Below are 116053 nucleotides of genomic sequence, written 5' to 3'. Positions count from 1 at the left end.
CATCGAAAGATAAAGACGCTATTAGCGTTTGAAATCTATCCTAATTTCGTGACGGTCTCGAATTTGGAAATTTCGGATTTACACCCTGTATCTGAGTCTTCCCCTTAGACGTACCCAAGTAACCATGAAGCTATATATGCATGTAAAAAACACAGCACTAAAAGTTGACTTAAAGTGGAAAAGGGCAATTATAAGATCGAATTAATGGTTCATTACTTTGGCATGTTGAAATAAAGCACCAGTAATGCATCGCTGCATTCGTACTGCTGATTTAGAGTATCGTTGTCTGACAGTTGATAAATAAATGCAACAACACATCGTTAAAACAGATCTAATGCAATTAGCATTTAGCATGCCGATTTGTGATTGATATATGTGCAACATTGTAATGCTTGGTGTTACTTGGGTAGTTTACGTCAAAATGTATGCAGAAGCATAAAAACAGTGTTAACAGTGATTTGCAGTTGGACGGTACAATTTACTATTAAAAACTATGATACATATACTCATTCAGGTCTTGTGGAATTAAATACAAAATGTTATGCTGAAAACCGAGAGAAGATCAGAGTTTAAGGCAAGGATATTAGCATTTTACTGAAGTGTTGTGTGGGTGAATTTATTTCTTTTCAAAAGCAGAAATTTGCTCAAACCTCGCTTCACAGAAATGCTAACAACTTCGCCGTGCAAACACTAATCTTTCCGCGGTTTTGAGCATAACATTCTGTATTAAATTCTTCGTAGTCTGAATGAGTATCAAAGTTCTTATAATTGTAAATTGTGCTGCCTAACTGCATATCACTGTTTATGGATGTTTCTGCATACATTTTTGCATAAACTTCCAACGAGTTTAGCACCGCCCAAACGTTGACCGATTTGGCATAAATTTTGTCCAGAGCAACAGAGGGCATCAAATAGAACCGAATAAGAGAATATAATATCTCGCTTAACAATTGATTAGGGCCTACAATGAAAAGTAAACAAATTCAATTTTAACACCCTTCGATAGCATCCTCTAATAGCTACTAATAGTATAAAAATGTTTCGCATCTTCAATTAAATTACTTAGAAAAAACTAATTTTTGATTGGGCCTACAACGTGTTATTTTCAAAATATGTGTAGGTCCACCCTAAAAACGGCCAAGCCACTCGTTTTTTTCTGTCTGGGATAAGCCTTCTCCAACTTCGGGCCGATAACGGGAATTTTTTCCGAACCGTCATCGGCCCGACCTCGGAGAGAGAAAATTTCCCCTCCCGAAAAGCCTTATTCCGTGTTTACTTTCGAAACAAGCCGTAAACAAAGGGTCTATGAATGACCTGGGACGGGACTTGCAAAGAGGAAAAAATGTAACTTCAGCTGCTGCCAGTCAACTGCTGTCACGAACTGTCAGGTGCAGCCAGCAGCTTTTTGTGTGAAAGTATTGGTATCCCAAATAAAATGTTCCGCATGAATTTTGTTTTACGAAGACTTTTTCACTTAAACGAGTATTCCAAATGATCCATTTAGCTTATTAATAATCAGTTATAAACTTGTGTTTTGTTCCCGGTATAAAAATCCTTATGAAAATGAATTTACTAATTCTTAAATTAGATTCACTTTTATTGTGCTCAGAAGAGTCCACCCGCCCGCATAATCATGAACCATATGTGGATTATTCCTCAAAACGTTCATGCCTATAAATAACTTTACCTCTACTGTTCTGGTTGTTATTCATACTAAAGATACACCAACCTCACCATAAATGATATTCACAGTATGGTATGTTGTTATTGGCAAATCGACCATACGGGTAATGGGCGGTTAAGTATAATTACCGTATAAAAAAGAGCATTTTCCAGTACATTAATTTCATAATACAACATGTGGTATGGTCCCGTTATAATCCGTGTTTGAGGTGAGAACAATATGAAATATAGTATGCAAATAGTAGAATTATATGACAAAAAATCGGCACACCGTATCCCTTAGGGAAGATCCATTAATTACGTAACGCAAAAATTGGCCATTTTCAACCCCCCCTCCCCCCTATGTCACACTTTTTGTATGAATCATTGAAAATTTTTGTATGGATTGTCACACTTTGGTCAACCCCCCCTCCCCCCTCTAAGCGTTACGTAATTTGTGGATGTTCCCTTACCTTACCTATAGTAAAAGGAAATTAGTTATCATTTTCTCTCACAAAAAATGAATACAAGTGTTTGATACATCTTAGTTATTTATTTGAAAGATTTATATTTTGATCTCCTTGAAAAAAAAAATGCGCAATGTAAAGTTGAGCCAGCTTGTCTATGCTTTTTCTTTGGGCATCCGGGAAGCTACATGCAAGAGACTCCGAAATTTACCTACAAAACACGCAGGAGGAAAACCCCTACATTATAAATATGCAGAGTACATATCTTATTAACAAAATACTTACCAATATCACGTTATTTTGGAACTAAGGCAGCTCTTCTTACACACTTTTTCACCACCATAACTGTTGAGAATTGAAGAAAAATTTTGTTGTTTAACACCATTTGAATGGATTACACAAATTTCATTACTTACCAATGATTTTAAGTACAAAATTAAGTAGGAAGTTCAGAAAAACAACTGAACAAGGAACATTTTGTTTTCACCGAACTAGTTTTTTCCAACGAAATCAACAACAGCTACACGGGAAAATAATTCTGTGGTCTTTTAGGCATCATTGCTTAACTAATATGTTAATCGCATATTTATCATTGGAAGATATAATTCTTAACTGTGATTCAACACCGGAACAAAACTAAACTAGATTTAGAAGATACATAATTATTTCACAGCCATATATCATGTTGTTGATATACCATGTATAAATTATTTACAGTTTATTATTGTTTATTTCGAAAGAACGGAAGATAAGGCATTATAAATAAACAATAAAATATTATATTATTACATATGATACTATCGATGAAACATGCTGTATGGTATTGATTCTATGTCAACATATAGTTACATTGTACATCTATGATTACACAATTTGTTACAGTATTCCTTAATGCGAGTGAATAGTAGCAAGAATACTGTAGATGGTTTTCATTTATGCGGGCGGGGCTTAGGTGAAAAAGTCAAGGAAACAGTTGAAGCTCGATGGTCAACTGTGATGAAAAGAAGAACAAGTGTCAAAACAAGGAAAAAGAAGCTGTCTTTGCCAGGGGGAGAAGGTGGAGCACTGAATCCCTACCCCAACATGTGCGACATCTGGATTTGGTTCTAAACTGTAAACAACAGTGTTAATTCTCTACCACATTTTTGTTATGGCGAGGCAATTTTTATGCACACTTTTGTTTTCGATATTTTATCAAAATTAAACACTCAATCATGCAGCAATATAACGATGTGGTATGCTTGAGATACCTGCTTGATTATAGGGACTCGAAAAAGAATTTATTTGCAGTAACTAACCGAATAAAAAAATGTTCACATTCACGATTGCGCCCTAACACCGGTTCTAAGCTTCGATGCAGAGTACACGAGCTTTGTTCGCCAGTGACAGGCGTATGAGGCCCTTGGTCTTTGCCGGTCTCGTCTCAGTGAATGGACAAGCAAATGCAGAATGACTTATCAAGAAGGCCTATTCCGGAGAAAAATATGAAAATAGACTTAAAATTTTAGTTTAACGATTTCGATACATTTTTGCATGCTTTCGATGCAATTAAGGTTATGGACGGATAGATAGTGTTGATTATGTGCTTTTAGGAGTTTTTGCTGCCTAAAATATTGTACGTTGAATTGAGGACTGGACCCGACGGTTTGAAATCGCCGGTCCATCTAATCGACGTTGAAATTGTCGGTCGATGAAAGAGTGAGAGAGCTACACGGCATGCCCTTTGAATTGACACTTTCTATTCACTGATCGCATTGGCGTAAAGCATATGGAAGATCCTTGCACTGTTCCCGCACTTTCATCGCTGTTTGTTTTGATTAATTTTGACAGCTGTCCCACGTGCTTTTGCTGCCGACTCTGAGCTCGGCTGGGCGTCGCGACGTGTCGAAGGGTAGAGTACGAAGGTTTTGCAAGTGAAAAAATTTGCAAGAAAGTTTGAAATATTTATAAACAGTTTCGATAGACGGAAAATGTGATCTACTGAGATTTAAATACATATTGCACATGCATTGTGCCAGGTATTATGCATTTACAATTACATAGCTTCATTTCAAACAATAATCAAAATATTTGTAATAGCATCTGCATCAGTCGAATGCAAGGACATTCTCCCTAGATTTGAACGGTGATTTGAAACAACCCAAGGCAAAATTTCGTTGGAATCCATCCTTCGACTAAATCCACAATATCATAAACCTGGGAAATAGGAATAGAAATTGTGATGCATTTTTTTCGAACGGCATTTTCTCAATGTTTACGTTTTGGCTGTAGGCCCTTTTCAAATGTTACGCGAGATATATACTATTTTGAGCAGCCTATTGACATCCTATTGTTTAGCCCATCGCCAAATCGTAGCCAGGATGTCCCGGGCTATAATTTTTTTTTCATACTGCGTTTCAATGATGACAGCGGTCTATGTCTATTGATGATGATGACACCGCGCTTGTCACCGGCTCGATTTTGAGCCATTTGTGGATGACGGAAAATGTAAACAAAAAATTGTGACGTGCATATTTGCATGGCTTCTTGGGAAGCAAATGTAGAATGTAGTGTGAAAGCTTTTTCGTCGTACACACACACAAAATAAGGATTTTCACATACCTTAGTATCAACTTCATTGAATGTTGAGGCTCCGACTTTAGCTTTGTTTCATCATAAAAATATCAGAGCAATTTCTGCTGATTATTGCAATTTGAATCATCTTCTTCAAAGATTTTATAAAAACGATAATTCAATCACGTAATGGGTGTAAATGATGCAATTAATTTCGTTTTATTCAATAACCCAGTGGCTAGTGGTGTGTGGGGGTTTCTCTCTGCATCCGGAAACGTAAGTATTTACGTTCGAGATCCTCGTTCGGCGTACGATCTTTTTAAAAAAATCAAGCATAATTTTTCATAAGGATATTTAATATTTTATATAGGAAGTTCATAGACCCATAGTCATGTATGTAATGTAAAAAACACCCATTTTTCGGAAAATAGCCTCAACCGATTGGCTTGCAACAAGTCCCATTGTTTAATATTAAAATAGGTCGGATTGAACCATGGGCACGAGAAAGAAACTGTTACCGGTGGATCATAAATGTTTTTTTTTCTTCCCAGAACATGAAATCGAAGGGAGCGATTGCTGGTCAGCAGGCCGTAAGTCAGAGTACGAAAGCAGTGGTATCAGAAGTGATGCCACCGCTTTGGAAAATAGTGGGCTCCAACCGGCAGATCCTTCGGTTGGCCGGTTTGAGTGGCGCCATGGCAGTCATGCTCGGTGCTTACGGAGCCCACCACCGGTTCAACATTGCTGACGAAAAGGAACGCGACCCGAAGAGTATTTTCGAGATGACCAATCGTTACCACTTTATGCATTCGCTGGCGCTACTGGCGGCTCCCTTGGCCCGGAAGCCATATCTGGTGAGTGCACTCTCATGTTTAGATTCAGAGCGAACGATTTATGGATTCTTTACTTTCAAAGCTTGTTTTATGAATCATTCAAATACCGTTGGGCGGGACGATCAAATTAACATTGAAAAGTGCATGATAAAAACGTAGAGTAATGAAAAGACTATACAAGATGCAGCCTTATTCTTGTCTATACAGTAATATTTACGAAACTGCCCAACATAAGCTCGCGTCCAAATCCTGAATTCCCCAATTCCTTGCTTTATTTTTATTGAAAAAATATTTTTTTAGCAGGGGCGATGATGCCAATTTAAAATGCTTCCAGGCACTTAGAAACATATTCTACAAAAATGGTTTGAACATGCATACCTTGTTACAACAAAGTCGCACCAAAGCATCGAAATCCAAACAAATCTTTATTTTTAAATGCTTTTAATCCAGCCAAGTTTAAAATAAATAAGCTCTTTTCCAGAAGTCTCGAAAAAATATGAATTCGGAAACTAAAGTTTACGATACTAGGTTCATTATTATTATTACGATTTCTGTTTTCTTTTAGACGGCTGTTCTACTAACCTCAGGCATGGCTTTGTTCTGCGGCACTTGCTACTACATCTCATTCACCAATGATCGCCGAGTCAGTCAACTGACCCCGGTAGGAGGATTCTTGTTGATCTTCGGATGGCTTTCTTTTGTGATTTAAACACCGAATGAAAACGCCAGTGTTTCATCCACAAAACGTTTGGCTTATATTAAACATATAATGGATTTTCTGATGTAGTTAATGTCAAAACATAGAAATTGTTCAAATAAATGTCTCTGTGTCTAAAATCAAAAAGGTTTCTCAAGTGGTGATAATTTTTGGCTTGACATTGCAGCGATCGATTACGTATTGTGGCAGACAAAACGTAGGATTCACCTTCCGTAATCTTTCGTCTCCGAGTAGCGATAGAGCCCCCAAGCCGAATAGGGTATGAAAAATATCTGGCATGTTTCCGGTACGATCCGAAAATCCACCTGTTTCGGCATCCTGGCAGGAAAGTATGAACTTTTCCAATTTTTCAGCGCTGATCCAGTGCAATCGACCCATGATGGTGAGCGATGCCAATACCCACCAGGAATAGCAAACATCCGGCAGCTTCTCCGGTCTGCCATTCAGTCCTCCGCTGGGCAGCTGACGTTCGCACAGCCACCAGGCTAACTTTTCGCAGTCCAGCCGATGCAGCTGATCGGTGATCGAAAGGAATCCTACACAGCAGTAGATGAGCCCAGCATGACTTTCCGCGTTTGGTTTGGAACCAAAACCCCCGTCCGAATTGCAACAAGACATAACAAAATTGACTGCTTTTTCCTGATCGATCACATCCATCTTGTTCTAGAATAAAAATCACGATTAAACTTTTCTAGAGTTTCGTAACGAAGATTAATGTTATTCATTAATTTCTATTGAATTGTTTTTACCATTTTTAGGTTCACATTTCTAATTTTTGTCGAATTTTTCTAAATTTTGTTGTACTTTTAAAGGTGTAGACAATGTTACAAGGCGCCCTTTAAATTCCCTATTCAACCGCCCAACGAATACTTACAATCAAACTCAGAATAGCTACTGCGCAGAATGAGAACCGAGTGTCCACCTCGCCCCACTTGTCCCCGAAGAAACTACCGTCCAACTGTTGCAGCGAGCACACATATCGGGCAATGGCCCCCACGTCGATCTCTTCCAGACAATCATAGATGCACAGAATCTGAACCGCGCTCAGTGTATACAGAATGTGCGGGTCGTGTCCCTCGCAAGCCGAAATGCCTCCGCTCGTCGGACACTGGCACTTCTTGATAAAATCGACAATCTCCTTTCGATTCACACGGTCCAGTTTGTACATCAGGTCCAGCCCCGTTACGCCCCAGTAAATGCCAGACATCCGAAGAAACTCCGTCATGCAATACTCCTGCGAAACAAGCAGACTTTTAGTCTTTTAGAAAGGGGCCGTAGATTATTTTTCTGATGCCTCACGTAGTCATTTTTATCATTCCCGTGATTGGCAATATACTCAATGTGCTTTTCGAACAAGAGATCCCTAGGTTCGTCGCTAATCGATACGTCGTTAGATATGAAGGCCTGAAAGAAATGAAGATATTCCGTCTGCCAAACTCTAATTTAATTTAAATTTAATTACCATACTGATGATGAATTAATGCTGCTCACTTTTCTTTAATACAAAGTACTTTCAGTGGTTTGCTTTATAAAGAAGACTCAGTATAATTTCGGTTTTCTGCAGACAATTTTGCACTGATTCATTCTGTTTATATTGAATTGACCGTCAAAACAAGGAAAAATGTCAAATCAATTAAAAAAATAAAAAGCTACACTGAAATAAAACGTTACCTTCTTAATTGAGATGAGTGACGTTTGGCGCACGCACACTATGATAAAAAAAACTTATACAATTAAACTGAACTGTCAAACTCGCTGTCAAAGTTCTGTCAAATTCGAAACATTTTCGAACCTTTACCTTTTGTTTAACTTGGCAACACTGCACGCGGCATCGATTGTCATTTTCACTCAGCAGTCGTCGTGTTCGGTTGTGCGTGTTGATTTGCTCCGCGTGTGAAGTGAAAAAAGTTCAGCTTCATTTTTGAGAATTATTGCAACAGTAGTGAACCTCGAGGACTAAACAAAAGGTATGTCTGATACGGTGGAGAAGCGCAAACTTTCGGAGCTACGTGTGGTAGACCTGAAACAGGAACTGGAGAAACGGGGCAAGGATGGCAATGGCGTGAAAAATGTGCTGCTGGAACGGTTGACTCAGGTAAGCCAAAGGGCAGACATCTTGCTCGAATCCGCCATATTGAATTTGCTAACTCATTTGTCGCAGCCCCAGGGCACAGTACTAATTTTTTTTTGTTTATTTTTCCTTTCGATTCTCAGGCATTGAAGGACGAAAAGTTGGATCCAGAAACGCACGAGTTCGAAATCTCCACCCCGGGTAAAACCCCAGCCAAAAAGGGAAAACCGACGAAGGCAGAAGAAGAAGCCTCTGAGGCTGATAATTCAACTACGGCGGAAGGCGATTTGAACCTTGATGACATGGTGGTGCAGGATGAGTGCAATGAAGATGAACCGGTCGCGGGAGAGGCAAAGAAGTCGGCCGAAGGAAAGGTTTGTTTTTGATTTTCATTACATTTCATATGCCTACCTATAAAGCGGGATTCGATATTTTAGAAGGTAGAGCCAAAGAAGGAAGAAAAGGTGGAAAAGTCTAAAGCAGCTGGTGCCACAGAGGCCGACAAAGGTGGCAAGGACGAAACAAAAGAAGCAGATAACGAGGATTCGCTCAATTTGACGATTGGCGAAGAGGACGAAAAGCTGCTTCATGATGACAGTAACATCGAAAGTGAGAAAAAAGGTATGTAGAGGAAGGGGTATATTATTGTTGTCTAATGACTCTGCTCGAAATTGCTTAAAGTAGCTCGGACTTACCCGAGAAATTTTAAACAACAAAGAGCTGTCAAGGTACTTCGAGTTAGGTTCTCAATGGACGCTCACCAAGTACAAGAAAAAGCTTACTTTGCCGAGTTGCGGCTTCCGCCTTGATAATTTTGATTCATTTGATAACAGTCAGAATGTCAAAATCCCGTGCTACCTCGAGTTGCCCGAACTACAGCTCAATCTGTTTCAAGCGACTCCCAAGCAGGTTGGAGTCAGCTGAATGGGCGCCAACACAACCTACTTCAAGCTGAATGGACGCCAAAAATGAGCTCGTAAGCGAATTAAATCACCCGGAAATAAGAATGGCTGGCACTAGCCATCAGCAATGCTAATAGGACATCGATCTAAAATAATTCGATATCCTGTCAAAAGTAGTCTTACTTTGCCAGCAGGGTGATTCGATTGTTGTTGAACCGTTTATTTCTCCAAATGAGACAGACCCTAAATAGCAAAGTTTTTCTTTTTTTTGATAATTAAAATGTTCGGCTCATCCTACATTTTCATAAGAACCAAATCTGGAATTATAACTGCTGATGATTGTAAAGGTCAGATAATAAGTCTTGTCCAATGATAGCTTGAAGTAGATTGCAATCGTTTTCGAGTTAGTTATTGCCGTTCATTGCACCATTCCAACCTACTTTGAGTCGCTCGAAAGAGTGGAATTTGAAGAAGCTGTCAGTTTGGGAGGAAGAATGGTCGGGGTTTTGCTACACCGCACCAAGCGGCTTTTCGACTGTTTTGTTATAGGGGAACCCGGGGCAAGAAAGTCACCTTAAGCATTTTGGACTATTACATGGTTGAAACACCACTAAATCAAACGTTTATCGCACGCAAAATGTAATGTAGATTGCTATCAACAAAACTACATCGATATTGATATGAATTACCGTGAAGTACCCTAATTTCGCGCACTTAAGATTTGACAAAGTTAAAACGTTCATTAAAAAACATGTAGTGGCCATTTGGAAACATTTGCTACTGCATCACGTAGTATGTAGAAGGATTCTAAGTTCTCATAAAAATGTTACTTGCAAATTTTGCTGCTATTTAAAATAAAATCCGAGACCGTTGTATGCTCCTTATTTCGCGCAAGAAAATAGGATAGTTCCTAATTTCGCGCAAAAGTATTCCTAACTTCGCTCATGTTTGGAATTGAATATCGTTGTTGGTTTGATGAAATATAATCAATTAACCAATAGAAGCATGCATGACAGCCGTCAGTGACCCATTCTTTAGTCGAAATGGTATGTGCCTATATTTCGACCGTGGAGCTTTGCTTAGATTTTACTTTATGCATTTTAGTTGACACAAGTCATAATTCCTAAAATATCGTTTGCTTCTGAAATATAAACCATATTTTAAGAAAAAAAAGCATTGTATGAGCAATGTTTAGCTGGTGTATAAAAATAGTTTAAATATTCGAGACGTCATGAAAGAAAGTCTTAAATTCCGCTATCTCTTACATAGGACATAGTGGGCTTCGTGGCCGTGCGGTTAGCGACGTCAATCGTCTAGACGCATGTGCTGTGGAGTGTGGGTTCGATTCCCGCCCCGGTAAGGAGAAAACTTTTCGTAAAGCGAAAAGCTCTCCACTGGTCCACTGGGTGTTGTGTAAATGTCCTGTCCGTTGTCTCATGCTAGATGTTAAGTGTTCAGTCTGTGCGACCTCTGGTCGAAGACGGTGATTCTGTCTTTTTTTTTTAAAAAAGGACATCTTCAAATATGTGTTTTATTCAAAACATCTTCAATATTATATACATTATCGAAAAAGCTGCTGTAGTTTTAAATTAAGTTTAGCATCATTTTACACATCGCACATTTTAGCATCATTTTACACATCGGATTTGGTAGCTGTTGCAGGCACTGATCTATAAGATTTTTCAAGTCAACATTAGTCGATGTCGGTGGTTATCCGCCTGAAAATTAGATAAAAAGCGCATGGGAATGAACTTTTCGGGTTCTATTCAGTTTAAAACTGTCCTGTGTATTATATTGCTTTTGTTTCATTAGAATGTTGCAAATGAAACTGCGCAACAACAATAAACGAAATTAGGCACCATAATTACTCTCATATACCTAATTTCGCTGACAAAGCGAAAGTCTAAATGAACACAAAATACATAAAATTTTACACTTTTCAATAGTAATGACGGGCTGCAAAATGGTGAGTTGACATCCGGGAAGGGGCGCCTAACATAGCTCTGGTCCTCACAAGTTCCAATACTCACGCTTCCACGGGTCTTCCGATGACAATTGACCGCCAGCTAAGGGTTGCGTACTTAGCTGGTAGTGCAGCCTGGGCACTGTTGTCCTTCTGACATCAGCTAGAGTGAGAGGGTGCGTCCTGTGGGGTCTGCCTAGGATGTGGTGGGGTTCGACAGTGGGCACAATGGGGTTCGACAAAAGCCGCATGTGTCCCCAAGCAGGCCCTTTCAAAGCGACCGTGTGCCGCTCAAAGCGCACTAGCCTAGTCCTGGTGTTGGGTGGGACTTTAAACAAATTGACCCGACTGACCGAGCGTCTGTTCACCAAGGAGGTGCGGCTCCAACAGCGTCTGTTCTGGCATCCAGCGGCTGAGTATGAAATGCTATTCCCCGGAAGCTATACCTAAGATGGCAGCCCCATCCCGGTGGATAGGGAACCTTGGGCCAACAACCTACTGTTCCCGAAACATCAATTTGTTCGAGAATCCGATAATAAAAGAATACGGACTGATTTTACGGCGACGACTCTTAGCGCGAAACAACGGACAAGAATAGGAACATGGAACGTTTTAACCCTAGCCCAGCAGGGTAAATTGGCACAACTTGCCAATGAGGCACGCCGCATGAAGCTTGAGATCCTGGGACTGAGTGAAGTCCGTTGGCCAAACTTTGGAGAACACAGAACGCCGTCGGGACAAGTTCTGCTATACTCTGGTTTACGAGGTGAACACGCTCCCGGCATCGCGGAGTTGGCTTCCTACTAAGCGCTCAGGCACACTCTGCGCTTATGAAGTGGGAACCTATAAGTGAAAGGATAATCGTTGCCAGATTTAGAACACGGGTCCGAAACCTTACTATAATCCAATGTTATGCGCCAACCGATGCTGCCGATCTGCAAGACAAAGAGAACTTCTACAGTCAACTCAATGCCGTCGTAGATAGAATTCCGAAGGGTGATATCAAGATCTGTTTGGGCGACTTCAATGCGAAGATCGGATCCGACAACTCGAACCATGAGCGCATTATGGGACGCCATGGTCTCGGAGAAATGAGCGAAAACGGAGAGCTGTTCGCAGAATTTTGTGGTAATAACGACATGGTGATCGGGATCGCTCTTCCCTCATCGACCGGTTCACAAGGTCACGTGGGTCTCCCGTGACGGCTTTACAGAAAATCAAATCGACCACATCTGCATCAGCCGAAAGTGGAAACGGAGCCTTCTTGATGTACGGAATAAACGTAGTGCCGATATTGCGTCTGATCATCACCTCCTCATCGGCGAAATACGCCTGCGCATTGCGCGGATTCGTCGGCAGGAGGAAAGAGTTGGACGACGATTCAACACACGCCGACTGGAAGATGCCACGGTGAAACGGTCCTTCGTTGAAGAACTGGAGACGCGTGCTGCAGATATTCCGGAAGGTGGCAGCGTGGAAGACCAATGGACCGCCATCAAGAATGCCTTCATCACCACCAGCGAGAACAATCTGGGCGAACTACGCACCCAGAGAAAACAATGGATCACCGATGAGACCTGGAGGAAGATAGAGGAGCGAAGAGAAGCCAAAGCCGCGATAGAGCGATCGAAAACCAGAGGAGCCAAAATCTTAGCCCGTCAACGATACGCGGCTCTTGAGAAGGAAGTAAAACGCTCATGTCGACGGGACAAGCGAGCGTGGGCAGACTCTCTGGCCGACGAAGGAGAGAGAGCCGCCGCAACCGGGGACATTCGCCTCCTCTACGATATCTCACGACGCTTAAGCGGGGCGAAGATGAATGCAACGATGCCTGTGAAAGACGCGAATGATCAGTTATTGACCGACCCAACTGACCAGCTGAAACGCTGGTTCGAGCACTTCGAACAACTTTTTCAAGTGCCAGCCAGGCCATCACCTCCTCGGCATGATCTGCCTAGGATCCGACGTATAACACGCGTCAATACCGAAGCTCCATCACTGCTAGAGATTCAAACAGCCATCCAAAGCATGAAATCGAATAAAGCCCCAGGGGTCGACCGCATATCAGCCGAGATGCTCAAAGCTGACCCCATGACATCCGCTCAACTACTGCATCGTTTATTTCGTAATATCTGGGACACCGCAACTTTCCCGGTCGACTGGATGCAAGGTATCTTAGTGAAGGTGCCCAAAAAGGGTGACCTGACTGTATGCGATAACTGGCGAGGCATTATGTTGCTGTGTACCGTTCTCAAAGTTCTGTGCAAAATTATCCTAGCCCGGATTCAGGAGAAGATCGATGCGACTCTCCGGCGGCAGCAAGCCGGATTCCGTGCCGGAAGATCCTGTGTGGACCATATTGTCACGCTCCGCATCATTCTGGAGCAGGTCAACGAATTCCAAGAGTCCCTTTACTTGGTATTCATTGACTACGAAAAAGCTTTCGACCGTCTCAATCACGAGAATATGTGGGGCGCCCTGAGACGCAAGGGAGTTCCTGAGAAAATCATCGGCCTCATCGAGGCACAGTACGAGGCCTTCTCGTGTAGAGTGCTGCACAATGGGGTCTTGTCCGACCCTATCCGGGTCGTAGCTGGTGTGAGGCAAGGATGTATTCTATCACCGTTACTGTTCCTCATCGTAATCGACGAGATTCTGGTAGATGCGATTGACCGTGAACCAAACCGCGGGCTGTTATGGCAGCCTATAACCATGGAGCACCTAAATGACTTCGAATTGGCGGATGATGTTGCACTCCTCGCGCAACGGCGCTCTGATATGCAGAGTAAGCTCAACGACCTTGCCGAGCGCTCCTCTTCGGCAGGTTTAGTCATCAACGTCAACAAAACCAAATCGTTGGATGTAAACACGGTGACTCCTTCCAGTTTCACAGTAGCCGGGCAACCAGTGGAGAATGTTGAAAGCTTCCAATATCTTGGTAGCCAAATGGCGTCAGACGGCGGTACCAAGATCGACATAGGCGCACGGATAAAGAAAGCAAGGGCTGCCTTTGCGAGTTTAAGAAATATCTGGAAAAACAGGCAGATAAGTGAATGCACCAAAATACGAATTTTCAACTCTAACGTGAAATCTGTGCTGTTATACGCTAGCGAAACATGGTGTGTATCAGTGGAGAACACTCAACGGCTGCAGGTGTTCATTAACAGGCCTGGTGGCCTCACAACTGGATCTCAAACAACGAGCTTCATCGTCGTTGTCACCAGAGGCCGATAGCAACAGAAATTCGGGATCGGAAGTGGGGCTGGGTCGGCCACACTCTACGTAGGGGCGGAAACGAAATCTGTAAACAAGCATTAGACTGGAACCCAGCGGGACATCGCAGCAGAGGCAGACCCAGAGGCTCATGGCGGCGAAGCCTCAATAAAGAAATAAAAGAAGTCGACCGAAATCTAACCTGGCAACAGGTTAAAGCGATAGCCGGGCAACGCTCAGGATGGAGATCTTTCAAGTCGGCCCTTTGCACCACTGGAGGTGTACAGGATCCATAAATAAAAATAAATAATAGTAATGACGAATAAACTGCCCCTATTCGCATAAGCGTCCCATGTCAGTTTTCTTTAACTTCAGTAATATGCCGTTGAATGTTTCAAACTCGTTTTACATGGAGAAATACAAAAAATTCTAATAAATTAATTAAACCTCAAATCTTAAAATTTGGTATAATATCCATCATCTGTATACATTGCTATGGAACTATTAAATAGACCATAATTATATTTCTTTTTTTGTGAAAAGGTGTATCAAAAGCTGGAATGTGACTGTTGTGCGAATAAATTGCAAGCTGGGACAACACAAGTGGGCTTTAATTTTCAAGTTTCTTGAACGAAGCCTATTGTTTTATCAGTTTTTCTTAAAGATGATGCAATTTTAAGCTTGTCTGGAAAAAAATCATAATCGCCAAAAAACGACATGGGACTCTTATGCTAATCGCGGCGGTAAACATATCCAACAGAGCATAATGGATACAAATATTTCCAAAAAGTAGCCAGTTTTGTACAGTAAAATCATTTGTTTACTTGGGTCATGTTCTTCGTCGCTGTGCTAAGTACAAGCAAATATGGCGGTCGATGGGAGGATCAAATTGAAATAATTTTATTTGGTGTACTAAACCAAGTTTGTTTTTCAAATTTTTTCGTGAGAAACATTCAACAACAATGATATTTTGTAATCCTCCAGATTTTTCAATTTTGACTGGTACCTAAAAATTAAAAAAAATAAATGATTTAATAATGCGCGAAGTTAGGGCGCTCGTGAAATCAGGGCACATCACGGTATACATATCATGAAAGTAGGCAAAATGTGAAAATTTATTTTTATTGTTTTTTTTATATTTTATTGTAAAAAAGGAGCGGGGCAAGCCACCCTACCCCCCTACAGGGGCAAAAAGGACACATATCGAATGAAGGTATAATAAAGAACCTACCGCCACAAAATCACTTAAACAAAGATCAATAAAAAATAAAAAACCTAACGCCACATAATTGAATCCTGCAGCGAGGTTTGTTGGAACTCTTCTAAGGCTCATTTGTTTAATTAAAACACTCCACGGAGCCGCAAGTCTTTCAAAAAATTATTACATACAATTGAAATCAGAAATTTAATTTTCAACTAATTTAGGGGAAAGTGGGGCAAGATGGCCACCCTAAGCGGTAATCCCTGTAAAACAGTGAAACTTCTTCGAATTCTGCTGAGTTTTCAATGAAACACCTTTATGATGGCCTGTCATTGATATAAGTATCAAAAACACTGAATAATGACGTTTCAGTATCTTATAAACAGGTTTTAAAAAATGTGTTTTTATGACGCCTATATTTACCATATGGGGCGATATGACCACCCCCTCGGGGCAAGACGAACAAGGATAAAAAAATATGTCAATAGCGTGCTGAATTTATTTAGAACGGGTGACATATTTCTTCCACTTCTAGGATTATGCTCAAATGCTGTTTCGCTTGAAAATGTCGTATTCCATGTTGATTTGTTGACCACTGGCTATACGGCAATACCTGAATTTGCCTATAACTAATGTTCACGATTCAAACCACGATTAAAACCTGAGACGAGACCTGCAAAGACGGCTTCTTTTTCCCTGCTTTTTCCTTGTTTTGACACTTGTTCTTCTTTTCATCACAGTTGATCATCGATTCTCAACTGTTTCCTTGAGTGTTTCACCTAAATCCCGGGTAGAATCTTCTGAGCACAATAAAAGTGTTTGTGATTTACGGATTTGTAAACTTATTTTTATAAAGATTTTCCTATCGGAAATAAAACACGTATTCATAACAGTTCAATATTAAGCTGTCCGGCTTTTCTAGAATACTTTTCAAAGTTAGATGAAGTTACATTTTTTCCTCTTTGCAAGTCCCGTCCCAGATTAAAACCATATCCGTTGTTTAAAATCACGTCTGATTCAGGCTGAAACTATTTCGATGATTTTGGAAATCCATTTAAGGGCTAGGCGATGCTTAAACCTTGTTCTTTGTACAGTTGGCAATACCGCCCCAAGCCGACATATATCCAAAGATTTATATCCTGTCGATCATAATTACTGTTAATTCCCTAGAATCCCCTTATCCCCTATAATTATATAAATATCAATTTATGGTGAAAATTGAGTCCTTTAGGCTTTAAACCTTAAATTATGTAACTACAAAATTATAAGAAAACTCGAATTTCAACTAGACCTGTGCGCCGCCGCGCCACGCCGTCGCCGCCGACACTTATTGACGTACGCCGACGCCGGTGAAGGTGTCGGCGGCGCGCCATACGCCGATTGGCTCCACGCCGCCGAATTTCGTATTTCACGCCGATGATTGGCCAACACAAAAATCACAGTATATAGTGTGTTTCCATTAATTAAACAACCTATCAGGCATTAATTGAATAGCTGTTATATCTTTAGCAGATTTGTTTTTATCTCTTTCCCTTTTATCGGCATTGGCGTGTTAAATGCGAGGTCATTCAAGAACTTCTTGGCAACAGACCTACAAATCAACGAGCGTAGTGATGAACTTCTAATCTCATATGTAACTTCATGTGGAATAACCTCATTCTGGTTGCATTGGGTGGTTTTTAAAGGTTTGAATGTTACATGTCTTAAAATGATTTAGTGCTTATATTCGCGGCTAGTTACAAATCAACACTATGAAAGTTGGATTTAGATTCCCAGTCTGGTAGGATTTTTAAACTTCTCGAGCATGGAATATCAATGTGATTGCCCCGTGATATGCGAATACAAAAATGGTAACTTGGCTTCTGGAGCTGGAGCACGATAGGACACGTGACCCATCAAATTGAACATTTCCTTCACTCCTCTTTGTACTTAAATTGCTAGAATTGCTCTGAAAAAAAAAACGGGTTTCATTTATTTTGATAAAAAATGCTCAAAGAAATTTCTTGGTTTTCCTGAAATAATGTCCAAATGACATCATGGAGGAAGTTCTGAAGGAATAATTGAAGAAAATTCTTAGAGTTTTGAGGAATTTTTGGATTTATTTCCGTAGTAATTTCTGAATGATTTTCTGATGGAATCCTTGGAGAAAATTCTGAAGGAATTCTTGGAGGAATGTCCAACAAAATTCTTGAAGAAATTTAAGAATGTCGTGAATTTCTTCAGGAGTTCTCTTGGAAATTGCTCTAGGAATTCATACGGAGATATCCGAAATTTCATCCTAGAATTTTGGAAGCAAATGGCGGAGAAAATTACAGAGTACAGACGCTTACGCGAAGCACGAGGGATAGAGAGAATCTACTTTCAACAGTGTAATCCAACAGACTAATAAATAAATACGCAATTCTATATTTTGCTAAACAATACCCAAGTAAATTTGTGGGTTTACTTGAAATATTTTCCGAAGGATGTCTTGGAGAAAGTTCTGAAGGAATGAACCTAAAGAAATTGCTTGGAGCCTTGAGGAATATCTGGATCTATCTTCGTAGTAATTTTTGGAAGATTTTCTGGAGGAATCCCTGGAGAAAATTCAGGAGGAATGTCCAAAAAAATCTTGAAGGAATTTAAGAATGTCGGTAATTCCTTTGGAAATTATATCTGATATCTTAAAATTTGTTCTAGAATTTTGGAAGGAAATAGTGGAGAAAATTCCGAAAGAATTACTAGAAGAATTACCGAGTGAATGGAATGTTTTATGGAATACCTGGAAAAGTTTCAGAGGAATTGTTAAAACAATTTCCGAAGGATTTTTTTTTTTAAATATGTGTATATGTACAGTTATCCATCATTCTGGCTTGAGTCTTGCTCTGCATGCGGCTCCACCCAAAACTACAATCGAATTTAAATGAACCGTTTGTTTGAGAAACTGCATATGTGACATTTTTGGCCAAAAAGAGATTTTTATATATTCTGAATCCTCGTCCAAAAATACGTATTCTGGCAAAAAATACGAAATTTTTTTTTCGTTCAGGAATGTATGAACTTTTTTTCGTTTGTTTGAGAAACTACATATGTCCACGCACTTTGAAGAGCAATTGTGGAGTACTGCTTACAGTTTTTGCACCAGAAGTGCCCCAGGGTGTTGAGTTTTGCCAAAAACTATTGATCTGTATCGAAGAAATTGAAAGATTCGGTGCCAATTTGTTCAAAAACAGTTTTTTGTTGTTTTCTCGAAATTGTGTAAAATGGAATTATGTAGTTTCTCAAACAAATGATTCAAATACAATTCTGCTTTCAATGCACTGCTGTATGTACGGCAAAAACGGAGGCGGCAGACCCGTAAGCAGAGACACTTACGCGAAATCATCGGGATCTCCTTTCAACAGTGTAATCCAACAGACTAATAAATAGATTCGCAATCCTTTTTGAGCTTTTCGAGGGCCAGCTTCTTTGAGGAAGGTACGTCAAATCCATTACAAATGTAGGAAAGTGTACCCATCTACATGGGTTCTTTAAGTTCCTTAAGATAATTCTTAAGGTCCTAAGAAGTTCCGAAGCAATCCATAAAGGAAATTTCAAAGAAAAAGCTGGTTTCATTTGTGGACGTTTCTTGAGGGAATTCCTAGAGAAATTCCCGATGGAATTCCTAACAGAATTTTTGAAGGTATATTAGAATGAGTTTCTTGATGTCTTACCGAATTGATTCCTGAATATATTTTCTAGGGAATTTTTTAAGGTGTTTACGAAAAAAAATCTGTAGAAATTTTCGAAGGCTGCAGTAAATTCCCAAGGAATTCTTGAGAATATCCGAATATCCGCAATCTCGATATTTTGGGAGTTTTTCTTGGCATGTAGTCTTGTTTCTAGAGTCAAAACTGAGTTTGTTTCACTACTGTCCAGATTTTCGAAGAAATTCTTAGAGTATTATAAGTTCCAATAGCTATTTGTTTGGGACATCCACTAAAAAAATCCTTCATTTAAAATTCTGTTCGAAAATCTTTTCAGGTTCTCGTTTGGTTATTCCTTCAAGAATAGAGTCGAAGTTCCTCCAGGAATTTCTTCAAAAATCTCTTTAAAAAAGCCACAGGAATTAATTTGGACAATCCTCCAAGGATTCCTTCAGAAAACCTTCCGGGAAGGCCTTTTATTTATGTTTCAGAAACTTCTTTGGAACCTCCTCCAGGAAGTATTTAAAAAAAATCCTTCAGTAAACTATACAAAGTTTCTGCAGAAATAACTCCGGAACGAATCATAATATGGAGGAATTTTTAAAGGAATTTTCGAAGAAACTCCCGAGGGAATTTGTGTGTTAAACTTTTTTCAATTTAAAAAAAAAACACGTAAACAACGATTTAAAAATATAAATGAATTTACAAACAAAATTTCCGAAGATTTTCCAAAATAATTTCAGAAGAGATTCCCGAACGAATTCTTAAAGGAATTTTAAAAGAAATTTTCGGAGATCTACAAAAATATCTGGAAAAGTTGCTAAAGGAAATTCAGGAGGATTGTCCGAAGGTATTCCTATAGGAAATTTGGAAAGAATTCCTGGAGAAAGTTCTAAATAAATTCCAGAGGGAAATTTCGAGAGAATACCAAAAATATCTTCCTAGAATTTTAAAAGAAATTGTTGAGGAATTACTGGAAGAATTTTTGTTAGAAATTCCAAATACAAATTCCTAAGGATTTTCTAAAAAAAAAATCCTAAAACAAATTCCAAAGGGTTTTTCCAAAAGGATTTCGAATGTATTCCTAAAACAGTGTCCGTAGGTATTCCTCTTGAAATATTTTACATGGAAATTTTCTAAGGAATTCTTAAAGGAATTTTCAAGGGAACTCCTAAAAAAGTTTTCGAATGAATTTCTAAAGAAATTCCCAAAATACTCCGTAAAGTAATTTCTAAGGAAATTCCTGAAGGAACTTTTGAAGAAATTTCGGAACGAATTTCCGAAGAAAAACCCAAATAAATTTTCAAGGGAATTCTTAGAGGAAGTTCTGAAGGAATTCATTAGGGAAATTGCTTTTTCGAATTTTCTGAGGAATATCTTTCGAATTTTCTGAGGAATTTTCTGAGGAATAGGAATTTCTAAACGAATTTCTGGATTTGTATCCAAATTACTTTCCAATGAACTTATGTGCTGTGATGCGGCAATATGCTAGTGGAGGATTTGATGTAAACTTTTGCTGTGGACATACAAGCTACACCTATTAGGATGTTCACTTCATCAGTCTGACTGTAGCTAGTAATTGTACAAAAAATAATAAAAAGCATCATATGGCTTGCTGCGTGAAACTTTTTTTCTTAACTAAAAATTCTTCACGCCGAATCGCGCTGCCGCCTCCGCCGCCGACGTGACGCCGCCGACACCGCCGCCACCGGTGTAAAAATGGCCTTACGCCGCCGCCATTCACAAATACTTCGGCGCACAGGTCTAATTTCAACTAAACCATCTTAAAATCAATATTTCAAGAACAAGCGAGGTTGTCAAAGTGCGTTTTTCAGTTGTATAGCCCTTTTACATTATTGTTACCCATGCCTCGTAATAATAATGTGAATATGATGCTCACTTAAGTTGTAATCAACGTTGGCTGTCTTACCCCATATGGCGGTCTTGCCCCACTTTCCCCTACTTCCTAGGACGGGAACTTGACTTGCCCCTATAAGACGCGAACAGGGCTCTTCGTTGATTCGCCTGTGGGTTCCTCATCGTTTGAAGTTCGGCATCTGCCACATCTTCATAATTTTCCGAATCCGTGAGGTAACCGGCTGACGGAACCCGCTTTGCCTAAGTTTCTTCTCTTTCTTCCACGTCACTTCCTTTATCTTCCACTTTGCTTTCGTTCTCAAGATCTTCTCTTCCGATCGGCTTCGTAGTAGTGTTCCGTAACTGCGTTATTCATTGGTTCCACAAAGTTATCTTCCTCCAATTGTTCAATGATCTTATTCAACTCCAGACACAACCCCAGCATATGAACTCGGATGGGATTGGTTTTTAGGCTGATCTTTCCTAAGCTTTCCGGAGCGTCGTTGTTTGCAATAATGATGACCCGATGACCCGCAGCCCGGCAAAGAAAACACACATCCTGAAGACCGTCGTAATATGTTCGTCCTTTACGGCTACCAAAATTAGGCGATGGCGGTATTTCTTCTTTCAGGTCGATATATACACCACGCACACCAGTGAACATATGCCCCAAGCCAGAATCCGCGGGAAATTTTTCTCTTGTTAAACATTCCACTTTCCCATATCGTCCGAGTGCCATCGATAAGCTTCTGTCACTTGTCTCTGGCGGTAAGTCGAAGACACGAATGTATCTCATATTACTACATCCGTACCTCCACCGAATTTCCGCTGAAATAACGAAATTTGTTCGGCTCCATATTCTTCTTAAGCGATTCCTTCATTGCTTCCAGAGAGATGAACTTGATGAAAATCGAACGTTCGTGTGCCATTCTGTAGACCGCTTCCATGACCGTCAAATCGGTGTCCGATTGTTTTAAAAAGTTTTCAATCTCTGTCCATGTTGGACATTGGGTTCTAAAGCCCTACCTCGTTTATGGTTGCAAACGATAGTGCATCGGTCAAGAATACTTGTACCATTGTTATAAAAATTCTGGTAAAATTCTTCTTTTCGATTTTTGAGTCTTAAGAAAACCTGACACGTTTAGAATGATTACCTTCATCGTTCCCTGAAAGAAAATCGAATATCGATTCTTCATTTTAGGACCCAAGGATGAAAAAAAAAATTCAATATTTTCCTCCTGAACAAAACAAGTGCAACTTCGCGTGTTGTTTACCAAATTTAGTTTCGATTTTAATATTTTGCAGCGAATCCTTTATTTTCAATTACGGCCTTGTATCTGCGAGGCATAGACTCGATCAGGTGGTCAATGAAGTTTTGTGGAATTGCTGCCCAAGCCTTTTGAATTTGTACAAACAACCTTCACAAACAACGCACACCTTCACAATCAATTCGCTGATTCACGATCTCCCACAGGTTCTCGTTTGGGTTCAGATCCGGAGATTGGGGCGGCCAGTCCATCACAATTATTTGGTTATCCTTAAACCACTGTTTGACCACTTTGGCGGTGTGGTTGGGGTCGTTATCTTGTTGGAATATCCATTTTAATGGCATATTCCATTCAGCATAAGGCAGCATAACATCTTACAGGATGTTATTGTACATGTACCGGTCCATGATTCCATCGATTCGATGAATTGGACCAAGGCCGTTTGCAGAAAAACTTCCCCAGACCATCACATTGCCTCCGCTATCTGGCAGTACCGTGAATCTAAGGGTTTTCCAGTCGGTCGACGTACACGGCAAATTCCGTCGCTTCCGAAGATGTTGAAATTCGATTCATCTCTGAACAGAACCGTCCGGCATTTCTGTACATCCCAGCCAATATGAGATTGAGCAAACAGGAGTCGTTTCTTCTGGTTCCTAAGTGAAATCAGAGGTTTTTTCGAAGGGCGTCGAGAGAATACATAATCCGGCTTCAACGGCACGTCGTCTGATTGTCCGGCCGATACAGATAACTGTAAATCCGTTTGCACCTTTAAGAAAGATTTAAAAGGATGCTTCTTAATACATCTGGCGATCATAGAGTCCTCTCTTGACGTGGTGGACCGTGGTCTTCCACCTCTATTGTCCACAGAAATCTTCCCAGTTGAACGAAATTTAAGGCACAGTCTTGAAACGGTCCATTTATTGAGCTGGTATTTGTCGCAAATCGTTTTTTGTGACATTCCGCTCTTGTAATCATCGATTACTTTCTTTCGTAATTCCAATCCAAGGCTGTCAGGAGCCATTTTGATACCTAATAACATTAATACATGGAAAACATAAGTATTGACCTTTCTCAATGTCTATTATGTAATATTTATTGCGAGAAAAGAGAAAAAATCTAATTTTGCGGAGCAAAGAAGAAGAAGCAGATTGAGTGTCGGAAACTTCAAAATGACATGCACTGTACGAAAAGTGTAGATATTTCTTGATTTTAAGAATATTCGAGAAATCTGAAATGTTTCTAAATCACATAAATATATGACCAAATGCCTTCAAAGTATCATAAAACTTTTTTTAAAAATATAGCGGCATGTAACACTTAAACGTTTAAAGTTGCATATTCCCGTTGATTTTAATAATCAACATTCACACCGAAAAAATAAACCAAAAATTTTACCGTGCAACAAGTGATTTGACGTTTGCGGAACAGCTTTCCGACAGTCGACCGTCGGACCCCGGTTCGAATTTTTCAATCTTCTCGCAATACCTTGTTATGGTACAATAACGCACTGCCATTCTACGTATAATTGTCCCATGTACATAAGGAATCCCAGCAAACATGGGACAAATATGCGTATAACGGCAGCGCAAGTGAGATCACTTTTGTCAACAAACGAATCCTTTTCCCCCTTTTTTAAGCACTTCTATAGAAATAAGTCCAAGAAAGCGAGAAGTTGCGCTTGTTTTGACCAACGCAAAATGGCTCTTGTCAACAAAACACTGCCGGTCAATGAGAATAAATAGAAGGAGAGGAAGAAGACCAAATGCAAGTGTATTAGTGGATGATGAAAAATGTAAACAGCAAATGGTGACGTACATATTTGCACAGCTTCTTATGGGAGCTCGCTCGAATGTAGTAGTGAAAGCTTTTTCGCCATACACAAATGGCACGCAAACAATATATGGATTTCCATACCTTAGTATTTATTTACATTGACTGCCGGTGAACTGTCAGTTGACAGCTGATTGCTGCAATAATCATGTAGACTCCTGAACCGTCAACTGCAGTAACTTGCTCGATTTCGATTTAGAAGCATTGAAGTTTACTGATGCTTTTTATGATTGCTCGATTTGAGTTGCACATGTTTTTTTTCCAATACTGTACCTGCCGAGTCTCTATTGACTAATATGATATTGGGATGAATATCATATCGCAAAGATTTCTAGACAATTTTAAGATTTCGGCAGGTATTTTTATTAATAGTCTGTCTAATTCCTTCTAGTGAAAGTCATTTTTAGACTGTATCTTGATTATTTCTTAGAAAATAATAGGGGAAATAACGGCTTTGGCAGGTTTTGTTCTATTATTGGCAGGGGGTTTTCTATAAGCAATTATGCTCAAATTTGGCCTAAACATTCTTTGCATATCAAAGAATATTGTGGCCAAATTTCATAAAATTTGGTCAACAACAAACCCCCTGGACAATAATAGAACAAAACCTGCCAAACCCGTCATTTCCCCTATATAGCCGGTAATAATTCCGTGAATAGCTGTTGTATGTGTTTCTGAATTATTTAAGTTGAGAGGGAACACCAAATCTGATAGTGTTATTGAAAAATGTGATTTAGTTGGCGTTTTTTTCTGCTTATCAAGGTCTTAATCAGTTGTCTTGCATTTCGCATTCCAGGTACTAATGCTGACAAGAACTCGGATGCCAAAAAAACTGATGCCTCAGAAGAAGAAAAGAAGGCTGAGAAGAGTGATACTTCAAGGTAGCATTGATCGTAGTAGATAGTTTTAGTATAAATTTTAAGCAATTTTTTTTAATTTTTTTTAGCGAGAAAACCGGATCTACAAAGGACGAGAAAGGTAATTTTGAATCGTGGCAAACCTGCGCTTTTCAGATGATTTGTTCAGATTAGTTCGAGTGTAACGTCCAAAATGTTTCGTTACCACTATTTCTTGGTTTCGTGAATCTGTCCGCAGAACATCTGTTTCTGTTTTGCCAAAGCAATCAATTGAGAAATTAGTCAGCGTGTTATAAAATAAGTTAGGCTTAGTTTTTTTCTCTGATGAGTATAATTTTCCGATTTTTTCTCAACGAGAGGAGTGTTGGCGCGCTGTGTTCCAAGAAACGTCTCGTCGTCAAATGATTTGTGACAGAGAAAGACAAGCTAGCGACCAACCCATACTAATAATGCCACTACTATAAATAATGTATAATGTTTGTCTATATTTCTCATTCGTTTGGATGCGGAATCTGTGTGTTTGCAGAGAGCGCTGGAAAGTCGTCATCGTCAGCCAAGTCCGGTACATCCAGCGACTCCAAGACAAAGTTGTCACCAAACTCGAATGACAAGGCGGCGACCGTGTCCCGGAACCTGTGGGTTTCAGGCCTATCGTCGCTTACTCGGGCAACCGATCTGAAGATGATCTTCTCCAAGTACGGCAAAGTGATTGGCGCTAAAGTGGTGACGAACACTCGTACGCCGGGAACTCGTTGTTATGGATACGTGACGATGGCATCGGCCAAAGATGCGACGGAGTGCATTACCCATTTGCACCGAACCGAATTGCACGGACGTATGATTTCGGTGGAGCGAGCAAAGTCTGATCTGGGTCCAGCGAAGCCGACAACGGGAAGCAGCAACACTGGTAGCAAGACGGAATCAACCAAGGCGGAAGGTGCTGATGGTGGCAAAGACAAGGACAACAAAGACAGCAAACCCGAGAAGAAGGACGAAAATGGCAGCAAACCGCGCAACAGCAAAGATCGAGCCAGGTCGAATCACAGGGGTCGTTCTCAACATCGCAGCCGGTCTCAACATCGAGGTAAATCGGCGGAGAAAGATGGAAAGCCCAAAGACGAAAAGAAGAAAGATGACACCGTGAAGGAAGAAGGAAAAGGAGCTGCAGTTGTGGCACGCAAGGAGGGAGAGCGCAAAGACAACGATCGCAAAGATAACCGCAATCGAGATCGTGAGGTTCTATCGTTACAGAAGATTCGCGAAGAGCGCGAACGTCAACGGCTCCGCGAGAAGGAACGTCAACTTCGCGAAGAGGACCGACGTCGTCGAGAGTTGCGCCAACGCCAACGCGAAGAGGAACAGCTGCTGCGACGTGAGCGGGAGAAGCTGGCCCTTGAACGGGCTCGTATCGAGAAGGAAAAGGCTGAGCTGTTGCGCATCGAACGCGAACGTCAAAAGCTGGAACGAGAGAAGATCGAACTCGAACGTCTGGAGCTGAAGCGTCAGCAAAGGAAGTACGGTTGAAATTTATCTCTCTAAGATTAATAATTTTCCTTTATTCTCTATTTTATTATGGTATCCACCCCGAGACTCCTCACATTCCTAGGTGCAACGCTCGCAGAAAGCGAATTTTGCGCTATGCCTTCCGGAACAAAAATTACGCGAAACGAATTAACTCAATCGTGTTTAGTGACAAAATATTTCCCTGCTATTACAAGATCATTACGTACCGTGTGTTTTTCGATTTTACTGATAACCAAAGGAGCTGTGCGAGCCACTAATAATGCTGAGAAAAGCATCGAGGAAACATCCAGTAACAATAGAAAACAATGCTTGTTATGGAAAAAAGAGACTGTGTGTTTTAGCGTGATTGCCTGTCATCCTCAGGCGCCCGGTTCTAGTGCCAGGCTATGTCGTTGGGAGACGAGCATATTTCAAATCACGTCCAAGGTAAAAAAAAACAACTACAGGCCCTAACCTATCCGACGAGGGTATGATACATAGGATATAGACGTCTCTTGCATAACATATTTTAAGGTGACCGTTAACATAAATATAGAAAAAATAGCACCTTTTGCCAATCGTGGTAATATATGGAAGTATGGACGAATCACCGTTTCAACATTTGCTAATCGAGAACATGATTTCCGGGTTATCAAACCAGCAAATAAGAATCTTTGTTCTTACATTACTTTTCCCGGTTCAACAGATGACGACAGCATTCGATCTGCAAATCGAATATGAGTTAGTGAATTATCTTCCACACAGTTCGACGACTAATCATATCGGATACGGATTGAAAGCTTCCTGAACAATACCATAAATGTAATCATCTGTCACAATGGATGTGTCAATGCAAAAATGTTACCAAAATATTGATGGTTCATGATGCGCTGCTAATTAATAACAGCTACGAGAACAACAATCGGCATATCCACGATGTTTCTGATCGAGACTTGCTAAGATTAAAAACTTAATTTGGTTTGTTATATTAGCACTTTTCTACTTGCTGGCGTCATGCCTTAAGGGATATCATCACCATTAATCCGTGATTATAATGAGCCCAATGTTAACAAATGTTGAGCAACCATCACAACATGTTCTCAAGACGGTGATGAGAATGAATGTTGTGATCTTTCTCCAGAATGATTTGCACTCTAAGGATATTCCACTGTTTTAGGAAAGCAGTGTTCGCTGAATATGTGCAAATCACAAAACTAACATTAGATCATAAAAGGACATGTTCTTCAACGGATCATATACAGAACAAAGCATACTGCAATATACTATTAGGTATATTAGGAGATTATCGGTAAGTTAGGAGATTAATTAGGCATCACGAGGCGAAGCAGCTATGGGAGGAAAACTTCGAAACGATGCAGTACAACTATGAGCTTGGAAGCAGCTGAGGTCAAACGTGCAATGTGCATCGCAATGGGTAAACGACTGTTTAAATCATCAAGGTGAAGAGGCGATAATATTAGTCAGAAATGATTGAAGTAGAGGAAATATTTTGTCACATTTTCGGGAATGATTATTACCGTCGTCGACTCATGGCTCTTACGTTAGAGGCCATTTCCATTTTTCCAATATCGAAATCATCGATGTTCAGAAAGTTCACCTGAACATGATTGATTTCGTAGTTTTGTCTTCGATACATAAAAACGCGAATATTGCGATAAATAGAAATTTGTACGCAGCGAGTTATCGCGACTGCACTTCAATTTTATAGTTCCTGTACGCTAATATTGTTTCTATCATGTTTTCTGTTTTCTCTTTAAATTAATTCAAAAACATCAGGATTGAAGAGGCGAAACGGAACTTGAAGCGCCCAGCCACCACGGATCATTACGATGACGACCGGAAACGCTCGGCAGGAGCAGATCGGAGATTCGAAGCACCTCCACCACCATCTATTTCCACCTCTGGGTAAGTCTTGAAGGTTGTATGTCAATGCCCAGAATACCAATCCCCAGAATCAGTTCCCCAGAATGGTATTTCCCAGAATTCCATTTCCCAGAACGACCAATTCTCCAGAATGATATTCCCCAGAATGCACCATTTCCCGGAAAAGAAATCCCCAGAATGACCCATTCCCCAGAAAAAAAAACCCGAATGACCCATTCCCCAGAAACCAAAAACCCAGAATGACCCGTTCCCCAGAAAAAGGTATCAGTCTAAGAAACTATGTTTTTCGCTGTCATTTCTATAAATTAAAAATACTAGATACTATATTTCTATGCAAAAATACTTATATTGAAGTACGCATTTGCCCGGAATAAGGCAAAACGAATCCCAGGTAGAAGAAAAGGAAAATAATATCAAATTTTACTATTATTATCTGAATAACTGAATAGCAAAATCTGATATTAGTTTGTTTGATATAGTTGATAAAATAGCAAAAATAATAACAGACATTGCACTAGCAAATAACTCATAAATAACTCATTTTGCTATTATAATAACAAACCAATAGCAAAATATTTGAAGAAAAGAAAATATCAAAATCAGTTATTATTGATATGTTGAAGATGCAAATGATAAATGAATAACAAACTTTGCTATGATTGCAAAATGTGTTCTTCATTTGTTGTTGTGCTCTTTCTTACAATAACATAAAAACAACTAATTTTACTATTATAACAAAACTTGTTGTTGGGATGTTATTTTATGTTATTTATGAATAACATAAGAATAACTAAATATGTTATCATAGCAAAATTTGTTATTATTATGTTATTTGTTTGTTATTCACCTCTACCCGGGATATAATCCATTATACTCGTTGTTCATATTGGGGGAAGCCCATATGGCATAATGCCGTTCGGCATAAAGCCGTTTGGCATAATGACCATTTGGCATAATCGTTGAAAAGAATATGAAATGCAATGGGTCGTAAGAATATATGATTTCCATTTTAGAAGTATGTATTTACCTGGAATAAGACAAAAGAGTAGATGACTCCTTTTTAAAAGTATGCGTTTGCCCGGAAAAAGGCAAACGAATAGATAACTACCCGAGCAAAGCCTGACATCATAATGAGAGCAAAAAGAAAACATATTTTGATATCGACATCAAATTGAAATCATAAACTTAATCATAAACATAAACATCATATCATAAACATAAACATAAACAATACATCATAAACATAAACTTTGATCTTCATGATTGATAACTTATTTAGGTATCAATTTGATGTTGATTTCTGAATAATATGAACTGATATTAAACTGATTACTTATTTCGTTATCCAAAACCAATATCAATATCAGTTTTCGATTTGCTCTCATCGACAGCAGAAATAGTTTTCAATTTGATGTCACAGTAAGATTTTTCCGCTATACATTTTGTTATTTTAACCGTTAAAACGACCAAAAGGATATCATGCTGAGTTATCAAAATTAGGCGATTTCACAACAACAAAATTAGTTATCGATTTGCTCTCCATCTTTGCTCGGATACTTCTTCAAAAGTATGCATTTGCTCGGAAAAAGTAAAAAAGTAAATCACTCATTATTTTAAAGTACGCGTTTGCCTGGGATAATGCAAAAGAGTAGATGATTCCTTCTTTAAAAGTACGCACTTGCCCGGGATGAAGCAAAAGAGTAGATGACTCCTTCTTTAAAAGTATGCATTTGCCCGGAATAAGGCAAAAGAGTACATGACTCCTTCTTTAAAAATACGCATTTGCCCGGGATGAAGCAATTACGAAGTATTTAGACTAAGCTAGGAAATGGTGCATTCTGGGGATTAGGACATTCTGGGGAATGTCTTTCGGGGGATGGAGGCATTCTGGGAAATGTCTTTCGGGGGATAGGGGCATTCTGGGGAATGTCTTTCTGGGGATTGTGGTATTCTGGGGAATGGTTTTCTGGGGAGTAGTGCATTCAGGGGAATTAATTTCTGGGGAATCACTTTCTGGGCAATGGGTTTCTGGGGTATGACATACAATCGTCTTGAATATGCCGTATAATGAATATGCCAATTTAACCATTGAAAATCATCTTAAAAATTTAGAAAATTACGTTCAGTCTTCGAACATGTCTTATCTAGACTCCTTTTAATTTGTTTCTTACATTACCTATTCGCAGTCGGGGCTCATACGCGTCTTCTGACAAGAAACGTCTAGATGACTACAAGGCTCGTGACGATTACAAGTCGCGCCCAGTTGATGATTTCCGTCGAGATAACTACAAGCGCAATGGAGGTGGTGTAATGGATCGGGATATGGATCGTCCGTCAATGCCTTCGATGGATAGCCGGTATCCGGACAATCGCTCTGGTGGTGGCGGCGGTGACTACCGTGGAAGCGGCGGTGCTCGCGATGATCGTGACCGCAACGGCTCAGCACCAAAATCGCGCTATATGGATTCAATGGATCAACGTTACCAGGACCGCTCTGGTAACAATGGTGGCGGCGGCGGTGGTAACAGTGGACCCTGGAATGCAGGGCTGCCCCAAATGAGTATTCAACCGGCTGGTATGAGCAGTGCCGACTGGCGAATGGATAATGGCCAAGATCGGTACGATCGTACCTACAATGAACGGAAAGCACCACAAATGAGTGTCAGCCCCTTCATGGATCCATCTAGGCAGAACCAATTCATGAGCGGTGGTGGTCGACCACAGGACAGATATGGCGCTCCTGTATCCGGACGGTTTGATAATGGACGGTATTAGATGGGAAGAGTAGAAATACACCGATTTTTAGTGTATATTGGAATTCCTAGATTATGTAAGAATGACACATTGAAGCAAGTTCAAAATAAGCTTATGTAAGATTTACATCAAGCATTTGTGGAAGTGTATCAGCACACTCAAATGTTACTGTAATGAAACAAATTCTTTCGTGTATTGCTTACCCTTTAACTGTACATCCCACTTTCACATATAAATATGATGTGTGATTATTTGGTGTAAGAATTATCTCTGTAATAGTCATTATTGAGTGATAGCATATAAGTAAATTAAAAAAAGAAATAAATAAAACTTTCAAAAGCACTGCACTGCTTCCTTTTTTGTATTCAACTTAAAAAAGAAACGAGAACTAAAGATCGCAATTCCGTCATTCATCACAGTGAACAACGAATGGTAACGAACCCTACCCATCGCAAAATTTCGCCGGCCATGTGCAAAGCTAGTTTTTCCGGGGGCAGAAATAATGTTTGCAAGCAACCACCTCATCATGTAAAGATGCCTCGGTAATAGTAACAACTTCATTTTCAACCGCCGAGTTGTATAGTAAGCCGACTTCCCGCTAATGGACAAGAAAAAACCGTCTACCGTAACCAGATGTTCTACTGCTCAAGATCGTAGAACTTGTTAGCGACTGGACAGACATTGAGGATAATAAGTACATCATAATCGGTGCACCCAGAATGTAGATCCAACAAAGAATATCGGCACTTCGTTGAAAACTTTATTATTCATTCAGATTAAGGCCGGAGTGGCCTCTGCAGTACTGTAAAATAGGGCGGATAGAAACAAACTTCCTAAATTTAAATATACTTCAACTAAATTGTAAGAATATTAAAAAAAAAATGTGAAAAAGGCTTTATACTCATGTAGTTCAAAATGGGGCGTCTGGGTCGAGAGGATGCTGTTTTTTCGAAGGAGTGAATGTGAAAAGCTCTGTATGTGTGTCACGTAGCACTTTGAGTGGCTTTTCTGAACATTTTATTTTTCTCGAAAAAAAATTTCTTCTAAAAATTTTGTCTCTGCCCAAAACCACCCCCGTGGCTACGCCACTGAGTCGATTTATACAAGCTAAAACGAAACGAATGCCGACAAATTATACGGGATGCTAAGGATAACAGCTGGGAGAATTTCCTAGATGGAATAAACAGCAATCAATCGACGACAGAGTTCTGGGGAAGGATTAATGCTCTCAGTGGGAAGTGTAAAGCTCTCGGTATGGCAATCCACCATGAAGGTGTACTCACCCACGACCAGACCATCATAGCTGACGAGCTAGGTCTGTATATCTCATCTCACTCATCCTTCGATTCATATAGCGACGTTTTCATCTATCGGAAAAATGCCACTACAGTAATATCCCGATTTTATCACCCCCATGGTGAATTTTGGGGTGATAAAACAGGGTATGTGACAAAATCGGAAAAAAAATTATTTTCAATTTTTTAATTCATTTCACAAATTTGAATCATTTCATGCCTTGGAAAGGCAAAATGCGTGAACGGTACCCGTTATTTCCTGTCGAAAATGCTTTCCGAATTCTTCACAGGTACCCAGAAGTCATTTATTATAAACTACAGGCGGTGAAAGTTATTTCATGAAAATCAATGTTGTTTGTGGTATTATATATAGAACGAGACTAAAATTTTCAAAATTTTTTGTGGTGACAAAATCGGGTCGAAAACGTGATAAAATCGGGGGTAGACAAAATCGGGGAGTGACAAAATCGGGTTGAGTAAACAAGGAATGGTTTGTTGATCGATTTCTTGAAGCATGAGGGTATTCAGCAGCAGCATACGCCACAGCAGAACGAAGTCGCAGAGCCCGAAAATCATTCGCCTGTGGAAATGGCTTGGTGTATGATTATTGAGTCTGGATTACATTATCGTTATTGGGCAGAGGCTGTTGATATGGTCAATTATCTCCAAAATATGTTGCCGACGAAGCCCGTGCAGGAAACGCCTTTTGAAATTTGGCATGGTACTAAGCCGAACATGAATATGATCCAGGTGTTCCGTTCAAAGGCGTATGTATGGGATCAGTACAAAAGGCCGAAAATGTTCTAGCATACCACAAAAGGCCGAAAACCCAGAAGGCCGAACCACGAAAGGCCGAATGACACAAAAGGCCGAATAATACAAAAGGCCGAATCAATACAAAAGTGTCAATCTTCCAATAAAGAGAACTTGGAATACTTAAAAATTTACGTTTACTGTTGCCGTCTTATAAATAAAAACTTGTCTACGTGTTTTGCAACTAGTAGCAGCGATTTAATCAATCTTATTTAGTTGAGGTATTTAACGTGAGTTCAACGTCGAAGTTCAATCTTTCAATAGAAAGAAATTGTATGACGCTGTTTACTGGGTCAACTAGAATCCTTATATATTGCATAATAAATCAATCTTCATTACAGTAATTAAAGGATGAATTTAACTAAACACTGTATACAAATAAGTATTAAGCTAGCACTTTAAAATAACGGAGTAGTCTAAAAGTTCCCATTTTTTCTTCCGTTGCTGATGTAGTAAACTAATCATCATCAGTAGTATTTGGAAAATTCAAATAAAAAAAGACTGAATGAACTCGGCAAAGCAACAAAGTGCTTATGTGCTTTCGGCCTTTTGTAATTCGATCTTTCGTGATTCGGCGTTTTGTGATTCGGCCTTTCGTAGTAGAACATCTCGAAGGAGAAACGGACGAAGTTACAACCAAAGGCAATGAACACGAGACTCGTTGGCTACTCGCAGCAGCATAAAGCGTGGCGAGATGCTCGTTTCTTGCATTCCAATGATAGGATTGACGATGCATTTGTTGATATTTAGATTTGCTTCCGTTAACAGTGAAGCCGAAGACCAGAGTAGACCTGGAGGAATCGGGCTATTCCGATGAAGAGTCTTGTGAGTCTGATGACGATTATAAAGGCAGTCAAGATGAAGAACTCCGTGGTTTTGAAGAAGTCGTGTGAATATTTGATGCGTGGTTTCGAAGATCCTGCGAATAATAACTTGTATGAAGATGCTTGTGGAAGAGAAACCGCTTGCATGGATGATGATTTCATCGAGATCCAGGAGGAGCACGCGTCGTTCTGTAAGGTCAACGAAGGGAGTTCCACCTGACCATTTTGTTGCGAGGAGCAAAGTGATCCATTGTCAAGAAAAGGAGCCTCGTAGCTATCAAAGAGCAGTTATGAGGCACTGAGTATGAGCATTGGAAAGCTGCCATGAACGATGAGTTGTCGTCCACGGCACGGTCTAGACCAGAGGTTCCCAAACTGTGGGTCGCGACCCCCAGGGGGGTCGTAGGCTGTTCAGTGGTGGGTCGCGAAAGACAAATCTTAATTCATAATTTTGTTGGGACAAAATCCTCAAATCTAATCCATATTTTAAATTAGGATCTAAGTTATTATTGGATGATTAAAGAACAACAAACCTGACGAGAAAGAAGTCCTTCTTCTTCTTATTGGCATTACATCCCCACACTGGGGGACAGAGCCGCCTCACAGCTTAGTGTTCATTGAGCACTTCCACAGTTATTAACTGCGAGGTTTCTAAGCCAAGTTACCATTTTTGCATTCGTATATCATGAGGCTAGCACGATGATACTTTATGCCCAGGGAAGCCGAAACAATTTCCAATCCGAAAATTGCCTAGACCGGCACCGGGAATCAAACCCAGCCACCCTCAGCATGATCTTGCTTTGTAGCCGCGCGTCTTACCGCACGACTAAGGAGGGCCCACAAAAGAAGTCCTATACAATCCAAATCTAAGCCCCAAACTCAATCCAAAACCAATCCTAATCCAATTCGAATCCAATCTAAATCAAATCCAAATCAATTTAAAATCCAATCCAAATCTAATTCAAATCCAATCCTAATCAAATCGAAATTCAATTCAAATCCAATCCAAATCCAACCCAAATTCAATTCAAATCCCATCCAAATCCAATCCACATCAAATTAAAAAAAAATTTACGAAATTTGGACAAATACAATGATGGGGAAAAAGACAATTTATTATGATTTGTCCAATCTAACGCGAACTCATTTTTATCTAATTTCACATAATCAATACATTTGGTACCTGGTGGGTCGCAAGCAATATGGGATTCTGCTAGGTGGGTCGCATATCCAAAAGTTTGGGAACCTCTGGTCTAGACTATGATGAGGTTTATTCCCCTGCGGTGAAGCAAGTGACGCTTAGTACATTATTGACCATCGTAGATCGTGACAAAATTAAGGTTAGGCACGTCGACGTAAAGCATTACGGGCAGCAGGGACTATGTCCAAGGGCTTGACGATCCCTCCCCAGGCCATCTGCGAGTTGTGGGGCTTGCCTAGGATGTGGTGGGGTTTGACAGTGGGCCCTGTTAAACCTCTATAAAAAGCTGCATGTATCCGCAAGTAGGCCCCACCAAAGCGACCGTGTGCCGCTCGAAGCGCACAAGCCCAAGTCCTGGTGTTAGGTGGGACGCTAAACAGCCCTGACACGACGGCCCTCCGACGAGACAGGAGGTTTGCGCAGGCCCAATAAGCCGCCTCGAAAACCAATCATTACGAACAATATAAGAGATAATGCGACTCGATATAATCGGCAAAGACCTAGGCGACGAATACAGGATCACGATTGGAAGCTTGGAACATGGAATTGCAAGTCGCTAGGTTTCGCAGGTTGCGACAGGATGATCTACGATGAATTACATCCCCGCAACTTCGACGTCGTGGCGCTGCAGGAGATTTGCTGGACAGGACAGAAAGTGTGGAAAAGCGGGCATCGAGCGGCTACCTTCTACCAAAGCTGTGGCACCACCAACGAGCTGGGAACCGGCTTCATAGTGCTGGGTAAGATGCGCCAACGCGTGATTGGGTGGCAGCCAATCAACGCAAGGATGTGCAAGCTGAGGATTAAAGGCCGTTTCTTCAACTATAGCATCATCAACGTGCACTGCCCACACGAAGGGAGACCCGACGACGAGAAAGAAGCGTTCTACGCACAGCTGGAGCAGACATACGATGGATGCCCACTGCGGGACGTTAAAATCGTCATCGGTGACATGAACGCACAGGTAGGAAGGGAGGAAATGTATAGACCGGTCATCGGACTGGATAGTCTGCACACCGTATCGAATGACAACGGCCAACGATGCATAAACTTCGCAGCCTCCCGCGGAATGGTAGTCCGAAGCACCTTCTTTCCCCGCAAGAATATCCACAAGGCCACATGGAGATCACCTAACCAAGAAACGGAAAACCAAATCGACCACGTTCTAATCGACGGTAAATTCTTCTCCGACATCACGAACGTCCGCACTTATCGCAGTGCGAATATTGAATCCGACCACTACCTCGTTGCAGTATGTCTGCGCTCAAAACTCTCGACGGTGTACAACACGCGTCGAAGTCGGACGCCGCGGCTTAACATTGGGCGGCTACAAGATGGTAGACTAGCCCAAGAATACGCGCAGCAGCTGGAAGTGGCACTTCCAACGGAAGAGCAGCTAGGCGCAGCGTCTCTTGAAGATGGCTGGAGAGATATTCGATCCGCCATTGGTAGCACCGCAACCGCTGCACTTGGCACGGTGCCCCCGGATCAGAGAAACGACTGGTATGACGGCGAATGTGAGCAGTTAGTGGAAGAGAAGAATGCAGCATGGGCGAGATTGCTGCAACACCGCACGAGGGCGAACGAGGCACGATATAAACAGGCGCGGAACAGACAAAACTCGATTTTCCGGAGGAAAAGCGCCAGCAGGAAGATCGAGACCGTGAAGAAACGGAGCAACTGTACCGCGCTAATAACACACGAAAGTTCTATGAGAAGTTAAACCGTTCACGTAAGGGCCACGTGCCACAGCCTGATATGTGTAAGGACATAAACGGGAACCTTCTTACGAACGAGCGTGAGGTGATCCAAAGGTGGCGGCAGCACTACGAAGAACACCTGAATGGCGATGTGGCAGACGAAGATGGCGGTATGGTGATGGACCTGGGAGAACGCGCGCAGGACATAATTCTACCGGCTCCGGATCTCCAGGAAATCCAGGAGGAGATTGGCCGGCTGAAGAACAACAAAGCCCCTGGGGTTGACCAACTACCAGGAGAGCTATTTAAACACGGTGGTGAGGCACTGGCTAGAGCGCTGCACTGGGTCATTACCAAGATTTGGGAGGAGGAAGTTTTGCCGCAGGAGTGGATGGAAGGTGTCGTGTGTCCCATCTACAAAAAGGGCGATAAGCTGGATTGTAGCAACTACCGCGCAATCACATTGCTGAACGCCGCCTACAAGGTACTCTCCCAAATTTTATGCCGTCGACTAGCACCAACTGCAAGAGAGTTCGTGGGGCAGTACCAGGCGGGTTTTATGGGCGAACACCACGGACCAGGTGTTCGCCATTCGCCAAATACTGCAGAAATGCCGCGAATACAACGTGCCCACACATCATCTATTCATCGACTTCAAAGCCGCATATGATACAATCGATCGGGACCAGCTATGGCAGCTAATGCACGAACACGGTTTTCCGGATAAACTGACACGGTTGATCAAAGCGACGATGGATCGGGTGATGTGCGTAGTTCGAGTTTCAGGGGCATTCTCGAGTCCCTTCGAAACCCGCAGAGGGTTACGGCAAGGTGATGGTCTTTCGTGTTTGCTATTCAACATCGCTTTGGAAGGGGTAATACGAAGAGCAGGGATTAACACGAGTGGTACAATTTTCAATAAGTCCGTCCAGCTATTTGGTTTCGCCGACGACATAGATATTATGGCACGTAACTTTGAGAAGATGGAGGAAGCCTACATCAGACTGAAGAGGGAAGCTAAGCGGATCGGACTAGTCATCAACACGTCGAAGACGAAGTACATGATAGGAAGAGGTTCAAGAGAAGACAATGTGAGCCACCCACCACGAGTTTGCATCGGTGGTGACGAAATCGAGGTGGTAGAAGAATTTGTGTACTTGGGCTCACTGGTGACTGCCGAAAATGACACCAGCAGAGAAATTCGGAGACGCATAGTGGCTGGAAATCGTACGTACTTTGGACTCCGCAAGACGCTCCGATCGAATAGAGTTCGCCGCCGTACCAAACTGACAATCTACAAAACGCTAATTAGACCGGTAGTCCTCTACGGACACGAGACCTGGACGATGCTCGTGGAGGACCAACGCGCACTGGAGTTTTCGAAAGGAAAGTGCTGCGTACCATCTATGGTGGGGTGCAGATGGCGGACGGTACGTGGAGGAGGCGAATGAACCACGAATTGCATCAGCTGTTGGGAGAACCATCCATCGTTCACACCGCGAAAATCGGACGACTGCGATGGGCCGGGCACGTAGCCAGAATGTCGGACAGTAACCCGGTGAAAATGGTTCTCGACAACGATCCGACGGGCACAAGAAGGCGAGGTGCGCAGCGGGCAAGGTGGATCGATCAGGTGGAAGATGACTTGCGGACCCTCCGTAGACTACGTGGTTGGCGACGTGTAGCCATGGACCGAGCCGAATGGAGAAGACTCTTATATACCGCACAGGCCACTTCGGCCTTAGTCTGATTAAATAATAATAACGTCGACGTAAAAAGCACTTTTCTAAATGGCGATCTGGAGGAGACAATCTACATGCGACCACCCCCCGGATTGCGTAAGAACCTCTACGGTTTGAAGCAATCAGCTAGAATTTACAATCAAAACTAAATGATGCGATGAAACGTATATATGTAACTGTAATATCATACCAGGGCCCTCCTTAATCGTACGGTAAGACGCGCGGCTACAAAGCAAGACCATGCTGAGGGTCAGTGTTGGTAAAATCATTCATAAAACTCACTCATCGAGCTCTCCCGTACGAGCGAACTCTTGTGCGAATTTAAAGATTTGTATCACGCCTGAGTTTTTCATGCCACAACGCATCATTTCACTCATTTGCCAAAAAATCATTTCGCTCTAAAAAGCGTTTAAAACCAATTTGCTGGCAATTTATTGTTTACACAAGTAAGAGTATTCATTGTTCTATGCGACGAACGTAAATTAACGGTTTTTAACGTAGGAGAATAAAAGAAAACTTACGATGATTCAAATGGATGATTCAACTCAGCCATGAGTTATTAGGTGCTGAGTTGATGCGTTTTAACTCACGGTTGATTTGAATCATCCATGAGTTTTGAGATTTTGAGTTTTTCCCAACACTGCTGAGGGTGGCTGGGTTCGATTCCCGGTGCCGGTCTAGGCAATTTTCGTATTGGAAATTGTCTCGACTTCCCTGGGCATAAAAGTATCATCGTGCTAGTCTCATGATATACGAATGCAAAAATGGTAACCTAGCTTAGAAACCTCGCAGTTAATAACTGTGGAAGTGATTAATGAACACTAAGCTGCGAGGCGGCTCTGTCCCAGTGTGGGGATGTAATGTCAATATATCATATCATATGGCATAAGGCCATTTGGCATGATTTGTTGGGTACCTCGAGGTCATTTGGTATGACGACCATTTTAAAAAATGTATCAAATATAATGGGCCGTTTGGCTAAACGACATTTGGCACAATCGTAGGGAAGTACACGGTTAGAAAAAAGTACCTAATTTTAGGATTTTTTTTCTCTTGCATCTCCCTGCCTCTTCCCTTTGTTGTCATAAAATGAAAAGCAGAACCAGAGTCTATTATATAGAGTTACGCAAAAAGGATCTTCTTACACTTATTCTGAATGATGCTCTTGTTATTCTGTTGCCAACTTTCACTTTTGTTCAACCCTTCAAGTGACTTCACGGGAGCGTTCACTTCTAAAGCTTTTTAATTCGATAACCTAGTCACCCACAGAGTGCAAACACGTGAGTTTCTTGTTGCTACTTTATTGGGGAATGTATTGATGTTTTTTTAAGCTGTTTCTAGATCAAATCTAATACATTTCAATTCATCCGTTTTACTTCGCCATAATAATCATTAGGCGATAACAATACTTCCGCCTCACCAACAAGCATTTGTTTACTTTGCTCGATAGGTAGACGGTTTGACAGTTCAATAGGTAGGTTTGACTTCACTCTTTGCGCAACTCTATATATAATAGACTCTGAGCAAAACCACTCAACAAGGGCAGTAAAGTGTGGGAACCCAACGTTAAGTAATCTCATGTTTACGAAAGCTGAGTGAAATTTACCTAACTTAGTTTAGGTTAGTTTTTATTTCAAATTAAGTATGTTTTACTTACTATTAAGTAAATTTTACTTAAATTCAAGAAAAAATTACTTAATTTTGGGTTCCCACACTAAACTACCGATTTGAGTGAAAAGTACTTAATATCAGGGTTACTTTTTTCTAACCGTGTATGATTTTCGTTTTTAGAAGTTCGTATTTACCTAGAATAAGGCAAAACAAGTGAACGCTCTACCACAGACCAGGTGTTCGCCATACGTCAGGTATTGCAGAAATGCCGCGAATACAATGTGCCCACACATCATCTATTTATCGACTTCAAAGCCGCATATGATACAATCGATCGGGACCAGCTATGGCAGCTAATGCACGAAAATGGATTTTCGGATAAACTGATACGGTTGATCAAGGCGACGATGGATCGGGTGATGTGCGTAGTTCGAGTTTCAGGGGCATTCTCGAGTCCCTTCGAAACCCGTAGAGGGTTACGGCAAGGTGATGGTCTTTCGTGTCTGCTATTCAACATCGCTTTGGAGGGAGTAATACGAAGGGCAGGGATTGACACGAGTGGTACGATTTTCACGAAGTCCGTCCAGTTATTTGGTTTCGCCGACGACATTGATATCATGGCACGTAGCTTTGAGAGGATGGAGGAAGCCTACATCAGACTGAAAAGCGAAGCTAAACGGATTGGACTAGTCATCAACACGTCGAAGACGAAGTACATGATAGGAAGAGGCTCAAGAGAGGTCAATGTAAGCCACCCACCACGAGTTTCTATCGGTGGTGACGAAATCGAGGTGGTTGAAGAATTCGTGTACTTGGGCTCACTGGTGACCGCCGATAACGATACCAGCAGAGAAATTCGGAGACGCGTAGTGGCTGGAAATCGTACGTACTTTGGACCCCGCAAGACGCTCCGATCGAATAGAGTTCGCCGCCGTACCAAACTGACTATCTACAAAACGCTTATAAGACCGGTAGTTCTCTAAGGACACGAGACCTGGACGATGCTCGTGGAGGACCAACGCGCACTGGGAGTTTTCGAAAGGAAAGTGTTGCGTACCATCTATGATGGGTTGCAGATAGCGGACGGTACGTGGAGGAGGCGAATGAACCACGAGTTGCATCAGCTGTTGGGAGAACCATCCATCGTTCACACCGCGAAAATCGGAAGACTGCGGTGGGCCGGGCACGTAGCCAGAATGTCGGACAGCAATCCGGTGAAAATGGTTCTCGACAACGATCCGACGGGAACAAGAAGGCGAGGTGCACAGCGGGCAAGGTGGATCGATCAGGTGGAGGACGATAGACTGCGTGGTTGGCGAAGTGCAGCCATGGACCGAGCTGAATGGAGAAGACTTTTATGTGCAGCACAGGCCACTCCGGCCTTAGTCTGATAATAAATAAATAAAAGCAAAACAAGTAGATAACTTCTTATTCAAAAGCACGCATTTGCTCGGAATAAGACAATGAGTAAATGACTCCTTCTTTAAAAGTGTGCATGTGCCCGGGATGAAGCAAAAGAGTATCTACTCCGTCTTTAACATTTGATCGAAATAAGGCAAAAGAGTAAATTACTCATTTTTTTAAAGTACGCATTTGCCCTGGATAATGCAAAAGAGTAGATGACTCCTTCTTTAAAAGTACGCATTTGCCCGGAAAAAGGCAATAGAGCAAATGACTCCTACTTCAAAAGTACGCCTTTTCAAATCACATTTTCAGGAATAAAATTTGCCTTATTACATTATTTCTTCATTTAAATCCATTTAAATTCAAATTTACCCGGGATTAGGCGAAAAAGTAAATCACTCCTTAAAACACGCATATGTCCAGAATAAGGTAATAATTCAGATGTAAATTGAGCTTTTTATAGTTTTTATAATTTTTTAATTTTTATGCCAAATGGTTGTTATGCCGAATGGCCCTAAAATCATTATGAATATTTTTCTTTATTATGCCAAACGGTCGTTATACCAAATGGCCTCTGGCTATTCAGCTTGATATGCCAAACGGCTTATGCCAAATACTTTTAATTTTTATGCCGAATGGCCCTAAAATCATTATGACTATTTTTTTTATTATGTTAAATGGTCTTTATGCCAAATGACCCCTAGCCATTCATCTCGTTATGCCAAATGGCATTATGCCATATAGGCTTTCCCTGCTGACAGCGTGAATGAAACAGAAACAAAATAATAAAGCTCATTCAAGTTTGTCAACTCAATTTGTACAGTCGTGTTTTACTGCTTGCTCTGCTATTTCCTGTCTATAATGGAACATACACACGGTTAAACAGTTTGACCAACATTGACTCCACCTCTCGTTTTCTCAAACATCCATCAAGTTTTACCAAAAGCGGCACGAACAATCAATTTAGTCTACAAACAATATTACACACGAACGACCGAAGCACCAACTTGAGCACAAACCATCAAAAAATATAAGGGGGTTTGTGCAACTTCACTACAAATGCTCAAACATGTTCGGCGAACCTTGACTCCGCCCCCGAAAACTCAAACCAAAATCAAATCGTTCTATATTGTTTTCCAACCGAGCCGCCAAATGGTTGTTCGAACAACTTCACACACTTTCAAACAAAGCAGCAACCAAAGCGTTTTGGTCGTTCGTCAAACTGCTTGACTGGTGTGTACGCTACATAATAGTGCTGCCGCAACTTACGGATCACCACACCTCAGAAAATCAGACAATCATACGAAGTACTAAAATTGTATACTTGAAATTACCTGCCGTCACGCAATATCAGGCATTAAAAACACACATTAAAAAACACGTTTTCTTATTTTCAGTTTATTTGATTATTTATTCTCCTTATTCCACAGTATGTTTATCCATATTTCACCCTATAATATGTGTTTCTCTTTTCACACAGCTCGCGAGCATTGCTATTTCTCAATCGCGCACTCATTCAAACAAACATTTTTTTTTTGGCTCACAAAACTTATTTCTCACCATTAATGTTTCTTTTCTATACGGATACAAACAATTGTAGAATCTCGTACTGATTCGAGTCACAGAACACGAGCCGAACTAACAAAACCCTACATACAATAATGTTCCTTCACAATTATGTGATCGATTTGCGTTATCATAATTTATGTTTGAAATGTTAACGTGTATGTTCAAGTTAGCTAGCTGGCAAAGTATGACTGTTAGATTTGTTTTGTTCTATTAACAGGATCAAATTAAAGGAGACAGGGATAGTAGATTACCATTAGTATGCTTACGCCTACAACCTGTACATTGCACTGAAAGTAATGGAACTACTTGTTAATAAATGAAATTAGGGAACGTAAGCTTTTAATGTAAATCAAAAGAAAACTTATTTGAACTAAATTAAAACAAAAATTAAAACAGCCTTGATTGTTGTGTTTTTTCTGCAAACAAAACTAGGCCTTTTAGCCTATAGATAAATTAACAAGATTACACAATTGAAAACTGACATTTTATACCGGTGGGACTTAAGCAAGTGATTTTGTACATCTCCTATTTATTTTCCGATAATTGATTTCCACATCTACAAAAAAAAAAGCGGAACAAATAAAAAAAGTCATCTAGCATACAACTATAAAAACAGATGGCTTCCATAATTTTCTCATTTCCACCACCGAAAATCAATTTGTACTGCAACATTCCATATTAAGGTTAAATAGTTGTTGTATCACGGCAATAAATATCTACTTATAATTGTTTTGATAAAACCTTTTTTAACTGGCTTGCGAATTCGCTTATGCTTATATTTCATTAAGATCAAATTTGAAAAAAAACTGTTGTTTTTCATTTTTCAATGCTTGATTCATTCGGAAAATGATGCGAATGTACATGAATGAATGCGAAAAAAATCCGATGTTACTATGACGAGTCGTACCTCAACACAATATAGCAAACCAATTTTGAAGAATGATTAAGTATAGGAGATGTACCACCGCACAAGTGTTCTTTCTTTTCAGTCTGTAAAACAAGAACCAACTTTTTTTTGCAATAATAATAACCAAATGTAGCCAATTTATGTCCAAAATAATGAAAAACAAGTACAAAAAAAAAACCTGCCTTTACTCCTGTCATTCTCTACTATGTACACATGATGCGACATACGCACGCTCTCCTGCTTTTCATATTCTTGCTTCATTTCACTAGCATTTATTTGGTTGAGATAATCGGTAGTTTTCCGTGCAGTAGCGACACAGCGCCTGCTCCCAAAAATACATCATCACTAATTAAAAACAATACGTTTGCACCGCGGGAGCCGATTCCGAAAATAACGCAACGTTGATTTAAACAAACGGCAACGACTAGCATTTGAAAGCGAATTCTCCAGCTTCGCGCTTCGGTTTAGGACAGATGGAAACTCATGCTGCCCTCACTGGCGGCCACCTTCAGTTTCTGTCGCATCATTTCCCGACTCGAATAGTCCGGCAGTTTGAGATAGTTAACGCAGGTCATTACCGATGGTAGATACTCGTCCGGATCCTGGTTGCCATCCATCTTTTTTCGCACGATCGTTAACGGCGGCGTCAGAGATTTAAAACCACCCGTTGGCAACCGTGGACTTCCGGTTACAAATTGCAGGAACAGACGCTGCTCTTCCCGGTTGTATGTACTCAGGATCTCGTAGAAGTACTGGATAGCTTGCGAATCTTGAGTGAAACCGTGATCCGTTCGGCAGCACTCGGCTAGCATCCGCACGTCCCACCGTTGATGCGACGCCGCATTCAGTCCGGACCCACAGAACACGTTCTCCAATTCCTCTGGGTAGAACATTCGCAAACGGTTGACCGGGAATACCGAGTCGAAACCTGTGGAATAAAGCGAATTTAGCTGTGCGACAAGGAGTCAATGAAGAACAGCTTGCTTACCTTCCCGCAATGCTTCGAATTGTCGCGATACGCCCTCGACCAAGAACCAATGGGTTACAAGCGAAATGTACTGGTGTAGATTGTGGATGGTAACGGCTGTGTCGCGACCGCCGCGACGTAGCTCAATGTTGGGGTGCCCGGGTAGGACGAAGTCCAGGCCCAGGTCAGCGATCGGGCAACCATCCAAATCGAGTGCATCGATCTGTTATTGTTGGAATGAAATGGATTAGCATTTTTGAAACGATAATATGAGATGTACAAGTGCTACTGTGCTAGTTTTGATTCTCATTTGAAAACGGGAGTACCTCTAACTATTCTATAATTTGTCACAAGTTGTGCATAGGTATTGAACGCTTCGTGCATTTTCTATAAAATATTCGATAATAGGCGCCAAATTTCGCCAAAACACGCAGAACGTTACTTTATCTCGACAACCATACACCCTCGGAAATAATTTTAATGCATACCTACGCTGATTTGTATTCAAAATGGTCAATTAGATTTTGGCATCCCGGCCTTAAATGCATGTTCACTGAGCTTAATAATTATTTCCAACTGGAACGTACCTTTTCAGTAAACATGCATTCAAAAAACAATCATTAATGAAAAATTTAGGTCATTTTAGACTGGGAAATCATGTGTTGTGTATGAAAATCAGCGAATGCGTTATAATTATTTCCGGGTTTGTCGTTTAGCAATCATACAAAAGACGTCAAACTCAATATGGTTCAGAAAACGCGTACCTTTTCAGTCTTCTCCATGGCATCCAAGCTCGGGTCCGTTTGTATCAGATCCCGCTGTTTGACAATCTCGTTCAGTCGCAGGAGCGTTACCTGCACTTCCGGAGCGACCTGGTCCAGATCGGGCAAACCAATTGAGTTCTCCTCCGCAAGCAACCACCGGTAAAACGGTATCGAGTACGGTAGATCCAACTGGAATGTAAGAAAATGCATTTTAGCATCAAAACGCGTTCCAAGTTGTCCAATGCAACGTATGGGAACTCACCATCCTACTATCCATCACAGCTTTAGCCATAAATTTGCCTAAGAATTTAAACTTGTACTTCAAGCGTGAGATCTGCGAAGTTTTCGCCGTTTTGCTGAGAGGGATCGGGAACAGCCCGTGCGGTGCGTTAACGTAAGAGACTGTCCCACTGCTGCCACCAGCGGCAGATGCAGGTGAGATCAGCGAATGTTGCTGAGTGGCCGGCGGAGGCGTATGATTGTTCTCTAGTTCGGCCTGCTGCGGATTACTGCTAAGTAGTAGGTTGTCCGACTGTTCAATCAGCATGTTCAACGAGTTGTCGTTGCTGATGACGAAACTGCCATCACTAACGTTGTGGTCGCTATCCTGTTGTTGGTGCTGTTGCTGCTGATGTTGATGCCGTGTGGCCATCGGCGACAGGGATGACCGATTCGTAGTCGTTGCGGCGGAAGTGTCATCGTCGATCTGATTCAGCGCCGATTTCACAATGTTGTCCGCTATCGAACTTGACTGTTGGTTGTTGTTCTTATAGCTATCACTGTCGTTCCATAAACCTAGATCACAGCGTTGCAGCTCGGTGGAGACCAGGGCGTAAAATTCCAGGGTTGGACCTAGGCCGGTACCGACTTCATTCTCGTACTGGATTTCCAATAGCGCCTTCGAGTGTCCAAAGTCCTAAACGAGGCAAGTTATTATCTGCTGTTATAACGCGGATTGGGAAAACAAACCTGAATAATCGATTCCGCCTGCTTTAGGATGTCTTCGCGAGAAATGGCACGCTTACGTCGGTCCAGACGTGGTGTCACCCGTTCACTGGTGTCTGCCGAATTGAGATCTGGTGTCGTATCTAGAAGTCTTTGCAGAGCTCGATCCCGATCAAATGAAACCGCATAGAATAGTAAATGTCGCGTTTCGAAGGGAAATAGGAATGGACAAGCCGCTGCAATCTGTTGCAACCACTGAGGCAGGTTGCCAGTCATGATGACCAGCGGATCCTGTAGTTGACGACTGGCCTTGGCAGCAATCTGTAAAGAACAGGTCAAATAAGTATCCCACAATTATAACAGGTGCAAGCTGAAACATTACCTTCGAATGGATGAATTCGATTTGGGGAATGATGTGACTCTGTGGCACCGAGAAGTACAGTGTGGCCCAATTTCGGTTCAATGCATTGATGATGCGTAGCATGCAAAGGGCATCGAGCGAAGCGTCTTGCACACTAACCACATCGGGTAATTTCGACGATAAAAATGGCACCAATGAGGAAACGATAGATGGAGCAATACCGTCGATCCAGAATTCCGGCTTTCGCCGCATAATTTTGGATTGGGAGTTCTTGCTATTCTTGCGCGAAGAACTAGATTGTCCACCTTTGGACCCACTGCTTGAATCCTCCTCCACCGGCCGATAGTATATAGTGTGCTGCTGTACCCATATACTGGCGCTTCCTGTAAGCGAAACAAAGAAAATTATCGTTAAAATACAGATAATTGCGATTATTGAACGATTATTGATATCCAACTCTTGAACAATTGAAAAATTATTTTTTTAAACAGCTCATGAAACAAAGTTTGAAGATAAATTCTCGAATCGGAAAGCGCCTCCACTTACACTTTCACAACGACAGGCAAAAGAGAAGAACTTTCCTTATAATCACTGTAAGTCTGTCTGAACTGTAATATTAGAGATCCAATTCGAATGCGTAATATCTTCAATAAAATATTGTCTTTAGCATAGTTGAATGTTTCGGCTTAGCTCAGACTGACTGTACATGTGGGGGAATGGTGGGAGAAGCCCATATGGCATAATGCCATTTGGCATAACGAGTCTAAGGACCATTTGGCATAATCGTTGGAAAGCTGCGTCAAATACGGCACAACGACTATTTGACTATGAATATGATTCCATCTTTGGAAGTATGTATTCTCCCGAAATAAAGAGTAGATGACTCCTTCTTTAAAAGTACGCGATGCTCAAAATGAGCCAAAAAATGGCCCCTTCTTCACAAGTATGCATTTATCCGGAATAAGGCAGAAGAGTATAGATGGTGCCTTCTTCATAGGTACGCATTTGCTCGAAATAAGGCAAGAAACTATATAACTCTTTCTTCAAAGTACGCATTTGCTTAGCTTCTTCTTCTTCTTAATGGCATTACATCCCCACACTGGGACAGAGCCGCCTTGCAGCTTAGTGTTCATTAAGCGCTTCCACAGTTTCTAAGCCAAATTACCATTTTTGCATTCGTATATCATGAGGCTAACACGATGATACTTTTATGCCCAGGGAAGTCGAGACAATTTCCTATCCGAACCGGCACCGGGAATCGAACCCAGCCACCCTCAGCATGGTCTTGCTTTGTAGCAGCTTGCTTTGTACCGCACGGCTAAGAAGGGCCTTCTTAGGGCTTAGCTTTATTGACTGTACCCATCGTAGTTGCTAGTCGCGATTGGCCGAGAAATAACAAATAATGCACAGCTCACCAATTGAACAGTTTTCTCGGGACTAGAAAGCTATTCTTGCCGTACATGCTTCGGAGTTTCTTTAATTCAAGACCAATAACGATGCAGGCCACGTCCTCACAGTCAATTATGGTGAGGGGGGGAAATTAGTTTGACACTCATTGCTACAAGAGACCGAGGAATCCTCTGCATCTCCATGAGCGCACTGGAAAGGAATAGTATGTTAGTTGGAAAAAAAATATATTGAAAATCGCCTTGGTAAGCGACTAATTATTTGAACGACGCCATATTCTCTCGAAGACTGATTCGTTATCTTAACTATATCGCGACTAAAACACGCACTGCACAACGCTTGCTCGATGGCTAATACGAAAAAACACGCACTGAGCTGATTAACTGATTTGCAGAACACAATATTTCGGCGATCGTTCTGCTGTCCGAAACAAGAGAAAACACGCAATGAACTCGCTTTCTTTAAAGTACGCATTTGACCGGAAAAGGCAAGGCAGTAGATGATGCCTTCTTCAAAAGTACGCATTTGCCCGGAATAAGGCGAGAGTAGACGACCCCTTGTTTAAATTTACGCATCTGCCATGAATAAGTCAAAAGAGTTGATGACCCATTCTTTAAAAGTACACATTTGCCCGGAATAAGGCAAAACAGTAGGAGACCCCTTTTTTAATTTACGCATTTTCCCGGAAAAAGGCGAAAGAGTAGATTACTTCGTAAAACACGCATGTGCCCAGAATACGACAAAAAGACAAATGACTCTTGTAAAGCACGTTATGCTAAATGGCCCTACAACTTTTATGATTATTTTTGTATTTATGCCAAATGGCCCCTTGCTGTTCAACTTGTTATGCCATTTGGGGTACAATTGGAGTTTTTGTACCGACAAAAAAAATTTGTTTCCAAAAAATTTAATTTTTGTTTCTGGCGTGTCAGCTACACGATCGAAAGATTGGCGCTTGTGGCTTTGCTCGCTTCGAACCAGTGGTCAATCCTCAGCAGGAGGACCAGCTCATTTAGCACATACACACCATGGTACAACGACTCTTTGCACTGCCAATTTACGACTCCAGTGGCGTGGCGTTTCACCTGGCGGTAAAGGTAGCCTCATATCTCGGAATTTTTTTTTCGCCGGATTGTGGTCCCCGTGCATTTTAAATGGTACCGGGATTTTGATTTTACGTGCCCAAATCCCGAAAATATCGTCTATGTAAAAAACTAAGGTGTAAGGTAAGGAAGAAAATTGAACATCCGTTCACCACTGAGTTCCAACCGGCCGGTGAAGATTGATTATACGGTTTCCGCCAACGCCAATCTTAGGCAATGTCCGCGCTGCAGGACTCAGTTTTGTAGTGGTAGGTTCTTTATTACACCTTCATTTCGATGAAAAAATAATCAAAATAAATGTTCATATTTTGTCCACTTGTATCATATGATTCATATCACAATCATTGTAGTACCGTGGAAGCACCATATTTGACGCAGGTCCAAACTTGGCGCACTCTCAAATCAAATGATGCAGAAAACCTATTTTTGCCAAAAATATACCAACGAATCAAGCTAGATAGCTTTATTTGCTCTTGTTCTTTGCATATATGGCATAAAAAGCATATTATTGATGAAAAATCAACGTACCCGAATAAAATATATGGAAGTCATACCCATAATGCGTCAATTTTTTTCTTTCTTAGCCACAATGCTAAGGATCGAATGATCATTTTTTGACGCAAAATGACTTTTGTGAGAATTTTTGACCCCTACCTACAAACAGCTGAGCATTATGAGTAAACTTTACCTTTTACGTTGAACATTGCAACATTCGAACGCATTTTTTTTTTTTTTTTTTTTTTTTTTTTTTTTTTCGAGAGTTGACCAGTTGTAGTCTTAATAGACTGGTATCTCGGCTGGGCTCTCCATGTGATACACAATACTAGCAGACGACTCAAGCTATGTTGCTCACTAGGTCACTGCGGCCTGGGTTTGTATTGTGATCATACCGATACATTATTCTTTCTATCTACAGTCTGTCAATTATAAACCGAACAAATAATGGAAGCTCAACATGTACAAAGATGTTTTCTGAATAAGTAGTTAACATGTAAATTTAATTATTAGTTACTTGGAGCCGACATTCAATACCTAATAGTAGTCTATGTTGACAACGGGTGGTACTGTTGCCATTTCCAAGTAACAATTTCGAATAAAGATGAAATGATATCATTCTGGTAGGGTAGTTTCAAAATAGATTAATTTAAGTATTATTGTAATAAATGGACACATTGAAGAGCTTCCCTTATTTTAACACGGTTGAGTATCGGATGTTTGTCAATACGTCGTCGAGTTAATTGTATCCTATCAGTCACAGTAATGTCATATGTTAAAGTTTCAGTAGTCTAATAGTGATCATTATACAAAATTTCTGTCCAGTTGTTCCGTAATTGCTTTTTTTGGTCAAGTTCTATTCCTTTTCTAATATTCAAACCTTTATTATTTATTAAAATAATGAGGTCTAAAATTCAGTTATTCAGATTCAGGGTATACAATATTCAATATAATAGTGGATGAACGCATCATATGGTCTATCCTCATTTCCGTAAGTGGTCAAGTTATTAGTCTTGTAGCAATAATAGTGGTACTAGTTATTCTCTATCTTGTGAGTGCAATGGTCTCAATTAACTATTCTAAACAGAACTCTGTCTCTTGTCTTTCTGTCCACCGATGGTCATGTATTTATTTTCGTTTTTATTATTTATTTGATATCATTAAATTTCAGTCATTTATTTTACTATCGGTCATTTATTTTATTATAAGGTAAAGGTCAGCGAATTTGTCTTAATACGAGAAACACTAAGTTATGTCCCCTATATATCCGCTAATTTTTCTAACTAACCTAATAGAAGGAAGAGAGAAACAGTTTTTTTTGCGTTGATTTATGCAGCATGCAGAGACTAAAATAAAAGATTATCGAGAAGATATAATAGATACATTCACTATCTGCAATGCCTAATTAGTAAATCTACAAATTCTACTTTTCACTACTAAAATTCTACTTCAGCTATACGGGTACAAAATGAATTATTGTTAGCTACTACTACAAGTATAAATAGATGTATGCTATTTGGATAAGCGTTTGTTTCAGGGTCTTGTTAGTATTAGAGTTATGTTAGTTAGACCCCTACTGAGCCCTGCCGGCACCTCCAAATTTACCAATAGGCAGTTGTTGTTAGATCGTGCGACACTAACTATTAGTTAACTTGGAGGCATGGTACCTCAAGTGTTTGGTATAACTGTTGACCTTATTTAAGTAAGATGTGATAAAAGTTTCTCTACGGATCTTATTTTCAAACCATTACCATTAAAATAACGATATTCTTGTAAAGGAGATATAAAAAAATGGAAAAATATCTTAATTTTTTAATTTAGTGTTGAACTTAACCTTTGTTTGAAAAAAGCACTCTATTAAACAACAAAAATAAAAATAAAATAAAAATCTTTTTAAGACACTTGAAATATCAACGTCAAGCCCCTTATCCATGGACAGGGCATTCGAACGCATTTTTCAACCCAAAACGTTCTGCGTCAAATTAGGCTCACAATGCATTGTGATGTTCCTAATTAATCTTATCATACGCTAATAAACCTCAATAGTAGTCTAAGGAAAATCAATATGTATTCATTAAGTTTTAACTAACTCTCAACTACTTAAAATATTAGTCAACATTGGATCATTCCACTAATATTTTAAAACAATATTTTATACTTGTTATAAGACGAGTTTGTACAGTCCCATTTAATTCCACCACTTTGGAGTGGTGGAATTAAATGGGACTGTAAAAACTCGTCTTATGACAAGTGAAGACATTCCACTAAAAAGTTCAAAATAATTTTCTTAACAATATTTTATAATAAATTAGTATCATATAATTCAATTTACTTTCTTTGTACGAAATTCTAACAAGCCAAAAAAATAAACACATTTTCAATTTGTTACTCTGTCGCTTCCTTGTCGCTACTAGTCGTGCAACCTTGAATATGAAATCAACCAAAAGTATGGCTGCCTTTCTCGTATTAACTTCAGTTTATGTTAATAGTTTATTGAAAAAATGTATATAGACGGGCAGCTCATATTTTTTGAGATATATCTGCCGGTCACGTAACACTTGCAGATTGGTAGCTTCAATGTGGTTCTAAAAGCATTCATATACAAGTTGCGTTTTCTGTATCCTTATCAGTTTAGACAGAAGCTATACGAACTTCTCAGTTTATAGATTCAAAATTGCAGATTACCAAAGAAAGTTATGTTTTTATTACAAATACAACAGACCATGGTAGGCTGGTTATGTAATGAAATGTAAAAGTTGATTCTCCCGTAAATATATATTTTGACATGATTCTTACACCTAAATGAGAAGCATTTTGAATGATGTGCAGGGTTCATGAAACTAACAAAACACTTACATGCTCTGTGGCATATAACTTACAGAACAACTGAACAAAAAAAAATGCCTCTTTGTATAATTAATTAACTTGTTATTTTATACCGTACCAAGTTCTATTACACTGTCTTTATATAATTAAAAAAATAAGGCATTGAATTGATTGAGTTTTAACATAGTTTTAAAGTGCGTCAAATTAGGAACAACTTTGCGTCAAATAAGGAACATAGTAAAATTAGTGCGTCAAGTTGGGCACCTCAAGTACTACATAAAAACAGATTACAAAACTAAGAAATACACTTATATTTTGAAGTTTCATTATTTCCACACATTCTATAATAGTAGTAAGCTCGTTATGCAGAATATTAAGCGAATCCACATTATTTTTAAACAATGATAGAACAAGAAGTAAGTTTTTCCGACTTTCATTTATCGTTACGAGTAGAATACTTGAAAGATTGATCATAGATACTGACATTATACACCTCGTTATTATACCAGAAGGAGATAAATCGGATGTTGATATTTTAGAGTTACGATGAGAATGAAGTAGATTAGCTAAATCCTCTTCTACTCCCATTGCCGGATAATATTGAAGTGTTTGATTACACGTCCGACGGGGATGAAACAGAGACGGTACATGTCGAGGCGCAACCTTGCTTTTAGCAGAAGATTGTAGGAACTCTGTCCAAAGATAGTGAAAAAAAACAAGCGCCAACCAGGAACGTCAACAAAAACAGTTGAATGGTGCGAAAGTGATCATGCGTCTGTGGATCCGAGCTGTGAGAGCAATTATCCTGGGCCTATCGCCCTTTCATTGATGCAGTACGAGCAAGTTTCTGAAGATGGAACCTAAGCCTGAACAGAGCCCTGGCAAAATCATCGTCCCAACAAAAGCCAGGTGCAATATTCGGTAATATAACCCAAATAAGGGCCAATTTCTTCACCTCCGCTTAGTGCTTAAACCAGGTTTAAACGTATGGGTAAGCATCGCTTAAGACAGACACGGTAGTCACTAGCCTACCGAGCTCCTCATGTCTTTAGCACAGTTGAATGTTTCAAAACAAAAAGTGCGCTTTCTGTTTAAAAATTTTGTCGTTATGGTTTTATCACATATGTGGACAGATACCAATATCGTTTTTAGCAATTTGTTGATCAATCAATTTCCCATTCAAATTACATTTATCTTCGATCGTTATCAAATAAGAACAAATTAGGCAAACCCTGAATGTGACTATACTCACCAATAGGTGTCTCCGTGTCCGTGTCGGTTTCTGATTGATCGTTAACCAGTGGCGAATACTGGCGGATTGCTTGATACACCGTCATGTTGTACGGCAGAACGTGCTCCCCAATCAGGAACTGCAGCTTGTGCTTTAGTCCACCCATCGAAATCATCGCAGCCGCATCAATATTGTCAATGTCTTCTTCGGAATCTTCTTCACTGTCAACCCGTATTCCTCCGTAGCCACGTACTACCAAATACCGTTCGATTGCCTGAACCAATGCAAGAGGATCGATCTTCACGGTGCCTCCCTTCCATTGGCGGAGATTTGTACACTCGGGGTGTCGTTGAAGGTTACACTACAAAACACACGTAATCACTTAATCCATGAACTATTTTTTTCGTGAAGAAAGCCTTACCTTCAACTGGTGCGTATTGAAGAATTTAAGAGCACTTGTATTCGAACGGCTCCCAACGCCAGCTGGAAAGTCGTGCACCTTTACTGGGAACTGCTCCAACTGCGTAACGCATCCATTCAGCTTTGCCACGAAGGCACTGAACGGTGCACTGTTGATGGCCGGCGTCACATTGCTCGAGAAGTTGGCATCCAACGGAAGGTTGGCAAATACGTGCAGGAACATCCTAAGTCGATCAGCACGCTCTACCAGCTGATTGGCATCGTTGGCCATGTAGCTCAACATGGCACGGATCAAACCGGAGTGGTTCACTTCGAAGGGAGATATGTCACTTTCGATCAAAATATCCCGAAGTTCTTTTAGAGCGGACAAGCAGTCGCTTTGATTGCCATCTAACTTCTGTATGGCCGCTGTAAGAACAAAAACGTTATAGAGTTACCAACAAAAATAATAACTTTAGTAGTAAATCACTTACCAGTCAACCGGGATAGAATTGAACAAGCCGGATGTTGCGTACCACTTGTTGCCCCAACGCCATCCGTCGAGTAACGATTGACGAAGGTGATGGCTTGTTCGCGGATCCACTGACGTGCCTTTTCTCGATTACCAGCAGCAATCAGATTAGAGTTGGACTGACTCTTAGCTAGTGCATTCGTACCGTCCTTCGCAAAGGACGTATTTGAATGGTGCGACGAAGAAGATGACGACTGGCGTCCCCATCGGGCGGGATTCAGTGAAGCCAAGAAGGATGTCGTTTTGGATGAAGCCCCAGAGAACCGTGATCGGGAACTGGACGACGGCGTGTTTCTGCCAGAAGACGATCCTAGCGTTGTCGCCTTGTTAATCAGTTCCTGCATGACCGACGATGTTGTTGAAGAACCGGACGATCCGGCGACGTTCGATCCACTAGCGACAGAGTGCGACCCACTTCCGGAAGCAGCATTATCATCGTGGCGAGATTTGGACTTTGAGCTGCTTTGGGATTTTCGCTTTGGCGGTACCTTGCGCTTAAGAATGTCGGACACCTTTAGCTGTCCAGGACTATGAGATCGGGTATCGTGATGGGATGCAACCACGGTTGTGGCCACCAAAGAAGTTCCAGCTCCAGATGCTACCGAAAGCGGAGACGTCAGGATACCCTGCTCGGCATTGTAGGCGAATGTATCCGGGAAATGGTGTGCCTGATAAAGGTGCGTTTGTTTGCTGGACCCTGCAGCCTCCGATTGATGATGATGAGAAGTTTGTTGATTGATTGGGATTGATTGGCTGTAGATTGCGTTCAACAGAATGTTTCCGTTGTTAGGTGTTGCTATCGCCCCTGGGATATTCGGTTGCATATTTGTGGCCAGCGATTCCAGGTGAAGCGTACTAGTGGACATCTGCTGATGATGATGGTGGTGGTGGTTATGGTGAAGTGCTTTGGTGGTAGTGTTTAGATTGATCGCCGTGAAACTACTCGATGTTCCCGGTAGATTAGCAGCTGAAGTGGGTGAATGAAGCAGCGTCGAGCTGGTTGATGGCATCGACATACTGATCTTACTGGCCATCATCATGGCGGAGTTGAGATTTTTTACATGAGGACCGGCACCACCAACGATTGCTATCGCCTGGGTACCGCTCTTTGAACTTGAGGCAATGGCACTATCAAAATCGAATGTATTATTCGGGTGAATGGTAGCCGACGAGGGGGCACTTTGTGCACCGGATTTGGGTGACGGGGCCGCACAGATCGGGATGGTTGGATCTGTTAGCTGTGTGATCTGATGAACTACGCCCTCCCGGCGGAAATGCATCCCAAAGACTTCCGGAAGCTTCTGCATCAAAATCTCCGCCATCTGCAATGCGCCGACCACAATTCTGAGATCATTTGAAGCCATCATACCGGCAATATGTGACGACACAAGCTGATTCTTCAGTACCTCACGTAGTAAATCCCCGTTGGCGAAGTAGACCATCCGAAGAAGCGCGCGTAGGCACTTGTATCGTACCGAAGGTCCAGCTGATGAACTGTAAACTTCGTACAACACAGAGAAAAGATTCTTTATAAATTCGGCAGCCAAACCCCTCTCTTCCTTGAGGCATGCTATCCGTGCATCTCGTGTTGCATTCGGTGGCCTGGTTGCCAGATTGACACACCCGGTCCCAACCGAGCCACTGGAATTAGGTTCTCCTGTTTCATTTGAAGTACCTGCCCCTCCAGCAGCTGCTATTGCACCAGTATTAATCACAACTGCCCCTTGCTGTTGAGCCAGAAGGGCATGATTTATCTTCCTTTGTACAGTACGTGTTGTTCCGGTGTCCTCGTTAATCTGTTGCATCGAGTGGAAATCTATCGTGTAGGTTCGACCCAGTGTGCTCAAACTAATTTCATCGTCAGAATTCAGATGCGCTGCTTCGATCATCCGAGAGTCGATTGACGAGTATGGCCGCCATACGCCACGGTCGTCCTTCCATTGCCACTGAACAGCATCCTGGACGTTGGCTTGCGTTCGTTCGAGCAGAGAGTCTACGGCAAAGATGCCATCCGTCGGAAGACGAGGCATTAATTCCCCAATCAGACACGTAATCTCATATAGTTCTGACGGCGATCTTGGGACCAGCTCCACATCGGATGTTACTGGTTCTGCCGACCCGGTCAGCAAATAAAGGAGCGTTGATGCGATGTCGTTCTTCAGTAGGGTGATAGCCAGATCAGGGCAATTGGCACACATGACGCTCAGCATTCGAACAACGTTGGTAAATGTGCCAGAGTTGAGAACTGATGGAGTAACTACCAGCAATTGCTGGCAGTTTTTCAGCAGTTCCATGCTTGCAATTTCCTGAAGTATAGTGGGATCATGTTGAAAACTGTCCACTAAACGGTAGAATGCTGTGCATATGCTTTCAACACTCTTCTTATCTTGCTGAGCAAGAAGGCGTGCCAACAACGGAAGCGACTCTTTGACGAAATGGAATTCTTCCGTGTGCAGATTTAGACAGCAGTTGGCTGTGATGGCAAGTGCCGCCCGTTGCGCGTTGATGGAAAAGAAATCCAGATAAGTGAGGCAAGCTGACACCCCATTAGCCTGCAAAATACTTTTGTTGTGCCGACGGGAGAGAATTTCTAATGCGGTAAGACTTTGTTCAGCAACGTCCATACACTGAATGACTTGCAGTTTTTCGAGAAAAGCCGGAATAGCATCGACAACTGTTCCAGACGATCGTGGGAGGGCTTCCAGCATGTACGCAAGAGCGCGGCAAGCGTTGTTCATGATATCAAAATTGTGTTCCATTCGCAGAAGTGTTATTAACGCTGGAACGACCTGTTTGATTGGGAATCCCGCCAGGGTGTCTTCGTTGCCCATAACCAACATTTGGCACATCTCGATTGCTGCTTGTAGTTGCTGGCTTTCGTCTTGACACTGCAATCCCTGAAGAAGCTGTTGTGCTTTGGAACTGCTGTTAGCGCCCATGGTGCGATGTAGAAGATGGTGCATTCTGGGTCCTAGGGCACCGAACAAATGCGGAGGGAGACCTCGTGCTTCCAGGAGAGCCTGAAGCCTGCCAACTTCGCTGTCGTCACTTTCCGAATCGGGATGCGGTGCAGCAGCGGCAGCACCTAAGCTGGCGGAGTTCGAAGCGCCACCACCGGAAGCACCGGCCACGTTCATCATGTTCACATCGATGGGAGCGGACGTTGCGACCGAAGCCGATCCAAGGCTAGTCGTTTTGTGCAATTTGATGAATGGGTGAGAAGAGCTGGAGCCGCTTGGTTGATGATGATGCGAGTGATCGTTGTTATTGTTACGGGAGCCATCATTGGCCATTGCTGAATTAGATGGTCCAGGTGCTGCTGCTGTTGGATCGTAACCAGCCGCTAGTGATCCGAGGGATGTGGAATTGTTATTGTTTGATGCCGTAACCGCCGATAACGACGAGTAGGATGAGACACCTTTGGATGAGCCTTTGGCAGTAGCACCGGATGAACTCCCAGCCGAATGTAGATTGGCCGAAGTGCTACCGGAACCACCACCCCGATGGCTGCCCGAGCGTGACGATTGCGATGATTGTGGCTGCAGCTGGACTTGACTGGGATTGGCGGTGTTGGAGCTAACACAAGAACCCGTTGTTGCGGATTGGTGAGAACTTTTGCCACGAGAACTACGTCTTAGCAGGCCGCTAGGTAGGTGCCCTTGAGTGTTTTGGCTACTACTACTACTACTTGCGCTACCAATGTGACCACTGCTAAAATGATACTGTTGGTGTTGATGGTGCTGATGTTGCTGGGGCTCCCTACCTCCGCTGCTACGAGCTAGACGTGCCCCCAGGTTCGGGGCTTTATGGCTGCTGCCCGTACCGTCCGGAAGTTGGTCCCCCACTTTCTGTCGCTTTTTCGGTACTACGCCACTCGACGATGCTACTGCTAACGAGTCGATGTGATAGTGGTGATGGGAACGCAGATTCCGTCCCTCTTCCACCGTACTTACTGTCGTCGATCGGTCTGTTCTGGATCGATCTGATCGATTACGTTTCAGTTGTTGGTGTGACTCTTCTGCAAGATCTACCAGGAAGGCTCGATCGAAAACCTTTTTCGACAACTTTGAATCACTTGCCTTTTTCCGTTTTGCCTTCTCGATTGACCTCGATGACGAAGCGATGGAGCTGAGGCTGCTACCTCCACGGCTACTGCTGCCGCTGCTGCTACCGCTGGAGCTTGGGCCGTAATAATCGTGTGGATCTGGATGGGGCTGTTTGGTTCGTTTTGTTGCTGCTCCCTCAGACGGAAGGGAGGACAGCGAGGAAAGCGAAGATGAACAGGAAAGAGTCGATGCAGTTGGCGATACTGTTAATGTTGTTGCAACGCTATTACTGTTACCAGCAAACTTTGTACTATCATGTAAAGTGAGGATGTTCTTCCGGAGAGCGCCGTGTCGTTTCTGGATGTCCAACGAAGGCGACGACGTCGGTTGTGTTTTGCTGCTACTGCTAGTGTTGGTAGTCGGGGTATTCGGGAGAGGAATTTCCTTAGATACTGTTCGGGAGCGTGTTCGAAAAGCTACAGGCGAAGGTGTCGAGTTCTGCTGTTTACCACTTTCTCTGGTTTTCCTTTCTGCCTCGCCGTATTTGCGCTTTCTACCACTATTGCTACTGCTGCTTTGTCTGCAGTGATCCGTGTTTGGCGTTTCGGAGCGATGAGAAGCCTTTTGCGAGGGTTTGCTTTTCGATCGCCGACTATTGCTACTGGTTTTGCTGTTGTTGCTGGTGGAGGCAGCGGTTTGGGTTCCTGTTTGATGATGCCGATGATGCTGCTGCTGTTGATGATGCCCCTCCGTCACTGCAGAGAGCACTTGCTTACCAACGGATTCGGCCATAGACGACACTTCGACGTCCCCTTGTGTCCATTAAATAGCATACCCGTAGTCGAGCTGTAGCGACGCTGCTGGGCGGTTGCTGATTTTGGACACGACACTAACACTGTCTTTTTTTAGTCACTGTTATTGCAACGTCTCACACAGATATGATTCATACACTGATTCACTAACTTCTCATAGATAAACAGAGACACGCTCTGTATGATCTACACACTAATGCTGATTTCATCTGCTTTTGCAGACCCAACAATAAAGTTGGCGGGTGCTGCTAGACCCAGCGCACGGTTAGAGCACAATCCGACTGTTCTTCTTCACTTGACACTATTATTAGCTTCTCGAATCTGAAAGAAAACAGAGAGGAACAATATATTAATGAGATGTGATACACATAAATATGGATAATATCTAATTCTAATTTTTTCAATGGTGAAGGTATAAAAATTGCGACTAAAAATAAACGGAGAAGTAGATCTTTTTTATGGACCGAACAATAAACACAGTTGATCCCAAGACCAATCGATTACTAACGAAATCCGTTCGTAAGTTATATTGCCTCAAAGAATACGAGTTAGAGAAGAAGATTTGTAACAGCCCAGTTAAATAGTGAAGATGAAGCATGCGCAGAGACCTAGATACAAAATTAAGTACGTATCTATAAAGAAATAACTTTCCTTTATGACATGTCAACAAAAAATTGAAAGGCGTTTGTTAGTTGGTTTTCAAAATTTAATTTTGTATTTCAGCAAAGAAACTTCACTATTATTAAGATCTTCGCAAAACAAAATTAGTTTGAGGGAACTCTGCGGTGCATACCTCCCAACAAACAAACAAAATCATAGTTAAATATTATGTGCATTACCAACTATATATAACGGCTACTTATCAGGTTCTCAAAGTTCCTTTATTCAACAACCATTAAAATCCGACGAAATTTGTATTTTTTTTCCTTCGAGATTTTTGTCAGTGCGATGGAAAGTGAAACAGTTCTCCTATAAAATTTAAGGAGCGCATTATGCATATATTTGTGGTCTTTCAGATTACGTCATTATTGAATGTATGAGAATAATTGGAATCAATTACGCTCTATCATGATATTAATTATAATAAATGGCGTAATATGTACAGGCTATTAGACAGTATGCAAACATAACATGCTTAAAATTAGGGTTACTGCTCCTGAACTTCATCTGATAGCTCCGATGTTCATCCCACAAAAAAAATAAAGCAATGAAAAGGAATTTGATTTGTTTCTTATTTTTGTGATATTTTATCAGCAGTGAGTACGCATGTTAACAAAAAGAAGCGACGAAATTGATGCCGTATTTCTTTGTTTCGCAAACAGTTCCTCTATGTACAGAATTATTAAGTTTTTATTTTAGTTTAGTGGCACCAATGCTAAATTAAAGAAAGTTGTAATAATACCTCCGATATCAATTAATATCACAACAGAGTAAGTGCTATCTCGTCAAAATCCCATTCGAAACTAACTTGCTCAATCATAAAAATCTTGCACTGACCTGGTTCGATTGTGGGGCCCCCTGAGTAAAACCAAATATGACACACAGACTCAATCAGAATGTACCTTGCGGATTGATGTTTGCCCTCATATGACTGATGAAGCCCATTTCCGCGAAGGAAAAGCTAGCACCATGGCAACTACCATTAGTGTCGATTTTCCTTGTTTTCATTCTTCCACCAGTGCAAATCAACCAATCAACAGTAATACCAAGTAAAACAACAAAACTATACACGACCCCTTGTATGGACGTAGTCGTTGTCGCTTGTGTGGATGTATCAGCCCGTATACACGCACACATTCGGAACGGATGGAACGCACACCGCCAGCAACGAACAGCTGATTGACCGAAACATGACGAGCTTCGCCAAGTCGTCATCAGCAGCGACGGCAGTGGTGGCAGCACACGAGCGCATATTGCTTCCCTGTTGCGAAGACGATGGGATAACGAAGGAAGCAAAATCAACCCACACCGAAACCAAAACGAACCGATTGAAACGGTGAGTGACGAACGACGATGACGAAGTTTATGGTCTTGTTGTTATTATTATTACTAGCTCAGCTATTCAGTGGGTTAGAAAATAAAACAAGAGACATGGCAGAACTTGGGAAGGAAGCACGTCGCGCCAGCGGGGAGTGCGAAGCGAGGAACCCAGATGTTGCAGGCGGTGGCGGATCGATGGCTCACTCACCACCCAGATCGGAAAGAGCACAACAATGTAGGAGGGCAGGTAGCTGGTGCCGAGGCCAACTTTATGTTGACATGCTGAGGCTGAAACTATGTTTGTTTATGTATCCGATAATAGCCCAGTAAGCAAAGTAATGCTACCCGAACCAGCGACCGTGGCGTAAGTCATCACCATACTGACACTTGTGGGGCAATATTTTAATGGGATTTTGATGCGAGGACACGGCGCGACGGCGCAACGCAGTCAGCTTCAGATGGTACCCCAGGTAGACAGGCGCAGAACGTTAGTCAGCGATGGACAAAGCACAACCGGATGATGATCGAGAAAATGTTTAGCGAACATAGCTACAATCAAGCAGATGTATGTAGTGCGAGTATATAAAGAAAATCAGAACATAAATCCAAAATCGGAAACAGGTTCAGAATGGTTGTGAGTTGTGACGTTATAGGGGAGGGCAGTACACTGTACCTAAATGCTGTTAGCAAAAAAGAAGTTTTCCTCAGCTTATTTTCTGACTTCAATGAATAATCCAGTTTTCCGCGAGCGGTAATGGCCGCCAGCTTGCCTGCGGGTCAGTCTCTGATTTGACGTTTTTGGAGGTCAACTGCACCCACTGCTCCGAGCAATCTGACCAATGTGGCATATAAGAAGGTGCTGATTCAGTGAATTCAAGCCTTCTTATATTACACATTGATCAAAATGTTCGAATGGTGGGTGCAGTTGACCTCCAGAAACGTCAAATCAGAGACTAACCCGCAGGCAAGCTGGCGGCCATTACCGCTCGCGGAAAACTGGATACATGAAATAAACCGATTAAGTACCTACGATACCATTGCGAGTAACCAAAGCGTTGAGAAAGACGTTAAGGAGTTCCCTTGGAAACATGTTAGAGCAATGATCCCCAACATTTTTTCTTTAATTTGCTTGTCACACAATACAAATTATCTTACAAGTTGGAGAAAATCTTATAAATATATTTAGCAGCTTAGGATATTGAAACGCATATTGCTCCCAAAATCACTCCGTACGACATGATCGAAGCAATAAAGAACAGATTAAAATTCGATCATGCCAATCGTGGTGTTGAGATCAAGTTTAATAACTCTTGTACTCAATCAATATTAATTTAACTATGATACTCTTATTCTTATACTCAATCGATATTAACTAATAGAAATTGAAAATTCCGAATTTCTCACACCATAACTATATTAAACTGATAGGGTTACTGCTCCTGGACTTCATCTCGTAGCTCCGATATTCATCCCACAAAAAAAACAAAGCATTGAAAATGAATTTGATTTGTTTCATATTTTTTTGTGATTTTTCAGCAAAGCGCACGTATTTCTTTGTTTTGCGATGAGATGAATATATGGTCGGGGTTCAGCCAAATCACACCAAGCGCCATCGAAAAATAACCGATTTTTCTGCTCAACAGATTTAATTGATCGCAAATCACATCGAATATCCCTCAACTCCATAACTGAGGATGTCCTACTGCAAATGTATGCTTAAATTGATGTGAAACTATTTCCGTTGTCCTTGTAAGAACAAAAAATCACAAGTCAGTCGAAAAGCCGCTTGGTGCGGTTTGGCTGAACCCCGACCATATGTTCAGTGAGATGGAAAACGGGCTGGCTGGGCTGGTCACGTTGTTCGTATGCCGGAAAAACGTCAAGCGAATATAATACTTAGTAGATAACCCGGAAGAGGCCGCAGGCTTCGTGGGAGGCCGCGTACACGATGGCTTTTTGCAGTTGAAGAGGACCTGAGGGCGCTCAATGTTCAGGGCGACTGGAAGCGATTGGCCCAGGATCGAGTCCAGTGGAGAAGGATACTCCATTCGGCGTAGGTTCATCGAAGAGCTGTAGCCCATCAAGTATCAAGAGATCAGGGCTGGTAGCGATAAATGCCGTTCAAAATAGTGACTTAGTGACCAACGATGACGAAAAAAGTGACCAAATAGTGACTTTCAGAAGCAGAAAAAGTGACCAAATAGTGACTTTTGCATGAAGCACTAACCAGGTAGTGAGCTGAGTTGCATTCGTATTGTTAATGTGTAACTCGTAGTAGATCGGAAACTAGGGATATCATGTTTTTTTTTAATCCTTTTTAGAATCCTATCAGAAATCAAGAGAAGACAAAAATTACAATATCATGAGGATTACTACCAGGCATTGAAAAAAATCAGATCATGAGTAAAAATCGGCTAAATTCATGCCAACTTGATGCTCTACTGCGGCCTAATCGCTGATGCTCTCTTCTTCTTCTTATTGGCATTACATCCCCACACTGGGAAAGAGCCGCCTCGCAGCTTAGTGTTCGTTAAGCACTTCCAACTCTTAATTTTTTTTTAGAAATTTCAGCGGAAGTTGATTTTCTGTGGAAAACCTTGTAAAAATTTCTAGGATTTTTTTTCAGAAATTGTGCAGAAAATACTTCAATCCTTGTTCAAACGTGAGTTACGGAAATTCCAACAGAAATCCGATGGCGAATGTCAGCACAAAAACTTCCGGAAATTCTTTCATACCATAAATTCAAGGCAAAATATTTTGTGGACATTCCTGCTGTCTTTCAGGAATTTCCGCGGAAGATTTATGCGGTCAATCGCTACAGAAATTTCGGAAGAAAGTTCGGTTCGGAAGTCCCGATGTCCGAATTCTAATGTGGTGCTACGCCGACAATATCATGCTGTGTGGTTCGTCGTAGAGGGGTTAATCAATCAGAAACTAAGAAATATCTCGGAATTATGTCAAAATTGACGTGACAAAAATGGATATACAGAAACGATGGAAAATGACAACAAGTGAAGTTCTTACCCTTAAAATGCTTGTTAAACGAGTGCTCAAGAGTATAATGCATTCAATAATGGCTTGAAAATATCCAAAAAATTGGGTAAGCAGAGACTTCAAATGTGGAATCCCTTCTCAACGACATTTTGCTATTGAAAACAAAAACCTATGCTCCTTATTTATAAAATTTCCACCCAAAACTAAATCCGTTAAGCAAATCCGCGAGAATTAAGGATGGCCAAGCTTCGCTGAGTGGTCTGTCTGTGTATCTCTCGATCCCGAAGTCCATGGTTCGAACCCACTCTGCCTTTCATAAGACGGCCTTGGAGAAATTTTTCAAACTTTATATATTTTGCTAACAGATTCACTTTTGATTTGGTTGATGATAATGGTAGATACAAATGATTTTTATTTTGAACTTTTTTTTACAAACGGTGGTGCGAGAATAGTGACTTTAGTGACCATTTTCCAAAAAAATAGTGACTTTAGTGACTTTTGGATGCAAATAGTGACTTTTTAGTGACTAGGCTCAAAATAGTGACCAAGTCACTAAAAAGTGACTTGCTACCAGCCCTGAGAGATGGAAAACGGAACAGCTACCATACTTATTAATAGAAGAACAAGTGATTGCTGAGGTACAAGAATGGAGCAGATGCGGAGGTTCCAGGAGACTATCAATGGCGTGCGGAGAATGGCAACGCCATCTCTGGAAGGTGCAATTCGTAGATCTGTATCTGTTGAAAGATGTAGAGTATCAAATTTTACTGCGTGATATACTTTGCGCTGTGGTGAAAAATGGTGAATGACGCGACGCAAGAATCACGAGTTGTACCAACTGTACAAAAATGCAGACATCGACATTCCGATAAAATACAGCAGATTACAGTGGGCTGGGCATATAGTAAGTATGCCGGAAGAAAGACCAGGACCGGTGTGCAGGGAGAATAGCAACTGGCGGCACAAGAACGAGTGACCTGCAATACGACATTACGAAGTGTTTGACCATCATAGGTATAGGTAATAAGGCCATTGTTGGCAGAGTACCACGGTCAAGATGGCAGTTAAGGCACCAGTTAAGCGTATGGAATCGTTCCAAAAGACAATTTTCTTATTATTCTACAACACCCAGTATGATGCTCGATTTCATGCACTTCAGTCGTAGAAACTCTTAGATAATTCCTCACTTAAATCGAAGCCTTCGATAAGAATTTTGAAGCCAACTCGTAGATTTTCCATAACACAGTTTTTCATTTTCTCAACATTGGTCTCTGTTCAAAGGTACAAATAAAAACTATTGACCTCTAAAGCAACGAAAAGCTCAACTAAAATCTAAATTTAAGCACAATGAACACAACAGAATTATGTTTTGTTTTTCTATAAAGAATTTTTCAGCCATTCCAAAAAAAATTACATATACGTAGGTTTTTTTTTTAATATGTACATATACGACCTTCTATCTAAATATATAAATATAATGTAGCGGAATTTTCTCAGCCCGCCAGCAGTTATAAATTCTACTATTTGACACGTGGCTTAAAAACGTTAGACAGGCCTGTTCTAGACTGCCCAAGTTTCCCTTTGTCTTTTGATCAATCGTATCTGTTACAGATTTTCTATACATCCCATTCATTATGGATTCAATTTGTTCCTCCAGACAGATTCATCATGGAATGCGGAACGCTTTTTGGGACGGCTGACAATGCTGGACGATTAGTCAGAATTTGGGTCTGTCCCACATAATCCGGGAAGTCTGGTCACTTTGTGATAAGTTGGCCAGTAAGTCCGCCATTCCTATTCCTGTTTTTGGCTCTTGCTTTCATGGTTGTAATGATTCGAAGAGTTTTTTCCCTTTTGTTTATCGTTGTTCTTTATATAAATTTAGGCGAATTAGAGTAAAGTTCACTACCATTTCGACATCTGGTCTGGTGGTCGTTATAAGAACTACGAAAGAAATGTCGTTGGCGAAAAAAAGAACATGGGCAGAATAAGCAGAGAGTACGATTTTTACGTTTTCTTTTTAATCCATTCAGATGAAGTAGGGGAACGGTTCGCCACTTCATCGCATAGCTCCTATTTCCATCCCATCAAAATCAAAGCAATGGTAAGGAATTTCGTTTGTTTATTATTTTTGTGATTTTTTCAGCAGTGAGCACGCATGTTGACAAAAAGAAGCGACGAATTTGGTGCCGTATTTCTTTGTTTAGCGATGAGATGGATATATGTACAGTGAGATGGAGATCGGAACATTTCCTAGTAAAATGGTAGAATTTTTTTTGTTTTCTTTAGAATGGGCTTCTATCGAGTTAGTGCTATGTTAGTTAGTATATGATTTTCCGGATTTTTATTTTATTTTATTAACAACTATTATAAGAATTCATTGCCAATCAAAAACATATAGTTAAAACTGGATTAAATTTTATAAAGAAAAAATTGCCATTCAATGTAAACAATCGCTTCTTACGTTTATTCTCCCAAACTCCCGTAGCGCACTCTATCACAGAAACGTTGAATTCGCCTAATGAGAGCGATTTCTGCCAATCCTGTTATTAAAAGAGGTAAGGCCGTAACAAGAAAGGGGTGGGTAGGAAAAATAAATAAATAAATTGGTAAAATCGAAAAACTCATCAAGTAGGGGTAATGACGGCTTTGGCAGGTTTTGTTCTATTATTGGCAGGGGGGTTTTTTATGACTGATTATGCTCAAATTTGGCCCAAACATTCTTTGCATATCAAAGAATATTGTGGCCAAATTTCATAAAATTCGGTCGACAAAAACCCCCCTGCCAATAATAGAACAAAACCTGCCAAAGCCGTCTGTTCCCCTATCTATAAAAGTTCAAAACTTATTGTATGATGATTTGTTACGAATGGGTCGGATGCACTATTTACTGACAATGGATCGCAAGCATTGCTGGCTTTCTGCCAACCGCTGCCAGCATCCAGTCGCTTACTTACATGTGAGGATAGTAAATGAAAGTTATTCGCCAGACATTTAGAGTGAGTTTTTTTTAATAAAGATACAAATTTTCATCGAAACACAAACAATATTTTGTACTAAGTTTAAGTCTAAGTCTTTGTACTAAGTCTGTCTAAGTCAAATATTTCGATGTGTTTGATTTCAAGAAATTGTGCAATAGATGCTTCTTACCAATAAGCAAGCTTAAAAGGCAAAAGCGGGTAAATTATAGATGAGTAATAGGTAAAAAGCTTTGATTGCTAGTCTAACAGCAAATAGCTAGGAACAGCAAATTTGTTCATTGAATCCTTACTTTGTATGTTTATGGGATTAAGAGTTTTTTGTCGTTGGAAAGCAGGGCTTGTAGCGACCGAAGCCACTCAAAATAGTGACTTTAGTGACCAAAGCTGACGAAAAAAGGGACCAAATAGTGACTTTCAGTTGCAGAAAAAGTGACCAAATAGTGACTTCCAATTCCAGTTGCAAGCTCAATGAGACAAAATCAAGCGTTTTTGGGTCGAAGGAGAATAATTTGTGGCGAAAAACTTCTTTCACTCACCACTCTTTTCTCTTAGAACAAACTCAGAAGAGAAACGAAAATCGTACACGCTAACTTTTATCCACTCAGTGACTAAGAAAAATTGTATTATCCTCTCTTTTAACCCCACGAAAATTTTACTCAATATCAGTCGAAAGCAGGACTACTCAAACTTATGAGTAGTCTTGCAAGCAAATCAAATTTTTACGCCACTGGAAGTGAGGAATATGGTTATCACTCATAACACCTGTTTTTCTTTCCCGAAAATGATTTCCCGGCGAAAATCCGCGTGAATGAGCATTGGATTAGCTGAACACCTGCTTTAGAAAGATGCAGAGTTTTTGTAATTTTTAGTGCGACGGGAACAACACTGCCCATGATTTCTTAGGGGAGAATCATGTCTCCCAAGGGGTCAAGTCTCCCCACTACTGTATGAAGATTGAGTTTAAAAAAAAACTTGAAATCGACAGATCTCCTGCTTGCATGACTGTATACCAAATTATAAATTGTGACGTAAAACACCATCAATGAAATGGTGAAATGCCAATAAGAGCAGCGAGTTAAATGGATCGCGAAGTTTCAGAGCGATCGTTTTTCCAAGATCCGTAATTTCATTTCCGCCATGAACAAAGCATCATCCGATGGATACATAAAGCTTTATAAAAAACTTGGTCAATAGTTTCAAAATAGTTGAAAATAGTGACTTTAGTGACTTGAGGTCGAAAAAAGAGACTTTTTAGTGACCAGCCCGAAAAAAAGTGACCAAGTCACTAAAAAGTGACCCGCTACCAGGCCTGGAAAGACTGCAAATAAGAATATCAATGTTGGTAGGTCGATTTCAATAAGGTTTATCCGAAAATTTGATGCTTGTAGAGTTGGAAATTGTTTTCCAGTCTTAATAATATTCGATGACACTATTATGTTTGTATGCCAATATGCCATTACATTTGAGTTACCGAAAAAGTTATTCTTTCACTCGCAAAACGCCACATAGAAATGTGTGACCGACCAATCGCGAACCTGACACGCTACGATATTACCTGAATTATCTTGTTTCTATTTTTAAAGACTCAAGATTTCAACTGGAACCAATTGCGATTCTTTTTCTTCCTTGAATCTTTATTGAGAAATGAGAACATTGCTCATCACGTTGTAACACAAAATTCAGACCACGTGCGCAGCGCCACGCCGTCATCAGATTTTGTCGGTACGGTACGCACTAAATAGCTTCCATTTGATGTTTGACTAAATAAAACGTCTACGATGTTGTGTAATCAAACTACAGTCATATCCCGATTTTATCACCCCCCTGGTGAATTTTGGGGTGATAAAACAGGGTATGTGACAAAATTGGAAAATAAAAATTTCCAATTTTTTAATTCATTCCACAAATATGAATCATTTTATGCCTTGGAAAGGCCAAATGCGTGAACAATACCCGTTATTTCTTGTCGAAATTGCTTACAGAATATTTCCCAGGCACTCTGAAGTCGTTCGTGATAAACTACAGGCGTTGAAAGTTATTTTATGAAAATCAATGTTGTTTGAGGTATTATTTACGAAAATAAAAAGAATGACAAATTTTTTTGGGGTGACAAAATCTGGTCGAAAACGTGACAAAATTGGGACGTGATAAAATCGGGTCGAAAACGTGATAAAATCGGGGGTAGACAAAATCGGGGAGTGACAAAATCGGGTCAACACTGTATCATTAAAAAAAAAGTTCCATGTCGATCATTTTGTCAGAGATTGACTCATTTTTCAATAAAACTTGTTCCGGATGCTAAATTTTGAGTTCTGATGAATGGTGGTCTTTTAGCGTGTTATTTTTTCTACCACTTTGTCTAATAGTAATTCCTTGGAGCCCAATATTAACTCATAGTAAAATTCAATAATTTAGTAGAGGTAATTATTTTCGTAATAAAATTCAAATTACGAATTGTTGAACAACGGTTTGAGAAAATACATCGTTACAAGCCTATTACACGACCACCTTCGAAATCCACCTTCTGTAATAAGTGATTGGCAACCAATAAACGAATCCCGTTTTGACTGTCGAACATCTCATCAGTCTGTGTCTAGCCTTGGTTCTCTATATAATGCAATTAGATAGAATTGAGTCACCGGGGCGGCGTAGTCTAGACGGAATCATTATTCACCTCAAATGAAACAATGTGCAACGAAAAACTTCGATTCATCTTCACATCACAACAGCCAAAAACTGTTATAACTCGCTACATATGAAACTCGTATCGACAACGACACAACAGGTTTTGCCTCAGCAATCTGTGTATTCGTTTCGAACAGAGAAGAAACCAAAATACAAGGATTGATAAATAACAACGCAATAAAAACACGGACCTAATGACATCACAGCCAAGACCAACAATAATAAGAAGAGGCCACGACTGGAGGTCGTGTACTCCTTTTTTTGCCGATCGTGTTTTCCCCCTTTGCTTGCTTCAGGTCATTGAATGTGAGCACAGCCTTGGAGGATCCCAGACTGCCACACCTCCCTTGATCGTATACGAAAACATAACGACGACGGCAATGGAACCTTGGCTCGATTCCTGACGTCGTTGTCGCAGAAAAGATGAAACGCACAAACACTGTGATCCTTTTGGCTTTCTGTAACACTTCACTCCCCTCGATACACAAACGCGGCACAATATTCCAGTCGCAGAAGTGGTCTCTTAACACGGAGTTTCTCTCCCCCATTCAACATTTTCGTATCGTTTTCCTACCATCATCATAACGTGCGCGAGACAAGAACGAACGAAACGAACATATACACAAAATGTAAATAAAGGTTATTGTCCAGTTCAATAACACAACGCACAAAACCGGAGGAACGGAACGGATTCAATCCATCGACCTGTCTGACTGCTACTGCGGATGTAGAGAGGCTCAAAATCGAAATTTTAATGCTCCCTCCTCCTTTACAAGTCTCCAATTTACCTGCGGAATCCGAAATTCAATGCTTCCAAGCTTTATTTTCTCACGGTCTCCATGCTTTTCGAAGGCAAGTTGGATTGAACTTAGGAAACGCACTACCAATCCCACTCTAATGAAGTAATCACGCACCAGTTTTTCAAACGCACAAAACGCTAATCCGGTTATCGCACATCAATCTACGGTTCTAGATTTCTCATGGCTTGTCACCAACGAACGGTACGGGACCACACGAACCGCACAGCACAGTATGGCTGCTAAGTGCTATAACTGTGACACGACTCGAGTTAGTTCCGATTACGACCGAACGCGACAACTACGGAAGCTCGATTGTGACTGTGCTCGATCTATCCCATCTATCCATTTACGAATAGGTATGTCGGAAAAGCAATGTGGTGGGTTCCGTTCGTTCTCCGTTCCAACACTTCAGACTTGCAGCGCAGTTCAAAAAGTTCACGCTCCGTAGGTTGCCTCGGTCCACCTATACAGCGTAGAAGCGCACGGAGCAACAGAAAACGGTTCGAATCGAATAATATTGCTGGCATCGCATCGGGAGCTCGGAATAGCTTCCAGGCACCGTCATCTCATCGAACGAAATGGTGGCGATGATGGTGGTGCTGGTGTTTGTGAATTTGTCGAGCTAATGTAGGTATTGTGGTATCGAGCCAGTTAGATGAAGGAGGATGATATATTCGCTTATTAACATTTCGAAGAACGTGGAAAAAGATTTACGGAATTCTTTGAATCAACGTGGCTCCAATTTCCGATTTGCACAACTCAAGAAAGAAGTTACGATCTTCATAGGTCATTCCAAAGGTTATACAGTAATATCCCGATTTTATCACTCCCTGAATTTTGGGATGATAAAATAGGGAATGTGACAAAATCGGAGAAACAAAATATTTTAAATTTTTTAATTAATTCCGCAAATATAAATTAGTTTATGTCTTGGAAAGGTAAAATGCTTGAGCGGTACCCGTTATTTCTTGTCAAAAAACCTTAAAAAGTCCTTGACAGGTACTCAGAAATAATTTATAATAAACCACAGACGGTGAAAGTTATTTCATGAAAATTATTGTTGTTTGCGGTATTTACAAAAATAAAAAGATCAACTAAAATTTTCAAAATGTTTTTGTGACAAAATCGGGTCGAAAATGTGACAAAATCGGGACGTGATAAAATCGTGGGTAGACAAAATCGGGTAGGCACTGTTTGTACCTAGAACTTGAACTTTATATGAGGGCACAACTTTTGTTGTTAACATTGTATGCCCTGGCTTCAATTGTGAAGCATCTTGTTTCTCCTAAAACATACCTTCAACCGATGTCTTTTTTGGGAATTGAGCCGACAAAATTTAAACTTAAAACCCAGATTAATCCACCTAACAGATATGGACATTTTGGCATGTCATGCATGTGCTTATATCACTATCTTTTTGTGCCGACTACTACCGAGCCAAACAGATGCCTATGATTCGTTAAACAAATAAAACAGGTTATTCAAGTGAAAACCTACTCAGAAGTTTTTTGTGGATTATTTACGAAGCAAACAAATCAAAGCTAATTGCCTAATTTCAGATTATTAGCCACGTTGTGAGCGAAAACAACACATTTTGAAAGCTTAATTAAATATGTATAATGTATTTAAATGTAAGTATGTAACATTTTTGTACACACACATACAGACATCACCTTAATTCGTCGAGCTGAGTCGATTGGATCTCCGAGCCTCCTATCAAAAAATAGGTTTCGGAGTAGTACTATACTGTCCACAATTGCATAATAATTGTTACTTATGAATAGACAATCCAGCAAAGATGGGATTGATATGCGATCAAAGGCAGTAAACGAGAAAGGCAAAAAGGGAAACGAGACCCAGAACTTACATTTTTTTTCGGGTGAACGCATTTTTTTTAATCACTGATTACTGCCGTTCTACGCATAATTGTCCCATGTATATAAGAAATCCCAGCAAACATGAGACAAATATGCGTTTGACGGCAGTGAAGTAGCGGTATACATGTATGATTGGCTTTAGTCAAATATTTGGGGTCACACAAATGTGTGTTGAGGTGTGTCGGACATAAATTTGGGTGGTTTGCCCAAAAAAAAGTTTTCGTTATATCCCCATTTTTAGTTTAGTTTGATTTAAATTCCTCATCAATATGCTTCACTTACTTACTGGACATGAAATAAATTGTAGGTTCAACTCATTATATTTAAGTTTACAAAAAGTTTCAAATAATAGTTGCAAAAGACGCCGGTGGTTGGGTGGTAAGCGTGCTCGCTCTCATCCCAACCCAAGGAGGTGGGTTCTATACCAGTCATTGCCGTTGGAATTTTTTAAAACGAAAAAATGTTTGGGCGGTCACGTTTTCCCTCCGATAAGAAGTAAAGCTAAAATAAACTCCCATAACCACGAGAGCTTCCTGAGCCATACGGTAAGATGCGCAGCTACAAAGCAAGACTATGATGCTAAAGGTGGCTGGGTTCGATTCCCCGGTCCGGTCTAGGAAATTTTCGGGTTGGAAATTTTCTAGACATCCCTTGGCATAAAAGTATCATCGCGTTAGCCTCATGATATACGAATGCAAAAATGGTAACTTGGCTTAGAAACCTCGCAAGCTGCAAGGCGGCAATGTCCCATTGGGGAATGTAATGGGATGATAAGAAGAAAAAGAACCACGAGAGCTTATTTGGGATTCAATCATGTCTAGAAATACGAGGCTGAATTTCAAAATATTCCAAAAACCTAAGGATCCGAAGTCTCAAAGAACTTGACTAACACAAGAACAAAGCAGTCTGATTTCAAATCGGTTTGACATTTACTGACCATAAATTCATAACGGCCCAAAATAGATGGGAAATCAAGCAAATGTGGGATGGACTTTATGGACAGTTTTTATAGTACCGGTACTTTGGCTGCTAGGTTCAAGCAAACTAGATGTTGGTCACGCGATATAGCTGGCTTCGTAATGTGTTAGACCTTTTCCTGAGCCACACATTATTAATTACACATCCGTTGACCCGAATTTTGATATTTAAAATCTATTCCTGACTTATTTTCGAATTGCCTGATTTTGAACGGACATCCGGTGAATTTTTCAGGCCGGTTCACACGTGCAGCAGTTTTTCGGTTTTGTTTTTGATTTTACAAATAGTTAAAGGCTTAAAAAATATGGATTTTTTGAGAAAGTTTACCTTAAACAAACCAAAGAATCGACTGAGACAAAATGGTATCTTGTCATTTTTGACGGGAAAGGTCAATACACAAACTTTGACTCATGCTTCACAGTTCGACCAAAATTAAATTATTGTTGTTTCTTGGGCTTATTCACAAATTACATAACGCATCAAGGGGTGGGTGGGTACAAAATATTGCGTTACAAAATGTTATGGTTTGTCTAGGGGGTGGGTGGGTTTGTTTAGTTCAGTTACGGGAAACATAATAAAATATAAAAATCGAAATTTTTAATTAAATTTAAATTTGACAGTATTGTTATGTACTATAAATGAAGTTAAGGAAGAGTTCACTAAAAATACCAATTTATCATTTTTGTGAAATTTTAATAAGACGTTTATATGCGTCACAGATGGAGGTGGGCGGGTATGAAGGAAATGTTACAAACAAGTCATGGAGGGGTGGGTGGGGGTTCAAATCTGTTTTTTTTTTTTTGCGTTAAAGGGTGTACGGAATCAAATTGCATCACTTCCAAAAGTCAATAATATTTCGCCTCCTGGGCTGATTTTAACGAAATTTTGTGGAAGACGGCTTCAGCATGTGTTATTCACACTGCGTGAATTTCATTATGAAATTTTCAGTAGTTTCGAAAATACAGCCGAAGGAACAGGATGTGTGCAAATAAATCTTCCAATGTTGTGCCTTTGACCCCAACATCACCAGAATTGCGGCCGATCGAAAGATACTGGTCTGGAATGAAAATACGAGCTTCGGAAGCCTCAGAAATTGATCATTACGGAACATAAAGTGTTGATTTGGCCTTTGCGTCAACATTTCGTATTGGTTTCTAACTCCAACGTCAACATTTTCGATCATCCGACTATTACAGGCAAACTTTCCAAAAACTTTCTGTTTTGTCGCTTTTATAGTAAAAAACCAAAATCAGAAAAATCAGAAAAGCGCTGAAATCCGATTTTGGACTTATATTTGTCAGATTTTGGGAGAGCCTCAATCTCATTGTGCAGGCCGGTTCACACTGCAGCACTTTTTTGATTTTTTGTTTTCGATTTTTGTAATAGTTAGTTCATTTAAGGAAAAAGCTTCAGCATTTGGATGTATTTAAGAATTAAAGTGAAACAGTTAGACGTAGTCAAAGCTTACATATTGTATTTCGGTCCCTGAAAATTTCATTACAATTGGTTGATAGACTAGTTGTTGGCGAGTAGTTCAAAGTGATGCAATTTGATTCCGTACACCATTTATGTAATTTGTGAATGAGCCCTTTTCAGGTTGGGGGATACGATATGAAGGGTCCAGGTGTGGGAGCCGTCTTTCTGAAGTCGATGATTGTCACTTGTGAGTAAATAGGCCGACAAACAATAAACATAGATTCATTTCACATTGGGGAGCAACTTATTTTATAAATGCCAGCCATATTCAAAATTTCTATTTTATCCTTCGTTAAACCCTGTTGAACCCAATAAAGACTCGCGGGATTTTTTTTAGTCGAGGGCAGAGATTGAATCCTAAAGAGAAATAACAAGTCTCTCACTTATCATCTCTGTATACATATACGATATGTAGCATACCGCGAGAGACTTTTTTCGCAAGCTGTCATGATAGAGAACTAATTCAGGAGGCTATACCCCATGATAAATTTCGCCACACAGGCCGTTTGTTTTTTTACACTTGTATACAAGTTTGATAAATTTGTTATCATGGCTTGTTATGATTCGGAACAGTTTTTGCCTCTATTTTATCGTTGTTCGTTATCTATTGAGAGCCATTTCTGCAAACCCTGGTCGAGAGCGTAGCTGGTAGCTGTGTTGATCATATGGGACCGAAACTCTTTTTAGAGATAGGTAGTGGACATTGTCAAAAAAATTGCATGTATCCGCAAGCAGGCCCAATCAGCATCAGCATCAGCGGGTATGGAGCGTTGACTCAAGAAAATTAAAAATCCATCAAGAAACGGCTGAGTTATTAACGATCAAAGTCTATCATACTTTCGTGACGTTTTTTTTTAAGTGTACCCCAATATAAAAAAAAAACAGAAGTAGTCCCACGTCAAAAAGTTTATTCCTGATATGCCACTGTAACTGTGCTCAAGGCAGTTAGTCCATTATGCTCATATTCCCCTAATAAAATTGAATCACACACATGCAGAAACGCTAAAATTAAAAAGCATCCCTCGCCCACGAAAAATACATCAGCATTTCACTGCATATGGGAAACCATTGCAATCTGGCCGAGCATGATGACATACCCGTGTCATGATTCCCTCATCCTGCTCATCCTGCCAGAGGGTCACTAACCCTATAATGCACCGCACGCTCACAGTGTACGACGATAGGGACACAGCATGGACGGGTCGTCTGCAGTGATGGTAGCAGCACCTACACCCATTTTATTCGTCCTTTTTCCGATACCAACCAGAAACAGAGTCAAGATGAAATCCGTAAAGTAAGTACTATGTAAAGGGTGTTCCATGGGCAATATTCGCAAAATTCACTCGGTTTGGCACATTGAATCTTGTTTGCAAATTGATCTAAACGCTTGAAGTAAGGTGCCATAAAATCCGTTTGCGAAGACGACTAATGAAAGTTGAATATACTTCTCTTAATCGCATTTTTATTACAGTAGAATATTTTTTACAAAGCAAACAACGGAAATCGGGGTTCATCGATCCCGATCGTCCCGCCGACCTTGTGCCACAGTCGTTAATTTCACACGCATTAAAAATAAAGGCACTGCCTAGTAGACAACTACACATTTGAACCGAATGAACCCAGAACTGGATTTAAGCTTTATGTTGCGTTTATGTTATTGTGCTTCCAGTTGAAAACCGAAGTGAGCTCTCGCGACAATTGAGTTTTTCCTTATTTCCTGATGTCGCAACTGCATCGTGACTAGTGCGCATCTATGCCACCGTCGTGCGCCATGATGCGCACTAGTCGCGACGTAGTTGCGACAAAAGGAAACGTGAGAAAACTCGATTGTCGCGAGAGCTCACTTCGGTTTTCAACTGGAAGTACAATAAAGATAGCTACCGTACTTTAGCATAGCGTATCATAGGGCAATATGGGTACCGTCGATATTAGGAGATTGTTATTTAAGACCCCGTTCCACCTTTCATTATTATATGCGCTTGTATGTATGCCTTTTTATGCTGTGTTCAATGCATAACGAAACGAACGACGTCCATCGATGACGCGAACGAATATGGACTCCACAGTAGAATGAAGAAACTTGGCCTTTTCAGTGCCAAGGCAGCCTGTGGTAGAGCCTACCGTGAAGACGGATAGATATTTAGCCGTGGACGATGCGGCTGTGTTGGTTCCACAGAAGAACGAAGACAAGGTTCAATGTTTACAATGCCGTGTCGTGCCAAACGAAGTAACGTCACATGCGTCGTTACTTTAATCGCAAATTAATAGTGACGTCATGATTAAGTTTCAAATATTCGTTTTAACATTTTGATCGTTTATAGATCAACATTGATCCACAATATTGATATTTCAAATACACTTTTGTAGTCTTCACCAAACGCAACCTCCAGCCTTAAAAACCGAAGTAAGTTAAATTGGTAGTTTTGCTTCTCGGTGTGCCAAGTAGATGAAAAACCGAATAGCATCATAAAGCATATTATGTTAATTATGCTTCGCTCACATCAACCCACTTATCGGTAGCGAAGGCCACCGCAACCACAAACCATATCGAAAGTGGATTTACATTCACAGACAATAGAGCAGCTGTATATACGCATATGGCCCCGCAAAACAAGGGTACAACATTCACGGAAAAGCAAGTATATCAATTGTATACTAGTCAAACTGAAGAAGATTTCTCACTTTTATTTTAAAGGACACAATAGCAGAGTTGTTCAAATAGTTCAATTGAATATATCTCAATTTATTGAGCCCTTATTTGCGATTTGAAAAGAAAGCATCGCTATTGAGTTATTGGAATTTTCAAATAAACAAAATTCGAGGCAACATTAATTTTTTATGGTTCTATGACACTAACCCGAATGTCACTACCCCGAATACCCCACCGCCACCGAATACCAGAAAAGCCATTACCCCGAAAATGATCTAAATATATTACGCAATAATTTTAATTATTACTTTTGCATATGCTAACAATTATCCTAATATTTGAGCCGGGAGCGCTTGGGATAATGCGAATGCCAGAGACCTTGCCAGAGGCGGTTTTTATATAAAGACCAGCGGAGAGAATGAAAACAAATCTGGCTTCACGACCTTCACGAGAAATTTATGAAAACGTGATGTTACTTTCAGTGTAAGCAATTATTTGTTTTACTTTAATACATGTCCTGTCTATGGAACGGATATAAATATTTTCAGCAACAAATAATGTTAATGCGCATACACGCACACGCACGCAAATACAATACACGCACTTACCCGGGACAAGGCGAGAGAGTAAATTACTTTATTCTTTCAAATTATGCAACTTGCCCGGAATAAGATGGGAGGGCAAATGTCACCTTCTTGTAAAGCGTGCTTGCCCAGCGTAATGTTAGGGATTGAATGCCTCCTTCTTTTAAAACACGCATCTGCCCGGAATAAGGTGGGACGGTAAATGACACCTTTTAAAACACGTGTTAGCCCAGAATAAAAAGGCCGGCACATAGGATACGTTTGGCGCATTTTCCATGGGAAAACTGTCAAACGTAACGCAAACGAATTCTATTTGCGGGCCTCGTAATGCGAAACAGTGAACGCCTCCTTTTTTTTAAAGCACGCATTTGCCCGAACTAATGTGAAAGAGTAAATGACACCTTCTTTTAAAGCATCCGCTTCTCCGGAATAATGCTTCCTTCTTTTGAAGCACGCACTTGCCCGGAATAATATGAAAGAGTGAATGCCTTCTTCTTTTAAAGCACGCATTTGTCCGGGATGAGATGAAAAAGTAAATTTTTCCGGGTGAGTAAATAACTCATACTTTAATTATTTTGAAAATTCTATTTTGGACTGATTAGTTTCTATTTTCAACTTCATTATTGAAACGCAATCTAATAATGTAATAAAGTGAGCAAGAAAGTAAGTACAAGTTTTTTTTTTAATTTTTGACAAATTCGCTTCCAGAACAGAAGAGATTGTTAACTTTCTGGCCTAGAACGAAGCAAAATCCCTGCGAGCTCGACCTGCTGGTCCTGATTTGCTACTCACATCTGCACTTTCTCAGCATTAAGATACATTCGTACCTGCCTATATTCGAGGTTCGCTGAGTGTGACACTTGGGGACCGGGCCAAATGAGTTCAGTTTGAACAACGGTGGGATGTTGGTTAGCGGATGTAATCCTTCGACGGACTTGTTTTTCCGCACATAGAAGTTGCACAGACGGCCAACCCGGGACTAGCTTCAGCAGGTGCACATTGTATTAACGTTGCAAAGGTTGCGGACGCCTCTACGAAGACCCTCATCTAAGGGCAAAGGCGCTGGGCACTTTGGTTTGAAATGTTATTATGACGAAAATGTTCGAAATGTTATTATGACAGAGGATAAAGAGACACATGTTTCCTATTAATTTAAAGAAAGCTATGTTTATAAACACAAAATATAGCCAAAAATACAAAAAATATTCAGATGTCCAAAATACATAATTTATATTATTGATGGAGTTTTTGATGAAAAAAATAGTTAACAACATTAAGAAGAAATGGATCTCCATTCCGAGCAAAGTTTGACATCAAAAATAGAGCAAATTGAAAACATATTTTGATTTCGACATCAAATTGAAATCATTTTCAGATTTCTAAATTGTATGATATGACATCGAACTGATTACTTATTTTGTTAACGAAAACCAATATTACCATTACTTTCCAACTTGCTTTCATCGACAGCAGGAGTAGCTCTCGGCTATAGATTTTGATCAAAAGGATATCAACCTGAGTTTTGAAAATTAGACGATTTCACAACAAAATTAGTTATCGATTTGTTATCAAGCTTTGCTTGGGCAATTAGCCATGGGAGCATAGGCGTAGGATTGCCAATCCGGAGATGGCGAGTTCGATTCTCGTTCTGGCCTAAGATGTTTTCGGATGGAAAACATTCCCGATGTCCTGGGCATAGTGTATCCATTGTACTTGCCACACACAATATGTACATACTAATGACGGACATAGGAAAGCTTTCAATTAATAACTGTGGAAATGCTGATAGAATACTCTTAATTGAAAAGCAGGCCAAGTTCCAGTTGGAATATAGAGCCATAGAAGAAGAAAAAGAAGATTAAGAATAGAACATAGCCATTTGTTGGCACAATTTTAGTTTGAAAATTAAATTTGTTGCAGATAAAATTGAACGCAACGTTTCTTTATACCGTGCAGATAGAGACACAAACATTAATTATTACAATCGTTGTTAGGATTTAGGAATTTATCAAAAGTGCTAGTTACTTATACTAAATAATTGAAATGTATTATCAATATGTGTAGTAGGTATGTGATATTAGCGATCGCACGCTATGTACACCAGACTTGAGTGATGTACTTAACACGAAATTGTGTATCGGTTTTGGTTCTCGTACAAAAAATACAAAAAAATATATAAATGAAAATACTCATTAGCCTGTTTTGGGCATTAAAATATTATTTTGGCCATAACTTCTGTTCCCATAGTCCGATCTGGCCAATTTTTAATATCAAACATTCTTCGTCGAATGGAACCTATTGCAAGTACAATGCCAAGTACAAGTTTCAGAAAGTGTGTCTACAAAATTTGTAAACATACACACACACATACGCATATACATACATCACCTCAGTTCGCCCAGCTGAGTCGATTGGTATATAACACTATTTGTCTCCGGGTCTCCTATCAAAAATTTTTGTAATTTGTAATTTATTTATTGTCATAATGGAAGCCTATAGGTTACCCCATATTTTAGGTCAAGGAAGATACATTAGAATTGAAAGAAACGGTCGAAATATAAGACAGAGTAGGAGTGCTAATACATTAGTTTAACAAAATCTAGGTTCTGGTATAGGGTGTGTTATAGAGTCTAGCTTCTGTAATTGCCCTATCTTGCAGCGAGTGCTTTCTTAAATTTGCTTATCATTGTTTGTTGTCTGATCGCCAAAGGCAGCTGGTTCGAGTGGATTGTCCCTTTGTTTTTGGAGTGATCATATAGCCTTTCGGTACAACTTTGTTGAACGAGAAAGGCAAAAAAACAAAAAAAAAAAAAGAATCGATCATTTACCCTTAAAGGTGCAAGGCGATTTTTATAGAAATCGTTGGAAATATTTCTAACGTAAATAACCATTGAAATGATTAACATTAAACGTATTTTCGGTTTGTTGTTTTAAAACAACATTGCGCATTTAAGGGTTAAGAATCTTTATAAAAGCTCTGTATTCATAATTAAAATTTGTTACTTTCTTGACTTGATTTAAAGTTTTTATAACCATGCAGCGCGAAGACTACAATTGTTTAATAAAATCACAATTACATACATTCTTCTAAAAATAAAAATTGTCACCCTACCTGATCGAAAATATAGTTTCGGAAATTGAGAAAGCCCAAACACTTGATAATCTATAGATATAAAATTATGTCAAAAAATCATCATTGGTATTGATGATTATTTAGTTTTCTCCCGTTATCTCAGTTTAGATTTTACTAAAATTACAAAATTCATGAAAGCGACGATTAGCTACGAATACAAGTTAACAATTTTCCATCCACTATAAACAATAATTTATTTAAAAAGATACCACTGCTTTCATATCAGATCAATAGCACATTCTTGAGAAAAACTCAAAACTACTACCAGAGCGAGTGTCCCGAAAACCATTTCAACACGATAGCAAACTTTGAGGAACCATTACCAGCAACAACAAAACAGCTCCCATCGAATCGAGCGAGGAAAAATATCGCTCATAATATTCGTGTAGCCCTAGCGCTCCACCGTGTCCGTTCGGCTGATGACGATAGTCTTACGGCTGGCTACAAAATGGCCATACTTTTTTCGCAGCCTTAGCAGTTTTTCCTTGTCTCGAATATCCACTACTCTGACCAAAGGGAACCACTTTCGCACACGGTAGAATCCGGAAAATCTCCGGGCATTCAAATTCGGAACCAACCCAAACACGATCTGTCGGAAAATATTAATTCCGTCGCAGTTTTTTCGAGCTACGTTGGAGGTTGGATTTTTTCATCACTCGACATCGGCCATTACGGTCCGTGGCACTTTTTTCTCAGACGAAATTATATAATTCCCCAGCGTCAAACCAGCAACAGAATGTGAAATCGGAACTAATGTCTACTTACGATTGGAATTCCGATCACGGATAAGTCCGCAATTGTAGGAAAAACTGAAAAAAATTATCGATTTCGAGGGCCTCCGTCACTTTTTTCAACACTGACTGGCTGATTGAACAAAGGAACGAAAATGTCACTCCTGTACGAGACAAGCACAAAGAGAACACTCACTCTTCGGCTACCTTCCTTCGACTGGCTGGGCTGCTTCTGCTGATTTTCTGCTCGGCTGCTGGCTCGTCGCTTCGATTCGGCTGAAAAATACACTCACACACTGACGCATTGAACTGACGTTTTACTTCATCCGAACACGGCAGTGTTGCCAAAAACAAATAAACAAAACAAATCTCGCATATTATTTGAAAAGGGTTGTATTTAAACTGTCAACATTGATTTTACAAACTTGGGGATCTGAAATGGTTTGGCCAATGGCAAGAAGTAAATATCATGCATGACACCCATTGGTGATACCCTATGATATCTGAGAAGAAAGTGAAATGTTTGGCTCTTATGGATGATTTCTCATCGTTTAGCGGTTATTAATTTGAGGTGGAATTCTTTGGGATACAGTCTGCATTGGAAGCATCCCGGATAAAAATTTACAGTAACTTGAATGACATAACCCATTAAAATACAATAAATTGTGTGGTAAACAATATAAACTATTGTACGCTTATTGTAAAATGTACACGGTTGTAAAAGATCTTTATTGTACTTACATTAACATATCAATATATTTAAATGTTACCAATACATTCTATTATATTTTTATTGTTCGCTTATGTTTGGTATTGCACATCCAAAAACTAAACAAATTATGAAAGTTTTCGGTTTGGATGATCTGGAAATTCGTCTAATGTAATTGAATTAATATAATTTTGGAATATTTCATGGGTTTATTATATTGTTGAAATAACAATTGAAAACAATAAAATTACAAAGCTTTGCTTATAAAATGAAAAAAAATGTTATACCGATTCTCAAGTAATATATTTTCATATTGCAAGTCTAGAAATGTTATGCAATAAAAATTGGAATTCAAAAAAAATAAAGGGAACAAAACTTTTGCTTATCATTTTACTCGGAGAATGGCTGGAGATTCATTTCAGCGTGTACAGTTTTGTTTATAATTAGTGAAGAGATTAAATTAATAAAACTGTATGGTGCAGAAAGTGTCTTTTTCATTACAGTTTCTGGTGTTGGGCAACGGTAGATCACTATGGCTTCTGTAGCGTGGTAAGTATCTAAAGTGTTAGAGCGCGTTAGTGCATCATTACTGGGCCTGAGCGCGAGTATTTTGATCACACTCGCCGTGCTGTCATTTTAGATTAGTCAAACTTTTTCGCATCGGTTACTATTTTCGGTTATCATTTTGGAGGCTGCATTCCGTACCGGTAACGTTTGACATTTGGTAGTTCATCAAATAGCAGCGGTGTTATCGCGCTGCCAAATTTGGTTTAGCGCGTTTAGTAGCGACCGGTAAGTTGTCAAGTAATGATACTGGGCTGGCAAACGGCTTATACTCACCACCGGTAATCGTAATCTTATACTACAAAAGTTCAATGTACATAATGGACGCAGTAGTTCATCCCGAACAAAAAATAAATAAAAAAAAATATCGTCATAATACCTGATGACATACCTGGTAACATGTATCTTTGTTCCTTTACAGAAATGAAGCTTATGATGAAATACTGATGCTTGGCCAATCTCACCAACGGGATATAATAAGAACTGATGCAGGTATTTTTTTTCTTTTCTTCTCGACGAACTTTTTCTAATAAAACTAACATCCTTCTATAATTTACATTTTTCACAGGTTTATAACTACATGTATTGTCTATCCGGAACAAAGTTAGTACGCTTTTTATACCGAAGTTGGATTTTTCTCCAGATACAGGCAACTTACCTAACTTCGAAAGTAGTGCGCTGGATTCGCCTGAAGATGCGCTAAACAACACATCAATTAGTTTGACAGATAAAACTTTGGAAGAAAGTTCGGTTCGGAAGTCCCGACAGCAAAGCGATGTAAAATGAGTGAAAATGAAGTTTTAAACTGATTTAAAATAAAATAATTTGTAAAGCAAATAATTGTGTTGTATTTTTATTGTAATGTTGGAGAATAATGTATTCTAAATCCTGTTGTATTACTATTGTAAAACAATAGAAACAGTAATTGAAAACATTTGAAACACAATGTTTTCTATTATTTTGTCGCTCGAAATCATCCCATTGAAGAACCGTAAAATCAATTGTTTTGCTCAAAATTTTGTATGGAAAATTTTCGATTTTTTTATTGTAAAGATACATAACAACCCCCCTTTTTTATTGTAAAAGTCCCATTTACCATTCATTTTATCGTGGAAAACCATTATTTCTCATGTGATTCTATTGTCAAAATTCCATTATATTCAATGGTAAAAATTATGTCTTAAATGGTGTTGTAACAATAAAATTTATGATATTTTAATGATATTTTTTATCCGGGTTGGAAGGCTCTTTGGGAGCAGCAGGGACTATGTCCAGGAGCTTTACGACCCCTCCCACGGGCTTGGCAGTGGGCTCTGTTAAACCTCTACAAAAAGCTGCCACTCAAAGCTCACAGAAGCCCAGGGGGTGCCAATTGACACATCAGGATCAATACCAGTGAGATCCTAATTCACATAGAATAGATGTTCATCTTCTGTCGCGAAGTTGTCATTACCTGGCACTATCTCTTGTTTATGTAGTGTAAGCCAACGCCATCGCTTGGTGAGAATGAGTTTGTATACCGGGCAGTCTGCGTTGGCGGCGCTGAGGAGCTTTACACACGTTTTCAACAACATTTTGTATGAGCATCCATGTCTGTTCTCTGTGCCTGATTATGGCATTCTGGCCGTGTGTTAACGGACCTGGTCTTGGATATCGTAATATTGTGAAAGCGAGGGCTGGCAGTCTGACATTCTACTCTCTTAGTAGAGCCGGGGACACTGACTGACGAGTGGGCTAATGGCTACGCTGTCTTCCGTCCAATCCTGCCACCAAGCTTTGCCTGCTGGGTGGCTGGTAGGCTCAGATGCCCTTTTCTGACTTGCGCTGATATGGCTCCGAACACGTGAGATCATTAAAGGCGACTTCTCCAGTAGGATTCGACGGCAGCCACAAGGGGAACCCAATTACAATGAGTGAAGCAAAAAACAATTCATTTGACGATGCGTGGAGGTGGTAAACCCCTTTGCCAAGATCTGCGAGATCTGCTCCCAGGGAGGCGGAGAGCAGAGTGAAGGAGGCTGCAGCTAGCAGCACCGGAGTCTCCCCAGCAGTGATGGGGTATAGCCCTATCAGCACGCTCGGCGGGCCTCTACCCGGGATGCGGGTGGTTGCCGAGCAACTCAATGATATCATCGAGTTCGCGAGCGCAAGGCAAAATATCAGAAAGGAACTGAAACAGAGCCTTCGGATGCTCCGCCAGGCTGTTCAAGTCGCAAGACAAGAACAAGATGCGTTTATCAGGCGGTGGTGGGAAGAGAGAAGGCCGACAAAGGTGCCCAAACCAATGCCTTCTCCTTCCTTGGAGGAGCGACTATGGCCCAAGATGCGATTGATTTCGCACTGACGGCCAATGAAGAAAAGACTGCGCCTAACCCGAAACGGCTCAGGCAGCAATCCGGCGAAGGCGCTCAGAGCAGAGCCAAACGACATGCGACCATAAAGGCCAAACGTCTAGACGGAGCAGATTGTGGTGCAGAAGAGCCCGAAGGGCGTCGACCCGATAAGGTGACTTCTCGGCCCAAAAAGGCGAAAGGCACCAACCAGTCGCAAGTCGCCGGGCCGCAAAAAGGTACCAGCCAGCCTGTGCCATCGTAAGGGACCGAAAATCCCTGGAACCTGGTCAGTAAGGCAAAGCGGAAGTCGAACGCATCTCGACCCGCAAAGAAAGTTAAGGACAGAGGCGAGGCCTTGTTGGTGACAACTGATGAGGAAAAGTACGCTGAAGTCCTTAAATCGATGCGGGCGGCCGAAAAGCTTTCGACGCTAGGTGTTTATTTTGAAACGCGGAGAGCAAGCTAGTGGGACTGACTATAGGAAGCTGGCCCAAGAGGTCATGGGTGACGGCGCCGAGGTGAGGTCGTTGGGGACGGAAGTGACCCTCCAATGCAAGCAACTGGACGAGGAAACGAACGGAGACGACGTCGTCTGTGCCGTCAGAGACCAGTGCGGTACAGAGGTCGAGAAGACATCTGTACGCCCAAGAGGCGGTCCCTTTGGCACACTGGTAGCCTTTCTTAGGTTACTGGCTGCAGAAGCCAAAAAGGTAATGGAGCGAGGAAAGTTGAAGATCGGTTGGTCGGTATGCCTAGTAAGCAAACTCCAGCCGCCTTCAGTGAACAGGTGATATCGGTGCTCAGAGTCGAGGCACAACTCCTACAAGTGTAAGGGCCCAGACCGTAGCAACCTGTGACGTCGTTGTGGTGAGGGAGGGCACAAGGCGCAGGAATGCGATAAGACACCAAAAGCCTGTAAGCCAAGAAGAAACCGTGCAAGTAACACAGCTGAATCTTAACCATTGTGCAACTGCCCAGCAGTTGCTGTGGCAGTCGGCCTTGAAGTCGAGGATGTCGCCCTCCTGTCCGACCCGTACAATGTCCCTGTCGATAACGGCAATTGGGTGGCGGACGGGTCTAGGATGGCGACTATTTGCATGACGGGACGGTAGTAGCTGCTATGCCCCACCGAGGTAGCCATCAGAATTGTTCAACCAGATGATCGATAGGATATCGTCCGACCTAGTGGGTCGTAAACCGATCGTCATAGCAGGAGATTTTAACGCTTGGGCAGTGGAGTGGGGCAGCCGCTACACTAATCGAAGGGGTCAAGCGTTACTAGAAGCGCTAACGAAGATCGACGCAGTGCTAGTCAATGATGGTTTCGCTAGCACGTTCAGAAGGAACGGGATCGAGTCATAGATTAAAAGACAGGAACACCGTCTTCGACCAGAGGTCGTACAGACTGAACACTTAACATCTAGCATTAGACTACGGACACATAACACCCAGTGGACCAGTGGGGAATTTTTCGATCACAAAAAGTTTCCTCCTTACCGGGGCGTGAATCAAACCCACACTCCATAGCACATGCGTCTAGACGATTGACGTCGCTAACCGCACAGCCACGAAGCCCATCGTACGTTTGTCAGTCCTGGTCTGGCGAAAAGGATGCAACGTGCCCGCACCGAGGATGAAAGAGCGAATCGCCGTGAAGTGTTTCGAGCTACGAAACTGGTCTTTAACAAGGCCATCGAGAACAGTAGAAGAAAGTGTTTCGACAACCTTTGCGAAGGAGCCAACGCGAATCCGTGGGGCCTACAGGATAGTGTTAGCCAAGACCAAAGGGAGCTCTTCACCCCCCTCCCAACCGAACGATCCCCGGATAGGTTGGCGAGGATTATCGAGGTACTCTTCCCATCCCGAGCCTCAAGTCCCTGGCCTCTTGCACCGCCAGGCAATATGGGTGCGGCCGAAATGGTGGCTCCGGTGACGAACGAAGAGTTACTCGCGGTGGCCAAATCCCTGGTAACGGAAAAAGCTCCAGGGCCTGATGGAGTTCCAGCTATCCAGCTATGGAGACTAGCTATGCAGAGATGCCTTGATGAGTGTAGATTCCCCGAAAGATGGAAAAGGCAGAAATTGGTGTTGTTGTCGGAGGCTGGGAAGCCACCGGGCCACCCATCGGTGCATAGACAGATAGAGGATCATCCTCAACAAGCTTACCCCGTACTCAGAGGGTACGGATGGCCTGTCAAGCGATCAGTTCGGTTTACGCAAGCGTAAGCCCACGTTTGATGCTATTAATTCGGTGGTAAAGACCGCCGATATATAGCGATTCAACAGAAAAGGCGAAGTATTCGATACTGTGTGTTAGTGACACTTAATGTTAAGAACGCATTCAACAGCGCAAGCTGGGATGCCATCACGCTCTCGTTACACCGGCTTAGCCTGCCGGTGGGCCTGTACCGGATTTTAGAAAGCTATTTCCAGAACCGTTTACTATTATACAAGATCGAGCCGTTCAGAGAAGCGTTCCTATTAATACCGCAGAAGTTCCGTAAGGTTCAATACTGCCTATGGGCGTAAGTTCAATACGATGACGTAACCTTGGAAGTCTACGGGGAGTCAATTCCCAAGGTAGAACTGACCACAACACACGCGATCAGCACGGTGGCGGATTGGATGAGCGCTAGAGGCCTGGGCTCGCTCAACATAAGACGGGAGTGGTTATCGTCAACAACCGCAAGTCGGTCCAACATGCAATGATTCATGTGGGTGAAGTCGCGATCACATCAAAGCGGAGTTTGGAGTTCCTTGGGGTCTTAATAGACAACAAGCTTACCTTCGGCAGCCATGTCGACTATGTGTGCAAAAGGGCTTTGATTGCCAATGCGGCATTATCGAGGATGATGTTCAACTGTTCCAAAATGTGTGCCAGTAGACGTAGGCTACTCGGTTGCCAGACGGCAGCGCGAGTGGGATAACTCTTCTAAAGGTAGGTTGACCCACCGGTTGATACCTAATATATAGAGCTGGGTGGGAAGACCCCATGGGGAAGTTCTCTTCCATCTGACACAATTTCTGTCAGGCCATGGCTGCTTCAGCCTCACATGGAATGATACGAAAATTAATTTAAGATTTTAGTGGAATGTATTTATTTGTCATAAGACGAGTTTGTACAATTCCATTTAATTCCACTACTTTATGGTACCTTCGACAGATACGTATTTCGACCGTAAGGCCGTCTGCAGTGTCTCGTACTTGACTTGACTCAAGTACGAGTCACTGAAGACGGCCTTACTGTTGAGGTCGAAATACGTATCTGTCAAAGGTACAATAAAGTAGTGGAATTAAAATGGAATTGTACAAACTCGTCTTATGATAAGCTCACATGGTATGTTAAAAGTGAGCACCCAAGTCAGACTCACATGGTATGTGTAGAGATTGTATGATGTAGAGTAAAAAATGTATGCAGCTCATTTCGAAAGTTGATCTGGATAGGTCTGAATGATTGAACTAAGTATTCGTACTTGAGCGTGTATGCAGAGAGGAGTACCAATGAAGTCAGTTTTGAAACGGTTGCGTTGGTGTACGGACGTGAAGTCACGACAGTATGCTAAGGTCTCGGCTAAGGTTGAGCATCCAAGTCATAGTCACATGGCATGTCAGAAGTGAGAACCTAAGGATCTGTCTCATTTGGAGAATTAAACTTAAAAGTGTCAACTCGAAAATTGGCAAATAATCCGGTCATAAGAATGGCTGGTGCTATCCAGCAATTCCAATAAGACATCGATGCAAAATGATTCGATATCTGTCAAAAGTAATCTTGCTCTGCGAGCAGGGTTATTCGATAATTTTTGAAATGTCACTTTTAAGTTTAATTTCAGTTTAATTCTCCAAATGAGACAGACCCTAAGTAAGTTCCACATGGTGTGTCAGAGTGTGTGTCAGGAGGAATGGCAGGGTGTACTAGAGTGAGCACCCAAATAAATTTCAAATTAGTGTGCTGGAGTGTGACACCTGGTAAGGTGAGCATCCCAGTTGGTCTCACATGGTGCGTAAAGGGTGAGCACCCAAGTTAGACTCACATGGTATGTTAGTGATAAGCATCCAAAACTCAGACTAATACCACAGACAAACAGACGTAATAGCTAGAACAATTTGTTTTAAAATCCATCGCCCAGCTATTTTACCACCACCTAACGTGCATGTTGTACGGAACAAAGTTTAGTACAACAATGTCAACAGAAGGCGCTAGTGTGAGGTGTCAAATACAAAGGTATACAATGCGCGCGCCCCTGGATGTGAAACTCGCAAGCAGTTGAATTTAAAACGACCGTTGAGCTCATGGTCGATGGGAATTTCCTCAGTGTTACGTCTGTTTGTCTGTGCTAATACGGTGCGTCAGAGAGAGTGTCAGGGTGTGTCAGAAAGTGTGTTAGTAAGTACTGCCTATCCCCAATGTAAATAAATACTAAGGTATGGAAATCCATATATTGTGTGCGTGCCTTTCGTGTATGGCGAAAAAGCTTTCACTACTACATTCCAACGAGCTCCCATAAGAAACCGTGCAAATATGTACGTCACCATTTGCTGTTTACATTTTCCATCATCCACTAATACACTTGCATTTGGTCTTCTTCCTCACCTTCTATCTATTCTCATTGGCCTATCCCCTAGAAGTAATACTGTAAGGTAGTCCCGGGGGGATCAGGGTATTAGCAGAGGGGGTAACTCAAGTAATCTACCGCTACTTGGGTGGGTTTAGTGGGTCGGCCTTCTGTCAACCCCATGAGTGATAATTTCAGGTGTCTGTTTGCAGATTTGCCTTCATCCCTCTTTAAAAAAAAGGTAAACCCAAAAATTTTGAGCAAATCTAGCAAAATGCTTTGATGAAAGCCCATTAGTAAAAATGATTTTACTGTTAAATAAGCTTCTGCAAATCTTTAATGCTGAATTCCAGCAAATGATCAATTTCACCGAAATTCCGAAAAACTTTCTGGTAAACCTAAAGGTCACTTTACTTTTTTTATAAAATTGTCAGAAAATTTGATAGCTCGAAGCATTCAACAAAGGAGTTTAGAAATGTTTTTTTTTGTCCATGGTTCAGTTCATGGTAAGATTGTTAAAATTTTAAAAGATGTTTACAGTTTGCAATATATTTTTTCTGCATTTCCTCAGATTTCGATGGATTCTTTTCTACCTGTGCCCGTCTTTGGAGAAAACAAACTTGAAGGAGACATAGGCAAGCCTGGAATTTTTATTGGGTAATTGCGGAAAAAGGTTTTCTTCATCCCAACGAGGATGCACTCATCATCGAAAGGAGATTTGTATCGCTTCGAAGAAAAGAAAGGATGCTGCAGGCCGTGAAAAATATGTACGGTTTGTAATTAGTGAGTTTGTGATCCGAATATTCAAATAAACAAATCCCGCGTGATTTTTGAAAACGTCGTAAGTCCAAAAGAGAGGCTCTCTTTGTTTACTTTCTCTTTCGATTATTACGAAGCCATACTAACATTTACAGCAATTTTCAACAGAGATCTGAAGAGAATTGCTTCGTCTAGCATGTTGAGGTGAAAACATTGCAATAAATGCTAAACTAGCTTAGATATTAGCAGGGTTCATAATGCTCACTCAATCTCAGGAGCACATGATTTTCCCTTACGACAGTTTTCGGGGAGAAATCACTTTTCGGGAAAGAAAAACAGCCTGGAGAGTGATAACAATTTTTCGCTCACTTCGATTGCCGCTGAACGTTGGTTTGCTCTTTTTCTTTCATATTCGGGTCTTTTCGTGGCATCATCAATGCAAATGGTAGTAGCTTATGTGGAACAAATAACTTGACGCTTTCATACAGATAGCGTGGTGGTGTGGCTAAAGTAAGCGCATCCCCACAGCTATTATTGTTACTATTCTGGGTTCGAATCCCGGCGCGGCCATACAATTTTGTAATTGTTCTGCGATAATTCTCGCGAAAAGTGAGTGAGAGGTGAATGTAATGAAACGAAAAAGGATTTTCATCTGATAGGCAAGATTTTCGTTCATCTTCCAATGCTAATTCTAGAGAAAATATTGATGGGTGAAAGATGATCGTCAACATAAACAACGAAACAAGATTTTCCCTTGGCCCGAAAAACGCTTGCTTTGGTCTCATTGAAACGAAAAGTCGAAACCCTGGATATTAGTGAAAAAGAGCGTAATGAAAGAGAGTCTCTCATTTGGACATACGACGTTTTCAAAAATCACGCGAGAAATGATTACATCCCGCACGGAAGGATGTCTAAAAGCGAACAGGAATCTACCTGAATAGGACGCAAACCACCTTAGCCAAGTTTCAATTTCATCTTGCGCTTGAACCAAGCATGATCGTGCATGTGTGTGCTACCGGTACACTAATACTGCCAAACAATCAAGCGGTTCGACTCGCAAAACCTCGCGCTTTTTTCGTCGCCATATTTTTTCACCAAGTCGAGTCAGTCAAGTCAGTCGAGACAGTTCTGCAGTTTGAAGGCGTGAATTAGTATCTGCAGGTTCCGGTGATTTGGTCAAATAAAATTTAACCCGTTTTTACATTTCATCCGGCAAATTTGCGAATGCATTTTTTGCATATCCATGACGGCAACGGATAGATTCCGTGGGAAAACAACTTTCTCTGGTATAAATAAGTTTTTATCGCTTTCAAAAGAGCACAATTTTCAATAATTCTGATTGTTTTCAGATGGATCTTCATAATGCACATCAAGTTAGGCTAAATTGCTACAAGCTGCATTCGACGCAGAACATCTTTATCAAGAAATCACCGGAAGTCTAATGAAAATGTTCCGATCCTGCCGACTTGGGTTGCATAAAAAGCGCACGAATGGGAAGTAAGGAGATGCATTTTAGAATATTTTCGAGATTCCGTCCAGAATATTTCTTGGAATTCTTCCTAGATTCCCACCAAAATGCTTTCGCGATTTAGTCTGATATACTTTCATATTCCATCTGAAATCCTTTCTTCTGTAATACAACCGGATTTTTAATCCTTCCAGGATTCCGCCGTTGCCAAGCGATCCTTCTGGAATCCCCAAGGAATTCTTCCAGGATTCCCCTAGATATCATTCAAAGATTCTCCAAGGATTCCCTTCAGGACTCCCCAAGGAAAAATTCCATTAGTCGCCAAGGAATCCTTTCATGAATCCCCAAGGAATCCTCTCAGCATTCCAAAAGGAATACTTACAATATTTGCCGAGTATTTCTCCAAGGATTCCCCGAAGAATCCTCTAAGGGATTCCCCAAATAATTCTTCCAGGATTACTCAGCGTATACTTCCACGATTCCTCATTGGATCCTCACAGGATTTTCAAATTAATCCTCCCACGATTCCCAAAGGAATCCTCCTAGGATTTAACAGAGGACCCTCAAAGAATTTTGAATGATATCAAAAGGTTTTAAGCGCTATCCGAATGGAATACAGAAAAATCCTGCTGTAATATATCGCAACCCTTAATGATTTTAAATATACTCCTGGAAGCCGTAGCTTAGAATTGCCAATTCCAATACCAGGGTCATCGACTATTCACCACCGACGGGTTCTATTTGTTTCTCTTCGTCGATCAATTTATGGATGTTAACTCGAAAAGAATATATTTTTAAAATATTGTACAGAAATGTAAAAAGGATTCTAATAAAATATTTAAAATGATTCCAAAATTTTACAATGTAAACAAAACGAAGTATGAAAAGAACTAAAAAGAAGAAGAATCACTAGGTACCCATGTCTCCATCATATCTAGTAAAAATCTAGAAGACCTGTGGTACTCATGTCTAGGAGATATCTCTGAGTTATCTTAGAGATCCGATATGTCAAATTTCTTTCGGTTTAAACGGTTCAAACGGTCTACTCGTCTAAAATTTTGAGGTAGACACCGGTTTAAACGGTTGTTGCATTTGAGGCGGATTTGAGGTCTGACAGGTTCTAGACATCGAAGAAAAATATCTAGGAGACTAATTTGTTTGTCTCAGAGATATCACGGTAGAAGTCTAGAAGATCTTTCCAAGCGGGATAGTTCACTACCAAATTTTCAAAACGACTTAGGAATGGGCGTTTTTCAGAAAAATATCGATACTGCCGAATCGATGTTTTTATTATCGAAATATCGATGCCGAAAAATATCGGCGTTGAAACATCGATATTCCGATTTATCGATACGCCCAAAAAATGAAAAGCACGAGCAAAAAAAAAACATGGAAACTTTGATTTCCCATTTCAGATTATCGAATCACACATCAAAAATTCGCTGTTTTTAACAGGTTGTGCCAAGGGTTTGTGCCTAATGTGCTATATTTTTATTTTGAAAAAATCGAAATCCGATATCAGCAACAAAAAATCGATACGGTCAAATATCGAACATAAAAAAATCGATACAAAATATCGATTAATCGGAGCGAAAATATCGATTCCCGATATATCGTATCGGTATCGCCCATTCCTAAACGACTTGAGTATCTGCTTTCGTAAACAAAGATTCAAACGTCGATTTGACGAATCTGATAGCACTCCCACGCAATCCAAACCCACCAACACGTAGGTGAAGGCTTCTGTTGCCTGTTAATGGTTTTAGTTTGCGTGGGAGTGCCATCCGATTTTTCAAATCATCGTTCGAATCTTTGTTTAGAAAAGTAAATAAATCGTTTTGAAAATTTAATATTAAGTTGAAAACGTATTTGGTTTTGTTCAATTGGGTCCTAAAGCCCTACATCGTTTATGATTGAAAACGATAGTGCATCGTTGAAGAATACATGAACTGATGTTATATACATTCTGATAATAGTCTAAGTCACAGACTTTTTCAGACATGTTTCGGGCTAAGTAACGTCTGTTGCTGAAAAACATATCAGAACGAATGAACCATCAGTCCAAAACGTCAGGCCCGCGTATATCAACTGTCAAAGGTTGGTAATTTAAAATAATGACCATGATGCCCTACTGTAACTCAAACCACACACACAAACACCCTCACCCACACACTCACACAAACACACACACACCCACACACTTACAACCACACGTACAAACGCACAAACACACACACGCGCACACATTTGGGGCAGCAGGGACTTTGTCCAAGGGCTTGACGACCCCTCCCCATGGCCACTGCGAGTTAGACCGGGACCATCGTCCCTAACCCCTAATCTCAAGGCGTTAAGCGACCCGTGCCGAGGGGATGCATGGCCATAATAAGCTAGGCCTTTAACGGAGCCTGTGGGGTACCTGGGCACCCTCCACAGTAATTGTCCCTTACCGCGTCATGCTGGGCTCTGGCGTGATGGACCTCTTTTCCCGAGCAACTCGTGGGACCAAAATGGAAAACCAAGGCAATTCTTCAACTAGTGGTAGTAGTGTAGGCGACAACCCCTTCGCAAGAGGTGGGTCGTTCAGGTCTCCGCCTAGGAGGCCAGAGGCAATAGTCGGCAGTGCGCAGCGCCAGCGTGGGTCACTTAACCATCTCCCAGGCTCCGCCGGTAGAGGTTATAGACGGCCCATGGCTTGTGAAAGCGATGAACCGCAAACGCGATGGGCTTTCGGCCTTCGAGATGGTCTCGGAACAGCTGGATGCCATCATCGACTTTGCGTCATCGAAGCATAATATCAGTAAGGAACTCAAGAGGAGCTTGCTGAAACTTCGAAAGTCGATGTTGGACGCCAAGCTGGAAACGGCGGTCGGGGAGGCCAAGTGCGAACCCGTGAAATCTGTGGAGTCGAGGTCTACCCAGACTGAGGCCCAAGAATTAGCGGATTTGGGCAAGGTCGAATCGACCGAGGGCGTGCCAGCGAAGACGGTGGTGCCAAAGTCTACCCAGACTGAGGCTCAAGTATTCGCGGGCACGTCGGGGGTGACTGCTCCAACGGAGCAGACACAAAAACGGAGGAGACAGTCTCCAGGGGATGAGCTCCCTGGGGCCGCTCCAAAACGCGGAGGGTTACTACCCCGAACAAGGGTAGTGGGGCTGGGAAGCTGAACCCCAGCCAGGTACCTCCAAAACCGGGGGAGGAAGAACCTGGAAAGGTCCGTCCACCCAGGAAAGACGGTGGTAAGGGCTTACGGCAGGCTGAGAGCTCTCAGCCGCCCCAGACCAGGGAAATAAAGGGGGATGACGCCTCCTGGACCCTCTTCAAGAACAAGAGGAAACCGAAGACGCCAATGGCCGAAAAGAAGGCCCAGGCGAATGAGGGTAGCAAGAAGTCTAGGGCAGTACTGTAATTTCTCATTTTCAATGAGACATGTCACGCGATGTTTACATATCTGCCCCTTTCAATATCTATAGAAACGCGAAGGATGAATGCCATGCTACAAAAATCTCAAAAAATATTTGTTCCGTGACAGGGTATGAAAGTGTGCAATATCTGCTTTATTTTTGTGTTAATTGCCACATTCAACTCGGTGAATTAAAGGAGTATGTTTAACTTATCGACTTGTCACTATTTTCGCATGTATATATTAAAAAACTTGGAAATTTTTATTTTAAACAACATCCTTTCATGACTGCCTTTCATGCGAAATTGATCAAAGTACCCACGATTCTTTCGATTGGTCGCCTGAAATAAAAAAAAGGCGCTTTGCTCTCTGTCTTATGACGATCACGACGTTTTCCAGTACTGGTCTAGGGTAGGCGCCAATCGCTCCAGGGGTCATCAAAACGGACGAGGCTAAGTACTCGGACTTAGGAGGAGTGACGTCAAGCTCGGTGATCTCGGCGCCGACGTACGTCGAATAAGACGTACCCGGATGGGCGAGATGATCCTCGAGCTAAAGCGGGGCGTCTCGCAAAAGGGCGCCGCCTACAAGAAGTTGGCGGAGGAAGTCCTAGGCGAGACGGTCAAGGTGAGGGCACTCACGACGGAGGTTAATCTAAGGGTTAAAGACCTGGACGAGATCACCGAAGTCGAAGAGCTCGTCACGGCACTGCGGCGACAGTGTGAAGTGGAGGCGTCCACCGCAGCCGTTCGGCTACGGAAAGGTCCGGCAGGGACACAGGTAGCATTGGTTCGGCTATCTGCAGCGGACGCCTATGCCCTGTGGGCATATATGAGCAACCCGAAGTTTGCTTCAAGTGCCTGGAACCGGGGCACAAGCAATGGGACTGCAAAGGCCCTGACAGAAGCAAGCTCTGTCGACGCTGCGGATTGGAGGGACATAAGGCACAATGCTGCACGAACCCTCCCAACTGTTTGATCTGTTCCAGCAAAGCTGCGAACAGCAAGCACCCCATGGGGGGTTCGAAGTGTCCGGCGTTTAAGCGTGCTGCAAAATCACAGTGCAGGTAACGCAGCTAAACCTGAACCACTGTGATGCAGCACAACAACTGCTGTGTAAGACAGTTGCTGAATGGGGGACGGATATCGCCATCATAGCAGATCCTTACCGGGTACCCGCCAGAAACGGTAATTGGGTCACCGATGGGTCTAAAATGGCGGCGATATGGACAACGGGGAAATACCCAGTCCAAGAGTTGGTGTCTTCGACACACGAGGGCTTCGTCATTGCCAAAATCAACGGGGTCTTCTTCTGCAGCTGCTATGCGCCTCCTCGATGGGCGATCGAGCAGTTCGGTCGTATGCTAGATTGTTTGACGGCTAACCTGATGGGGCGTAGGCCGGTGGTGATAGCGGGGGACTTCAACGCTTGGGCCGTGGAATGGGGAAGCCGATCCACGAATCAACGGGGGCAGATCCTGCTGGAACCACTGGCCATGTTGGATGTGGACTTGGCTAATGTCGGTACCAAAAGTACCTACAGCTAGAACAGGGGCCGAGTCGATTATCGACGTTACGTTCTGGAGCCCTGGCCAAACGAGTAGTTCGAACTGGAAGGTAGATGATGGCTACACTCACAGCGACCACCTGGCGGTTCGCTACAGTATCGACTATACGACCAGCATTCAGCGGACGGAAGAAGGGGCGATGCCACCATGCCTAGGAAAGTCCACCCTAGGAATGGGAGGCCACCGGCTTACTGGTAGACTCAAGCAATTGCGAACCTGCGCCGCGCCTGCCTACGGGTAAGGAGGCGGATGCAGCGAGCACGCACAGAAGAGGAGCGTGTTGAACGACGGGTGGCGTTCGTGGCTGCTAGAGCCGCTCTGAAGGCTGAGATTAGATCAAGCAAAAAAGCCTGCTTCGAGGGCCTGTGTCAAAGTGCCAACGCGAAACCATGGGGTGACGCCTATAGGGTCGTAATGGCCAAGACACGTGGGGCGATGGCCCCTACAGAGCGGTCTCCAGAGATGCTGGAGAGGATCATCGCGGGGCTCTTCCCACGTCACGACCCAAGTCCCCGGTCTCCCTTTGTGGAGCTGCCAGGGGCCAGGCTGGCCGATGAGGGAAGAGTAACTGTGGCGGAACTTGCGGGGATTACACAGTCCCTTAGCGTAGGTAAGGCGCCAGGACCGGATGGTATTCCGAACCTGGCCATCAAAGCGGCCATTGCTGAGGCTCCCGAGATGTTCAGATCTGTCATGCAGAGATGCCTGGACGAGGGAGTCTTCCCTGAAGCATGGAAAAGGCAGAGCTTGGTCCTATTGCCAAAGGCGGGAAAACCACCGGGGGATCCGTCGGCATATAGACCAATATGCCTGCTTGATACGGCGGGGAAGGTGCTCGAGAAGATCATCCTCAACAGGTTGTTGATACGCACGGAGGGTGCGGATGGTCTATCGAGTAACCAGTTTGGCTTCCGAAAGGGTAAGTCGACCGTAGTCGCTATCTTGTCGGTTACCAAATCCGCGGAGATAGCTATCCAGCGTAAGAGGATTGGAGTTCGCTATTGTGCAGTAGTGACTCTCGACGTGAGGAATGCTTTCAATAGTGCCAGTTGGGCAGCTATTGCAGATGCGCTCCTGCGTCTTGGAATTCCCGAGTACCTGTACAAGATTCTCGGAAGCTACTTCCAGAATCGAGTACTGGTATACGACACGGAGGCGGGTCAGAAGTGCGTTGACATAACCTCAGGGGTTCCGCAAGGTTCCATACTGGGTCCGGTGGTATGGAACGTCATGTACGACGGTGTCTTGAGGTTGAAGTTCCCGGTGGGCGTGGTAATCGTCGGCTTCGCTGACGATATTACGCTGGAGGTCTACGGCGAATCGATCGAAGAGGTGGAGTTGACTGCAGCCCACTCGATCGCAATTGTGGAGGAGTGGATGAGTTCCAGGAAGTTAGAACTGGCTCACCACAAGACTGAGGTGGTTGTTGTTAACAACCGAAAGTCGGAGCAACAAGCGGTGATAAGGTCAGGCAACTGCACGGGGGTAATGATCGACGATAAGCTCACCTTTCGTAGCCACGTCAATTACGCCTGCAAGCGTGCCTCCACAGCTATAGTGGCATTGTCCCGGATGATGTCCAATAGCTCTGCGGTTTATGCCAGCAAGCGCAAGCTTCTGGCTAGCGTTGCTCTGTCCATAATGAGGTATGGGGGGCCAGCTTGGGGCACGGCCCTGCGTATTAACTGCTACAGAACGAAGCTAGAAAGTACGTATAGGCTCATATGCCTAAGAGTTGCGAGCGCGTACCGTACCGTGTCGCACGATGCACTTTGCGTCATCACCGGTATGATGCCTATTGACATCGTTATCAGTGAAGACATAGAGTGCTTCGAAATGCGCGGCACGAGAGGCATCCATAGGACTGTCAGGTTGGCCTCAATGGTCAAATGGCAGCGTGCGTGGGACAGTTCCACTAAGGGTAGATGGACACATAGGTTGATACCGGAGATAGGTACGTGGGTCAAGAGGCGCCATGGGGAAATCACTTTCCACCTGACCCAGGTCCTTACAGGCCATGGTTGCTTCAGACAGTACCTACACCGGTTCGGACACTCGGCCTCGCCCGAGTGTCCGGTGTGCGCAGGTTTAGAGGAAACGGCGGAACACGTGTTGTTCGTGTGCCCGCGTTTTCGCATAATGCGTGACCACATGCTTGCCACATGTGGTCTGGACACTACCCGGACAACCTAGTCCGGAGGATGTGTAAAGATGAAGTTGGCTGGAACGCCGTTTTATCGGCTATCGTCCAAATCGTCTCGGAGCTACACAGAAGGTGGCGCGTGGACTCGAGAAATGGCTAGTTCAGGCGCAAATAAAAGGGGGTCCAAGGGTTCGGAGTCGGCTTCATGGGTCATACCGGTGCCCTGTGGTCGAACTCGATTCTTTTATCGAACAAGTGGCCGCGTGAAGAACAACATGGTATCGTCCCTTTCGCGGCGTCGGTCAACCGGGCGGGTTCCGAGCCTGAGGACGGAAAGGGGTCCTCGTCAAGGCTGGGGCGGGCGTAGGCACCGCGTCGGCAAGTCCCTCTGTGTGCTGGCGAATAGGCCCTATCGCAGAGAGGTCAATTTGGGGTGCACGCGGCATCATCATTCTTGATACCAGTCGTGCAGAGGGAAGCATGCGCGAAGTTGACCCTTCCCACCTTCCGAGGACATAGGGCGTGGTAAGGCCACCTGGAAAGCCGGCAATGCGCTGGCACGATACCATGGTGTTCTTCTAAAAAAGCGAGTCACGATGTTCGATGCTGCAAGGACAAGCAGCTAACCTCGAGGGTGTGTTATGCACTGGCCCCGCTTTGAAGCATTACTTCCTGGTTGTACCGAAGGGACGATGGGCTTGGCGGAAATGGAAACGGTTTAGCGGGTCGGGGATGCAGTCCTGCCTCCCTATTGGAGATGGCCCCTAACCCCGCACTTCCTGGACAACCCAGGATGTCTGTTGAGCAGATTCACCCTCCATTGCTTAGGAAGAAAAAAAAACACACGCGCACACACACATACACACACACAAATATTCAACTTGATGAAACTACTTCAGTCCGATTGTTGACAAACATCGCATGATTATTCGAAACATAGATTTTTTTTCGAATTCGACTGTCACTGAAAATGCTTACTATCTGCAAGAATAAAACATTATTAGTAATGTTTCTGTTGACATTTACCTCTGAAATTGCCTCACGAACGCAAATCGGACTCATTTCTGTGTGATACATAACTTTATTAGTTCAAAACGTGTTTAGATTTGAAATACCTAATATAAATTTATGGAAAGTGGAAAGTATTCAATGACCAATATTCAACCGAATATTGACAGCCCAGAGCCTTCATAGTCGGCATAGTGTCTGAAAGTGAGCTGACAAGTGAACAAAGGTGGACTTGTAAAATGATTTCGATTATTTTACAACCTGACACGCACGCGCACACACACGCACGTTCACACACACACACGCACACACACGCACGCACACACACAACCCTGGACAACCCAGGATATCTGTTAAGCAGATTCCCCCTCCATTGCTTAGGAAGAAAAAAACACACACACACATACACACACACACACACACACACACACACACACACACACATACACACACACGGACATATGGATATTTGGACACACACACATGGACACATGGTCACACACTTGTGCACATTGCCACACACATGGATACGGACACACGGACAATGCACTATCCGAAATACTAGCGTGAAATTAGCATAATGTAAACGCTTATTAGCTTAGACAACTCCTATTTACATTGTGCTAACATGCGCTAGTATTACGGATAGTGCAATCGCTAGAATTAGCGAATACGTAAACGGGCCATTAGATTTTACCAAAATGCTTAGAATCTGTTACAATACAAGGAAGACTAACTATTCTTTAGATGAAAATAATAACATACCTTTTTCATGTTTGTTTACTATGGCAGCTAAACACCAAACTTATTTCTGCATACACAGCTGTTTTTATTCATCACTGCCTGTTCGATAGATACAAACTCACAATACTGCTTAAACAGATTTCTCTTTTCATGTTTCTCAATTTTGTTCCCACAAGCAACAGAGCAACTTATTGAGCTGAGAGTTTTAATGAAAATCCAAACCACAAGAGAAAACACATCTATTAGGGCATCGACATACAGAACCTGCAGGAGGTATGACTTTCGGAAACCGAGATAACAGGGAAGAATGACATATGCTTCTTATCATCACCAATCAACTTTGCTTGCACTGTACAATCTCCTTCGTAATTGCGTTGTTTCAAGTTTTCAAGATTATGAGTTTTTAGGAATCACTTCAATTAATATGCAAGTGAAACGTTGCTGAATCAATCTGTCCACACTATTCCCATATGCCAGAAAAGGTTTTCAGCCTTGCACATAAATTACACCATCGAGAGAAAATGGAAAATCAATACTGGGCTTGGAATCAAAGTCCATTCTAGGTTCATTACACCGACCACGCACTAATTTTGTCTTCATTTCACCATCACTCCATACTTATTTCACTACACTAGTTAAATGAAAGTTTCAAAACACGAAATTTGTCCCATGAAAGTGGAAAATACGAATTTTCACGCCTCTAACTTTTCAAAATGTCTGTTCATTCGCACATCGAAATGAGAGAGATGAAAGGTGAAGATTTCCTCGCGGTGCATACACTCGAAGAAACGCGGTTGGTCGCTGGTATACACGCCTATCGTCTCGGAGCTCTATCCACCGATTGAAAGCCAATCTCTCGATGAAGCTGTTCATCGACGCCAAGCATCGGAAAGCATACACATATAATAATATTCTCCCCAGACTTCTGCTTTCCACGAATTATGCAACAAACCAATGATTTCAGATTGCAAGCAATTTTAGTGTAGCGATGTGAATGATCTAATTGATCCAATCCACCGAACATTTGGACACCGTTACTATTTTGTGGCATCACTTATAGATGGGACTGATACGCGTTCACTGGTGATAAACTGATCAGCTGACAACGAACTACAACCTGATGCGGGTGTGTGGAAGCGTACGTTCACGGTGTGTCTGCCGTGGTTGCGTACGCGACTACAGGCTGGGAAGATATTTTTCATGATTTATTATTCGCTTGTTGAATAACAATATGTATATTTATGGACGATTTTGTTCCGTTCGTCACAGCAGCGACGCCCAATATTGACGCAGCGTCGACTTTGAGAAGCGTGCGACCGGAAAATTTGGAACAAAGTACAGTCGCGCATATCATCTCGAAGAGTGTAGAGCGTTTTCAAAAATAAAGTAGAACTAAGTGTTAATGTGTTAATTAATTCGAACCGGTCTTTATTAATACAGTCCACTTCCGAAGATCCATCCATCCAAGGGAATCGTAATCCAAGGACACTTCCGTGTCATTCCAAAGTTTACGACGATTACCCTCCACCAAGTCTTATGGTCCATTGTTACGGAACATAAATTGGTCCAGTCGAACCGGATCGGAATCCAGCCATCGAGTGGCTACCAACGGAAGGACCGGTACCCATCCACGAGAGGTCTCCAGTAACACGGAGGGCCAAATCCATCCCGAAAGAACACGTTACACATCTTGAATCCGGAAATCATCTTTTTCTACTGTTTTCTACACTACCCATTCGGTGGTTCGACAAGTGACGCCATTTTGAAAAATTCAAACAAGACGAACGTGGTTCGAAAAGTGACGCCATTTTGAAAAATTCAAACAAGACGAATCAAGAGGGTGCTTGCTCAAAGTGGTACAGTTGCGTCGGCGTTAGTGTTGCGAATCAGAACAGTGTTTTCCGTCGCGATTATAGTGTGGTGAAAATAGCTTTGAACATTTCCGGAGCGAGTAACCTAAGAGTCTGGATACTAAATCCACCGCGAGTGCCTGACAAAGAGTTTGAACATTTCCGTAAAAAGTGATTGAGAGTGCCGAATAATACATTTATCGCGGGCTACGTTGCCGTTTAGAAGAGTAGCTGAAGACTATATCGAAAATGCCGTTGGAACATTCTCCGGTGAAGCAAGTGCAAGGAGAGCAGGTACAAGAAAAGCAAGTGCAAGAGGAGCAATCGCAAAACGTACCGATATTGAATCAATCGCAATTGCCTCCTCCTCCAAGCGGGCAAGGCTCAAGATCTGTTTCGTCCGGTTCATTTCATGGATTCACTTGGGAAGAGGGAGTGACACCGGAAACGATGCAGAAATTGAGAGGATTGTTCCGCCAAAGAAGCCACGCCGAGCAAAAGCTTGTGCGGATTCAACTCACCTTGCAAGACCAGAGAAGTTTGCAGTTGACCCAGCTGTAATGCTCAAAGAAAAATCTAGTGGCGTTCTAAAAAGAGTTTAGCCACTTCCAAACATGGCATTGATTCCTGATGATGCTTCAGATGAGCAGGACGATATTTACTGTACCTTAAAAGATCGTCACTGTGAATTATCCAACAGTGTACAGGAAATGATAAATTATTCCACTCCTCGAGAACCTACGAACTATTCCATTCCTCAACCACAAGTCATCATCCAGCAGCAACCGCTAAAAGCGCCAATACCTACGTTCGACGGCAATTACTCCAATTGGCCCAAATTCAAGGCAATTTTCCAGGACTTGATGGCGCAGTCGGGTGATTCGGAGGCGCTAAAACTATACCACCTGGATAAAGCGCTGATTGGATCCGCTTCAGGCATACTGGATGAAAAGATAATCAACGAAGGTAATTATCAGCAAGCTTGGAAAGTTCTAACGGATCGGTACGAAAACAAGCGTGTGATTGTCGAATCGCATATACGAGGATTGCTAAATCTAAAGAGAATGTCAAAGGGGACATTTAAAGAACTGGACAACCTGCTGAGCGAAGCAACCGGTCACGTTGAAAGTCTACGGTTCCAGAAACAGGAGCTGATTGGGATTTCTGAACACATCGTAGTGTACCTCATCGTAACTGCTTTGGACGATTCAACGCGAATGGCTTGGGAGCGCACCCAGCAGAGAGGAGAGCTTCCGAAATACGATCAAACTATTTTCTTCCTCAAGACGAACTGCCAAATCTTGGAACAGTGTGAATCATCACGAGCTCTATCTCAGCCAACAGTTCCCAAGACAAAAGCCATGTCAAGCATTAGCAAGATGCCACCGCTAAAAACAAATGCAGCCACCACAAGCTCCAGTACCTATCAAGCGTCGTGTCAAATCTGTGGTGGTGGACATTTCAACTTCCAGTGTGAAACGTTCAAGCAACTAACTGCCACACAACGGGCAGAAAAGGTACGAGCAACTGGTTTGTGCTACAACTGCCTCCGCAAGGGTCATCAGTCGAGAGAATGTACGTCGAGCAAAACGTGTCAACGATGCAGCAAAAGACACCATACCCTCCTCCACGAAGAAACCGGACGGAACAACAGCCAAGAGGGCAAAACAAATGTCGCTTGCCCCCAGTCACCTCAAATCGTCAATCAAGAAGCTGCTATTCAACCTCCTGTTCCGGTGGTGGATCAATCCGTATCCACTACTTGCTCAAGTAACTATGTTCCAGCATCGAAGACCGTTCTACTGCTCACTGCAGTCGTCCAAGCCATAGACAAGCATAACCGACCACATCCGTGCCGAGTTTTACTTGACAGTGGGTCTCAAGTAAATTTCGTCACTGAGGAAATGGCAAACCGCCTTGGTGCTCCTAAGATGCAAGCTAACGTTCCAATCACAGGAATCAACGCTTTGAGAAGCCTAGCTCGGGATAAAGTGTTCATTAAATTTCGATCAAGCTACGGAGGTTTTCAAGCAAATATTGAGTGCCTGGTTACTCCCAAAGTGACTGGTATTATTCCGAACGTAAGGATCGATTTTGATTCATGGAAACTTCCAGAAGGCATCCAGCTCGCCGATCCACGTTTCTTCCATCCAGAAAAAGTCGACATGCTTATCGGAGGAGAGCTTTTCTTCGATATTTTGAAGCCTGACCACTTTAGCCTTGGTACGAATCTTCCTCAACTACGTGACACTCATCTAGGATGGGTGGTAGCAGGCGTGATAAACGAGCCGTACATTTCCAATGCGGCAATTCAACATGCCAACGTTGCGTCAATCAACACCATTGAGAAAATGATGCAACAATTCTGGAATATGGAGGAAGTACCGGATGTGTCTCCCTTTTCACCCGAACAACTGTCTTGTGAAGCACATTTTATGTCAACATACGAGCGTAATGAAACCGGCAGGTTCGTGGTGAGATTACCCTTCAAGGACAACGTAGATCTGCTAGATAATTGTCGTTCTCTGGCATTAAAACGATTTCTTATGCTGGAGACACGCTTAGAACGCAATCCGGAGCTAAAGCAATCATACTGCGAATTCATCAAACAATATGAGGAGCTTGGCCACTGCCGGGAAATCAAGGAGGCGGACGATCCACCGAATTTGAGCACCTACTACCTTCCACACCATGCTGTTCTACGACCGTCGAGCTCAACCACCAAGTGTCGTGTGGTATTCGACGCTAGTGCCAAATCGGAGACGTCTAAATTATCGCTCAACGAAGTGCTACAGGTCGGTCCGGTGGTGCAAAACGGGATATTTTCCATTACGCTGCGATTCCGTAAGTACTTTTATGGTTTTTCAGCGGACGTAGAAAAAATGTACCGACTTATGGCGTATGGCGCCAGAGGACAGACGCTTTCTTCGTTGCTTCTGGAGATCTGATCCTTCCCATTCTCTACGGGTACTTGAGTTGAATACGGTTACATACGGTACCGCGTGCGCGCCGCATCAAGCAACGAGGTGTTTGGTGCAGCTAGCTAAGGATGATGGCGCTGATTTTCCTATCGGTGCTCGCATTCTGAGTGAAGACTTTTACGTCGATGATGCCCTGTCTGGTGCCAACACTATAGAAGAAGCCATCGAGTGTCAACGTCAACTAAAATTTCTTCTTGCTCGAGGTGGATTTCACATCCACAAATGGTGTTCAAACTCGAACGAATTCCTCGAACACATACCGCCAGCCGATCGTGAAAGGAGGGTTCCATTAACCGAATATGGACCGAACGAGGTGATAAAGGTGCTTGGTTTATTGTGGGATCCTAACGTCGACGTCTTTTTGATTGCTAATCCACCTAGCAGTTGTATTCCGAAAGATAAGCCAGCCACAAAACGAGAAATTTATTCTGAGGTGGCAAAGTTATTCGACCCACTTGGGCTTTTCGCGCCGGTTATCGTTATTGCCAAGCTATTGGTACAACAGCTGTGGAGAACGTCAGCAGGATGGGATGATCCAATCGACAAAACATGTCAAGAAAAATGGTCTGTTCTTCATGTGTCGCTGCCAGAACTTCAACTTATCAAGGTTCCACGATGTGTTGCATTTCCTGATAGTGTCGCTTATGAATTGCATGGCTTCGCTGATGCATCAAATGTGGCTTATGGTGCGTGCATCTATTTGCGAAGCATTTTCGTTGATGGTTCTGCACGATTGCGTCTTTTATGCAGCAAATCAAAGGTCGCTCCATTGCACGATCTTTCCATTCCACGGAAGGAACTTTGTGCTGCCCTTCTATTGACGCAATTAATCGCCCAAGTGATTCCTGCGCTCCAGATGCCTTTTCGAAGAGTTGTCCTTTGGTCGGACAGTACAATCGTTTTGGCTTGGCTCAAGAAGCCATTGGATCAGCTTCAAACGTTCGTGAGGAATCGGATTGCGATTATACAAACAGAGACCAAGGAGCATGAATGGAATTATATTCGTTCGGCAAACAATCCCGCCGACATCGTTTCACGAGGGCAGCTGCCGGAGGACTTGAAACAAAACATCCTTTGGTGGAATGGTCCACATTTTCTGGAGGAGTGCACATACGAGGTCGACGAAGTTGAAGAAATTCCTGAGAACAATCTTCCTGAGCTTAAAGCTCATGTTGCAGCGCCTGAAAGTAGCTGCGACCCTTTTCCATTCTTCCTGCATCATAGTTCGTTTAGGAAAATCCAACGTATCATGGGATATGTTTTGAGGTTTATCAGCAACTGCCGGGGTATCCGGACATCGAATCCGGTGAAACAAATTCCTCTCACTATCGTAGAACTTCGTCAAGCATCAGAAGCAATCGTGAAGGTGATCCAGCGTTTGCATTTCGGCGATGAAATTCAACGAGTGGTTTCCAAACAAACATGTAAGCGTCTTGGCAACCTGAGTCCAGTGTATGATAACGGCTTACTACGAGTCGGAGGGCGATTGGATCGCTCTAAATTGCCGTTTGCATCGAAGCATCAACTCATTATTCCCGACAAAGATCCTGTAATAAAGAAAATGATTAGTGCGTTGCATGTAGAACATCTCCACGTTGGACAAACTGGTTTAATCAGTGTTATTCGCCAAAGATACTGGCTCCTGAACGCGAAATCTACTGTGCGACAAGTCGCTCGTTCCTGTGTCAAATGTTTTCGTGTTAATCCCGTTGAAATCAAGCAGCTGATGGGGAATCTACCGTCGTCAAGAGTCGTGCCATCACCACCTTTCGCAGTGACTGGGGTGGATTATGCAGGTCCGTTCCAAGTAAGACAAGGTTCACATCGTCCGATGCTGATGAAATCGTATGTTGCGGTTTATGTATGTATGGCGACGAAGGCTGTGCATTTGGAAATTGTATCGGATTTATCAACTGATGCCTTCCTGGCGTCATTAAGAAGATTTGTTAGCAGAAGAGGAATGGTACAGCAAATACATTCGGACAATGCTACTAATTTTCACGGAGCGGAGAATGAACTACATGCGTTATACCAGCAATTCCAAGACCAACAAGTGGTGAAGAAAATCCAACAGTTTTGCCAAGTTCGGGAAATCCAGTGGCAATTCATTCCACCGGACGCACCAGAGTTCGGTGGTCTCTGGGAAGCAGCAGTTAAGGCGACGAAATTCCACCTGAAGCGCATAGTGGGCAATGTAAAACTCACGTTTGAAGAAATGGCGACTATTCTGACGGAGATAGAAGCTATTTTGAACTCTCGTCCATTGTTCAGTTTGTCCAGTGATTCATCAGACCCACAGGTAATTACACCAGCTCATTATTTGATAGGTCGACCCTTGAATGCTCCAGCCGAGCCATCCTTGGAAGATATCAAGGTCAACCGACTTGATAGATGGCAGCATCTGCAACTAATGCGTGAGCATTTCTGGCGAGCGTGGTCTAGGGACTACCTCAATACTCTTCAGCCACGTAAGAAAAACCTACATGTAACAACAAATCTGCGGCCTGGAATGGTAATCCTTCTCCACGATAAGAACCAACCACCGCTCAGTTGGAAACTGGGCAGAATCACAGCTGTGTATCCAGGTGATGACGGCTTAGTCCGAGCCGTTGACGTATTCAGCAATGGAGCAACCTACCGCCGGCCCATCAACAAGGTTTCAGTTCTTCCTATCGAGGACAACATCGTCTCTTCTTCTGTGCCTAGTTCTGTTGATACGATGTCTCAACCGGGGGGAGAATGTTCCGTTCGTCACAGCAGCGACGCCCAATATTGACGCAGCGTCGACTTTGAGAAGACAGCGACCCGCAATGCTATTAAGCCGGCCGGCGAACGAGAGCGTGCGAGCGGAAAATTTGGAACGAAGTACAGTCGCGCATATCATCTCGAAGAGTGTAGAGCGTTTTCAAAAATAAAGTAGAACTAAGTGTTAATGTGTTAATTAATTCGAATCGGTCTTTATTAATACAGTCCACTTCCGAAGATCCATCCATCCACGGGAATCGTAATCCAAGGACACTTCCGTGTCATTCCAAAGTTTACGACGATTACCCTCCACCAAGTCTTATGGTTTATTGTTACGGAACAGATTTTAAGAAAAATATATTAAGCTCTTTTAGTGGAATGTATTAAACCGTCTAAGACGAATTAAGTACTGTCCATTTAACTAGTGGAATTAAATGGACAGTACTTAATTCGTCTTAGACGGTTCAGATTTTAAGGCTGATTTACACGGCTTTAAGGCTGATTTACAGTTCGGAAAACGTGTCCCGGGATCTGGTCTCTCATGTAATTTGAATGGGTGCGGGATTTGCGTTTCCCGTGACAGAAGAAAAAGTCTACACGAAAAAATAATTTCCCGAAGTGTAAACCCAATCGCGGGAAAGTGTACAGTTAAAAATCCCATGTGTAGAGATGCAAATCCTGCGAGGAAACAATAAGGCAAAGACAAAGGTACTGTGAACGAGATGGCGCCACAACATTTAAAGTAAAATGAATTTCCTTGTATGGACAAATCATCCGTTCTCATTAACTACGCATTGCATCAATATGAAACCTAGGTCAAAAAGCAACAAATAATTTTTAGATTTTTTTGTTCCCACGACTTGTTTTACAGTTCTAAACAATAAAAGAGATTTCATTGTACCTCCATACTAAATTCTAGCTGTATACTTTCAATTTTTTCAAGACTGTTCTCCACCTCGTGTGTGTGGAAGGAACATTGAAAGCTTACGATAGCGAACAGCAGATGTCACTAGTGTATATGCAATATTACATTGATACAAACACACAGCAACACCACCTGTCGCCTGATAATGGAAATATTGCAATTATACCATCAGGTGTACTGGCTGTTGTTAAACTATTTAGGAGGGGCCTCAAGCGGAATTTTTGCTAGAATGCAACTGACGATCTCCTATTCCGTTTGAATTTATTCCGCACGGGAAATGCGTAATCTCTGACGGAAATTAATAATGGAAAGAACCTAGTGAAGTGATTATTGAAAAATGAGAAATGTGAGAAGTGTGAAGAGGAAACTGAGTAATAAGAAACGAGAAATGAGAAGTGAGCAGTGAATAATGAGTAGTGAGAATTTAGCAGTGAGAAAAAAATAAGGGTAAAAGTAGAAGTGAAAAGTGAGAAAGAAATGAGAAGTGTAGTGAGTAGTAAGAATGAGAGAAGTGAAAAGTGTGAAGTGAGTTACGAGGAGTGAGAAAAGAAAAGAGAAAAGTGAATAATGAGAAGTGAAAAATTAGAAGTAAGAAATGAGTTGTGAGAAGTAAAGAAATTAATAGCGAGAAGTGGGAATTGATATTGAGGAGTAAGAACAGTAAAGTGAGAAATGAGTAGTAAGAAGTGAGAAGTGAAAACTGAGCACTGAAAAAAGAGCATTGAAAATTGAGAAGTTTGAACGATAAGTGAGAAATAGTCAGTAGACGGCCATCTCTTTCTCATTCACTCAATTTCTCTCACTCATCCTCTCTCACTTACTCACTCTTTTCTCCCTCACTCGCTTACTTATTATCCCTCACTCGCTCTAACTTATTATCACTCTATCACTCTCATTCACTCACTCACTTTCACTCATTCACTAACTCTCACTCACTAACACTCTTGCTCATTCACTCTCTCACTCACTCAATCTCACTCACTCGTTCACATTTTTACTCACTCTCACTTTCACTCACTCCCACTCAATCAGTAAATCTTAATCACTCTCTCTCACTCACTCATTCTTACTCACTTTCATTCACTTTTACTCTCTCTCACTCATGCACTCTCACTAACTCACTTACTCTCACTCACTCACTCCCACTCAACCACTCATTCTTACTCACTCTCTCACTCACTCTTTCTCGCTCACTCACTCAATCTCACACATACACACTCATTGTCACTCACTCACTCACTTTCACTCAATCACTCTTTCACTCACTCGCGGATACGCTGATTCCCTAAGCCCGAAGCAAAATCCTGAAGTGTAAACCCAATCACGGAAAATGTTTTGACAGTGAAGACTTACCCGGAGCAGAATCCCGTAACAAATCCCGTGGACACGTTTTCCGAACTGTATACCAGCTTTTATCGTTGTAAATCTTCATATATTGCAGTTCCAACCAAAACTATTTTACCAGCCGGCTTGCTTACTTTCTGCTTTGACCTTTTTGACAGCAAGAAACGACGATAAAATGTCCAAAATATCTTATTCAAACCAGCGAAAGTCTCGAGGGAAATGGACAAAATGTTGACCCATTGTCCGCCAACACGGCTGTCAAGTGGATGTTTTACAGCCCACTTGGGACTAGTGAATGTTGATTTCGAAAACACGAAAGATAAAGATGAATTACTGTTCATATTATACTAGCAGTTTTGCTTGAATTGATAAAGACAGCATGCAAACAAATGGAGGAAATCAAAACATCTTATTGAGCTTGGACTCTAATTGGTTGCATGTACGATAATACCACACTAACTGTGAGAGCATTGTACGAAAACGGATTTCCGGATAAACTGATACGGTTGATCAAGGCGACGATGGATCAGGTGATGTGCGTAGCTCGAGTTTCAGGGACATTCTCGACTACCTTTGAAACGCGCAGAGGTGATGGTCGTTCGTGCCTGCTATTCAACGTCGCTTTGGAGGGAGTAATCTTCTTCTTCATTGGCATTACATCCCCCACTGGGACATTGCCGCCTCGTAGCTTAGTGTTCATTAAGCACTTCCACAGTTATTAACTGCGAGGTTTCTAAGCCATGGTACCATTTTTGCATTCGTATATCATGAGGCTAACACGATGATACTTTTATGCCCAGAGAAGTCGAGACAATTTCCAATCCGAAAATTGTCTAGACCAGCACCGGGAATCGAACCCAGCCACCCTCAGCATGGTCTTGCTTTGTAGCCGGGCATCTTACCGCATGGCTAAGGAGGGAGTAATACGAAAGGCAAATCATAGCCACTCATAGAAAGACTAAATCTAGAGTGCTTTGAGAATAGGTCGTATGTGCAAAAGAGAGTCTCTCTTTGCCTCCATTCTCTTTAGATTATTACAGATCTATAATAAAGTTTACTTCAGATTTCTTGGCAGATATCAGAAGATTTTAGCTTTCTCTAGCGTTCTGAAGTGGAAATGTGGCAAAATATGCAAAACTAGCTTATGTACAAGCGAAAGAGAGCGTGAACAAAGAGAGCCTCTCTTTTGCACATACGACCTATTCTCAAAGCAATCTAGAAATGAGTCCTTGGGTGCAAAAACTCAAATTCCTTTAGAATCCTTTTTCATTCAGATCTGTTTGTCTGTTTTGTGATAGTTAGACTTTGACCGCAGATACATGATAGGAAGATGAAATACATGATAGGAAGAGGCTCAAGAGAGGTTAATGTAAGCCACCCACCACGAGTTTGTATCGGTCGTGAAGAAATCGAGGCGGTTGAAGAATTCGTGTACTTGGGCTCACTGGTGACCTCTGATAACGATACCAGCAGAGAAATTCGGAGACGCATCATGGCAGGAAATCGTACGTACTTTGGATTCCGCAAAACGCTCCGATCGAATAGAGTTCGCCGCCAACCTGAACTGACTACAGCAACAGTTCGCTAACTGGGTGTTTTTTAACTGGACTGCTTTTTAGCATGGGCGAAATTGCTGCAACACCGCACGAGGGCGAACGAGGCACGATACAAACGGGCGCGGAACAGACAAAACTCTATTTTTCGGAGGAAAAAGCGCTAGCAGGAAGATCAAGACCGTGAAGAGACGGAGGGACTGCATCGCGCTAATATTGCACGAAAGTTCTATGAGAAGTTAAACCGTTCACTGAATGGTGATATGGCAGACAACGGTGGCGATATGGTAATGAACCTAGGAGCACGCGCGCTGGACATGCCACTTCCGGCTCCGAATCTCCAGGAAATCCAGGAGGAGATCGGCCGGCTGAAAAACAACAAAGCCCCTGGAGTTGACCAACTACCATGTGAACTGTTTAAACACGGTGGTGAGGCACTGGCTAGAGCGATGCACTGGATGATTACCAAGGTTTGGGAGGATGAGGTTCTTGCGCAGCAGTGGATGGAAGGTGTCGTGTGTCCCATCTACAAAAAGGGCGATAAGCTGGATTGTAGCAACGCCGCCTACAAGGTACTCTCCCAAATTTTATGCCGCCGACTAACACCAATTGCAAGAGAGTTCGTGGGGCAGTACCAGGCGGGATTTATGGGTGAACGCTCTACCATAGACCAGATATTGCAGAAATGCCGCGAATCATCTATTTACCGACTTCAAAGCCAAGATTTTTTTTATGTACAGGTTATCCGACTTCGTCAGTAGATGGGAATAACCAGCGCGGGGGGGAAACATACATTTTCAGTGCAAAACGTAAACAAACGAGCATAAATTCCATACAAAAATCCAAGATGGCTGAGTTGGGGATATTGACAAGTCGGATAACCTGTATACATAAAAAAATCTTGTTCAAAGCCACATATGATACAATCGATCGGGACCAACTATGGCAGCTAATGCACCAAAACGGATTTCCGGATAAACTGATACGGTTGATCAAGGCGACGATGGATCTGATGATGTGCGTAGTTCGAGTTTCAGGGACATTCTCGACTCCCTTCGAAACGCGCAGAGGTGATGGTCGTTCGTGCCTGCTATTCAACATCGCTGTTGAGGGAATAATACGAAGGGCAGGGATTGACACGAGTGGTACGATTTTCACGAAGTCCGTCCAGCTATCTGGGGTGGCATTGTGCATCTCGATTCGAACGTAATTCTATCGAGTCGAACATGTTTGGCATTACGGCTTTCGATTCGATCTCGAAAACGACTCATCGTTCGAGTATGCTCGAGGAGGTACAAGAACAACGAGATACTTTGGCATTATGGAGACTCGATAGCACACTGAAAAACGACTCAAGTCGAATGAAAATCACTCGTCACCTTTATAGCTTTCGAATGTTGTTCGAGAGTCATTTCTTGCTGAAAGTTTTTCATTATATTTGTTATTATTTCTCTACGGGAAGAGTTTAAATGTTTCATTATTGTATCTTGAAGGAAAGAATGTCATTAGTATACCTACTTTTATAGTTTCCAGACAATATGCAATCTCAAATTATCCTGAAATTCTCGTAAAAACGACTTCAACTTCAGTTTTCACGTATTTCTTGACGGTTTCGATAAACCGCGTGAAAAATCTATGGGAAAAATCTGCGTAAAAACGTATATATTCAAAAATCTACGTAAAAATAGTTAAATAAAAAAACGCGCAAGAGATTACCCAAGTGCATTTAACTAAAACACATGGAAACATCAAAGTAATTTATTATCGAATCCTTTTTTAGCTTTAAATTATTTAGCTCAAAATTGGATCTGTGGCATAAACTCGAATAAATAAAATAAATGCTAAAACATTTGATGAGTTTCATTGCTCTACGCATGCGGTCGCGTGTACTCAGACGATTAATGACGGTGGAAGACCGACACTTGAAAACAATTAGAGCAATCAAACTAATCAAATGCTTTAGCCAAGCAAGCCTTTGGCACAAATCCGCCCAGCCCGTTGTGGGGGGCATAGAGTGCGATCCTCTCGATTAATAAACAATGTGGACTCGCTTGACTGTGGATATATGTACAGCAGTGAAGCACATGTGAAGATTGGACAAATCAAGCATCCGAAAGATATTCAATTTGCAAAAAGAGCTAATCGTTGGAGGTTGGTACTCGGATTCTGATGGCTTTTCCGCAAACGTGACCTTCAAGTGGTCTTGTTGTGTAGGGGCTATCACGCCTATCTAGAGAGTAGGAGGTTGAGGGTTCGAGTCTCTCCAAGACACGTGGATTCTTTTTCGCAAATTTCATATCAATTTGTCCATTTAGAAACATGTGCTGTGCATATGCACAGCCAAGACATTTAACAACAAAT

General features: G+C 41.8%; 5 protein-coding genes and 2 long non-coding RNA genes across 9 annotated transcripts; 4 read left to right on the top strand and 3 right to left on the bottom strand.

Moving 5' to 3' along the window:
• The first annotated feature begins 4737 nt into the window (after positions 1 to 4737).
• LOC134220641 (transmembrane protein 256-like) lies at positions 4738 to 6359 on the top strand. Its single transcript, XM_062699742.1, has 3 exons — positions 4738 to 4958; positions 5234 to 5536; positions 6081 to 6359. The coding sequence occupies exons 1-3, from the start codon at positions 4872 to 4874 to the stop codon at positions 6222 to 6224; spliced, it is 534 nt and encodes a 177-aa protein (XP_062555726.1). The 5' UTR covers positions 4738 to 4871; the 3' UTR covers positions 6225 to 6359.
• Positions 6247 to 7855, bottom strand: LOC134220640 (geranylgeranyl transferase type-2 subunit beta). Its single transcript, XM_062699741.1, has 4 exons — positions 7696 to 7855; positions 7533 to 7637; positions 7108 to 7467; positions 6247 to 6896 (listed from the first exon to the last, which is right to left on the bottom strand). Exons 1-4 carry the CDS (start codon positions 7696 to 7698, stop codon positions 6366 to 6368), a joined length of 999 nt encoding a protein of 332 aa, XP_062555725.1. The 5' UTR covers positions 7699 to 7855; the 3' UTR covers positions 6247 to 6365.
• A 209-nt stretch (positions 7856 to 8064) lies between these two features.
• Positions 8065 to 31564, top strand: LOC134220639 (SAFB-like transcription modulator). The gene is made up of 8 exons (XM_062699740.1): positions 8065 to 8328; positions 8448 to 8678; positions 8742 to 8925; positions 25000 to 25084; positions 25150 to 25181; positions 25587 to 26574; positions 28361 to 28489; positions 30655 to 31564. Exons 1-8 carry the CDS (start codon positions 8203 to 8205, stop codon positions 31241 to 31243), a joined length of 2364 nt encoding a protein of 787 aa, XP_062555724.1. The 5' UTR covers positions 8065 to 8202; the 3' UTR covers positions 31244 to 31564.
• On the bottom strand, positions 15980 to 21882 carry LOC134223352 (uncharacterized). Its single transcript, XR_009982535.1, has 3 exons — positions 21029 to 21882; positions 16572 to 16874; positions 15980 to 16244 (listed from the first exon to the last, which is right to left on the bottom strand). It is a non-coding gene; the product is annotated as an uncharacterized LOC134223352 (long non-coding RNA).
• An 11630-nt stretch (positions 31565 to 43194) lies between the features above and the next one.
• LOC134223273 (E3 ubiquitin-protein ligase TRIP12) lies at positions 43195 to 103130 on the bottom strand. 3 transcript variants are annotated; one of them, XM_062702424.1, is made up of 10 exons: positions 102316 to 103130; positions 55281 to 60497; positions 54809 to 55215; positions 54409 to 54748; positions 47347 to 47708; positions 46989 to 47285; positions 46282 to 46935; positions 46020 to 46208; positions 45277 to 45478; positions 43195 to 45216 (listed from the first exon to the last, which is right to left on the bottom strand). In XM_062702424.1, exons 2-10 carry the CDS (start codon positions 60154 to 60156, stop codon positions 44753 to 44755), a joined length of 7791 nt encoding a protein of 2596 aa, XP_062558408.1. In that variant the 5' UTR covers positions 60157 to 60497; positions 102316 to 103130; the 3' UTR covers positions 43195 to 44752. The 3 variants fall into 3 exon arrangements, with proteins under 3 accessions (XP_062558408.1, XP_062558407.1, XP_062558409.1); XM_062702423.1 differs by lacking the exon at positions 102316 to 103130 and adding an exon at positions 83080 to 83274; XM_062702425.1 differs by lacking the exon at positions 102316 to 103130 and adding an exon at positions 71605 to 71629.
• On the top strand, positions 84213 to 85099 carry LOC134225835 (uncharacterized). Its single transcript, XR_009983339.1, has 3 exons — positions 84213 to 84303; positions 84740 to 84810; positions 84887 to 85099. It is a non-coding gene; the product is annotated as an uncharacterized LOC134225835 (long non-coding RNA).
• A 1628-nt stretch (positions 103131 to 104758) lies between the features above and the next one.
• On the top strand, positions 104759 to 109901 carry LOC134221605 (uncharacterized). The gene is made up of 2 exons (XM_062700794.1): positions 104759 to 106988; positions 107056 to 109901. The coding sequence occupies exons 1-2, from the start codon at positions 104759 to 104761 to the stop codon at positions 109899 to 109901; spliced, it is 5076 nt and encodes a 1691-aa protein (XP_062556778.1).
• The last annotated feature ends 6152 nt before the right edge of the window (positions 109902 to 116053 follow it).

The sequence above is a fragment of the Armigeres subalbatus genome, chromosome 3, assembly GCF_024139115.2.
Source record: "Armigeres subalbatus isolate Guangzhou_Male chromosome 3, GZ_Asu_2, whole genome shotgun sequence".
NCBI lineage: Eukaryota > Metazoa > Arthropoda > Insecta > Diptera > Culicidae > Armigeres > Armigeres subalbatus.
The sequence above is the reverse complement of the archived record's forward strand: the minus strand, read 5'-3'. Positions and strand labels throughout refer to the sequence as shown.

Excerpts from the sequence above, each read along its gene's own strand:
- LOC134223273 (XM_062702424.1), bottom strand. The coding sequence starts at position 60,156 with ATGGCCGAATCCGTTGGTAAGCAAGTGCTCTCTGCAGTGACGGAGGGG. Across the intron at positions 54,749-54,808 it reads TCAATACGCACCAGTTGAAG|TGTAACCTTCAACGACACCC; the intron begins GTAAGGCTTTCT and ends TGTGTTTTGTAG. Across the intron at positions 45,479-46,019 it reads CCATGGAGAAGACTGAAAAG|ATCGATGCACTCGATTTGGA; the intron begins GTACGCGTTTTC and ends CAACAATAACAG.
- LOC134220639 (XM_062699740.1), top strand. The coding sequence starts at position 8,203 with ATGTCTGATACGGTGGAGAAGCGCAAACTTTCGGAGCTACGTGTGGTA. Across the intron at positions 8,329-8,447 it reads TGCTGGAACGGTTGACTCAG|GCATTGAAGGACGAAAAGTT; the intron begins GTAAGCCAAAGG and ends TTCGATTCTCAG. Across the intron at positions 28,490-30,654 it reads CCATCTATTTCCACCTCTGG|TCGGGGCTCATACGCGTCTT; the intron begins GTAAGTCTTGAA and ends ACCTATTCGCAG.
- LOC134220641 (XM_062699742.1), top strand. The coding sequence starts at position 4,872 with ATGGGTGTAAATGATGCAATTAATTTCGTTTTATTCAATAACCCAGTG. Across the intron at positions 4,959-5,233 it reads TTCTCTCTGCATCCGGAAAC|AACATGAAATCGAAGGGAGC; the intron begins GTAAGTATTTAC and ends TTTTCTTCCCAG. Across the intron at positions 5,537-6,080 it reads TGGCCCGGAAGCCATATCTG|ACGGCTGTTCTACTAACCTC; the intron begins GTGAGTGCACTC and ends GTTTTCTTTTAG.
- LOC134220640 (XM_062699741.1), bottom strand. Across the intron at positions 7,468-7,532 it reads GGAATGATAAAAATGACTAC|GAGTATTGCATGACGGAGTT; the intron begins GTGAGGCATCAG and ends CTTGTTTCGCAG. Across the intron at positions 6,897-7,107 it reads TAGCTATTCTGAGTTTGATT|AACAAGATGGATGTGATCGA; the intron begins GTAAGTATTCGT and ends TTTTTATTCTAG.
- LOC134221605 (XM_062700794.1), top strand. The coding sequence starts at position 104,759 with ATGGCATTGATTCCTGATGATGCTTCAGATGAGCAGGACGATATTTAC. Across the intron at positions 106,989-107,055 it reads TTCCATTACGCTGCGATTCC|AGGACAGACGCTTTCTTCGT; the intron begins GTAAGTACTTTT and ends GTATGGCGCCAG.